This window comes from Sturnira hondurensis, unplaced genomic scaffold, assembly GCF_014824575.4.
Source record: "Sturnira hondurensis isolate 20B ecotype Veracruz unplaced genomic scaffold, ASM1482457v3 Scaffold0020237, whole genome shotgun sequence".
In the NCBI taxonomy this organism is placed as follows: Eukaryota; Metazoa; Chordata; class Mammalia; order Chiroptera; family Phyllostomidae; genus Sturnira; species Sturnira hondurensis.
The window spans coordinates 3,702,841-3,847,019 of NW_028092868.1; positions in this window are offsets into that span (position 1 = coordinate 3,702,841).

A 144,179-nucleotide genomic window follows, 5' to 3' on the forward strand; every position below is an offset into this window, starting at 1 on the left:
TTGAAGATCTGCATAACTCAGTGAACCAATATCCTCCGAGTGACCAATGCATCAAAGCTTGCAGATGGATGGAAGATACATTCAAGTGTAGGACAGACCGGTGGATGGTAATGTAGCAGAGTATGACTTCCTTGCTATGGTTTCCACTTCCACATTACAGCCAACCTTTAAAAAGTTGCTACTTGCTGAGTTTGAGTGCAGTCCAGAGGGTTGTATGAAAAGGCCGTACAGACGGTTGTGCAGTTTCCAACTGCTTATCCTACTGTGTGAAGCTTATTTTTTGTTTTAACTAAAACAATCTATCACAATGGACTGAATGCATAAACAGATATGAGAATCCAGATAATTCTATGAAGTCAGACATTTAAAGAAATTAAAACAAATGTAAAACAATGCCATTCTTTGCATATCCGTTTTTTTGTTTTGGAAAAAATAATAATTTTTCACAAAATTCTATTACAGAGGTTAGCCTGAAATGCCTTCATACTGTAACACCTTTTTAGTTTTAACTTTTAATATAGTAAATATTTACAGATATAACACAGAGAAACAGAAACTCTTTGCTAAGAAGCATAAAAGTATAAGAGTCTGAAGACCAAATGTTCAAGGGCCTCTACTGTACTATGAGAAGTGCAAGAGCCCTGGGCAACCTGGTGCACTTGGTTGGAGCATCATCCCATAACTGAAGGGTTGAGGATTTGATTCCTGGTCAGGGCACATACCTACGTTGCTGGTTTGATGCCCAGTCCGGGTGCGAACAATCTGCAGTCCAGGAGTGAATGGGAGGCTCTCTCTCTCTTCGTCTCTCTCGAAAAGCAATGAAAAAATGTTTTCGGGTGAAGATGATTAAAAAAAGTTCAAGAGGGGCGGCTCCCCTCAACCTCTGCTAATTGTTGCTGTGGACGGGAAGGCAGGCCCACTGTTTCTATATGTTCTAGTTTCTAAAGAAAAGCCAGAATTCCAGACTTTAACGTGCAATCTCCCAATTTCACATTCAGGATATTTTTAACACCAAAGGGAGCCTACCTGGGGACAGGTGCTGTCTTTGGGACACTCAGTGCCGCTTCTGGTCCAGGCTCACACGTCGACAAAGCTCGGGAGTGATATGTGACTATGATAATAAAGATTTTATAATAGCAAGGATTAAAAAATTACTAAGGGTTTTAGAATTCTGTGCATATGATAAAAATTCTTTTAAAAATCACCCAAAGCACAGAGTGCTGGAAACTAGACAATTGTGTGCTTCACGGCAGACATTCGTTCAGCCCACTGGGGACCCTGGAAGAAGTGAGAGTTTTCTTTCTTCCTCTTAATTCCTTTTCTGCAAGTGAGTGCTTTTTGTCTCTCCCCCTTACTGTAAAGAAACCAACTCCAGACAACATAATAGCTCTTTGTTTTTTTTTTTTTAATAGAGTGGTTAAGTTCTTCTATTCTCAATGGTTCGCCTTCTTATAAATTGGCAAAAAAAAAGCAACGATGAATTTCTTAAAGTTCAGCAGCTTGTAGCTCCATTTGTAACAAAAGTGAAAACAACTCAAAAATAGCACAATTGGAATAAAAATGCTTTTAACTTGATATAACAGACTAATTCTAAGAGTACAATTTACATAAAATGTGCTTTTATGCACCTAAATCAAATGATTCTAGGTTTGTAAAGGGTATGAATAAGAAGTATTTTATATATATATATATATATATATATATATATACATTTTCCTCAACATTTTTGATTTTCTGTTTATTTAAACAAACAAACCAAAAACAAACCCTTTCATAGCCCAGCCACCAATTATTGTTTTGCTTATGGCAACTTTTGACAGCCTTTAAAAATTTTTAGACATTTTCCTTTAGCCCTGACATAATTTGTCTTTTTCAATTGTGTGTATTAAAAACAGAATCAGTTTGCGAGTTTCATGGTGAAAGGGAAAGAAACAGGGTAGAGTCAGACTCACCGCTTTGAGTTTTCCCTGTGTCATTCATAGTCGCTAGGTGATGAGATTCTGAGCAAATTTTGAAGCTCTGTGAAGCTTAGTTTGCCCTTTTGCAGCGTGAGAATGATAAGGCTGGTTATGAGAACTAAATGAGTTACTAGCGCTCCAAACACGACCTGGCAGATGGGCATAACAATTATATAAGAAGAGCTAAACTTTACTGAGAGTTTACCATCGTGTAGTGGGCACTGACCAAAACACTCTCTATTAACTGATTTAATACAATGGCTGCACAAGAGAGTTGCTATAATTATTCCCAGAGGTTAAGTAACGTACCCAGGATTGCACAGCTAGAAGGAGTCAGGATTTGAAGCTCGGCAGTAGCAGCTTAATAAATTCTCCCCTCTCCTTTTCTTCTGCCTCTGAGCCTTAAGCACGCCCACTGAAAGGATGCTGCGGGCGATGCAAGTGGGAGCAAAGGGAAGGAAGCTGGTGGGTGGAGTACCAAGGGTGGGTTGGTGCGGAGAGCCGCGTTCGCTTACGTTAGGATGATGGCTTTGAGTTACATAAACCTTTTAAAAATCGATTTTCAGGGATTCACTTTACGAAAAAAATATACCAGATTTGCTCAAAGCTAAGTAGTTATTTAGAATGAGAAAGGAAATCATCTCTTCCCCCCCACCCCAACAGCTGATAAATGGAACGAGCACTACGAAATCCAGAAAAAAGTGTTTTCATCTGCAAATGATTTTATAGTATCATTTTCCATAACGAGAACAGAAAGATAATTCAGTTGGTTGGCATTTAAATAAATTATAAATAGCTTAGGCAAGTTCTTTTGAACTTCCTAATTTGTTCTTGGTCATGTCATTTGCATTCAGATTGACTGTCAGAGTGGAGAAAAGCGAAGTTTCACTTATAATTGAGCCGGTACAGATGATACACGCAGTTTGTGGTAGCTCTGTGGGTTTCCCCCAGCAGGTCCGAGAATTCTGATATATTTATATCACATGTTTCTCATCAAAAGGAAAGAAACCCCTCAATGGTGTATTTATAATTGTATATGCTGCATTATTGAGTGCATTTCCTCAATAGGAAAGAACTCCTGTTCTTATTAAGCATTAATGAGAACCAAATCTTTTACTTATAGTTTTAAATCTCCGATGATTGGAAGAATGTTCCAACAGACTGGCTTCTGGTCCCACACAGTTCAGGTTGTGTTTCCCCTCCAGCACCCACACACTTCCACGCTGGGTGCCATGAGACCTGCAAACGTCTCCACAGGGGCCCTGGCCCCAGTCCTGGTGTCCGAGGAGTCGTCACAGTGGGTGGGAGGGGTGTTCGTAAAGCTGTTCCTACATGCGGACAGCTAACACCTTCACTATGCGCAGAAGTGACTGTGAACCACTGAAATACACCCCACTGAGCTCATACTAAATGAGCCCCAACTCAGCTTCTTAGCTAGATCTCTAAAATGCTTGTGGCCACTCCAAAAACACCTGTAGCAGAGAAAAGCCTCCTGGAGAATATGTTAGAACAATGAAAATATTTTACCTTTGCAAATTTTGCAAAAACGGTTGATTGTACAAACTATTCCGTTGGTGGGAACCCTCAACGGAGCCTTGTGGTATGCTCGCCAGGTAACTGGAGCAAGCTCCTATCACTGACTGGGGGAGAACAGCTTGGGAAAGACACCTTATCTTAAAATGACTTTGATTAGTGCTGGCTAATTACCTAATTGAATAGGTTAAAGAAAAGGAGGCAAACAACGTAACACAATCTAGGAATTAATCCCGAGGTTATGGTCTCATAATTACAAGTATTGGATTCACTATAAGCCGGCCTTAATTTTAAAGACCACTTGAAAAAGCAATAGAAGTTGCATTCAAAGAATTGCAATGAATAAAGAAAACAAACAAAACCAAACCTGTTCTGTTCTGAGCCTGGGTATTTGTGTACATTGTCAGTGCAGAATGGAACAGTTCCGTTTCTTACACAGTTTAGGACAGAAATGAAGAGGCTGTGCTCCGAGAACTGTGCAGGGCAATGGCATTGCTGTGTAAGTTCCTTGTGAACATTTGACACAGCTGTTTCAAGAAGTCTGAGAATAGGAGAAACACCATGTTCATGCAGTGTATGTAATATATCTTAAAGACAAGGCCAACTACGCAAGCCTATCGTAAGCCTCTGTTGCATCATATCCACTGATGGGCCCTTGGCCAAAGCAAGGCACGTGGCTGAGCCGAAAGTCAAGGGGCAGAAATACAATTTGTGTTCACCTTGAGGTGCCAGCAAGCCTTATGGCCAAGCCTCGCCTCGGTGGGCAGTGACACATTCTCTTCTCTTCTGAAGTGAAAGAGAGGAGGCGAGTAGGTATTGCATTGGTTTCCCGTGGCTGCTGTAACAAATGACCACAAACTCGGTGGTTTTATATTCTCACAGCGAGGAAGGCCAGAAGTTCAGAGTCGGTACCACTGCTAGGAGCCGTCCCTCCAGAGGCCCTAGAGAGAATCCTTGCCTTGTCTCACCCAGCTTTGGTGGCTGCAGACATTCCTCGGCTGACGGCTGCATCCCTTGAGTCTTCAGGACCAGCGTCGTTCCATCTCTGTGCTCCTTCTCAGGGCTCCTTCTCCTCTGCATGTGCGTCAGAGCTCCCTTGGACGCTGTTTTATAAGGATACTTTTGAGGGCACGTGCGACCCACCCAGCTGATCCAGATGATCTCCCTCCCCATTTCTGGGTCTTTAATCACAGCTGAGAAAACTTCACCAGATAAAGGAGGATTCACAGTTTTTAGGGATTTGGACCTGACATCATCCGTGGCCCCGATTCTGCCTACTGCTAGCACCATTCCTAAAAATGCATATATTCGTGTTAACCTAGAATTTTAAAGCATCTTTTACTGGGAAATAGTGAATTACTCTGTGTTTGGGATGACTTTGTATTTGGTAATTCAGTTGGTTATGTGGGACTAGAAAGACTGGGAATTAGGGCTAACACTTCCATTTAGGTTCTCCCAAGTTTAAAATTTGCTGTTTTAGTCAGCTCAGGCTTCTGTAATAAAATATCATAGCCTGGTGTCATAAACCATAGAGATTAATTTCCCATGAGTTTGGAGGTTGGTAAGTCCAAGGTCAAGGTGCTGGCCAATTCGGTTTCCAGTGAGAGAGGGTGCTCTGGTCTCTTCATCTGATAAAGGCACTAATCCCAAAATGGGGATTGCTCACTCATGATCTCATCTAAACCTCCCTAAGGCCTCACCGCTGAAGACTATCACACTGGGGATAAGAGCTTCTACAAGAATTTGCGGGAGGGGGGGGCGCACAAACGTTCAGTCCCTAGCACCTGGACAGCCTCACTAACAGACACACCCATTTGCCTTTAAGTCCCTACTGTCTTTACCCCTGATAATACAGAAAATGGGGCAACGAGAGACTGATTTTAAGATACGGGGGGACCCCCCATAGTCCCCAGAATTATCTTCTGGAGGGTGGGCCCCTTATAGTACAGGCTTCCTCCGCTAGGTGTTCTAGGAACCCATATGTAGCCTTGTGCCAGCTGGCGTTGTTGAGAGAGGCTGTGTTCAGCTTCAGTGAATTTTTTTTGAAAACTCTTTCAAGGCATTTACCCATTTTGTGATGAGTGACTTACGAGCTCACCTGCCTACACCACACTGAGTGTTCAGCAGTTTTTGACCAGAAACAGCATGACCCCTATTCACCCCATCCTCCCTATTCACCCAATCTCACCTTGAGTGACATTTTTTTTATGTTTCTCTGGATGAAAAAAGTCCTCAAAGGGAAACGTTTTGCTGATGTGGAAGACGTGAAACAAAAAAACAGCAGAAGCACTAAAAGGTATCAAAACTGACAAGTTCAAAAGCTGTTTCGAGCTGTGGAAAAACATCTTGATAGCTGTATCGCACCACATGGAGAGTACTTTGAAGATACCTGAAGTTTAAACATGTAAGAATAAATAATTTTTTAGAAATAAATTCTGGTTTTTTTGTTTGTTTGTTTCCCCTCGTAGTTACTGAGGACTACCGGGTGCAGGGCGTAGACAGAGATGCAGTAAAAACCTTTACGTATCTCAGTGTGCTCAGGCTGGAGCCCTCAGGGGACGCCCCTGTTTAGGGGTGGGGGAGGCGGACGGACACTCTGGGCGTAATAAACACACAGGCAGTTTTCTCAGAGGAGACTCTTCAGCTGGAGTCCAGGTACCTCTCCCCGCCTCAGTGATGTCTGGGTGGAGAAGGCACGGGGACGTCTCCAAAGGAAATAGCCTTTTATGACTGATACAGTAAAACTTTGGAGGAGAGGAAATCGTGTAGCTTAGGGATTTCAGCACCTCTTTGGAGGTACTGTCTAAGAGGATGAATCCGTACTTCTTTAAATATAAAGGAATCTTAGGAGTAGAAAGAATAGGGAAATGTACTTCGGTTGCTTAATTTTAGAGATGACGTCACTGAGGCCCCAATTGATTAAGCTTTGCCAATATTACGTAATTTACACCAGGGCCGGGACTAGAACCCAGGCTTCTGAGGCCAGGCTTGGTGGTGTTCCCGTGACAGTAACCAGTAGATGCTCTTTGGTTGGGCATCTGGGCTTCCTGAGATTCCTCTTTCTCTCCAACCAGCTTGGGATACGCGGGTACTTCCCCCCTCTTTGTTGTGGTTGTAGCGCATGGCCCCGCCTCCCTGACCCCGAGTGGTGGGAAGAGTGTCTTCCATGAAGGAACAATCTGAAACAGTGATGCCTGGAGGGCGGCAGTTTGCAGAACCGAGTCCCCTTGAAACTGTGCTCTAGGACACAGGCAGCACGTCAGAGTACTGCGCAGTCTTCGCCCTGCCACTTATTAGTTCTGTGACTTCAGGCAGGTCACTTAGCTTCTCTTTTCCCAGTTTTCTCCTCTTTAAAATGGAGATAGTAGAACCTACCTCATGACATTGTTTTGAGGGCTAAATAAGAAAACACCTTTAAAATATGTAGAGCGGTACCGGGCAAGTAAATATTTAACATGTATCAGTTATTTGTCTTCTACTGAGGGCCAGGACATATCCTGGCTCCTTTGCCCTCTGAGTCCTCCTGGTCATTCAAATCTCCTGTTGATTCTAGACCACAGGTGGCAAACACCAGGCCCGTGCACTGAATCCAGCCTCCACCGTGTCTTATCTGGCTGGGCACCTTGTTTCTACCCAGCAGCAGCACTGAGCTCTCCCTTAACTGTTAAGGAGTAGTTGCATTTATAGAGTCCTAAAATTACATTTGGCCCTTTGAAGGCAATGTGAGGCCGATGTGGTCAAAATGAGTTTGACACCCCTGACAATCTGGGATCCTTCCAATGAGAATCCTATCCTCCTTTACTTAAGCAAGTCAAAGTCAGCTTCTGTTTCTTGGAACAAAAATAACTTTAAAAATATTCATGTTCCTGCATAACGGTTCATACTTATTAGAGATATTACATACAATGTGATGGCTCTCAGATGTGTGTGTGTGTGTGTGTGTGTGTATCCAGGTAGTATAAAATGGAGTACGTGTTTTCTTGGACAAAAAAATTAAAAATCAATATTTGAGGGAAGCAGCCCTGAAAAGTAATGTGTGCTGACAGCACTTTGTGTCTGTGAACGGAAGTGGAGCCAGTGAGACCCATAGAAAGAGAGGATACACAAATCGATCCAATGATGTGCAGTGAAATGGATCATCATTAATATATTCCAGAGCCGATTATCAATGCTTAAATTGCCAAAAGATTGAATTAAGCAACTTTATATGCCAATAGTAGTAGAAATGATTGTTGCATTCCACCACATTTATTGGCTTAGACAGATTTTAATATATAAAATATGCAACTATAAATAAAATCCAGCAATTACATTTAGCAAAGAAAAATCATTTTGATAGCCTATATTCCATAATATTAAGGGGAGTAATTCCTACTATTTTGCACTAAATACACTTTGTTTAACAGCTTGCTGTCTTTGTGCTTTGCATAAGTTAGATGTATAGTGGCAGGTTCAATTAATTTTACAGAATAAAAATAGCCACTTCTAAAAGCAACTTCAGGACATTTCTGTGTGATTCTATAAGCTGCCTTCATGCCGTTCAGTGAATGCAATAAAGATGCTGGTAAAAATAGCCTTTGCATTGAGTTTGGAGTAGAAAACATTGTAGAATAAGTGGGGATATTAATAAATACTAAATCTCCAAATGAAGTGCTAAGTCCATTAAGAGTTTTAATGCAGCATTTGAAGCTCATAACTCTAGGCGATTCCCTAACTGGCAAATGTTTATTTTGAGAAATGCTCAGTCATCTGTTTTACAAGCTCATTCTCTTTACACCTGAAACTTTCCATAAGCAAGGCATTGGCATAAAAATAGACTCCATTCTTTAGGATGGGTTGAGCTTATCTGGGAACGTGCACGCAAAGAATTTTGACTCGTTACACTGGAAGGAACCTGAGAGGAGATGATATCTGGTCCTTCACTCACAGATTGTAAACTGAGGCCCAGAGTGGTGAAGTACCTGTGTCAGATCACACAGGAGTTTGGCAGAGCCGGGGACATGCCCGGTCCCAGTCTAAGACTCCTTCTTCCACATCCTTGTCAACTCTCACTTTACATATGAAGAGGCTGAAGGGGTTAAGTGACTTATTAAGAAGGTCCAATGGCTACTTAATGGCTGATGGTGACCAGCAGGCCTCTTGATGCTTGTCTGCTGGTTTTGATCCATCTTTAAGGACAATCGTTAAATCCTGTGATTTAAAGATTACTTCTGTGTCCATCCAAGTATTTGAAGCTTTAAAAAAATCATAATAAGGAAGAAACTCCTCTTGTTTATCAATGAACATTAGGCTAAAAATGAAACTACCCCGGGGAAAGGGTACTGGTGCCAAAAGCACCCTGGGTCTGTCCAGGCCCCGTCAGGCAGTGGGTATAACAAGGTTCCAGTGACACTGGGACCCCTGTTCTTCTGACTCACAGCTCCCACGGGCATAGACAGAAGCAGGCTGGGACTCTCAGCTTAGGCTCTGCTAAAATGCCAGGCCGCACAGGGGTGTAAGTGATGATCCATGGGAAGCAGAGGCACTGGGATCCAACTAGCTTTGCCCGTCATACCATTTTCCCTTTAGACAGCCCTACTATGCACCGAGGGGAGTGTCAGCAGCATGGCAACTGCTTTGTGTACCCGGTTGACCATTACTCTTGATGACTAATTTTTCTTTGTCTATTCAACTTATCATTCCTTTCCTCCAGTTTATTCACTCAACAAATTTTCCTTGAGCTCCTATCTACTATGTTCCAGGACCTGGGGAAACTGCCATGAATACGGTTCCTGGCTCCATGGAGCTTATAGTCTGGAGGGAAGACACAGACAATATGTAAACTGGAAAATATGCCAAAGATTTACAGATTATAATAGGCATTAGTAGAAAATATGCAGGAACTATAAAAATGGGGTTGTGAGAGCAAGCTTATTTGTATAGGGTGGTCAGGGAGGCAGATGAGGAGAGAGCAGTATGACCGGCTGATGTGGAATTGCAAAAGTCTGGGGTCCTTGACTCAACTTGAGACAACTCTCAAGGACTTCCAGCCCCTGTAGGATTAGCTGAGGTCTCTGTCCAACCCTACATTCCTTATTCTTTTTACAGGCTTATCTCCAGTGGGCACAATCCAATTAACCTTCAGCGTACTACTCTCCATTTTAGAGATTATTTCTAGGAAACTCAGTCTGATATAGTTGTCCTGGGCGTGGTCCTAGAAAGATGACTCTAAAATGGGGTTTTGACAGCTGGAACTGTCCATCACGGTGGGATTTCCTCCAGCAGCCTGAGGCTGCCCTGCGTGAACCTTTCATTAGAGGTGAACTGGGATGAGTTGCTATTGGAAGAGAGACTGGTGCAGTATCCTTGACCTCGGAGTGGTGTGAGGAAAACGATCACTTTAGGAACAGTGGAATTGGGTGGCTGTTGCTGAGTGCCGTTAATTTAAGTAACAGGCTCCGGTGGTTAATGACCATTTCAAGGTAAAAACATGAAAACCGGAGGGCCTCCTTGGTGGTATTTAAGGAAACAAACCTATTACCACTGGGGGCAGAGAGAGTGGGGAACTTACTTGTAAGAGTAGCAGAGCTTCAGAGAGGGTGGAATTCTCAGCCTTAGGAGGTCTCCTGGGCCAATGTCGAGGACTTAACAGGGAAGCAGAGGGACCTGCCACTTCTAATGGGGATATCTAGGTAGATGCCTTCGTGAACTTTGAAATTCCAGGTTCTTCCAAACCCGCTCACTGTGGGGAAGCGGCCTGCTTCCCTTGTTAGAAAGTAAGTTATGTAACAACTTGTTAGCTACCTTCCCTTGTTTGAAGATCACGCGGGGGGCTCAGATGAGGCACGTGATGAACACGACAATGTTTGCTCTTTCAGGATCTGCTCTTCCCTCCCCTTTTTACCACTCTATCAATAACAAGGGCTGAGTTCATTACTACCAGGATGGGAAGAGCTAGACTGGCTAAGGGAAGACAGGAACTGTACACCCGAGGAACTGCAGGAATTGGTCCACATGTGCCAGCAGCAGCTGGGAAAGGGTGCATGGGACTGGATCCCGAGGGGTGGATGGAACGTAAGTTCACCAATGCAGAATTCTGTGATGCATAATTTAACGTACTGGCGAGGATTCCAGGTGATGGCACTAATATGTAGCTCAGCTCTCAGAAGCTTGGCAAAAGTCAAGTCCTATTTACTATGTGAAGCAGGTGATGTGACGATGGGAGAAGAAATAAGAAGGGTCAGAGAAATGGACATGTTATAGCACATATACTATATAAGACTGGAAGACTCACCAGCTAAGTGCTATCGGAGACCCCAGAGGGGCAGCAGCATTGATAAGAATCCCAGTGGGTAATGGCTCCAGCAGGCCAGGACTGATGGTAGAAAATGCTTTTAAAGAACAAGGGCTTGGTCAGAGGCTTGGAAGGGAAAATATAGTAAGATCAGGGACCAGGGAGGTCTAGATGGATCTATAGTAATGAGCATTTTGATTGCATGTAAGCGATCATAAGAGTATCTACCACACAAGAGGCACAAAACAACAGAGTAAAGCGATGCAGCCAGGTAACATCAGCCTAACTCTGTTGTGGATCATCTCAGTGCTGCCAAAATGGGTGAATAAAAGAGCAACCACAGTGTCAGGATCAAGGTCGTTCACAGACCCAACAGCATGGGCTCCCACACACCAAGGCTGATCTAACTACTTCCACTGCCAAATGTCCAAGTGGCTAGCAACAGACCACTGCTGAGCCCTCAATATAGCTCTGTCTGTTGAGGAGACCAATCAGCCCCTTTGTGACAAGTTGGCTACACTGGACACCTTCTACCCTGAATGAGGCAACAAATCAACTTGTCTGAAATTGATACATACTCCAGTTATGAGTTTGTCTTTCCTTCTTGCAGACCTTTAGCAAGCATTACTACTTAATCACTTACAGAAAATTTAATCTACTGACATGAGATCCTACATAGCATTGCCTTGGACAAAGGGACTCACTTCACAGCAAAAGGACATGTGGCAGTGGGCACATGGTCATTGGTTTTATGGTTTACTATGTGACCCAGAAGCCACAAAAATAATATAGTGGTAGAATGGTCTATTGTAGAAGTCACATAGATGCAAGCTTGAAGATGATGTACTGCAAAGATGGGATACCATCCTCCACTTAAGGTATGTGTCTTAAATCAATGACCATTCTATGTTATTCTTCAGTAGATAGAATACATGGATTTGTAGAGCAAGAAGTAGGAGTGGCTCCTTACCATTTCTCTCAGGAACTCATCTGGGGAATTGCTACTTCTCTTTCCCACAATTCCGGGTTCTGTGGAACCAGCCTAGAGATCCTTGTTTCCATGGGAAGAATGCTTCTGCAAGGAGGCACAGTAAGTGTCCCATTGAACTAGGGCAGCCACCTGGTCACTTTAGATTTCTTGTGCCAAGTCCAGCAACCAAGAAAAGGAGTTACACAATGAGGGCAGGAAAGAAAATGCTTGACTCTCAGGTGATTGCTGGCACAACATACCCAGTTTTAATAGAAAATAGGAAAGAGCAACAGCCCCTGCCTGAGACTGACACAGGCCCCAGGAGCTCAGAGGCCCTCAGAGGTGAAGGTCTGGGTCATGTCATCAGCTGTGCCATGTAGACCAGTAGAGGTTCTATCCAAGGGTGACAGGAATCTAGAATAAATATAGTAGAAGAGAAGGGTGATTATCAGCTTCAGCCTTGAGATCAGCTGTAGCAGCAAAAATGATTCCTTCTACAAGTCTTTTTTCTTGTAACTTTCTTCTGGAAACAAGGTTAACCGGAATCATGGAAAAGCTGTTCCTTTAATGGGGTGGACTTACTATAAAAACAAGTGCATTAGGGGTGGGTCGTAATGCATATTGTTATTCTCCACCCAGATACTTCATCAGAACTGATGCAACTATCCCCCAGCTCTTGGGAATATTAGTTGCCAGTGGCTCACACATCGGTCCCTCAATGGATATTGTTTTCAGCCACAGACAACTGCCTCACCCAAGGCATGCACTCCCTCCTACAGACAACCTAAGGCCAATAAGTGCCTGATAATTGGATTAAAAGACCTGGCCTCTTGTCTCAATTTGGGGGAATCTTACAGGCCATTCTAGCCCCATCAGATTGTCTGAAGTCTCCACTGCAACCACACTGTGGGTCTGCCTGTTCCCACTTCCCTTCATATTCTGAGAGCACTCCCCGGTAACCCTTCAACAGGTCACTTTCCATCTTAGAGTCTGTTTCCAAGGATCCCAATTTAAGATGCATAGACATGAAAACATAAACTCTAACCCATTCATTGGTGCTTGTACATGTAGCCAAGACCTAGAATGTTAATGAGATAGAATGTATCTGTCCTCCTGGGAAAGGGGTATAGAGAGGTTCTAACCATTCTGAGCCCTTTGCATCTGGAACATGGGCCACTGTTAGGTTTTTCAGTTCATGATCATTCATTATTACATGCCTAAGGGATGGTGGGTTGGCTTTGGGAATATGGGAGGTAGAGTTGGGGAGGTGTGGAGAGAATGTAGACTGCGCCTTCTGATAAAGGGAAGTACAGTTTGTAATGGGAGGGGAGCTGGTGTAAAGAACTTACCCACAAAAGAGGGAGAAAGAAGGAGAGGGGTAACTCTGTCAAAAATATCTTTGAAAAAGATAGCCCTGGCTGGTGTAGCTCAGTGAATTGAGCACCAGATTGCGAACCAAAGCATCGCCTGTTCGATTCTCAGTGAGGGTACATGCCTGGGTTGAGAACAAGGTCCCCAGTAGGGGGCACATGGGAGGCAACCACACAATGATGTTTCTCTCCCTCTCTTTCTTCCTTTTTTTCTCTCTCTCAAAATAAATAAATGAAATCTTTAAAAAAGATAAATAGACCGCCTCTATTTTAGCAGGACTGCCTCTTATCTTTAACAAGAATTTTACCCTGGTAACTGAACAGGTAATTTCACCCTGGTAATTTCAACAGGTAACCGAATTGTTGTTAGAGAAATACAGCTAGGGGGCCTGGAAGCTTTCCGAACCCCACAAGTCACGAATTCCTTTCCTTCTGAGCTGTAAGGTGCGGCTGCTGCACATGCTGCCAGTTCTGATGGGAGGGTAACCTTCTCACCTAATCCACCAGACTCTCCTGACTGCGGTCAAGCAGGATAAACAAAGGCCTCGGGGGATGGGACGAGTCAGGGAGCTCAGGGAAACCTTATTGAGTTCACTTGTGAGCTCTTGGCAAGGGAAGGAGGCTTGCGTGTGTGGTGGGGCCTTCTACTGGCTCCACTCCCTGGTGGGTTATGGGTGGCCAGGTGCCACGGCCTGGGGCCACAGCTGGGTACTCCTACGGGCTGCACTCCAGCCCTTCTGGGTGGTGCTCTGCCCCTAAGGCCACAGGGACCAGTCTGTCTCGGGCAAAAGCGGGTTCCTTGCTTGGGTCTGTACATGGACTGCTGGGCAGGAAAGTGCGGCCTGCGGCAGGCGCTGCCAGCTGCAGCTAGTGGGTTGGGGGTGCAGTGGAAAGGGAGGCTTACTGGATAGGTGGGGGACTGTCAGTTTTAGACCATGACTAATAAATCTGGATTTTCTCAGTTATAAAAACTCTTCCCATTCTTCCCTTTCCCTTTCCGCAAGGTAATTGCAAAAACCTAGAGCTCTGGAGTTATTTTATGTCCTCCTTTGATGGCCTAAAGTGAATTAGAAGCTGGAAAACATTGTACATGGGAAACACTATATGTGTATTGTGTATTTCATCTTAAGCTAAATGTTATATGAGAACAAATGGTTTAAGGGAGTTTGAGCACACAAAAGAGGCTGGCAATCATTTTGAGCCCAACATTTGGCCCAAATTAGCAATTTTCAAATATTCATATTCATGTTTGTATTTGAAAACAAAGATTTCTTATTCCAAACCAATTGCTGCTGATCAGTAGCAGAACTTCAAATTTGTTACAGCCTACAGGAATGGGGTGTAGGGGAGGGCCAGAGCAAAATGGGAACTTTGAACTTGAAGTTAGAAGACCTTAGTTCTCTGCTCTTTCACTTACTATCTGGATGGTCTCCAGTAACTTATTTAACTTCTTTTTTTCCCCTCAGTTTTCTCATCAATAAGATGGGAGCAATATTTTTTAAATTCTCACCCAAGAATATGTTCCTACTGATTTTAGGATGAGAGAGAAACATTGATGTGAGAGAGAAACATGAATCAGTTGCCTCCTTTATGCACCCCAACTAGGGATCAAACCTGCCACCCAGGTATGTGCCCTGACCAAGAATTGAACCCTCAACCTTTCTGGTGTACAGGATGAGGCTATAACTAACTGAACCACCTGGCCAGCACAAGAGCAATGATTTTTATTTCATAGGGATGTGGGGAGGATCCAGAGAGATAATCAAAGTTAAAGTGTTTTGAAAACCATAAAGTCTACACAGATGCTAATACTTATTCGTGGGAATGAGAGGTGGTGTCAGAGCTCACTAGGATTCACGTGGTGTTCACAGAGGGTCAGATAGGAGTCACAAACAAGAATGTAGATAGCGCCAGGACACATTGCTGCCATTGAATCCAATTCCTCATTCCACTGAATATTTTCTCATAAATCTTACATCCCATATTCTGTAATTTTTTTCTGTAGTTTTTCCTAGCTTTGACTACAAGATAATTTGTTTCCATGGTCTTCTTCCCTTGCAAATTATTACTGTAGCTTCTTGGTTTATTTCTTAGCACTTTTCAGCCTCTGGGTCTTCAAGCTATGCCAGTGTTGCAACAACAAGATTTCTTCCCAATTCTACAGCAGGCCCGTTTCATGAAATACCCCACCGACACATCCAACATGGAGTATAGTTGCAATGTGAAGTCTAATGCAAACTAAGCAGCTCCATGTACACATCTGCCCATGATATCACATGCCATGCTGGAGGCAATCAGTCTGTTGTTCAGACAAGTAAAGGAGAGAGTCATGGGACCAAATTAATCTGTGTCCTAAAACCTTATGCAAACTTTCTTGTTTACTATAGGAATCTTGTATCCATTGGGATGTTGTCAGCTGCAAGTAACAGAAAAATCCTCATACAATCTGGACTAGCCATATGAAAATGTATTATCCCCCTTAAGCGGAGTAGGCACCAAATTTGGTTCTTCAGAGCCTAGGTTTCGCTTCTCCCCTCTCTGTGACTCTTTTGGCTCCACCCTCCTCTGCCACGTTGACTTCACCCCCATGTTGTTAATAGGGTGGCAAAAGCACTTCTAGGTATCAAGATAGGACATGGAAGAGAGAGGGGGTTGATGGACTGGGTGAAAGGGGTGAAGGGATTAAGAAGTTCAAATTGGCAGTTACAGAACAGTCACTGAGATATAAAGTGCAACATAAGAAGTATAGTAAAAAATATCATAACTATGTATAGGGGCCAGGGTTACTTAAAATATGGGGGAGACCATTCTGTAAAGTACAAGAGTGTATAACTACTATGCTGTATATCTGAAACTAATACAGACTAATATTAAATTGTGATAGAAAAATTAAAAATTTTTGAAGATGAGGCATGGAAATCTTCCAAGGAAGAAGAGGGCCCACGTCTGCCAGTGTCTCCTTCTTGGAAGCGAGAAGACGTTTCCTTGAAGCCCCAAGTAGACTTTTCTCATGTCTCATTGACCTGAGTGGGGGACATGCCCATTTGCCGACTAATACTTGGCAAGGAAAATAGAATTCCTATGTGTGGATAAGAGCAAATCAGGATCTACCCTTGGGGCTGGAGGTGGAGTCAGCTCTCCCTGAGTTCTGTAGACACTTGAGCAAGTTTGGCTTCTGATAGGATGAAGGGGGAGCAATGGGTTAGTTGGGCAACCCAGTGTGTCTGTTATAGAAGATCTTACTGTGCAACTTAAAATGTCAAAGATGGCTAACCCATTGCTGAGGGAAGGGCTACTGTGTGCAACATGTTTTAAATTCCTGAGCCCAGACAGAGACAAAACCAACATGGGTGAGGATGGAGTAGGGGTGAAAGGGAGATAAGGTGGGGGATAAGTGGCCTTACTTCCTCCTATGTAAGAGTAAAATTGGAAAAGACATCCTTTGGATAGAAATAGCCCCATGAAATCTTGGTGGACACTTAGGACATACTTTTTTAGTTTCCCTTTCACTTAAACTATATAGAAAAGTGGAACTATGAGAAAACACAGCTGAAAGTTGTGAGAAGTTATTTCAAAATTAAGTTGTAAAAGAAGAAACTCACAGTTTTCTAGTCAGAAACAACCACAGCTGGCGGTTGGGAAAGGCAATATAGGTTTTGATTCTAAGTTGGCTTACGGGCCAAGTCTATCCCAAGGAAGCTTTGGCTCAGAAGTAATTATGATTCTGGGTGATTTGGAAAGCATTATAAACAAATCCCCAGAATAAGAAAAAATTCCTTTAAAAAGACTGTGGCTAAGATAGATATTATTTACTCTTTTTATATGCACTTAACTGTGGCTTAGATAAAATCTCCAACTTTATTGGTTTCTATCGGTCAGGTGGACCATTCATGCTGTATATCCTCTTGTAAACTGCCTGGTAGGATTCCAACTGCAACAGTCTCTGAGAGGAAAAGCACCATTCTGTCTGGTGCTGCCACTGGAATTCTAAATGGGGACGTGAGGCCGGCATCAGAGCGGTGGGGCGTCACCACAGGCATCTCAGTTTCTGTCCACGTTCTTGCCCCTTGATTTGGGTCTGCAGTGCTTCTGCAACGCAGGTGTTCTGCTTCTGCTTAGGAAGGGTCACCTTCCCCCCAACATTCCTGCTTCCTGCCTTGTTTTCTGTCTGTTTATTGCTAACTCTGCTTCATCGTGGTTGATATAGACAGACCTTGGAGGCATCTCCTTTTACCTCCAACCACAATCGCTGCATAAACTGTCCATTTACGAATTTACTGGGAAAGGTCCTGAGACCCCTCTACCTTGCCTGTGTCTTCCAAGGGAGGTGGTTTGCCCACTTGGCTCCTACTTGAAAGACAGATCTCTTTCCAGGACGCATTGTTGGTGAGACAATCTTGTCACACACATCCCATCATCAGGTCCTGGTCATGAACATTCTCAAGAAGTCAGCTGGGACAGTCAGATCCAGTCATGGGCTGGCAGAGGAGGTCGCCACTCACTTGGCAGGTGCTAAAGGTTCCCAAAGGATTTGTGCCCCAAGAACTGTCAGGTAATTTGAAGAAATACCTGCAGACAAGCTCTAGCAGTCCACTAGCAGGGTCCCAGGGAAATTTTTTGATAAGTGTGCTCATCATTTCTCAGCTCTTTCTGATAGTCTGGAGTCTGATTCAGTGCTGACTGGTAGATTGGCTGCCTCAATCTTAGGATTCATCTCTTACTCTCAAGCAGATGTTCAGGGTCTGCACCTTCTCTCTGGTGTGGAAGCCCCCATCTCTTGTGTCTTCTAGTCTAGAGTGCGCAGGCTCTAGGAACGGAGCTTGGCACTCCATTTTGCAGAATTTCTTCTAGTCCTTTCCCACTATTTTCCTCCAATGGGAACCCTGTCTGTGCAGTAGGCCAATTGCTCCAAGGGCGGGTACTGGCCCAAGCAAGGTCATTGAGTCCTCAAACCAAAACCCTTTTTCTTTCTGAATCTGAGAGGCCGGGCTCTTTTTGAGCTGCTGAAACGTATCCTATAGCTTCTGGTCTTTCAGAGGCCACATTTTCCACTATAGTGCTTAAATATGGACTTCTATCAAAGCAGATATCATCACTGTCTGCTTTAACTCTCATGTACCTATCAAACCAAAACATTTACAAGTAAGTGACAAACAAGACTCAAAAACCAAAATGGTTCAATTTAATGACATTGATTTAATATAACAGAAGCACTGTCATCGGCTGAAACAAAATCTCAGCTGGGAGAGTGCCTGTGTAGGGCTCATAATGCAGGTTCTCACAGATTTGGGTGCCCCTCCCCTCCATCTGAATGACAGAGAACCCCTGTTTGCCAGCATGTCCCTGTAGACCCCTCACAGTCCCCACTTCACAAGGTACCATTTAACCTGTAGGACTGCCTCTGTTCCTCTGATACAAATGCTGTATCAGCTTTGTGTGAGGTTTCCTACCATAACCCAGCTCTTTCATGAGTTCTAAATGTCATAGTGTCATTTATTGTTTTTTCCTATTTTGTGCTAAGCATACTTCATGAATCAATATCTACTTATATCTTTTCTACCTTTTCAAAAACCTTATGTTATGAGATATTATGACTCCCATTTTATGAGTGAGGAAATCGAGGCTCAGGAACTTGACTAAGATCAGACAGTGAATGGTGGAGGAGAGAAATGGACCCAGATCTGTGACTCACCAAAGCCTCCATCTACCCAGTGCCCCGTGCTACTCCTCCTGAGCCATGAGGTCAAATGAGCCTGGGATCGTTTGCCACCTCCTTCCAAGGTGACTTAAAGAATAGTGCATGACAGTGACACAAACTGGTCTTTCAAAATTTAAGGATTCCCACAAAACCCCACAGAGAGCTCGTACTTGGATATATTTTCATGGAAGACCATAATGTTTCTACCACTTTAAGACATAAGCATTTCTGCATGAGAAATTGTTTTCCTCCAAGCCTTGTGGCCGAAGGGAAGTCAATCAACATATCCTAAATTCTGTTTTAGAGTAGTGATTAGATTCGACCCCATACAGAACAAAAGGAAGTGCATTTAGAATTAGGATTGATGGGTACCATATGGCCTGAAAAAAAAAAAGAAGAAAATAGTAACTTTCAGCAGGAGAATGAACATTAAGCTTGAGTATCATCCAAACTTGTGCAAACTGAAATCGTCCTGACCACTGTTCTCGTGCAGATTTCTCTCTTCCTCCTGCCCTGCAATTAATTAGGGTCTGGGCTAAGAGAACAAAGGTGGAAACATCAGCAAAACAAAAATGGATGAGAAGTTGAGTGGAGGCCTTGTTGAGGTTTGGGTGAAAATTTGGCTCCAAGTTTCTCTACATAATTTGTGTTTTGTTTCAGACTTCATGATCCTGGAGTTAAAAACATGTATGTGTGTGGTGTTAATGTGTTTAACAGCATGATGGATTTAACAGATACTCAGACCGCCCAGAGGACCACTCTCTCAATAGCACAGCGTCACACTTGGGGAGCTCGTTCCATTTCTAGCAGTGCGAGTAAGACGACGACTTCCATGGCTCTGGCCCCACCCCGGCCCGGGGTCTGCTGGCGTGGCGAGCTGTGCCTGGTGCCATTACTGGGGAGGGCGGTGAGGGAAAGAGCAGCGCCATCACGCGTATCGCTCTACAAAGAAACAGTGGAAATGCAAATAAAAGATTGTCACGGCTTTCTTGGTTTGGGAAGAACAAAGCTTTTCAACAGCAATGTTATTCAAGTCAGCTCCTGCCTTCTGTGCCAGCAGCTCCTCCAGGAGCCTGGGACTTGAGAAGGGGTGGGGTGTAAGTGGGCAGGCAGTGAAGTCTCATTAGTCAGCAGCCAGAATCATCCGGGGTCAATAGGTGGTGTCCCAGTGCCACGTCTCCACTGTAACGGAAATACTGGAGTCCCCCAAAGATGTATCAAACCCTTAGATAAATTCACAGGAAGAGCCAATGCTTGAAGCACAGTCAAAAAGCCTTTTCTCTCCCTTTGTTAATAGGAAGGTAATGATTATCCTTTTGGTTCAGGAGGAGTCACGGCTGTAGCTTCCCACTTCAGAAGTGGGATAGTCAGAATCATTCAGCTCAGTCTCCTGAGATCTAGGACACATTCCTTCAGGCAGAGGATGGGAGGACCAACCCTCATTCCTGTAGTGCACTCAGCCAACACTTAGCTTCTGCTCCTCACGTGCCTGGACTTCCCTGGGCTGTTTGGTAGGGAGCTGGGCTTGGAGAGGGTTTAGCCTCGGACTGAGTGTTGCAGGAAGAGCTCATGGTCCCAATGGCACGAGCCAGACTCTGCATTCCCGGCTGGCAGGGAACCTGAAGTTATCATCCATGCTCTTAGCAGAGCTATGCTGACCAGTAAAGCATGGGATGCGAAAGCTAGAGAGGATTTTTGGCGACCATTTTAGATCATTCTTTCCACTTTAGAGTCATGGAAGCAGGCCCAGGGAGGAGAGTGACCGGTCTGAGACCACAGAGCCCTTGGTGCCTAACCAGGGACTGGTGCCTGCTCTCGGGGCCTTGGTGTCTGGGCCTGGTCCACCGCATCACTCCTTCCGGGTCCCCTGTGGGGCTTCTCCCGGAGGGCTTCCGGGACGGGTCCCCAGGATTTGGGAGTGCTGGTTGTACCACAGCAGGGACTGGCTGCATGAAGCCGGTCTTCGGGAAGCCTTAGAAGGGCCCCTCCTCCGAGTAGTGGACAAACTTGTTGAGCAAGGAGGTAAAAGAGAATGGAACCAATTACAGGTCCAGGATACTGGAACCTTCTTTTTCACACTCGATTCTCTGGTCTCCCATGGTGTATGAGTCGCTTGTTAAATTAATGTTTGCCTGTCTGGAGTGCCAGAGGAATAGACATTATAGGCCAATTAGAGATAAAAATCAAACCAACCAGAGTTGTCCTTTTAAAAATTAAAAGTCCTTTTTATGTGCTGTGGAGGTGTCGGCATTATCATAAAGACTAATTAGGGCATTTTACAACATCCTGGTAACGGAGGAAACAATATTGTTGGTAACTTTAAAGATTATTAAGCATCTTTAGCACTTCAGGTCAGACATTTAAGACACTTTCTGTGCTCACCTGCTGTTGCTGCAGGAAGTGTTTTATTGTCTCATAAGAAGAAACAAGCATTTGGAAGGCACACATGCCCGGCTGTAAAGGACGGTCCTTCACATTGCAAAGCCCTAAAACAGGGTCTCCAGGAAGAGCTGGCTGTGACTCAAGATGAGATTTGTCATGCTGTGTTCATCAGTCTGCGTGGAAGGCAGTTTCCATCTTGGCCACCTGGAAAAAAGAGATCTCGAAGGCAGACATTCCTAGCAGGGTTTGTTCTCACATTAGCAGCAGGAACAAGGAAACCAGACAGTTCATATTCCTATTAAAAATGCTGCTTTCACCTAAGGGCAGATGTTTCTTTTACACGCTAGCATGCAGGTTAGAAAGCGCGGAAGGAAATAGGATGGGGGTCCATGGAGCATTTTGGGGTGGGGAGAGCTTGCTTTTGGTTTGCCAGTTCCTCATAGAAATCATAGAATTGGAACACATTCTTTGTAACTTGAGAGAGGACAAAGGCTTGTGGCAGTTGCAAGGTGGATCCTGAAATTGCGTGCCATTGTCTTCTAAAGAATTGCATATGGTCTTGAAATGCAAATGTCCTTTAACAAAATGGGGAAAGTGTATCAAGGTCAGACAAAGCAGAAGGGTAAATTTAAGCGTCACAAAACTATCTAAAGTACTTAAGGTCTATGTGCAGAGATTACCAGAAAGCTAAGGAAATCTTAAAGAGTTCAAAGGCTGTGCATTTAAAGTGTTACTTATCTGTGAGAGTTTTAGAAAGGCTTTCATGTTTTCAGTGATTTTAATGGAGACGAAAACCACACAATTAGGCTTCACTTAGCTATCAGTGAGGACAGTGGCTATTCCCTTTATAGTCTGAATGATACAACAAGTGTAAAGAAAACACGGGGCAGAATTAAAACTTAATTCTCAGCTTTGTGCTCTAGAATTTTGCCACATGAGCAATTTATGTTAATCAAGGGGTTTATAGTAGAATTTCAGAGTATGATTCTGAAACTTTACCATGTCCTGCTGCCTGCTGTGCCACACACTGATTTTTAAACATTTTCTCTTTTTAAAAGGTTATGTCTCGCTGTAGGTATAATGCAATCTTAGAGAACAAAATGTGAAAAAAATAACCACCAAGGTACGTTACCCACACAAACATTGTTAATGTCTTTGCATATTTCTTTTTACCTCCCCCCCCTTATGAATCGGCTTATTTAAGATTTATGGAATTGTAACCACCGTATTTACACAATTTTATATCCTGCCCTTTTCACCTAATGTATCGTAACCTTTATCCATGTTCTTTTATGGTATTTGTAAACATAATGTTTAATGGTCTCATAATCTGTTATTAAGTGAATATATTATAGTTTGCTTAACCAGTCCCCTCTTTTAGATCTATAGGTTGTTTGCAGTTTTTTAAAGCGGTTACACAGCTAGCAAGAGGAGAAATTTGGTTTGAAATCTAATTTTTTTAATTTTAATTTTTTTATGATTGTTTAATTGCAGCTGTCCCAATTTTCCCTCATTGCCTTCCTGGGCTCCCCCAGTCAGTCCCCACCCCACTGCCCATTATCCTGGGTCCTTTATACATGTTTCTTGACCAGACCCCTCCCCTGCTTGTCTGAATTTATTTCTCTGCCATTCCAGACTGTGAACATGCAGAATAGGAAAGTGTGCTTCCTAAGCTCCTGCCAGCCCGGGTCTGGCTTCCCATTTGAGAGCCCTTGGCTAAGGGCTCCCATTTGAGAGACCGCAATAGAATTTTTGCATTAACTTGTATGTCTTTTGATTACTACTCAGACTCTTTTTTCCCATATTTTGCCAACTAGTTGCACTTCTTTAATTATGCAAATTTATTGCTTAGTTTACCTCCTTTAGTTCAGTTGTTTTATCTTATTATAGTCAGAGGCTTGTAATTTTTAGGCAGTTAAATCTGTGTTGCTTCCCTTTATGGTTTTTTCTAAGCTCTTAAGCTTAGAAATTCCTCTTTACTCTAGAGGCTTGACGAATATTCAATTCAGTTGCCTTTCAGTTTCTTTCTAGGGCTTAATCCTTTTATATTTTACTCTTCAGTGCATTTGGTATTTATTTTGGTGCATGGTGTGAGATATAGATATAAATTTTTCTTGTTTCCGAATTGTAAACCTATTTGGTCGACTGAATTCCTCTTCATTTTATTTTTTTTGGATTTGCCATGTATTCTTAATCATGTGTCAGATTTTTTAACTGCAGGCTTTTGGTAATTTTCACAGGAAATATATGAAGAGCTCCGTCAAGATTAGTTATTGTCCTTTATGTATTTATTTTTGCATTGTGGCAGCTTATTTCGACTGGACAATTATGTGACTTGCTTTGGAGTCAAAGAAATGGGGTAACGTACACAGGAGACTGTGTCATGTGGGTGGCGTGGCACGTGAAGGTGCAGAAAGAGCTGGATCTAGAGTGCCCTGTCCAAATTAGGGGTGCTTATCAGAAATCACCGTGGAACTTAAAAAGTTGTATACAGTCTTGGGCTTCGTCGCCAGAGGTTTTCACTCTGCAGGTCTGAGGTGGGACTTGAGTGTCTCCGTTTTTATAAAAATAGCACAGGTGATGCTGATGTGCACCCTTGGTTGAGAACCATGGTCCAGAGCATGGTGTCAGCAAATTATAGGGCACATGCCGAATCTAATGTGCCACCTGTTTTTGTATGGACAGTGAGCTAAGAATGGTTTTTACACTTTAAATGGTTAAAGTTTTTTTTAAATAATGTTTTTTTCCCCAAATTTTTTATTTAATTATTTTTCAAGTACAGTTTTCTGTCTATTACTCCCATCCCATCCCACCCCCGTGCTCCTCCCCTCCCTCCCATTTCCACCCTTCTCAGTTGTTGTCCATGTATCCTTTATATATGTTCCTCTAAATCCCTCCCCTATTTCCCCTGAAATTCCCTCCCCTCTCCCCTCTGGTCACTGTCAGCCTGTTCTCTATTTCAGTGTCTTTGGTTATATTTTGCTTGCTTCATTGTTTTGTTGTTTAGCTTCCTGTTAAAGGTGAGATCATATGGTATTTGTCCTTCAACACCTGGCTTATTTCACTCAGCATAATGCTTTCCAGTTCCATCCATGATGTTGCAAAAGGTAGGAGCTCCTTCTTTCTTTCTGCAGCATAAAATTCCATTGTGTATATGTACCATAGTTTTTTGATCCATTCATTTACTGACGGGCACCTAGGTTGCTTCCAACTCTTGGCTATTGTAAATTGTGCTGCTATGAACATTGGGGTGCATAGGTTCTTTGGGATTGGTGTTTTAGGGTTCTTAGGATACAATCCCAGCAGTGGAATTGCTGGGTCAAAAGGCAAGTCCAATTTTAGTTTTCTGAGAAAATTCCATACTGTTTTCCATAATGGTTGTACCAGTCTGCAATCCCACCAACAGTGGACCAGAGTCCCCTTTTCCCCACACCCTCTCCAACATTTGTTGTTTATTGCTTTGTTATAGCCATTCTCACCGGTGTAAAGTGGTATCTCATTGTGGTTTTAATTTGCATCTCTCTGATAGCAAGTGATGTTGAGCATCTCTTCATGTGTCACTGGATCCTCTGTATGTCCTCCTTGCAGAAGTGTCTGTTCAAGTCCTTTGCCCTAAATAATGTTTTGTGACCTGTGAGAGTACCATGAGATTCAAATTCCAGTGTTCAAGAATAAAGTTTTATTGGAATATACCTGTGCTCATCATGCATTATGCATTATCTGTGGCTGTTTTCCTGCTACAGGGACAGATTGAGTAGTTGCGACAGAGACTGTGTGGCCTGCGAAGCCAAAAGTATTTATCGTCTGGCAGGTTATGAGGAAAACAAAAAGCAAAAAAAGCAAGAGGGAGTCCACGATGGATGGGCTAAGATAGTGGTGAAGTTCTGTAGGCAGATAGAGATCGTGGCAGACTGAATAGGGAGGTAGGGTAATAAAGGGTAGAGATGAAGGTGTGAGGGAAAGCGGTTGAGAGTGAGAATGTAGAAAGGTAAGTGATTGCTGATTGAACCTCCAGACACATGATATCAACACCAGGGAGTTACCAGTAAACCACATCCCAGCACAAAAGTGGCTGGGAGAGAGGACATTTTTTTTCTAATTCATTCTCTCCCTCCTGAAAATCAAAGCCTTGATTCTACAATCATTCCTAAATTCCTTTGTTAGTATTATTTCTCTAGCAGCTTATTGTTTAAGCTGCTAGAGAAATTTTTCCCCTTTTTCCCTTAATTGCTCTAATTATTGTTGTTACTGTTTTGACACTGCAGCTCCCGACTCCAACACCCTGCCCCCACCTCTGAGGCCTAATCTTTTTGAAGGTTTGCCCAGCCCTCTCCAAAGAGATGCTCTAATTCTGGTTACATCATATGTTTCGTGCCTGATCTTCATAGGTTAATTTCATTGTGAGGCATGCAATTAATGCGACTTATGTTAATGAACACACAAATTATTATTTAATAATTATCTTAGTGATGAAAACAGTTATGGGTTAATTGTTCGAATTCCTATTAAAATAACAAGTTGAAGGTTCAATTTATATAGTTCAATTAAAAACAGACTTAAACATAGAATTGTGAGCAAATGGCTGGTATGTAGGAGACAAAGAATGTGTTTATACATGAAAAAGTTAACAGCTATCAACCTCATGAATAAATGTGGTAAAGACTGTACCATAAAGAGAGTGCACAGAATCTGAGGTGTCTTTTAAGGAAAGCAGGCCTGCCAGAAAAACACCCCTGTTCGAAAGGACATCAATGGGTAAAATATTGAGACATTATGATGGATTTTGATGTCAAGGTCAAGAAAGTATCAACATAAAACAAAAGCCAGAGCCAATCAGGTAACTTGCTTCCTTGGTCATTAAATAGCCATTGACTTTTGGCAATTCATTTCACCCTTTTAATATGTCAATTTTCTTGTCTATCAAAAGAGGCTTTAAAATTCTATGGAAACGAACATTTTTAGGGGCACTGACTCCCACACATTAAAGCAGCCAAGGCCACATTTACTAGGGTCGGCATCTGTAAGTGTCAGTGAGTTGCGTGGGCATGTGCGTGTGCTTGCACATGGGCCCACAAAGACCGGCAACTGTCAAAGCCAAAGCAAGCTATGCGGGCAAGCGTGAGATGGGGGGAGAGTCAAGGTCAGTAAACCATGTCTGTCTTGGCCAGCCCTTTATGGTCACCACCAACTTTTTTGTTTTCTTCATCACTGTGAAATTTAGTCTCTTTTTTTTACATATTCATTTTACTTTGATTATTTATCTGGTTTGGCTTGGATCCATAGACTATTGAACTAGAAGAGGGTCTAGAGCTCATCTAGTCCCACCCTCTGGCTTTGGTTCAGAAGCCACTTTGGTTCAGACGAGAGAACCAAAGACCAGAGAGGGGAAGTTTTTTGTCCAAATGTACAGAATTGACTTGAGCTGATTTGGAATGAGAATTCCAACCTTTGACTCCTTGTTGGAGGCTTTTTTCTGTTCTACGTTTTCTAGAACTTGTCATAAGATATGTTATAAATAATATATCATTTTATATTAGTAAACCAATCTGCAATATTCACAACACTTTTATACTAGGTTGGTCAAAAAGTTTGTTCAGTTTTAAAGTAAAAATATACATTTTTCCTTTTCATCAATAATTTTATTGAATAACATATTCACTGTTTTGTCCCACAACCTTCTGCCATCTCTCAGGTAACTCCATAATTTCATCTTCCCAAAACTTTTTATCTTTTTGAACAAAGAACTGTTCTGGGTGCCTTTTGCAGTCTTCCAAGGAATTGAAATTTTCTCCATTAAGAGAATTTTGTGAGGACCCCCAAAAATGGAAATCCAAAGGTGCCATGTCTGGTAAATATGGTGGATGAATCAGAACTTCCCAGCCAGTCTGTCAGAGTTTTTGCCTGGTCGTCGAAGAAGCATGTGGTTTTGTGTTATCCTGATAGAAGATTATGTGTTTTCTGTTGATTGATCCCAGATGCTTTTCATCAAGTGCTGCTTTCAGTTGGTCTAATTGGGAGCAGTATTTGTTGGAATGAATCGTTTGGTTTTCTGGAAGGAGCTCAGAGTAGAGGACTGTCTTCCAGTCCCACCACATACACAGCATCACCTTCTGTGGATGAAGACCTGCCTTTGGTGTGGGTGGTGGTGGTTCATTTCACTCGCCCCATGATTTCTTCTGTTCCACATTATTGTAAATCCACTTTTTGTTGCCCATCACAATTTGTTTTAAAAATGGAACATTTTCATTATGTTTAAGTAGAGGATTGCATGTGGAAATAATGGTCAAGAAGGTTTTCTTTCTTTTTTTTGCTTATGTGGAACCCAAACATCAAAGCGATGGACATAACCAAACTGGTACAAATGATTTTCAACACTTGACATAGATATTTTGAGTATGTCAGCTGTCTCCCTCATGGTATGACACCAATTGTTCTCAGTGTCTCCATTTGATCACGGTCAACTTCAACTGGTCTACCCGACTGTGGAAGGTCATCCAGCAAGAAATCTCCAGCACCAAACTCTGCAAACCACTTTCGACAGACTTGATAAATCTCAGCATCTTCTCCACACACTGCACAAATCTTTGTTTGCATTGTAGTTTCATTTTTATCTTTCTTAAAATAATAGAACAGAATATGCTGAAAATGTTGCTTATTTTCTTCTATCTCCAGTATTGAAATGGCTACACAAAAATTCACCAATTTTGATAAGTTTTTTTTAAATGCATGCTAATATTACAGCTGTCATGATACAATCTAACAAAGTTGTTTCGAATGAAGTTAAAGACAATTGAGCAATACTAGAGCCGTCTTGCAGAAAAAAACCACACGAACTCTTTGGCCAACTATATATTGCCTCACTGGATCCTGTAGCTCCCAATAAAATAGACTTGGGCATTGTTGTCTGAACTCTAGCTAGATGTCAATACTGAAATTCACTTGTCCAAGGTGATATGATTAATAAGTGATAGGAATTTACTAGAAGCTAGTCTTCCCTGTTCTGGCTCAGTGTTCTTGCTTTGCTCTCTGACGTAGGAAAATATGGGATGAGATAACAATTTATTTCAAAAACTCAAAAGCACCTTTAATTTACCATGCAAATGTTTTTTCTTTCTTTTTGAAAAATATTTTATTTACTTATTTTAGAGAGAGGGGAAGGGAGAAGGAAAGAGAGGGAGCTGGCAGCTGGGAGAAGCAGAGGAACACCTGCGTTGTAAACAGCATGTCTCTTTAAGATCATTTCATGCACTGTTTAGGGATCAGAAATCTTAGCCTTGTGAGGCTAAGCAGTGCCACTAATGAAGCCCTAAGCCTCATGGCCTATAAAGATATTAAAAAAAAAAAAGAGTGCAACAATGAGCTATCACCTCACACCTGCCAGAATGGCTACCATCAATTAACCAGCAAACAACAAGTGCTGAGGAGGGTGTGGAGAAAGGGAGCCCCAGTGCACCATCGGTGGGAATGTAGACTGGTGCAGCCACTGTGAAAAACTGTATGGAATTTTCTCAGAAAATTAATCATGGATCTGCCTTTTGACCCAGAGATCCCACTTCTGGGAATATATTCTAAGAATCCTGAGACACTAATTCAAAAGAATATATGTACTCTTATGTTCATAGCAGCACTGTTTACAATAGCCACGATCTAGAAACAGCCCAAGTGCCCATCAGTAGATGAATGGATAGAAAAAGCTGTGGTACATTCACACAATAGAATACTGCACATCTGTTGAAAAATAAAGGCACTCTTGTTTTTTGCAACAGCATGGATGGACCTGGAGAGTGTGATGCTAAGTGAAATAAGCCAGTCAGAGAAAGACAAGTACCATACGATCTTACTCATCTGGGTGTTCTAGTGAACAAACAAAAAAACCCCCAAACTGAGGATTAAAATAGACACAGAGGAGAGGACACATGGAATACACTGATAGCTGTTGGAGCCCGGTGGGGACTGAATGAAAGAAGGTGAAGGGATTAGTCAAAGAACATACATGCATAATAACCCGTAGCTATCGATGACAGTGTGGTGACGGCCAAAGGGAAGAAGGGTAGGGGATAGAAGGAGGTGGGGAAAGGGGAGAAATGGGGACATTTGTATTAGGGCTCATGGTGGGTGGGAGGGGCCCCGTGTCAGAGGCTCAAAGTTGACATTTAGAATTACCCCTTATACCAGGTCTTTATTGACGCTGTTCTTGCTCCATTGAGGATGACCCAGGATAGCAGCCAAACATGGGTGGGCCTTCATTCAGGTTCCTCCAGGTCCTGGTGGACATGGCCAAAATTAGTATGAACAGATAATAGATATTAAGATTAGCTTATCATGGCAAAGCTAATATTTACTGAGAGCTTATTCTGTGGCAGGTACTGTTCTGAATACTGTAGGTATTATTGAATTCTCACAACTCTATGAAGTAGTTTGTGTTTACAGATGAGAAAATTAATGTGCAAAAAAGTAAAGTATCTTCTCAAGGTCCCACAGCTAGTTCAGTGGCAGAGTTGGGATTCAAACCAGAGGCCTTGGGATTAATCTCTAGGCTACACCAGTAAGTGTCGAGTAAGTATTAAGTGATACTGACAGGACTGATTTACTTGGCCCTGTAATGATGTCAGAACTTGCTAGGCATGCTCATGGCACAAGCTGTGGGCCCAAGTGCAAAGTCAGCCACAGAGGGCTGACTTTGAGCAGACTGGCCATTCCACACTCATTATATCAGTGTCCAGAGCAGCTGTAAAAACCACTTGGCTGAAGGCTGTGCAAGCCACAGCCTCACCAGCGGGTGGTTCTCCACGTGACTTAGAATATGCCAATTTCAATAGACGCGTTCTGGAGAGTATGGGCGTGGCATTTCCAAGTGCTCCCTCACCTCCGAGGCCTCGGGATGTGCAGTATTATGCCCTGACAAAGGTAGGGAGAGAGTCAGTCCCGATCCGTGTTAGAATGAGGCCAAGGTTATTGGCAGTTCTGTGAGGGAGGAGAAAGGGATTAGGAACAAGAGTAATTCTCTGTCCTCACTGATTTCAGAGGCTGTTTACTTGCAAGTGTTTCTGCAACTTTCTTTTTCCTTTTCAACAAATTTATAGTGAAATAAAGAGATTTGCTCAGTGGAGGCTCCAAGTGAGTCCTGCAAAACTCGGAGCTGCCAAGGTCAGGAAATGGAACACATGCCTTTTGCCAAAGCAATTTTTTTCTCATCAGATCAGTGGTCATGCAGGGAAAAGGGCCATCGACAGGTCCAGATGCATGTTTAGTGGTGAGGAAATAGCCACAGCCTCCAATGTGTTGTAGCTTATAATCAGAGCAGCTTGAAATAGTCTGTTTCATTAAAACAGGGGCCCGCCTTGAAGTGTTGGCTTCTGAGTGCCTGGCTGGAGGAAGGTCAAGTAGAATCTATGTCATTGCTTCTGTTGCAGCTGTTACAAGCTGTTATAGGGATCACGAATTCAATTAAAGCAGAGCAATAGGATTGAGACCAAGCAGAAATCCCCCACATTCAGGGCTAGAACATGCAGCATTTTCTTTGTTGTCCAAGCTGGTTTCCCACTGGGTGGATTACAAGCGTGTGATGCTGCTGCGTAATGTTTGAATCTGTTTGGCTGCCCTGCTCCTCCAGGGGATGGCTGAAGAGGAAATACTCTTACTCGTCCCCGTGAAGCACTTCCGATTAAAACCCAACCAACCAACCAGCCAGACAACCCAATAAACCAACATTTAAAGGTACTGAGCCTCTCTATCAGGAAATGCCCAAATCATGGGAGCATGTGTTTGAAAAATAAGGGTTTTTCAAATCCAAAGGGAGGAGAAGGTGTGAATGTTACCTGGCAAATTTAGGGCGTTATTGGCTGCAAATATTAAAAACATTTAATAAGTTTACTTTTCCCTTTGAGTGCAGCTAGGCATAAAGGAGGAGAGGCCCCCTTCCCCAGGGTCCTGTTTATGAGTGATTCCAGCAAAGGAGGCGCTCCTTGCTGCCCATGCCTAATGGGCTGCTGGAGAGGAGGGCTGCTTGCTGCTTTCAAGTCGGCCCGACATAACACAGCTGGATGGTGGCTCACATATGGGGCAGGGTCTCCACTTAGTCCTGGCTCGTCCTTTGATGTGCCTCCTCTGGGAAGTGCTAATAGGAGCTGTTACAACCAGTGTGGGGTGCGGTGGGGGGCGTCAAGGGGGGTGTGACATTTTAGGAACTATGTGGCACCCCTGTACTTAAAATGAAATGGAAACATAACTCATCCTGGACAAGGACCCCTGGTTGTTGCTGACAGCTGGGACTGCAGAACTGGGTAGGTTTCTGTCTGAATGAAGTTCTCTGGCCCATGTTAAAGGTGGAGGTCACCACTGGGGGAGGGGAAGGGTCAGCACGTTGGACTGCTTGTGACACAATAGCTCTGATGCAAGGAACATTTCTCCAGGAGCACAGTGGAACACGAGGCCTTCAATTACGGTTTGGAGAGTGTCTGTGTAGAGAGATAGGCTTCCTGCAACCGGATGCTGGGGCATTGTTCCGGGACACCTGGGCACCGAAATGGCTTTGTCTGCTCTGACAAGGATAAGGCATGGGGCCTTGGCTGATGCTGAATTTGGTTTAAGACCTGGAAGGGCCTGCAGCTCCTAGGCATTCTCAAAATGAAAGCTCACAGATTGCTAGTGTCTTGGTGGTGTAAGCCTGAGTGAACAGGGCCTCTCCCAACTCCTGCAGAGAGAGGAGCTGAGACAGAGTCTCTGCAGCTGCCTTCTCTGGGTCCCTGCCTGCGTTGTATAGAAACCTACATCTGTGCATGAATGTGGCCTCTCCTCACCCTTTTCTTTTCATGAGCAATATTAGTGCCTCGGATAAACCCCAGTGGCTGTGATGCTGCCGCTGCGCAAGGTTGTTCTCACCATATGTAATGCTGCAAATAACAACTTCTCCATTTTTGCTCTGCTGATGTTAATATGTGGGGGGAAAAGTCTGAAAGCAAATAGAGAGACTAAGTCTACTAAATTTTCTGAAATTTCACTATAACCAAGGCATTATGTAAAGGCTAAACTGTAAATGAACCATGTTTTAAAAAATCTTGTGAATTAATGTGAGTCAGAAATAAGGTAGCACTGTTTTTAACTTCTTATTTTGACATTGACTTAAGACATTGCAAAGTTATAAGAACAATAGAAAGTCTCTCCAGATACTTTTTATCTGGATTTTCCAAATACGAATATTTTACCACTTTTGTTTTCTCTCTTCTTCTCTCCTCTCTCTCGCTCTCTGTGTATATATATATATATATATATATATATATATATAAATTTGACTGTTGAAGAAAAAACTGCAGAAATTATACCTCTTTTTGTACATTCTTCAATGTGTGTTTCCTAGTTATATGGATATTCCCTTATATAACCATAGTGCAGTTATCAAAATCAGAACATTAATGTTAGCATAATACCATTATTTGACCTATAAACCTTACTCAGATTTTGCCAATTATCTTATAATGTTCTTTACAGCAAAATGAAATCCGAAATCATGCATTGCATTCAGTTGTCATGTCTCCTTAGCCTCTTACTTTGAAACAGTTTTCTAGTTTTTTTCCTCTGAAGCAATCCATATTTAAGTGCATCTAGAGTAAAGAAGAGAATCTAAATATTGTGGAGCCTTCCAATTTCTTTAATCTTTGCAACATAATTATGTAGTAATAAAAATTTCAGTTGAAAGTATGGTCACTCACTTAACCATTGCACTTCCCAGATGACTTCTAAGTGTAACCATGTGACTGCAGTCCTGGACGATGGGAAGGGCCTGGAAGTAATGCGTACAGTCTCCAGATCAAGGCCTTATAGGGAATGAATGGGTGTTACTACCCTCCCCCCACCAATATTTTTGCAATGTGAAATAAAGATATGATGTTCATGGCAGGAGTGCTGTCTTGGGCCTTGAGACTGATCAACCAAATATCTCTGATAATGTGAAGCAACTATATCAGCCTTTGGCTACCTACCCGATCATCCCCATGCCCCCTATCCTCTCAAAAATGTGAGGACTTAAAAAAACTGCGCCATACCGTCATGCCTAAAAAAACTTAACAATAACTACTTAATGGTATCAAATATCTGTACCCCGGTTTTCACTTGAGAGAAGAAATTTCTGTCTTACATGAGTCATGACTATTTTGGATCTCTCCCTTACCACCGCTGTACTGGAGTACCTGGCCTGTGCAAGCATCTCAACCGCTGTGTAAGGAATAGTGCACATTTCTGAAAATGTTTCTGCTAAAGGAGGGGGAAAAAAGCACAAAATTTTACACCGCAACACTATAGCAATGAGGTGAACTTGTGTAGAAGTCTTTTCCTGGTAATTTTATCAAGGCTGGGAAACTGTCTCCTTAATGCTTTTCTGGAGTTTTTTTAGTCATTACATTTTCTCTTTTGCAGTGGTGTCAGTCAAAGCTGCGTTCTTTGTGAAAGTACAAAGCTGTCTTTGTTATGCAAATTTAAAGTCTTCAAGTTCAAGGAGTCTTGGGTTGAAAGATCTGCGCCTGCAATTTGCAGACGTTGGCATCAGGTGGCAGTAGAGCCACTTCTGTAAGCTCTGGGTGGTCCAGAGTGACAGGGGTTGCACTGATGACAGTGTGAGCGAGTACCTGAGCTAAAACACTGGACAAAAACAGGACCTGGTTACTTCCGAAAAAAGCAATGCAAACTGAAGAAAACTGGCTTCACAGAAAATACGAGCAGAAATCTCATATACCTTTTTCACGTGTACTTCAGCATAACCAAGCTAAAAACATGGTCTTGATATTAAACCCGCAAAAGACTTTATTCCCATTTTCTATTTCTTGCAGGACCCCTCTTATTGACATCCCTTTCTCTGGGTCACTTTCTTTTTCTTTTTTTAAAGATTTTGTTTATTTATCTTTAGAGGGGAAGGGAAGGAGAGAGGGAGAGAAACATCAATGTATGGTTGCGTCTTGTGAGTCCCCTGCTGGGAACTGGCCTGCAACCCAGGCATGTACCCTGACTGGGAATCGAACCNCCAAGCTAAAAACATGGTCTTGATATTAAACCCGCAAAAGACTTTATTCCCATTTTCTATTTCTTGCAGGACCCCTCTTATTGACACCCCTTTCTCTGGATCATTTTCTTTTTCTTTTTTAAAAGATTTTATTTATTTATCTTTAGAGGGGAAGGGAAAGAGAGAGGGAGAGAAACATCAATGTATGGTTGCGTCCCGTGAGTCCCCTGCTGGGAATTGGCCTGCAACCCAGGCATGTGCCCTGACTGGAAATCGAACCATGATCTTGTGGTTCGCAGGCCCGCGCTCAATCCACTGAGCTACGCCAGCCAGGGCGGATCACTTTCTTCAAGTAATGGAGTTCTCTCCCTCTCATAATTTAAAATGACCTAAAGTTAAACATTTCTTTTAAAAATTCTTGCTAAAATTCCTCTTATAACTAAATATTGAGGAAGAAGAAAGAAATTGTAATTGGTGCCTCTCTATGCCTTTTAAAAAGTCTTGTGTTCATCATGGATTTAAGTACCTATACTATTTTTCCCCTTAGGGCTTTTTTCCCCCCAAATTTTTCCCTTCCAAGTTAACATAGTATGGGAACATGTTTGACCTAATCTGCATGCAATAGTTTTTAAACCTAATCAACAACAGCCTTGTTTAGTACCTGGGCTATCAAAGGTAACACCCAGCAGGAAGACAGAAAACTGAACAAGATTTAAATTAGTTTTTCTTACTTATATAAAGAGAAATGATCTCATAATGTTTCCCCTTTCAACCAACAAGGGCTCCAGGAGAGAATGAGAAGGGAATTTTCTCGTCTCCAGGTGCATATATGAAGACGCCAGACGGTCTTGGGTGTCAGTCAAGGATGCCCGGGGCAATGAAGTTTCTCCGTTTCTCTCTCGTAGCCCTTAGGTCACTGTGGATTGGATTAGGGGAGTTTGCTCCCTGGTGCATTTTTGGAATTATTGGTGTGATTTGGACTAGAAATAGTTGTAATGTTAGTCACATAGCTCGTAAGTTTGGGTTCTGGTATCATTGCGGGAACTTAGAAAATAAAATGGGCAGCTCTTTGTCTTTCCCAGGGACAACAGTGTCCCCAGAAAACTGCTCTTGGCTGTAGGTGGATCTGGGCCTGCTGCTCTGTCCACAGCCTCCAGCATGGTCCCTTTGGAGACCCTTTTTCCTCTTTTTTTCTATAGTGATTTCAATAAAAGGGGGAGGAATTACACACACACGCATGCACTCATGTGTGTGTACACACATTAATGGTATTCATGTCAAGAAAATATATAAAAGATGTGATCAGAAATAAGATGAGCTATTCATTCATGAAACAGTACTGAGGACCTACTATGTGTCTGATGCAGTATTAGGCAATGTGCCATCAAAGATAAAGATGTGTTTTCTATTTCCTCAGGGCTCACAGTCTCGTCCTGCGACATGTATTGGAAAAAATAAGGAATAGCCTAGTGAGAGACTCCGAGTATTATTGAGGCTGTCAGTTTTCCTTTAACTTTCATTGTTTTAAAGGTATGGATCGCAGAGCTGTGTAAACCTGCCTAGTCTTTGGTAGACTTTCTCTTTAATACAGAAAGTTAGGGGAACTACTTGGAAGCATGGGACTGATAGGCAGCTGCAGTGGGGTTCAGACCCCCAATGGGCAACTTTCCGGAAATGGCAAATCCACTTATAATAGGAAGCAATTTTCCTGGTACATTTTTTTGCCCCCCCGAGAAGGACAAGTTTGGCAGAACTTCCTCATTCTCAGTATTTTTTCTCCTGAATTTTTCCATATATTAATATACTTAGCGCTCACGACAATGCTAAGAAGTGTTATTTCTATCCTCATTTTATAGATGAGAAAACCGGCGCGCAGCGTGGATTGGCAACTTGCCCCCAGGCAGTAAGTGCTGGCCAGGATCCAAACACACGCCATGGGGCTCCGGGGTCTGCCATTTCAAACCCCTTCTCCCTACATTTGTGGTCTTGAGTGAGAGGAGGGTGGGAGGTGGCGGGCCCAGGACGAGAAACACGTTCTCCAGTTCGGAATTTCACTTCAGTTCAGCCAGTGTTAATTGAGCAATCAGCACAGTCAGGCGGCAGTGCAGGCACCAGGGACTCGGAGTTCCCATGAACTCACTGTGTGATCAGGGTGCGCAGACATCTGTGGGAAGCTGTGTTGAGCGACAGAGAGTCGCCCGTGCTGTGCTGTAAGAGGCGGGGAGAGAACGATCTGTGAGAACAAAGGAGGAAGCAGGAGACATTTTGGCCTCATCTTAGTGACCGAAAAAGCTCACCTGACGATAATTGTCAGTGCTGGCTGTGTAAAACGGGACTTTTCTTGTCCCCGTTATTCGGGATGGGCAATTCTTTGTTCTCTCCTTGTTGGATAGACTTGGATTTTTTTTCTTGGTCCCTATTATTTGGGGCTAATGTCTACCAGTAACCAGAAGTCACAGATTTGTGCTTGGGTTGACATTTCAGTCCTCAGCCCGATGGCTACTACTTTATTCCACTATTTCCGTTTGACTCAGAGTTTCTGGGCGCACGTCTTGTGGGGTACCTTGTGTGATATGGCTTACATGACACACCCACTGAACTTGAACTCTTTTTGGGTAGAGAGGGAGCCTTCTGGTTGGAGGCCCTCACATAGTAGGTACTCAAAAACACATGTTTATGAAATGAATGAAATAGAAAAAATTGACTCTGGGCATGAGGATAAAAACCCCATCACTTATTTATGATATTGCCCAGTCCAGTTCACTCTTTGACATCTTACCTTCTTAATGAGGACTGAAGCTGTTCATTAAATAAATTAACCATTATGCTGAGAAACCCAAATGTCAATACAGACACAGGCTGTTAATTTGCCAGTCACCGATGTATCCAGTGTCAGAAGGGCCTCAGCCACTAAACAGCAGGTGATCGAAACATGGCTGGAAGGGACTAGGCCCCCCATCGGATAGAACTGTCCAAAGTGAGCTACTCCTCCCCTTGGAAAACAATGGATGCTCCTTGGCATCACAATTTGAAAGTAAGTGATTAGGCTCATCTGGTCCCTTTTGACTGTTTTATTTCCAGTTTAAAATAGATTGTACTATTGCTTACTTGTAATTTAGCCGAATGTTGCCTTGAAATAAGAGGGTGATAAAGAAAGGGACTAGAAATCTTTGATCACTTGTCATAGTGTGGAAAATCTGATGGTGGCTTTAATTAACAGATGGAACCCCAGAGAATCTCTCTGCTTGATCTTCCCCCAGTGCTCTGTCCAATCGAGTAGAGGAAAACAGCCTTAACAGGCCCTGGGCAGCTGCCGAATGAAGCCATTTCAGTGAAGCTAAAATGTCTGCCATGCTCTGGGCCTTTTTTTTTTTGCATGCTGTTCTTGCAGGCTATTGAAGTACAGCAGTTGGAGGATGATGGTGTTAGTGCAATGCAGGGGAGAAACTACTGGCAGGGAACCCGGAGACCCGAGGTCCAGCTGGTTTTGCTGCAACCAGTCTTGAGAACAGGGAGGGTCTCCTTCGCCTCTCTGGGCGTCAGTTTGCATGCTTGTAGCATTTATGGATCACAGAGGATCATCCCCTGGGTCTTCCTCAATCCTGAGTTTTAGTTAGTTAGTCCTTTTTGCCACACAGAGAGAAAAGGAGCTTAGAGGGTAGATAGGTTTAGAAAATGCTTGCTTGGCACACGCACAACCGTCATCCTAGAAATGGAATTCTCAGAGGTGTGTTCAGCAAATACGAAGGCAGGTTGAGGCCAATGTGGAGGGGGGTAGAATATAAGGATGTTTCTGGAAATACTTTGGGGAAACTCTTCACCTTCCTGCTCCACTCTCATGCTTGTCCATTCCCCACAAAATCGCTAAAGGAATGTACCTAAAACAGTAATTCATTAATGCATTTTCCCCTGCTCTGAACCATACGTGGAACAATGGCAGAGACCACATTTTTCTTGTCCAGTGATGGGTCCCTAGCTCTGTCCCAGCACAGCACCTTGCCCAGGATGGATGCTCCCTTAATATCATCGAATGAATGAACCTATGTGTGCTTAGGTTTTTCCAATGGTTAACCGCAGCTTTCAGTTTCTAAGTTAAAAGTTGATGCTTCCATCCACACATTTCTTTATGATTTTGTCCCGCTTGCCTCTTTATTATTATCATCTATGAGCCTCCTGGATATATCCTTCCTTCCAAGTATATGTTATTATCTGCATTTCCCTCAGGACACCATAGTCTTTAACATTTCTGTGCCTTTTTACGTGTTACATTTGCCACAGATGCTTTTCTTGTAGGATTCTTCTCGTTAACTAGTTCATCAAAACTCACATCAAATCCCAGTTATTCAGGAAAGCCTTTCCTGATCTCCTACCTCCACTACAATGAACATGTCTTTCCACTAGGTTCCCATGGCATGAGATGCACACCTCTCTGTGACTATTTATCATGCTATTGTGCAGTTACCACCATCCCTAGCACATGGTCTAGAATATAGTAGATGCCCATTTAACGTGTGTTTAATGAGCAATTCAGTGAGTTCAGCTCCCAGCCCCCATTTCAGGCTCCTCTTGCATCCGAGTTTTCTCCTTTTCCTCCACGCACAGGTCCCAGAGCCCCAGCCCGCTTCCTTGTCTTGGGTTTCTTCTGCTGCTCGAAACTTAGCTGTGGAGTAGAGCTCTCACTTCCTCAGTTCAGCCTTTTTGTTGTCTCAGTGAAGGGTCCACAGGCCTTTTTTCTTTCATGTTTTGATCACTTCATAGAAGATAAAAATAACAAGCTGGTTCTAGAAGCTCACAGAGAGGCCTCTCAGTGGCTTTCTCCCATTGCCGCCTTTTCCATCCCTTTCTGTGATAATCACTGGGATCTCACCACCAGACTAGACTTTGGTCCTCTGCTTTGTCCTCGGGGTTGGAGCCCCCCATTTCATTCCTTTGACCTTCAGATGTCTAATGAATCCCATTCTTTATAATTGGTTCCTCTCAGATCCGAGGATATGGTTAAGGCAGTTTATTGCTGTGTAGCAAATTAACCCAAATGGTAGCAGCTTAAAATACCAAACACTTATTATCTAATGCAGTTTCTAAGGGCTGTGAATTCAGAAGTGCCTTTGCTGGATGCTCTCGGCTCAGGGTGTCTCATGAGCTGTCAAGCTGTTGGGTAGGGACGTGGTGTCCGCTGAAGGGTCCTCCGCCAGCTTCCTCACGCAGGTGTTGGCAGGCCTTAGTTCTCTGCAAACTCCCAAATGGAGGTCCTCATTTTGTCACTGGTTGTTGGCTGGAGGCTTCCCTCCGCCCCTTGTCGAGGGGAACTCTCCAGAAGACCGCTCACAACATGGCAGCTAGCTCCCTCCGAAGCGACAGATGACCACTTCTGCTGTACGCTGTTGGTGATACAGACCCAGCCCTGGTTCGTTGGGGGAGGAGGCTATACCAGGGCGGGAATACCAGGAGGTGGGTGGCATTGGGAGAACCAGAGCTTTTTGTCTCCAGGGGAAAACGGCATTTTTGAGAACTTCCCAGGTAGGCGGTGCTCAGTTCTTATGGCCTCTTGTGGATTTGAGAATTATTTTCTTTATTGATGTTTCGGAATTTAAATCCAAACACACTTTACAATTTTCGATACATCATTTCAGGGGATACAGCTTTGGACTCTTGGGAAGAAAGATGAGCATCTCATACAATTAGGAGTGTGGAATGCAGTCTTGGCCTTACACCATCGTATTTCCTAGACTCCAACTGACAAATTAGCATAAAACTTCCCCACTCTTGCTTTGTAGGCATGCCATTATTTTCCACACAGTAGAGGTGGGTGTCAGGTGGGCAGAGAGAAGGGCCTAAGGCATGCCCCGATGATAGATTTTTAAAAGTAAAATCACCTGCTCTGTGGCTGCTTCCCCTGCTTGGAGACTTAGGTGTTGTGCACATAACCGATGCTCTAATCAGTCAGAATTCATCAAGGGAGGACGGCCAATGTGGCTGCTCCTCGGAACCTAGGAGATTGATTGACATGACAGAAACGCTTCCAAAAGCACGTATTTGGGGTCAGAATGCATCGCGGTGGAGCGGGCGGGCGCATGAGCAGGAGTGGGCCCCTGGCCCGTGGAGCTCTCGTTCACAGCCCCACTACTGGACAGTGGGTTTCAGGGTGACACTGGCGAAGTCCGAGGGGGTCCTGGGCCAGGCTGGCCCTGCACCGGGAAGGCTCTAGTCCTCTCTTCTACCCTTTCTGAAAGCAGAGAACGGCTACGATTTTTTAAAATACTGGATTCCAATAGAAGTGCAATTTCATTTTGAGGAAAGACTTAGCAGCTTCAAAAAGACAGGAAGATGAAAAACCTCCACCCCGGGGGACAGTGTAATTGAAGCGTCTCGGGAGGACAGCTCTGAGCACAGGAGACTTTTCTGGGAACCAAGACAGTGAAGAGCAATGAGATGGGTGGTTCCTCTTTAAAACTCTCCTTTGGGGAAACCAAATCTTTTTCTGATGATGTTGCATTTGCTCACATTTCTGTTAACTGTTACAATTACTATCAAAAGGCTTTGGTTAGTCTTCCTAATAACTCCTCAATTTTCCAAGGGAGGATTTGGCCTCCTGAAGTCACTTGGAACTTGATGAGGTGCAGGTTTTCTCAATCACGGCGCTCTCGACATTTTTGGCTGCGTGGTTCTTTGTTGTGGGGATCTGCCATGTGCACAGCAGGGTTCTTTTTAGCAGCACTGTCCTCTACCCGCAGGATGCCAGCGGAACGCCACCCCCATCCCCTCTGTGACAATCCATGAGTCTTTAGACATCGGCCAGGTTTCCCCAGGGACAGAACTGCACCTGACTGGGGACCGCTGGCCTGTTGAGCACTGTGAATGGCCAAGGTGCTGGTGCTATTTTTGCGCCTCCCCCACCCCCAAGTTGCGGTCGAGCAGGAAATGCTGTTTGTTTCTTTTTACCTAGCTGGTTCAGAAGCTGACCCTGAAGGCGTTATCCTTCTCCATAAAGAAGTGCGGAGATCTTTTGAAGAACGTTCTGGCACGGCTGGGCTGAGCGTTTCCTCTCCCAACAGGAACTAGGGTAGCAGACTAGTTGTCTCAGTTCTAGTACCTTCGTTGTAAACCAGGCTCTCGGTTCAGCGCAGGTGTGTCTTGTTCCACACCAAGGTGTCTCCTCCCCTCAATGGGAAACTGAAGTGGAATAAAAAATGTGGTGCTATTTTCCTGCTAAAATTGAGTAAAATTTTGGAGGGGAAAGGGAGGGAGAAGCTCAGTGTGGAGTCTGGCACTAAATAAAGATCACCTTAGTGATCAGCGTAGATTTCTACCGCAGCTTCCCCCTGGAAGCTCCCGATGTCTTACTCTTCCCAGATATAAATGCAACCTATTGTCATTTCGTCGTCAAACACGCTTTGTCTGCTTACCTGACACTTTTAATAAGCTTGCATTTCCCCCTCTGCGTGTCCCCAGGCATAATAAGAGCAACAACAGCAACAGCGAAAGAAAAGCTTTCTTTGAAAAGAATTTGTCCCTAATCATTTGCAGCTGCGACAGACGACACCACCAATTAAAAAGCCTGGGCTCTGGCTCTGTCCAAATGAAGAGGCCACGTGCTGACCTTATGGTCAGTCACCTTAAGGGCACTGAGGGTCGAGGGGCATCTGTTTGAAATTTCCTGTCACAACAGTGCCATTTGCAGGAATGGCCAGGGAGCAAACTAGGATGGTGTGGGTTTTCTTCATCAGACGTCTCCCCTGGTAGAGTTTTTGGAGAGGGGTCCTAGGACAGAAGGTGATTGGCTGGTGCTGCGTGCAAGGATTCTGTTAGGAATAAAGACCCTAAGTAGCATGTGATCCTGGGCTGGACTGTCCTTGGAGGAAAGGCCTGTGTTCCTAAGGCAAGGAGGGGAACTCCATTGGAAAAGTGCTGGTCAAGAGACCTACTGGAGTTCGCAGTTGTCAATGGACAGAAAAGGAGAATTTGTATGGTTAGATGCTTCCGGTGGGCAGGGTTCTATAAATGTCTAGAGAAATAAACTGAATTTATTCTCAGGTTACCTTTGTTATGGACTAAGGTCCTCAAAAGAGGAAAGGGTTGGTAATGATACCTGACTCAAAAAGGTCCTCAAAAGAGAATGACATAACCTATGGAAGTAACCAGAACTTGGCACCTAATAAATGGTGGATGTAATTATAAAAATAAGGATCATCATTAGCATTAATTGCAGAGGGACTATTTCATATCCCTATACATCTCCCAAGTAAAGCTAAATAAGGAGATAGGTCTTCAAGATAATTATGGTCTCAGTTACATATTTTAGATAAGCTTCTAACTATCTGAATAATCCCCTCTGTCCTTATATCAGGTAGGGTTTGTGTGTGTGTGTGTGTGTGTGTGTGTGTGTGTGTGTAGGTGTAGTAGCAAGGTATCATAAGCTGGCTGGCTTAAAACAACAGAAGTTTGTTCCCTGATAGTTCTGGAAGCTAGAAGTCCAAAATCAAGGTATTGGCAGAGACCTGCTCCACCCATTCACCCCCAGAGAATATCCTGCTGAAATGACCTATGTTCTCAAGGGCAGAACAGAAGTGTGCTGGGCGGGGTAGGGAAGGCAATCCTGGGCAAGTTATTCTAACTACAGCATCACCTTGTCCTTGTTGAGACTTAAAAACCTTCGCCCCATGGAAGAGTGAGGTGAGCTCCGAGTGGAGGCTCTGAGTAGAGATGACAGGCCGTGGTCACAGGTTGCCCACAGGGGCTGAGGGCCAGAGGGGGGCTGATGATGACTGATGTCTTGTAGAGACACCAGGGGTGTTACTGACAGATGTGAGGAGATTGGGACGGTGACACATGCTGGGAAGGCAGCTGGCGAATTTGCTTTTCGAGGCGGGATTCTGGCCTCATTAAAGTGTGGAAAGCCCTTCCTGCATATATAGAGTCACCGCGACTGACGAGCATCAGGCCAGTTTTACCTTTTGGCTTTACTCTTACCTGTGTGTGTGTTTGAAGGGTGGGCGGGCGGGCGGGAGTGTGTCAGGGTTTCTCATCTCAAGCGTGTCAGCAGCTGGAAAATAAGAGCTCCTTGCAGCCCTGTTTTTGGTAGGTCTGCAGGGCAATTTCTACCAGCTCTTGAGAGTGACATGGGGAGCTTCGAATGATTTATTATTTTCAAAGCTAGAAATATATACAACTTCTTATGCGTAGTCAATAATTAGTGAATAACAAACTCTACCAAAGAGCTTCTGTCATTTTTCAAGCCCCAAATGTTCTACTTCTCAGATGTCTGTTTTTCTCAGTCATTGACTGCTAGTCAACCATTTAACTGGTTAATACGAGCACCCAAGATAAATAAATGGAGACCTTCTAACCTGGAGGCTGTGAGTGGCAGCTTGGACTAAACCGTCAGCCTCCCCCCAAAGAACGTACAAAGGCGACCCTTAATGAAGTTAGACACAGACATGTTTTGAAGGTCAGGTCATTTATTTTTTTTAGGGAGAGGAAGGGTAAAAAATTAAATTTTATTAATTATATGTATATTTTTAGTCCAATTTACTTTTTCAGTATTGAAGGACAGCGCAGAATGATTGTGGGTTTCCCAAATTGAAGTTGTTTCTCTCTACCTCCTGGGTCTCTGTGTTTTGTCACAGAAATGCTTTTATTTCTCTGTGATGACTTTGTACAACTCGAGAACTCCTGCTCAGATGTAAATACCTGAAAAAAGTATATCATTTTTTTTCATTCAACATAATTTAGCCTTGAAATGGAAACCCTGGCATAAGAAGCGGTGGTTTGCACAGTTCCATAAAATGGAATTTTGAAATATCCTAGCTGAGGGTCAGTTTTGCAAACTGCAATTCACACACACACATATGCATGCATGCAAACATGCATGCACATGCATACACACATGCACCTACATGATAGCGGAGAAAAATACATGCAGCAGGAAGGCTAGAGGGTAGAGGTGGAATAAAAACAACAGATATGCCAAAGAAAGCTCCCCAGAGGCAGGTTGTCTCATCAGTAAAACACTTTCTTGTCATTTTCTTAGTCCAGTCATTGAATGGCTTTAGTGTTCCTATGAGATTGCATATTAATTTAATAGACACTTCTATTGGAAATATTTTTTGCCCCATCATGCAGATTCTTTTTCTTCCTTCCTTGCCATTCCCCCATTGCCAGAGTGAGTCATTAGAAACGGGGCGTGGTTCCAGGTGGGAGAGAGGAGGGGTGGGTTAAAATGAGGGGGTTTGTCAGTTTGCTCTCTGGCATTACCTCAAAAGAGGATGTCACTCAGAAGAGCCCAATTAAGGGGCAAGCCTGCTGGGCGATAGCTCAGGGGTGTTATAATAACATCATTGGAAAGGCTGGAAATAGCATTCCAGTTAATTCAGGTTATTACCGTTAACTAGAGAAGTACTTAGCGGAATTTGAAAATAAAATAAGTCTTTCCAGTACCTCTCCTGGCCCTCCGGGATATCAGTGTGAAGCGGCTCCAGAGCGTCTGGGCTGCCTGGTGTGCCCATGTGTCTAGATGCCACTCTGGCCAGGGCCTTCAGTGCGTTCACTTGCTCCTCCGACCACTTTCTGTCACGGGCCCTGGCAGCCCAGCATGCCGGGAGCGGGGCACACAGCACAGAAGCCCTTCCTGGCTGCGTCCAAAATGCACCCTTGGCCCTAGCCTCCACTTGCCGGAAGTGTCAGTGCAGCCGGTTGAAAACTATTTTCCCGTAGATCGGTTTCATTGTTTCTGCCTGGAATAACCGACCATGATTTCTGGCTTTACCCATCCTGTTCTGTGTTCAGGTTGCTGCCCTTAGCCCTACTTCTCCCCACCCATCCGTGTGAACCTGTCCTTCCGTCCTGAGCCCACACTTCCCACCCTCCCCGCTGCACTCACTCTGGCTGAGCCGCCCATCGCCAGCTTCCACAGAGGCCCTTTTTGTGTGTGGGGTGAGCTTGGCTGTGCAAGGGAGGTGGCCGCAGACTTTAATCAGGGTTATATTAAAAAAAAACAAACAACCAACAACTACATCCAGACTTTGATAAGAAGCTTCTAAATAAAAGTGGTAGTTGTAAAATTGTCTATATGGCTGTTGAACTCTATGGCATTGTATATAAACTGTGAATACATATTTTCAATGTGAGGAAACTTAAGAAAAGAAATAGTTCTGAGCTGGTCCCAGTAAGAAAATAAAAAGTGATGCATTTGAGTGACTACGCAGCCTCTAGGAGACCACAGGTTGTTTGACCTGCTCTGGAAACTGGGAAGGGGTTGCTGCCCCTGAGTGGGGTGGGCATCTCGCCCAGGACCTCTGCCTCTGTCAGCTTCAAGTTGGTTTTCAAAGCAAGCATCGTGTCCCAGATCAGAGTGACTCAACGATGTCAACAGTCAGCTCTCTCCCCAGGGTTTTGCTTGATAAGCTTAAGGAGTTAGCCCCAATCTGTACACTTAATCGTATCTTCCAGGTGTGCAGCAGACCCATGAATGGAAAGGTGTGCAGCTCATTACTTGAGCTGCTATGACTCAGGAGTCTTTAACACAGACACTATTTAATCTCTATCAAAAGCCTGTATAGATGCTCCTTGACTTACGATGGGGTCACATCTCAATAAACTTATCATAAGTTGAGGATATCTTAAGTTGAAAATGCATTTAATACACTTGATCTATAGAATATCATGGCATGGCCTTGCTTACCTTAAACATGCTCAGAACAATGGCATTAGCCTGCAGTTGGGCGAAACAATTGTGTTGCCACTCCTCAGTGTCACAGGGGAGTGTCATATTGCACACTGGTAGCTTGGGAAAAGATCAAAATTCACATACAGTTTTCACTGGATGTGTATACTTTCACATCCTCATAAAGTCAAAAAAGCGGAAGTCAACTATCGTTATGTGGGGGACTGTCGATTATATGAACGAGTATTAGTCAGAATTAGTGTTAAACAACTATAACAAATAAAACCCCAAATTTAAGCAGCTTAACACAGTAGATTGTTTTTCCTTCACAAAAACAGCCCTGTTTGGTTCCAGGACAACGGTATCAAGGCTGAGGGTGAGTGGAAGGGACGGGACCTCGGCTCCACACAGAGATGCAGGGACCCAGGATGCTGGAAGCTCTGCCTTCTCCAACACATGGCTTTCCAGTAGCATTTAATGTCAATATCCAGAGGGAGGGAGGAGGGCATGAAGAAACAAGTGTGAGAGGTTTTATGAGGCTTAGAAGTTATTATTATTGTCTCCCAGTACATTGGCTAGAACTGAGTCTCACAGGCATCCTGGACTTCATGGAGGACCTGCAAATGTAGCCCAGCTGAAGACCCAGAAAGAAGAGGAAACAGAATGTGTGATGAATAGCTAGTGGACTTTGTCGCAGGTATGAGATGGTAGAAATTATTACTCCCATTTTACAGGCGAGGGAACTATAGCTTATCCTAGATAACTCAGCTAGTAGGTGGTAACTGAGGAAGGGTTTGGGATTAGAGACTCTCCTGGCAGCTCAGAAAGATTCCTGATGAAAGCACGACAGTAACTATAACTGGCATTTACTGGGCCTTTCATTTCACAATGTGCCGCAGCCCGCTGCAGCAAGGGTGGTCTCGAGGTGAGGCGAGGGACTTAAAAGAATTAAAAGAATGGAGAGGACCAAATGCTCTGCTGGCAAATGGCAACTTTATTCAAGGAACAGCTGTCTTATATACAAACTGCTAACGCCTGACGCAAGACCGCAGGGAACTAGAAACAATGTTGTTTCTCAGAGTTCGTGCACTCCCTTAAGCTATCAAAAGGGCAAGAAGTTCTCATAACCATCTGGGAACATGACACCTACGCCAGGGTCTTGTTGTGTCCTTCAAGGCTGGGAACTAGAAGGTTAGGAAAGTGTCAAGGTACCCGCCGGCTCCAGGGACCAGAAACCAAGTTCATCCACCATTCTCACAGTGGAGAACTCTGTCCTTGGTCCCCTTGTGGCCTGGCGGGCCCCCACAACAATGATACTAAGACTGTTTATTACGCCACAGGTGCCAGATAAGGGAGTTAAGCTCCAGGTTCTGTAACATGCCCAACTAGCATGAGGTAGGACTTGGGTGCAAACTCCTTTCTTTGAGACTCTATAACCTACCTCTGGCCACCACTTCCTACTCCAACTCCTTAGACAATCAGGTCTGGACTCAGAAAGGCAACTGCATAAAGGTTGGGGGAGGGCTGGGCCAACTAGGTTAGCTATAAACTTTCCTTGAATGGATTTGACTCTTCATGAAGCATAACTTTGGTTTACTCCTGCTGTTTTAAAATTTAATCCTCCCACCTATTCATGCAGTTTTGATTAGACGTCTCAGTGGCCAAATAGGCCTTTACATTGAATAATACTTGTAGTACTGCTTTCTCCTGCATAGTCACAGACACAATTCTGCAAAAAAGAGAGGGGATAGGGATTAGCACCATAAACAAATGTTTATCAAGTACCTTATCACAGAAGAGGCTTAGGACACCAAGAAAGGAGAAAGTATCCTTTAGGCTCTCTGTCCTCCTGGGCTTGCAGATGGGTTAGGGAGATGGAAGGCAGTTATATAAAAAGACAAATGACAACACAGGGTGGAGTTTGCTGGGAGCCAGAGGACCATGCCAATAATAAGTGTTAGAGGATGGCTAGCTGATGGTTTCTGAGCAGTCGCTAATGTGCTGGCCTCAGTCCTAGGTGATTTCATGTATTATCGCATCAATCCTACAGGAATTCAATGGTAGGAGTGATTTCTGGAGACTGGATGGTCAGAACGTCTTGAGAGAGGAGGTGAGACCTGAGCTGGGTTGAATGATACGGTGCTATTTCTCAGCAGCCACGAGAGCTGGCTGAGCTGAAAGCCAGAGCACGATTTCTCACTGGCCGGCGGCTCCAGAGAGTAATACGTTCGATGCCCTTCAGAATGGAATTTTCCTGAACTTGGGAAGATGTGTGAGGTGTGCCCAGCAGGTAAGCGTTCTTCCGTTTGCCTTCCACCTATTGCCTTAATTAAATAAACTTCTCTTCCCTTGGTTGGTTCCTCCAAGACTCCCAAAGCTCTGGAACATCTCTGCAGAAATGAAATCACAGTTCCCAGCATGGAAACTATGTAGAGAGTGGGAAAATATCTTTTAAGTCCTTTCTTACATTGGAGTTGGGGTTGGAGGCAAGGAGAGAGAGGTCTGTCTGAAGTGGGAAGGGAAAAGACCATTCTAGAGAAGATTTTCTCTTATTTCTGCGTCACTTTTCTGTTGTGATCTCTGCCACTTACATAGAATTCAGTTGGGTTCATTCAGGAGGCTCCAAGATTTGCAATTTTCCTCTAGGAATTTGGAAATGATAGTAAACATAGTTCACATATTGAGGACTTACTATAGGTGTAAACCCTATAGTAAGGATTATTTTATTTAATCCTTACAATAATGTATGTCCATTTCACAGATGAGGAAAATGAGATTTAGGGACTTAAGTTGCTCAGGATTATATCTAGTAAGAAGCAGACAGACTGGAACCCTCAATCTCTTTTTTAAAAATTATTTTTTATATAATAGCTTTATTAAGATATAGCTCACATACCTTATAATTCACCCATTTAAAGTGTAAAGTTCAATGATTTTTCATTTATTCAGATGTACAACTATCACGACAATCAATTTTAGATTGTTTTCATCTCTTGGAAAGGAAGCTCTGTATTCATCAGCAGTCTCGCTGTTTCTCCCCACCTCCTCTCTCCCCTTAGCGCCGGGCAACAACTGATCGGCTCTCACTCTGCCAGGATTTGCCTGTGTCGTCTTGGTGACTAGCTTCTTTCACTTAGCATAATGTACTCAAGGTCCGTCTACGTTGTAACATGTATCAGCACTTTGCTCCTTTTTATGGCTGAGTAATGTTCTATTGTATGGTTATACCACATTTTATTTGTTGACTCATTAGTCAATGAGCATTTAGATTGTTTCTGTTTTTTAGCTGTTATGAATAATGCTCCTGTGAATTCTGAAGTAAATGTTCTTGCATGGGCATGTTTCCATTTCTCCTGGATGTATACCCAGGAGGGTGTTACTGGGTCATAGGGTAACTCTCTGGCTAGTGTTTTTGAGGAACTGCTAGACTTTTTTCCCAAGCAACTGTGCCATTTTACATTTCTACCAGTGTTAATCACTAACAAAGTAATTTATACCTTGGTCACTTGTTCGCAGTAAAAATATTCGTACAACTTAGTAAAACTCTAGTACAACCTTTAGAAACTGAGAATTTTAATGAAAAATCTTAAAGCTGAACTCTGAGTTTAAAAGTGTTTTTTTAAAGATTTTATTTATTTTCAGAGAGAGGGTAAGAGAGGGACAAAGAGAGGGAGAGAAACACTGATTGGTTGTCTTTCACATGCCCGCTACTGGCGACCTGGCCCAAAACCCAGGCATGTGCCCTGACTGGGAATTGAACTGGTGTCCCTTCAATTTGCTGGATGGCACTCAATCCACTGAGCCACACCAGCCACAGTGGTGTTTTCTGATTTAAACATATTAATTGAGCCAAGTGCTGAAGAGGCAAGTGCTGAGAACTGCCATGTCTGTATTTCCCTTTATTCCTTGAGGCATTAGGGGGATTTTCTGTTTATTCCTAAGACTAAGTGGTTTCTAGCAGTACCCAGGTAGGTGCTGCTATATCCTAGGATTGTTATTCTGAAAAGCCACTGACATTTGCTGAAAGGTGGCACAGAAAAGAAGACATGCATAATATCTATGCATATATCATGCTGGTTTCTCGAAAAGTTAAGTATTCCGGGCATCAAGTTCACTGCCGCTTGATTGCAAGTGACATAAACCCCAAAGCCATTTAAAAAATGAAGTAGAAAAAAGAGAAACATGGAAAGTCTTTTTTTTCCTCCCTTGCAACAGAATTTTGAAAGGGGCCCCAAAGGTGTTTTTCAACAAGGTGTGCTTGAATGAGCCTGGAGGCCGGCTGTCTGGGCACGGGAGAGCTTTGCTGAGTACTTACTCTGGGCGGGTATGGGAAGAACGTGAGTCATGGTCTCTGCCCTCTGCAAGTTTCTCTCCTGCACGACTACAGAACAACTCAGTGCTAAACCGTGATGGTAAGTGCTACTGAGGTGCAGGGCAGGAGAGGGGGAGCGTGCTGGAGTGGCGGCTAAGACAGCCAATGTAGGAAGCGAGAATGGCCTTAAAGAAAGCCAAGCCTGGACTTAAACTGAAATAAATGGTATGGCTGTTCCAGGTGGGGGAAGCAGTGGCACCAACATGAAAAAAGCCAGAGTATTTTGGGGTCAGTAGGCAGATGAGCCCGGCTGGAGGAGACGGTATGTACAAAAGTTGGAATGAGGTTGGAAAAAGGTTAGCAAGCAGCGGAGCATCGTGGGAAGAGCAGTGGATTGGCCTGGGGACATACGGGTCTGTTTTCTGTTCTGCCATGAACTAGTTTTTGATGCAGGCTCTGCGATCTAGATACTTAGGGCTTCGGACTCTTAATTTATCAATGATTAAAGTTAGACTTGTCCTGGCTTCACATTGTAGTCTCCTGAGTGTTTATTTAAAATACAGATTCCTGGATCCCAACCCTGGAAATCATGTTACCATAGGTACGAGGTGTGGCTCAAGAGGCGTGGTTTTCTTGGCTGTGCATTGGAATTACTGGGGAGCTTTTGAAACTAGTTCCCATCCCTAGAGATTCTGATTTAGTGAGTCTTGGGTATAGACAGGCTTTGGGGGTTTTCAAAGAAAACCCAGGTGATTGTAGTGGGCAGCCCAGAGAGCCATAGTCTCCAGTGGATTCCGATGTCACGAAGGGCTGGCTGGAGACTTCATCGGAATGAGAGAACTCTAAATCCTTTCTGACTCTGACGGACTTCGTTTGATTCTGTGAAAAGTATGTTGGGATCAGGTGGGAGAGGGCCTTATATGCTGGGCCAAGGGATTTGTACTTTGTTTCATAGGCAGCAAGAGACAGATGAGATGTATGAGCAGGGGAATAATTTAGAACCTCTCTCCTGTGTATGTCAAATTGCCTTGGAGTGTGACAGTCCTCATCAGGGAACAAAAGGAAAGGAGGCAGTTGTCTCTTTATTCAGACTTATGGCTGGAAAGGGGTGAACATTGCCAATGCCATTGTGTGATAGGGTCTAGTGTCCTTTTTCATAGCACAACCAGAGATGGCCAGGGGGAGAAGTGAAGACATGGCCTAGAGCAGCAGGGTGTTGGAGCATGGTCTTAACCAAGTGTAGGCACCCTTAACCAAAGTGTAGGCATCCTTAACCAAAATGTAGGCACCCTTAATCAAAGTGTAGGCACCCTTAACCAAAGTGTAGGCACCCTTAATCAAAGTGTAGGCGCCCTTAACCAAAGGGTAGGCATCTTTAACCAAAGGGTAGGCACCCTTAACCAAAGGGTAGGCACCCTTAACCAAAGGGTAGGCATCCTTAACCAAAGTGTAGGAATCCTTAACCAAAGGGTAGGCATCCTTAACCAAAGGCTAGGCACCCTTAACCAGAATGTAGGCACCCTTAACCAGGGTGTAGGAATCTTTAACCAAAGGGTAGGAATCCTGAACCAAAGAATGGGCCCCACTGGTAGGTGGGAGACAGCAGCAGATAGGGGGGATCTTAAATTACATTTTAAATTATGCTCCCTCTTCAATTCTCCTCTAATCTTCAGATGAATCAAGGCACGTCTCGGGTGCCCAGGACTTGGCCCTAACTGCTCTCTGGCACTTGCCAGTCTCCTTTTTCTGACACAGAGAGAACAGGCCCCAGGCTGAGAGCCCAGACAGCTGATGATTTTGCAGTGTCTCCTTCTCTAAAGCCACAGGGTCCCCAAGTTTCAGGGAATTTAGACCGGGAAGTTTGAGATACTATTCTAGCAATCAACATGGTTCTTTCACTGACAGTACTAACTCAGATTTGCTTCTTGAGTAAAACCCTGAGTTGACTTAAAGAGAAATGTTAATAATAGCACAGAAGGGTGAGGCAGAAAGAAAATCAGTTGTGAAGGACTATACACATCAATGGGGTCTCCACTGGATAATCTTTAAAATTTTTCCAGGTCTAAAATTCTGTTTCTGCAATATTTTGAAAATATAGTCCCTCCCCCAGGAGACTGCTTATATATACCTGGTTAATCACCAGGGGTCGTGGCACCACTCTGTCTCCCGATGGGTGCTGAGGGCTTGTGGGCAACTTCCTGGCATACACCTCCAGCCCCAGAAAGCAATTGCAGGGCAAGAACATTTTAAGAAATGTGAGCCCTGCAGACTAAGACATTAAGATCTTGGAAGGGGAAGACCCCAAAACAAAATGAACACACAAAACAAAACACATGGAAAACAAAATAACCCAAGTAGTCTTAAGGGTACCAACTGAATTACCCCCCCCCCCCCCACACTTTCAATGTTTTTGGAGGGTCTTTTTTTCCTTCGCTAAGAATGTTTGGTCAGGGAACAGATGAACCCTATTTCAAATGTGATAGTTGTCACCCTGTGCTTCATTGGACCAACATAGAAAAATTTCTCTCCCATCTCCCCCTGACCTCCCCTCAAAGTTAATGCCGACAGGTGTTGTTGCATAGATCACAGGGGAGGAGTTTTGTGGTTCTCCAATGTTAGTGCTTCTCAAAATATAAATCACCTGGGGAGCTTTACTGAGTGTGCAGGTTCTTGGGCCCCAGCCTCAACATTGGGATTGAGCAGGTGTGGAGTTGGGTCTGGGAGCAAGGAAGGGTCTTTAACAGGCTTTCTTGGCGGTTCTGATGCTGTTGCCCTGCAGTCCCCCCATCTAGAGGCTCTGCTCTCAGGGAAGGTACGTGATGCACGCAGTGACTTCTGTCCTACCGAATGTTCTCGGAGTTTCTGGTCAGGGCTATCTTTGGTGCTGTGCAAACGGCACCCCACCTCTACACTGCCCCCTCTTTATTTTTACTCAGGCTTTAAATAAATATTAAGGGCAACCCTGCTGTGATCAATATCTCAGCAATGGGGAAAGATAATGTAATGGTTTGTGGGTGTAATTTTGGGTAGTTCAAGTTCACCTTCAAATCCTTGCTTTAGCTTTGTGATCTGGGCCAGGCTGCTAGCCCTCTGGTCTCAGTTTCCTTGTCATGACACTGGGGATCACAACAGAGTTAATTGAGTTAACCCGCATAAAGTCCTGGTATGAGGTGAGCATTCAGTGAAGGTTAGCTGTCATTAGTACGGTAGGAGTTGGGAGAAAACGAAAGAAGACTGAGCAGGAGGGGCAGAATATGGGAGGTGTTGCGAAAATGAAGCTTGGACCCCAAGGGCTGTGTATGACCAGGGAGAAAGGTAGAGTTCCTTCTAATAAGGGACACGCCTGCATGTGTGCATCTCATCCTGTCCCACGCAAACTTCCATGATTCCTTGGTGTGCTGAGTGGCAGCAAAAGTCAGGTATAATGTGGGGATGAAGTCCATGTACAAGTCTACCATGACCGTGTCCTCAGCATTGCATCGCTGGGCAGCCTCCAGCACTGGGGTACTGGCTAACGCCTCTCAGAAATTGTGTTACGGAAATGACTCAGCAACCAAGGAGCGGTTGCTTCCAGAAAGCTTGCAGGGCTTTGTCAGTACATTGCTCTGGGTTCTGGACACACACCTTTTCCACTTTATGCACAGATATTCAGGTATGCAGTAAGGGAAAACAATTCCTTTTGCGCTTTGCCTGTATGCGAAGGTGCTGCCCCTGGCCTCTGATGGAGGCCTTAAACCTTTCTCCCAGGGCGTGTCCGAGTCTCAGAGCATGACTAGAGCCTGCTTGTTTTTACAATGTTTTGGCAGAGTGGTAAAGTCTGCCGACTAGGGACTATGCATAAACCAAAGAAGAAAATGAGAGGGATTTCATATACAGAGAACAGAAATTTCAAGGTCGTCAGTCTAGGGACTGATGCCTTTTGGGTGAATGAGAGGAGGAAGAGAGCTGGCTATCCAAATCTGCCTATGCCTCCCTTTCCCCCCCTCCCCCAACCACTCCATTCTAGGGAAGGAGGGGGGGAAGGGAACAAACACAAAAGCACAGCAAAGAGTTGCCTTTTTGCTATAAATCTCTGATCTTTGTCGTATTTGGAATTTCTAAAGTCACCTTCTAGCCTTGGAATCCGACTTCATGACTCTCCCTCATAGTAGGGAAACAATTATTCCCAATTTCCAAAGTGGGATGTTAAACACCAGTAATGACGACTTTTACTAAAGGCGGATGTTGTCAAAATGTACACATAGACCAGAAAGTCATCACCTTCCAAAGCGCTGAGCCACGCCTCCCTTGGCCCTGCTGGTTCCCAGCCACGAGAACACACTCTCTTCCTGCCTGGTGGCGGCTCCAGCTGTTTCCTCTCCCACGGCAGCTGAGTATGAATCCAATCAGGGCCTCCCTCTGTGTAGCCAAACAAACCCGGACTCCTGATGCAGGGGAAAGATGCCGAGCCCTGACCCAGCCAATAATAACAATGTTATAACATGTTCTAGATTTGCCTCTTAGGCACTCGGCTTGCTTTCCCCACCTGCCTTCAATTTTTGCCATTACCACAAGCCAATAGAGATAGGCATCAAAGACTTATCAGATGAGTGGGCTCAATAGAGCCGAAATGCCCAGTCTTTCTAATTTAGCAAACTCTAAAATAGCTACCTTCAACTAAGTTCAAAGAATATCATTGTTCCTATGTTCCTTCTTTAAAAAAAAAAAGCTCCATTGGTTTACTGAATTGAGACAAGCCACTAAGAGGATATATAAGAAAATAGAAAACACAAAAAAATTCAAAGAGAACATTTTCCAGTAGTAATTTAAGTTTTCACAAAGGCTTAGGGTTGGTCTGTATTCTGAAGTCACTGAAATATCCCTGATGTTAACGTAAGTACTTTAATAACTAGTTAGGGAAAGGAAAACTTTGTTTCCCAGGCAGGCAGCAATAGAAACCTTTCTGCTAGATTCCTTTGATTACAATGGTTCTTTGTTAACAGACTGTAACTTTGCCCCAGGACTGGTGATAAGCTCTTAAAATGAGAAGACCTGTCCTTCCCATAAAGAGAAGCGTTCACCTTGAAGGTGGATTGAAAAGAAAGTAGACGTCTAGTATTTAAACTTTATTCTTATTTGTCTTTAAGTGTCTCTTTGCCTGAGATGTCTGGTAAAAATCAACACTAGTGTGGAAATAATGTTCAGCCACAGCACACTGGGTGGAAAAGGTTATTCACACTCACTGCTTGGAAACTCAAATCAGAAAATAGCCTCATCTTGAGGTGTGTCCCTGCACTCAAAGCCGAAGTTGGGCAACTATTGGATTCATTTGACTAGGTGAACTTTTGCGAGAAAAATATCTACATTGGAAAGCCTAGATTATCTAACCTGAATGTACAATGGTCCATAAACAAGTAACCAATCAGAAATTCTCTTGGGGGACGGCAACTCTCTTTGGGTCTTACCTAGGAGTCACTTCATCAGAGAGTAGATTGATTATTTTGCAATATTATTATCATTACTATGATTTTGTTAATACCCTTATTTTGAAATGCTATTTCCAGCTATAGAAGTTTTAGGGTTTAAAAATGAAAATGAGAAAGAACTTGAGAAATGGTTCTGTTTCCTCCCATTTTCTAGTCAAACAAACATTGGCTCCAGGTCATACACTTAGCTGGGTCAGGATTAGAATCCAGAGCTACTGATTCCTAGGCCAATGGATTGTTCCTCCCATTGCCTTGTTGTTTGATGAGTCAAGACTTTTGCGGGGAGGAGCAAAGAAGCTGAGATCCATCTTTCTTCTGGGTACCCTCCCATCAGTGTCCCCTTCCCATTCAGTGGTGACAGTGGTCAGGAGCAAAAGAGCACGGCGGAGAGAAGACAGACGGGAAAGAGATGGATTAAGAACCAGGGGTGTCCACCCTGCAGCTTGTAGGCTGCGTGGGTCCCAGGGTGTCTATGAATGCGGTCCAACACAAAATCATAAATTTACTTTAAACATTATGAGATATTTTTGTGATTAGGTGTCACAATGTATCTAATATATGGCCCAAGACAACACTTGTTCTTCCGGTGTGGCCCAGAGACGCCAAAATGTTGGACACCCTAGTGGAGAAGGAGCTCAGGGAAGTGGCCAAGTCAGGTGAGTGGGTTCCACTCTTCCTAAAACAGGGAAGGAGGAGCCCAGCTTCCCTCTCCTCCCTCCATCTTCTCTCCCCTACACCAGCACTGCTTGCTAAGCATTTCTTCCACACTTCATCTCCGTTTTCACTTACAGTGGATGTGTTTTTATTTCTGTTATGCCTGAGAAAGTTCCACAAGTCCAGAGAGAAAGTCTGGTTATATGGAATTTAGAACTGGCCCCAGAAAAGAAACTGCTCTGAAAAGTGGCTTGTTTTCAGTGTCTGTTTGCCAGGATCCAGCATCATGGTGTTGACTGGTTATTGGAAATAGGCACCTGTATGTTTGTGTTTTGTTCCAGCCAGTCCCAAACATTTGAGTTTTTCTCATTGCCTAGGTCCGTTTTAATGATGCACAGGACTTTTAATTAGGCAGACAGGAGTGGAATCCTGGCTGGACCCCTCCCTACATGGGCGAATCTCTTAGTCACTCTAGGTCCCAGCTTTCTCACCTGCAGTGGGAGTAATAACATACCTTGTAGGCTTAATGAGAAGTGAAGAAGATAATGTTGCTAAAGGGATTACTACAGTGAGTGAAATGGAGTCAAAGCTCAGGAAGTGGTGATTGGTGCCGTCATTATCGTTATCGAGTCGTAACCAGGCACCAGGGCTTGGCATGTATCTGTGCTTAACAAACTATTAACCTGAATCAGAGGCTTTCATAGAATAATCTAGAATATTCTCTCCATTTTTGTTGAGGGTGTAGCTCTAAGTTTTGAGTGAAGTTTAATTTCCCTTAGGTGCATATTTCTAAAGGATTTGGGCAGAAACAGAGTCAGGGGCATGCCAGGGCTGTACCTGCTGAATGTGAACTGGCTGCAGACATAACATGTGATCTGAGAGGCAGGGTGGTAGGCTTGGGGAGAAACACGTCTGTTATTCGGTTCACACTGAAGTTCTGAGATAGGTTCTGGGTCCTTCTAGAACATGGAGGTCCCTGTGGAATCACTGTGATTGGAAAGAACATCCTTAGCACCTGTGACAAGACCACTCCAAGTGCAAACTACTTCTGTCTGGGAAATCTTTAAAGGCTTGTCTCCTGACACTGGTGCATGGCGTTATTAGAATGTTTCTGAGCTTCTTTCCTGATGATAATTCTCAACTCTTATATGACATACAGAGAATATAACTTCCTGAGTGGAATCATGAGGAATTCCTGGGAATGTCTACTTCACCATGTCTAGAAGACCAGGGATGACACCCTGTTTGGGGTTCAAATCCTGGTGCTACCACTAAACTTAGTAGTGGACATTGGCAAAGTACTTACGCTCCTTGAGCTTAATTGGGGATTGATTTATCATGTCACTTGCCTGTATGAAGGCTGGCTGAAGAGGTGGACATAATGAGGTACTTCTGATAGGAATCAATGGTATTGGTGTTGACATTGGGCAGGAAAGGGATCCAAAGGCGGGAGAGAGACACAACCATGAGAATTTGCATAACTAGAGTTCCTAGAATTTCCAATTTTGCAAAAAAAAAAAAAAAGCCAGAGTCAGACAGTGTAGCTTTTCAAAGGAATGGCAGTTGGATCCCAAATATAGGCTGGACTGTGTGTTTGTGTCTGTGAGTCATCACGACATGGGACAAATTCCTTGACTTCTCTGGTCCTCAATTTTCTTTGTGTAAAATGGGGACCATTACCACTTCCTTGCTTACTCTGCAGTGTGTTGTGAGGCTCAATGTCGTTTGCACGAAAGTGCTTTGTAAAGTTGATATGAAATTAGAACATATTCACAATTTTCTTATTGTGAATACAGATGATTGAATAATGTATATCTCACTTCCTTCTACTACTATTTTCAATACTTTTTCTTCCATTCTCCTTATGTCCACTTGTGCTCCTTGGTGCAATATGAGAAAACTAGTTGAAACGATGTAATATTTAGGATTCATCAGCGTGTGAGGGGAAAATGGTTCCTATTTTAATTATAGGAGACAAAAGGTAAATAAGTGATGGAATTGAATTTGATGTTCGCAGTCAGAAGAAGGCTTTGCTTTCCCCTAATAACCTTAAAACAAAAGGCTTGAACAACGAGATGATTTCGTGTATGATTAGACAGATTTTTGGTGAAGGAGGGGGATGCTGATGGAGACTTTGAGTTGAAAAATCAGCCAGAGAGATTGAAGTCTGGCAAATGCTTGCAGAGCCTATTTATTTCTACAAAGGAAATGTCCGTATCTGAATAGCTCACTTGACCATATGCATTATAGCTCTGCCTGCCCCTGGTTTTAACTTTTATTGGGTTATTCCATCTGGCTCCTGGTTACCATTACAAAGTATTTTATGTGAGGAATCTTGGCAGTCTGAGGTTTTAGTTTACAGGGAATTTTGATATTTCCACTTATCTTTATTGGGCTGCTTGTAAAGAGATGGAAGATCTTTAACCAAACACTGTAAGTCCATTTGGAGAAAAGATGATGGGTAGGCAATTAAGCTGTTAAAACGGAGAAAATACAGGATCCATTAACAGTCAGAAGGAAGACATCAGGGGGTGCGTTGAGCTATGTGGCTGCCTGTCTGGGCTACTAGCGAGTGTGGGGTCTGTGTGTGTGCACTCCTGCGTGTGTTTGTGCACATGCGTGCACCACATCCATTTGGGTCAAGTATGACGAAGGCTAAGATATTTCCTGTCATTCTTCCTTTTTCTTACTTTGTGTTTGTTCTTATCGCTTCTCCCTATTGGTCCAATCTTTATTCCTCTCTCCCTTTCCGCTTTAACCTTTCTCTTCAAAGTCCGCTGTAGGCGCTTTGCTTTCCTACATCCCCAGGGTCATTGATCATTAACAGCTTAGAGTGGTATTAGTGGGGATGTGGGAGGCATTTGCTTTTTTAAGTTTTTGCTTCAAAGAAACTCTTGGGCTAAAGAGGGTGATATTGTTGACCAGGATATCAGGGGCCATGTCTAGTGTTTGCAAAAGTCACTTCACCCAAGGACCCGCCGATGTTTCACCCGGAGGAGAGTTAGAGAAAGAGAAGTGAGAGCTGCCCTGGAAAGTGGTAGCAGGACCGCAGCAGTGGGGGGACCTGGTGCTGGTTCACTGTGTGTGCAGGGCTAGGTGCCAGGAGAGGATCTCGTCCCAGCTCCCCAGCTCTCTGGAGACAGGGCGAGTGTGAACTCTAAGGCTCTGGCAGGGCTGAAGGGCATTCTTTCAGTGAGCAGGAGGCAGGGAGGGGACACTCGGAGGCCCTCCGAACTCCACGGACCGTGATTCAGCCACACTCGTCTGATGGGCTCTGGGGTGTAGGTCAGCCCTGTCATCACAGTCACCAGAAAATGCAATTCCCCTTCTGCTGTGTCGTGGTGTGAAAGCAATGTCAGGCGTTTAAGAAGGTTACACATGTGTTCCCTTTCCTGCCAAACATTGGGGTTTGCTTCTTCTTCAGTGTTTTGTTCTATGTTTTTCAAGGGATTCTTGGGCAACTTGAATTTGCTAATTGCAACATGCACAATTTCCTGGAGACTGAATAAATTCCTGCCTTGCCGTTCTCAAGTGCAAGGCCATTCAGATGACATGAGATACAGCAACCCCCACCCCCCATCATTCTCGTTTTCAATAAACATCTCTGATTAGTATTCATGTGAGATGTTAACAGTGCTGAGAGTAAACACCAGGGTTTTATCCCCTCATCTAGATGGGCATTAGCTCCAGGTATGTCCCTTCTGTTTTGTCATGATTCATAAATCACCTGCCTGTACAAATCCAAGGCTGAGCATATCTGGTTACCTGTGGCAATGATGGACTTTCTATCAGTGACATTTGCCTTCCTGCCCTGGGTTCTTCTTAAGTACTGGGGCCTTTTCTCCCTCCACCTTTGACCCGATTTCCTGTTCCAGCATAAACGTCCCCTCTCTTTCATTCTGACAGAGAGGCCTGCGGAAGAGCAATGAAATGTTATGAGACATGCGTTTGTTTGTGTTTGTTTGGTTTCTTTGCAAAGTGGTCTGGCTGGATGCAATCAGAGCAGGTTTATTTGACAGGCTTCAAGCAATGGTGCACAGATGCCAAACATGACGCATTTGGGCACAAGGTGGTTTAATTCTAGCCTCGTTTGCACATGTGACTTGATGTTATTAGGGATCTGTCTCCAACTAGCCGGTCACAGAGAGAACCAGGCCCTGCTAAGCCTGCTGTGAATGTGAACGTACACTCTAAGAAGGCTGGAAGACTCACTGGGCTATCGGATCCAACTAGGAGTATTTAAGACCTGAGCTAAATTGCAGCCCTTTTGCCCTTTACTTGTTGTTTATTTTCTTAAATGACAGTTATGAGTCTGTCCTTCATTCATACCATTGAATGTCCACAGTTTAGAAAGTTGGGTCATTTTAGGAGATCATGTCAAAGGGTCTTGAGGTTGGAGACTTGGACTGAACATACCTATAAATGCCCTGTGAACATTCCCATTACAGAGCCTGGCGGGTGGGGGGTTGGTGGGTTGCTCCCTCGGTGAGGCCCCTGGCATTAAGTACTGTTACTACAAACAAGAGCCTGCCCTTGCCTTCAGATGTCCCATCCGAAAACAAATCCCAGTGGCATTATTTGTATCAATACTTTTAAAAATTGTGGTACAATACACATAACAAAACTCACCACTTTAACCATTTTTTAAAGTATACAGTTCTGTGGCGTTAAGTGCATTCTCATTGTTCTGTGACCATCACTACCTTCTATCTCTAGACCCTTTCCCCAAATGAAAACTCTGTACCCAGTAAATAGTAAGTACGCATTTGCTCCTCCCTGCAGCTCTGGAATCACTATTCTGCTTTTTGTCTCTATGTGCCTCAGTGTTCTGGGGACCTCCCACAGCTAGGAGACCGTGAACGCTTTCCTCTCACCCCGACACAGCCACCATTTCTCTCTACTGCCAGCCGTGGGGGATCTTCCTAGCCCCCTTTCTCTGTATTCACAGGCTTACATACCTTTTGTATACAAGTTTCTTTAAAAACGTCAGTGAGTACACAGCATTTTAATTGTTCTGCAGTTTGCTCTTTTCAGGTACCAAAATGCCTGGGAAGTCATTTAGGGTTTAGTTCTTTTCTTATTGGCTTTATAGTATTCCAGAATATGGACACATCACCATTTATATAAATTGCTCCCCAGCTGGTGATGGGCATTGACATTGTTTCAGGTTTTTCACTCTCATCCATGAGAAGGAGTGAACACATGATATTTAACCCCCTCCTTTTGTGCATACGGGCAAGGATTTTTTAAAGTGTGATTCCTGAAGGTGGAATTGCTCAATCAAAGGGCATGTCCACTTATAATATTGGTAGATGCTGGGAAATTGTTTTCAAAATGGTATCACTAAGTTACACACTTTCCAAATGAATGGTAATGTCACATTTTCTGGCATTCCTTCCAGTATTTGTTATTATTAGTCTTTCAAACTTCTGCCAATCTGGCCAAAAATGTTTTAAAACTTGCTTTTTACACTTATTTATCATGGTAAGAGAAGAACCTAAGACAGAAACAGGAAACAGCAGAGAGCCAGAGGGGAGACAGGGAAGGCAAGGTGAGAGGAATTGTTCTGGAATGTTCAGGGGCTGGTAAGTCCACCAAGAACAGACATTACCAAAGACATTCGGCTGGTTCACTTTTGCTGCATTCAGAAGCCATGTGGCCTCTTGCTGTGAGGCTGGGGAGTGACCCAAGGGTGTCTGCCCACCATGAGTTGGCTACAGTTGCCTCTGCCCACAGTGGAGGTCAGCACCTCCTCTGTTTCAGAAGCAATAATGCTTTTGGCTGTCTGGAGGCTTATCTTGAATTGGCTTCACCCAGTGCTCCCTCTGCCTGGAGCGTTCTTTCTCCAGTTCATCTGTCCAACCTGCTCATCTCTAAGTCAATTCAAATGTCACTTCCTCAGAAAGGCCTTCTGGAGTTTGTGCCAGTCCAGTATTTGTCCTTTGAAGCACTTGTAATAACTGTAGTTAAATGTTTGTGTGATATTGTCACTGAGAGTTGATGATTGTTGACAGTCTGTCTCTCCCTCTAGCTTGAGCTCAATGAGTGTTGGAAATGGGTGTATTATAGTCACCACTGTATCCTCATGGCTGTCACAGAGAAGGCACTCAATAAATACTTGTTGGAAGAATCAAGGAAAACCAGGTACTTTCAACGTTGAGCATAGTTACTCTTAATTTACAAACGAGAAAGTTAAGGTCTGAAGAGGTTCAGACGCACATATTGAATGGTTGCCGTACGCTAGGCAGGGATTCGGGCCTCCACACCTAGTGCTCAGAATAATGTCTAATGCTCGTTTGAGTCATTTTACCTTAAAGCTACCCTGTGAGGTAGTGGTTGTCTTTTTCCCCGTTTTACAGATGAGAACACCAGAACACGGCTCTTCATAGGGTAAAATGAGGACAGTCTACACTTGCACTCTAGCCACGGTTGGTCGCCGGCAACTTTGTAAGGAAGGGGAGGCCAAGTGCACTTTCGCTCCCATCTCGTCAAAGGGGTTCCACACTCTGAACTTGCTCGTCGTCTTAGTCTACTCCCTTTAAAGACTGCTAGGTGATTAGTTAACTGCTCTTCGGCAAACCACATGAGCCAAGGTGTCAGTGATCTAATTATTCTGCTAGGCTCCTATGCGTTTAGAAAGGAGATTCCTGGGGTAACAGCTTAACCGAGATGAAGAGCTCGACTGTGGTGGAGATTCCAGAGTCTGCTGCAGGCGGGGGAAGACCTCACCCTTCCTGACACACGTCAGACGGGGCTCAGCACCTAGCTCTCCCAGGTGAGGCCTGGCCTTGTGCGCAGCTCTGTTGGGGTCACTCCTTGTCTGAGCTTGAAAATGCTCGAGGGGGAAATTGCTTCATGGAGTCAGATGGACAACCTTAAGACTTTTGTTTTTTCTCTCCTGAGCTCCAGAAGGTGTTTAGGAATCACATTTCCAGTTGCAAAATAGAGACAAAACCTACTCTAATTCATTTAACTTGCCTCTTTAGATCCCAGAGTTTCCACAAAGGGAGTCAGCCAGAACCTGTTCTTGACAGCTTTGGACCACATGGCGTGAGGCGGGAATGTGGGCTGTGAGAGCTGACTGGCTGAACTGCGCACCCCAGCCTTGCTCCTTCTGAATTATTTAAGCTTTCTGATTTGGAACGTCCCCTTTTGTAAAACTGGAAAGATGGTACCTACTCTGCATGGTGTTTGGGAGGATTAAAATAAAACCTGTCAGGCACCTCACGGAGAGCCTGGCGGATGTCAGGCAAACATCACACGGTAGCGATCATTTTCAGTTTAAAGGAATTTGCAAAGTCAAGTTTGGGGGCTGGTAAATTTCCTAAACTCTGCCTTTATTAAATATATTAGGTTTTGCAAGTCTTTTAGGAGCCTTGGTGTGCCATCTGCTAAACATAATTTATTTCCGCTTCTTCTTAATGCAGTTTATATTATAATGTTATGAAAAAATGTGTGACTCATTTAATAATCCCATTGGTCCTGAGGAATGATTTTTAACATTAGTATGTATCTTTCAACTATTTATATATCTTAAAATCTTTATCTGTCCTCTCCCTCTTTAGCTACCCTTGAAACCATACAGGATTTATTGAGAGCGTTTTCCTGGGACCGTAAGCAGGATACAGTCCTGAAAGTGTGACAATTGCCTTTCCAACTTTTAAAGATGTAGAATGATTTTTATTTCTAATATTACAATTTTCAAATAAAATGCATGCAACTAATATGAATGGCAATGCTAAGTAACTATGACATGGTTTGTGAGATCTCAGTAGGCTATACCCAGGCCAAAGTAGGTTGAAGATGAAATACAGCGGGAACAGGGACTGTGGTTCACAGAGAGAACTCAGCCTGCAGGAGAAATGGTTTGACACCTATCTGTCTTGTTTATCTCTGTGTCCTCAGGATCTAGCACACACTAGGTGCTGAATCAGTGTTTATTGCATGAATGCACAAACAGAAATCATTTTCATAGCTGGAAGTCATGTGACCAACGTGGTGACCATAAACGTTAAGGCCTTTTTAAATTTAGTGCCTACCTTGTGCTGAGCACTAGGCTCGGGGATGGACGGATGAGTAAAACCAATTCTTTCCTCCTCTCTTGGAGCTCACATTCTTAGGAGGCCAGGGCTTCGCCTAGACCTGCACAAAGTGCAGCTGCTAGGAGACTGTGCAGGTCAACGAAGGGAGAGAGCCGGCGTCGCTGTAGGATGGAGATGAGAGACTAGTAAGTAGTAGTTACTAGTAAGTCGCTAGTAACTAGTAAGGGTCTGGAGAGGTGGGCGGAGGACAGGCCAAGTTAGGGCATTGTTATGGACTGAATTGTGTTCCCCCAAATTCATGTCCAAAGGCCTAACCCCCAATGAGATGATATTTGGAGATCAGAACTTTATGAGATAAGTAAGATGAAATGCATTCCCAAGGATGAGGCCGTCATTCAGTTGTACCAGCATCTTTATAAGAAGAGAGGAGACACCAGGAATGCACATTCACAGGGGAAAGGCCATGTGAGAACACGTCTGGAAGTCAGGGTCTACAAGCCAAGGTGAAATCAATCTTATCGACACCTTCATTTTGGATGTCCAGCCTCCAGAACGTTAGAAAACAGCTTTCTCTGTTGAAGGCAACCAGTTGGTGGTGTTTTATTGTGGCCTCCTGAGCAGAGTAATACAGCCATACAGGCCACACGAAGGAACTAGATGAGGCTCCAAGGGCCAATGAAAAGCAGGGGACGGTTTCTAAACAGGGGTTTGCGTAGTCAGTTTTGTGTTTTCCTCTGGCTGCAGTGAGAAAGCTGACTGGGGAAAAAATAAGTAGTTGTGGGTCCCTCTGGGGGGAAAAAATCCCAGGAGTCCCAATTTAAAGTCTAAAATTCTCTTTCCATTTGCTGTTCAGAGTTGGTTGCAAACACAGCATTCCATTCAGGGTAGATTCTGGAAAGAATGACCATAAAGCCTGACATTTTGATAACCAATAACAGCTATTCCAGTTTACGGAAACCTCTTCTCTGACTCTGAAGCCAGATGACCAGGCCATGTGCAGCAGCAGACACTGGGGGGGAAGTGGCTCATTGGCTGTGTTCTTGTCAGGCGGGGCTTCGTTCTTTCTGTCTCTATAGTTATCTTTGGTTCAATTCACAGTCCTATTATGAGGGGATAAGTAAGTGGACTTCGAGGTGAAATGCTGCAAGATACTTTCCTGTCCAGCCCTCCTTCCCTCTTCTAAATTATCTGTGTTTGAAGCAAGCAAAATATGACCAATGACACTCAAATACGGAACAGGCTGACAGGGTCCAGAGGGGAGAGGGGAGAGAATCATAGGGGAAAAGGGGATAGACTCACATGAACAAGTATAAAGGACACATGGACAATAACTAAAGGTGGGGGGCAGAAATGGGAAGGAGGTGGGGAGCATGGGGCGGGGAGTGGGCAGGGTTGGGAATATAAGACAGAAAGCTGTACTTGAACAAGAATTAAATAAAAAAATTATTTAAAAAAAATAAATGATCTGTGTTTGTTTTAGCCCTGGAACAATGTTTCTGGGACTCTCAGAGCAGCTTTGATGGAAAGACTCCCTAGAAAATTTGGGAAACCGTTGCAATCACTAGTCAGAATGCATAGAAATACACTGATGAAAAGGTTTAATAATAGTTTTAAATAGCAACTTTTAAAAAATTATTATTATTATATTATTATATTATTATATTATTATTATTATATTATTATTATATTATATTATTATTATTATTTTTAGCTTGCCATTCTGTGCATTGGCAATTTGGGCTGGGCTCAGCTAGGTGGTTCTGCCGATCTACATGTAGCAATTGATCAGCTTGGCCCTCAAGTGTGCAGACAGCAGCTGGGGCAGTTGAGCGGCCGGCTGTCTGGCTGTCAGTTGGCTGCCTTGGTTCTACTTTTGTGGTCTCACATTTCAGCTGGGTGGCCCGGACAAGAGGGCAAGCCCAGTGAGCATGTACTTATCAATCCACTGCTCACGGCATACTGGCGAATGGCCCAGTATGGGGGTTTTGCTAAAGCAAACCCTGTGGCCAGCCAGAATCAGGGGGTGGAAATAAACTCTACACCTTGATAGGAGTCACTGTAAGAACACGTTGTAAAGAGATGCGGAAACACGGAGGAGAAGAATCTGTGGCCAGTTTCACAGTCAACTTCTCTGTCCAATTTTAGTCTTTCTCTTTGTGATGCTACAGCTTTCGCCATGGTCACGAGTCAACGTTATGACTTTAAAAAATCAACTTCAACTTAAAAAATACCTAATTTAGCCTCCTCCTAAGTAATCTTATGTTTGCAATGCGACTTCATTAAGACAACAATTAATGTGTTAGTTATTGTTGGGGGTTTGTGTCCCTCCAACATCCACACATTGAAGAGCCAGCCCTCAGCCCCTCACACTGTGACCTTATTTGGAAATAGCGTTGCTGTGGATGGAATTAGTTATGAAGAGGTCACACTGGGGTAGGGTGGGCCTCTAATGCAAGTTGACTGGTGTTCTTGTAAGAAGACGGCCACGTGAAGACAGAGACGGAGGCAGCTGCAAGCCCAAGAAGGCCAAAGGTTGCCTGCAAACCCCACGATCTAGGAAGAGGCCGTCTCCTGCAGGTGTCAGAGGGGGCCTGGCTCTGCTGACAATAGATTTCAAACTCCTAGCATCCGGAACTGTGAGACAATACAGTTCCATTGCTGGATGCCAACCCGTTTGTGGTGTTCTGCTATGGCGGCCCTAGGAACTAACACTGTTATTTTAAAAAAATACAATACTAGCTCAAGCCATACGAAATTGTCACCTTTATATCTTTAAGATACCAAATGGTCAAATTACATCAATTTCAGATTAAAATGAATACCTGGCTATGGCAGGAAGTTTGGAGTACCTAAAATTATCTTGTATAGTTTCGTTGGTACCTTGCTACACTTTTGAAGTGACCAGTGTGAAATGTTCATCTCCGAAATAAGGCATTTAGATTTCCTGGGAAGTTTAGCCTCTAGAATATTTCTAGTCCACAGTGTTTCCTTTCCTGGTTTTACATTCTTGAGGAAGCATTAGAATGAACAGCTGTATAATTGATTTGCAAATGCTCTAAACCTGACTAAAAAGTTTCTTAGAACTGGGCTTGATTTTGTTTTTAAACCATGAATTGGGCACTGACCTTGGGATATTAAAAAAATTAAGAAGTGGATTTTCTAGAGCAAAATGTGTTATTTGGCTTCTAAGTAAGATGCATGAATTGAGTCAAGGATTCTTCACTGAGGTGGTCCACAATAACTTGCAACTAACTGCTTCAGTAGAATTAAATTTCATTGACTTTTGTAGAAAAATAACAACAATAAAAAAGTAATAAAATCTAAAATTGTGGAATCTTGCAACTACTAGCTAATTAAAAGACTATCTGTCACGATTATTTTGAGCTACCGATCATTTCCATCAATCAACCAAGCAACCCCGATAAGCCAATCTTTTTTTTAATCGATGTTGAGCCACTGAAAAGTTGCCATAGATACCAAATTCTACAACCATCACAACAGAAAGTCAGGTTAGAATTGGAAGTGACAGGTGTATTCATCACATAGTTAACAAGCCTTTGAAGGGAAGGAGAGAGTTTGTCAGAGTCCTTAGGCTGGGTATAAAAGATTGCAAAGAACACTCAAATTCCCAAAGAGCACTTCAAAAGCAGGGGGAAGGATCCGTTTTTCATTAGAAATGCAGGGAGATGTTTGCCTGAAATTTAAGCTCTTAGTAACAAGTTCCTTGAAGTTCTGCTTGGCTGTCATTTAGCAGGGGTCACCAGTAAGTTATCTTAAGAGCAGAGAGTTTCCGTTTTTTTTTTTTCCTTTCTGCATCAGCAGTAAAAGGGATGGTTAAGGGCATGGGGCACTGATTACTGCAAAAAGCATTTCTGATTGCACTGTTTAGAAATGTGGAAGTTTGAAGATATATACATTTATTTGTGTGTGTACATTTATTTACCAGTTGTCAATGCTATCAGAATATAAGAGCAGAACCATGAAATATATTTTGAGAGGCATTGTGCCTAAGCCAATATCAGTAAATATATTGGATATTCAGAACTTTCACGAGTAGGTGAGAAAACCAGAGGGTTTCAAGTTTTAAAAAATGAATATATTTCAGCCCTGGCTGGTGTAGCTCAGTGGACTGAGCACGGTCCTCTGAACCAGAGGATCACGGTTCGATTCTTAGTCAGGGCACATGCCTGGGTTGCAGGCCAGTTCCCAGCAAGGGACACACAAGAGGCAACCATACATTGATATTTCTCTCCCTCTCTCCTTCCCTTCCCCTCTAAAGATAAGTAAATTTAAAAAAAAAACAAAAGAAGTCTAGTTTAAAAAAGAATATATTTCAAATGTCTAGCACACAGCTTCCAGTCTCTGGAGTGGTGGAGGAAGCCCAGTTTAATATTTCCATAAGCTGGCCCTCATCGTCCACATTAGCAGTTAGACTGGCTGGAAACAGTGTCCTGTCCTCAGACCCCGGGTGTGAGCACTGGAAAGGGAGTCAGTCAGGAGGAAGGAGAACAATGCTCTGATCTTGGTCCAGCCGTGTGTTCTGTTCGACGCAAGGCTTTGCAGGGACTACACCAGCCAGGAGAGGACGAGGGTCTGCCTCCATCACTAAAAGTTTCATCGCACGCTAACGTTTTTTGGGTCTCGGGGGTTATCTGTGTCTACACCGTGCAGCCAGCTGTGGCTAATGGAGGGGACTTGTGCCTGACTTGTCCACCCTGGCTAGTCATCAGCTGTCATCTGCTTCCCAGTGTGTGTCACGGGAGTCCTGCGGCACCAGTTTAGTTTCATGCTCCCGAAATGCTAGCTTCGGGAATTGTGTGAACAACCAGGTGAAACGGTTCGATGAGGACAGGGAAGGAGGTCTGTGGAAGTTCCTGAGGCCTCAGAGCCAAGGGTGTGTGCAGCCACGGCGCAGAGACGCAGTTCATCCCTAAGGAGGGGGCGTTCCCTGCTCTGGGCGGCAGGATGTGAACTTCAGAGCCCAACTGGCCCAGTGTTTTTATATCTCTCTCCTTTATAGGACCCGACGGGGGGACTTTATCACAACAACCTAAAGGGCAGTGAATAAAATCTGAATCCCCACCGGGAACAAGCGGTTTACTAAACAGTTAATTATATGGATATTTGTTTACATACTAAACATACTCGTACATATCCATATCAGTGAAAAATAATGAGCCCCTGTGGGTCTTGTATTAGGTACCTTTAATTTCTCCTGTTCTTTTTTCTATATCTTAATTAATGGCTATGGTTATAATTAGTGTATAGTAGCTTTTTTCTCATTTGCTTGCTTGAATGTAGTGCCTTCTATCCCAACACCTCAATTCTTTGCCTTTTTCAGCAAAGTCAATGATTTTAATGCCTTGCAAAATGTATTATGCTTTGCCTGCCTGTATTTCTAATCTACATAAAAGGAATTTTGTTATGGATCTTACTTTGTTCCATGCATTTTTTTGGTCACCAAGCACTGTACTTTTCAGATTCATCCTTATTGCTATGTATCTGCAGCTCTTTAATTTGATATTGATTTATTTAAAATATTCATTGAGGACATTCTGTTGTTGGCTGGAAGATAGACAGTGATGAAGTCTGCAAACAGGATCTTTGTTCTCTTGGCAACCTCCGTTCTACTGGGAGGACGCGGACAATAAACAAGTAAACATATAACAAATCAGCAAGATAACTTGGGGGCAGCGATTAGCTCTATAAAAAGAATAAAGCCAGGGTGAGTGGTGGTGCCCGGAAGTCTACTGTACCAATGGGCCAAACTCCTTGGGAGGCCAGACCTGAGTGTGACCTAAGGGAAGGGCATTCCAGGCAGACAGTGTGATGCGAGCAGATGCTTCCATGTTCAGGAGTAGAACTCTGTACCACAACAAGCCACTGGTGAACCCCTTGGGCAGGGGTGGCTTAAGACACTCAGGTGTACTGTCAGCTTCTTTAATCCTTTGCGTCCTTTCTTGTGCCTCAGTCTCTTCCCTGAACCACAGCAAGAGCATAGGTAGACGGAATGTGTGCGCCATGGGACGGAGTCACTGAGTCCCCACATGCTCTCCCTTGATGACAGCGAACCATTTCTTTCTTCCTTCCCTCTCTTTCCCTCCTTCATTCTCCCTTCCTCTCTCTAACTCTCCCTCCTTTTCTCATTCCCTTCTCCCTCCCCTATTTTTCCCTCCCTGCCAACAAACATTTGTTGAATACCTACAATAAGCCAAACATAATGTCCACTGGGACGTACTCCAAGTGTTTTCTTTTCTTTTTTGTTATGTCTTAGGATGTCCTATTTCCTCCCTGTCCTCTCCAAGAGTTTAATGGCAATGGAAGAAATAGCGGACTCTCCTCTTCCCCGTGTTTCCCAACAGAAAAACGTCCCCATCGCTACCTTCTCCTTTTCTAGTTACTGTTCATGGTTTGCAACCCATCAAAAGCTATTCAGAAAGATTTTATTTAAGTTTTTTGGCTAGAGTAGTCAGAAATAATAAAATCACTTGCTAAAACACAAAATAAACCCCCCGGCTCTATTTCCCTGCATTAAGGGATACTAATCGTGTTAATAATTGGAAGTGTATGTTGGAAGAAGTGCGTTTGTGTTTTGTTGGCATGGAGGGCTGTAACCTGATGAACAAGAACAGTGCCTTCTCTCAGGACAGGCTGGGACTCTCGTACACGTTCACTTGCAAGAGAGTTGTTTAGAAGGCTGTGTACTTTCCCATGAACACAGGGTTCTGGTGGAGTTAGGTCTTCACCCCTAATTGCAAAACACCAGTTAACCCATAAGATACTTGATGCATTGTTTATGTTGTCTGGTTATACTATAAAATCTAGCCAACACAACAGTGTCTAAAGGCTTTCTCCCCCTTTCACTCCTTCAGCCATTGTTCTGGTTCAAGATCTCTTTACTTTCACCTGAATCACCCCCAAAACTTCCTCACTGGTCCATTTAATCTGTGCCCATGTTCACCATCTGTATTGCAAAGATGAGATTTCTACAGTGCAAGTGTGACCGCAGCCCTTCTGAAACTCAGCAGTGGTTCCCCTGCTAGCAGAATGAAGACCAGACTCCCAAGCATGAGTCTGAGGCCCACACGACTTCTCTCTCACTTACCTGTGAGCTTACCTTGATCTCACCTCTTGAGGTTTCCCAGAATACACCAAATGCATCAGGCATTTTTCTCTTCACTTGTGTTTCTCTGCTCCAAATGCCCTTCCTCTCCTAGTCTACTTGAAAATTCCTTCCTTGTTTTGGAGGATTTAGGTCAGGATTTCGCTCCTCTCTGATCACTCTCTTCCCACTCATGGGAGGGATCTGTCTCTTTTCTATAATGGGATATCACATTATTTTATAATTATTTGTTTACATGTTTTTCCCACTGGATGCTGAACTCCTTGAGGTAAGGGACTACATCTTGTTTTATTTGTATCTCTAGGACTTGGCACAACAAAGGTGGTCCACAAGTATTTATAGATAATGTGTTTGTAGCCATGAGCCTGGGATAGACAATTAGGGCTGGCAACAGGGCTCCCCTTACTAATCTCAGGAGTAGAGGCCTCAGGTGGACTCTGGGGCAACGAGCTTGGTGATAACTTGGGATGGTCTAGGCTCTGGCTGGTCAGTCATATGTGTGTGTTTGTTAGTTCTCATAGGCTACACCGCAGGGCTTGCTTAGGGAGTTAAGGGAAAAAGACAGAAAAATCAGGTTACAATCTTGAATGCCAGATTAAGCACTTTTATTACTCTCTCTGCAACAGGAAGTGTTAAGTATTTGAACTTGGAAATGACATAATTCAAAAGGCACTTGGGAATGCCACGGTTCAATAGGTGCTTTGGAACACTCATTGACCCGTTGCGGCTGGCTGAAGTGGGAGAGAGTGAAGCCAGAGAGACCAGTTTAAGGATGACTCAGAATGGAAGACAAGACCCAAGATAGCTTGTTCTGACTACCAGGCTACCTTTAATATGGGCTCTGTAAAATGTTTGACGTGCTTTGAAATATTTTATCAGTGGTCCACATCCTTGGGCCCTTGCAGAGCTCCACTCAGGAGGGTCTGTGACTGCCGGCTCTGCTAAGTCAGGAAGAGTCAGGAGTGGGAAGGATTGAGCTGAAGTTTGCACCTGAGAATATCATGACCCACTTGAGGATGGGTGGCCTATCGCCCTGAATTGAGTGTATTTTTTCTATTGCTGCTAATAAGAATTTTATGATCTATACAGTTTCTTCACTCAAATTTTTATCTCCCTGGGCTTGAAAACAATAGTGACAATTAGGCTTTATTGATAGGCTCCATCTAGCCAGACATGAATGGCATAAGCTAGTACCTTCTCCACATGAGATTTTGGTGTTATCCTCCCCTTGACTGGGTGGTTCTTGCAGTGGTGCTTCTCAATCTTGGTGACTCCAGGACCCTGATGACATATTGATGCCAAATTTACACGCAAAGTCAAAGCAGGGGTACCTCGGTATCAGGGACCCTGAGACCTCTCTTTTACATGCTACATACATTCAAGACCTGATTGCAGGTGGATAAATTGACATTGATGATAAACCAAAAAGGCAAAAATATTTGGGAGAAGTTATATATTGGATTACACTTCCATCGAGTTGTAAAGACCGGTATTGGGCAGCTCTCATGCCCTGGTTCCCTACCTCTCTGCTGACCTCATTCTGCTGTATCACCAGCCTCATGCCCATGTGCCCTGATAGGACTGTGTATTCCTCACTTCCTTCTTTGGTGATGGGGTGAACGGGGCTGCAGGAGCCCACCTGGCACTCAGGCAAGCAAGTGATTGTCTGCCATTATCTGCATGCCTATGTCACCCCCAATTCATGTGTTGAAATCCTAACCCCCAAGGTGATGATATTAGGAGGTGATTAGGTCATGAGGTGGAATCCTCATCAATGGATTTGGTGGTCTTATAAAAGTGACCCCAGAGAAATCCCCATCCCTTTGGCCATGTGAGGACACAACAGAAAAATGGCTGTCTGAATAAAAAATTAGGCTCTCACCAGACGCCGAATCTGCCAGTACCTTGATTTTGGACTTTCCAGACTCCTAAACTGTGAGAAATAAATTTCTGGTGTTTCTAAGCCACTCAGTGTATGCTATTCTGTGATAGCACCCCAAATGGACTAAGATATTGTCCAGAGGGGAAATCTTTACCAATGAGAGACAGGAGCTGGTGGGTAAGTATTGTCATTTTCTGCCCCTCAGGTGGACAACTCTAAGGCACGTTCTATACAGAGTGAGCCCTCGTTTCCACAGTGGGCCTGGCTCAAGAATATGCTCTTGCATTGACCTTCCTACCTTCTCCGTTTCACTCTTTAGTCCCTCCCTCCTGTTCCCTGGGATCACTTCAGAAATAAACTACCAGTATGTGAACTTTCATTTCAGGTTCTGTTTTGTAAGGGAGAGGGACCAGGTTACCACCAGGACTCAGGGGGGCAATCCTTTTCTTTGTGTGTATTTGTAGTCGTGGAAAGGTGGAAGGACAACATCAGGACGAGGTGGGTCTACCTATACACCACGTCATAGGCTCTGCCATGTTTGTGAACGCGCCTTCATGATCTGTGCAGAAGGAATTCAGCAAGTAAAAGTGCTTTCCATGCCCCTGTGGATAAAGTAATTTAATCAAGTTGAAATACTGATGCCACCACAACCCTTACTGGACAATAATCACGTTGGCATGCTTAACTTATGGCCGTGGTCGGTGATGAGGGTAGGACGTGGAGAGGCTGTTGGGCTTCAGCTCACAGGGCTATTTAAAAGTCTAATTGATACTTTGATGCTTGTTTCCACTGTGTGGTGGCTATATTATATTATAATAAAGTTCCTCTCAATAATGAAGGCACGCTGCATATCAAAAAACCATTTCGATTTTCGGGTACACGTTTTATTTTTGTTATTTTTATAATTATTTTATTTTACCTCCACTTCCTTCCTTTTTTCTTCCTCCTCCTCTTCCTCCTCCTTCCTCTGTCTAGGAGCTCAGTGCCTTGGGTGTCTGGCCCCCTAAGAGAGTTTGTGCCTGTCCTCCTCTCATTGAGCTGTGGTATCTGGTGCATCCCCCACTCCCCCTTCCAACACACTGCTAGTCCATGTTTAAACTCTGTCACTCCCTTCTTGCTCCTCTGTCCTGAGCACCCTCTGCTTCCCACCACCTCCAATCTCTAGAGGTAAATATAAGACAGATATAGAAATCTTTATGCTCTCTACTACTATCCAAAATAGCTGTTTGCTTCTCACTTTTCCATTCTGGATTCCTGGCTTCCAGCTGCATATCTCTGTTTGAGAAAAATTTCCCAAACAGTTTCAAGCAGAAAGTGAAAAAAAAAAAAAGGATCCACGTATGCTGGAGCTAGGATGCAATGTTTGTGAACTAGTCTCAGAAGAAGTCCAGTTCTTTTTTTTTTTTCCAATTTTTTTATTTAATTATTTTTCAAGTACAGTTTTCTGTCTATTACTCCCATCCCATCCCACCCCCCATCCTCCCCCCTCCCTCCCATTTCCACCCTTCTCAGTTGTTGTCCATATATCCTTTATATAGGTTCCTCTAAATCCCTCCCCTATTTCCCCTGAAATTCCCTCCCCTCTCCCCTCTGGTCACTGTCAGCCTGTTCTCTATTTCAGTGTCTTTGGTTATATTTTGCTTGCTTGTTTGTTTTGTTGTTTAGCTTCCTGTTAGAGGTGAGATCATATGGTATTTGTCAGAAGTCCAGTTCTTGTGTGCACCAGTCTGGCATGTTTTCCACCTTCTTCCTATCCCCGATCAGGAGGACCAGCATCCAGGAGTGGTTACTCTCATTAGCCCAGAGAAGAACTCCAGCTCTGATCTCCCGTCCTCTGTGCCAAACCCCACATCCATCCTGCCAACTTGTGCCTGGAATTCCCTTCCCAGTTCAGCCCTCTGAATGGTGACTCATTCAATGAGTGACACTTTCACTGGCAGAAATCCAGTTTGGAGCCTCACCCACTTAATTAGAAACCCTGGGGGTGAGATCTAGTGATGGTGGTCTCCTCCAGGTGGTTCTGACGCAAGGTCAAGTTTGAGAACCCCATGCATTGGTGGGACTGGAGTGGTGATTCTCATGTTTGGGAATCCCAATAGCCAGAACAATTACATCAAGATCTCCAAGGACAGGACCCAGGCACGAGTATTTTTTTTAAAGCTTTGTGCATGATTCTAGTGTGCAGGTGAGGCTGACACTCCGTGGTCAAGATGCTAGGGAAAAGGAACACGAATGAGGTGAAAGAGTCCGCATGCACCCAAGCATGTCCTTTCCTCTTCCTCCTCCATCTCTCCAAACTCAAGGACTGCTTAAAAGAACTTTAAAAATGTCCCCACTGTTGAATAATGAATGTATTTCCTGTATAGCTGTTTTATCATGGCCTGAGTATGCATATGTTAATCACTTGTCATATTTCTTTTTTTCTGAAAGTGTATATATGTTGCTAGCAGACACAGGCTGGCTGGGGCATGTCTCTGCCAGCTTTGACCTGGCTCTTAGAAGCCGAGTCCCCTGCAGTGGCCCTTGGGTTAGGTACCTTCATCCTTTAAACTACGGGATTCCTAAAATCCTCTCCAAGGCAGCTGGGAAGTTTTCTGAAAACGTTTCTGAACTTAATCTGAGATGGTCCTGGGAATTACTTTATAAAATGGGGTTGTGCTCGAGGGAATATTAGGTGGCTCGCTTTCCGATCCCTCTCCGTTCTGTAACGGAGTGTATAGACAAAGAAACAAAGAATTTAAAATTGTTTTTGTTTCTAAATTTGAAAATCACTAGATCATAAGCACGTATTCTAAAGAGTCTTCCCCTGAGGAAGCTTTTAAAAATCATAGCCTGGCAGCGCTCGAAGGCGCCCCGAAGGCCCCCCTCCAACTCCATTCCAGGGTAGCCAAGGCCCACGGAGGGTTGGTATTAGCCCCAAATCACACAGCCAATTAGTGGCAGAATTAATACCAGAAACCAGATTTGTTAACTCCCATTGGGTACCCCCGCCCTGCTACATCTTTCCATCTCTTGTATTTAATTTTTTTTTTTTTTTTTTGGACAGCACGGGCTTTCCTCCATGCCCTCTTCACCCCAAGGATTTTCATTAAGGAAATATCTGCTTTATTTTTAAGTGGCTGGTAGAACTCATCAATTAGGTCGTCGAGATGGTTCTGAGGATGCATTAAGTCATTTTTATTCATTCTGGAAAATGAATCTGTAAGAGTATGATGCAGGGTAATGAGATGTCAAAAGTCACCGAAATTGTAGAGACTCTGAAATAGGCTTTGGAATTTTCCAGGCTTCCCTTTCATTGTTTATGTTTTATTGGGTATGTAGTAATTGATGTAAAAAGCCCAAATTGCCACATTTTTCCATTTGGACCCATGACTCAGAACATCGGAGATCTTTTTTAGAGCATTTTAACCATTTACCACCCCTTTAATGGGGAAGGAAAGGTTCAAAAATTCCTTTATTTACTTTTTCACATGTTTTATATTTTCTGGATTTCTTAGTGGCAGCTGTAAAAGGGGCTTTTCATGTGATCATTTCATTCAGTAATTTGTCTAAACCGAGGCCTTTTCCCTTTTTTCTAATGCCTGCCCAGCTGTCACTGTTGCCTGCTAAAGTGATTTTTCTCTATTATGCTGTCACTTTACACTCCCGCAGGGTCCGATCCCTCAGGCCTTACATGCATGGAACTCGCATTAAAGTCATTGGAGGCTTTAGCATGTAAGAATGGGGGCGTGGGGCCCAGAGACGGGGCCTGTTCTGAAGCCTCAGGCTCTGGGGTGCCGATCCGCACGGCAATAAAAACACCCAGATTCTGCCGAATCTCCTATCTCACTGGATAGTTAACGCAGCCGGTCCTCGAATAACGTCATTTTGTTCTGTGTCATTTCATTATAACATTGACGAGATGCCTTAGGAACTTTACTCTTGTTTGTATCAATTGGCACTCGGTGAAATTGGTTTTGGGATGCGTCCTTTTGCTTAAAGTCGCAGAAACTGTGCTCCATTGGCTGACCCGGCCGATTGTTGCGGGCCTTTGGGGTGCAATCTGCATCCCCCTTGACTAGAGTGGGCTTTCTAGAGTTTCATATTTGAAGGCATCTTCTCTCCACCCCCATTCGACCATTCAAAGGCAGGGACAACAAGGGGTATGAGAACCTCTTATATCAGGGTTAGTATTTTCTGAGAGGGGAGGTCTTGCAGAGTCATAAATGGATTCAACAACTATGAGGGGAAGCTGAATTGTACTTAGTGAAGAGAACTGTCCTGGATGAAGGGAAGAAGCTGGTCTGTCTGGGGAGGGTCTGGTTCTTCTGAATTAGGGGGCGCGGTCCTGCATGCTCACATATGAGAAGGCTTTAGGGTGTGGGTTTAGTTGATCTCCTGTGAGCAAATCAGGATCAAGAGATTCTTGTGCCTGAAATGCTTATTCTATTTTATCATTTTCTGGAGTCTTACTTTTGTTAAAGAATCACAAGTACTACCTCTGCCAGGAAGCCCTCCGGGAATGCTCTGGGCTTCTCTGTCCTGGCTTTCTCACACCCCAGAGAACGAGGGACAAGGAGTAGCTTCCCCTGACCCACTCTGGCTCTGGATCTAGTGGGTCAGTGACCCTTGCGAGTGTCTGTTGATGTGAGTGATGGTGGGGACAGGCAGACACGAGGCTGAAAGGGCAGGGGGGGATTTTCTCACAGACAGGGAGTTCTCTGACAGATAAGATGGCTATCTCTCCACCTAGGCTGAGTTTAGGGCTGAAGGAGCTGGTTTCCTGAAGACTTTGTAAGACTCAGACAGACAGACACAGGGTCAGTTTGGGGCCCAGATGACAGAGGAGTTGGGGGCAGGGGCTCCTTCTCCAGACTCCTCACAGGTCTCCACGAGGCTCTCATGCTGAGGGTCCCCATGTGGGTCTCTGGGGAGGTTGAGGAGCCAAGCAGAACATTGCTGAGAGGACCGGTCCACAGGCTGAGGTCTGGATCCTGCCTCAGGGGCTGGAGAAGAAGAGACCCCAGAGATTTGCTCTGGAGCATGTGCTCGGAGGGCTGCCCTACCGTGACTGAGGGAGGTTTCGAGGGGGGGCTGCAGGGCTGAGAGAGCAGATGTGGGCTCAGAGCCACCTCTTTGCACGTTAACGTTAACATAGACACTGGCTGTATCCACAATCCCTTTAGAAGAAGGGCCACGAGACGTGACTTCCTTAGAATAAAAAATACAGCTGGGTGTAGCCAGTGGGAAGACTGAGCCTGGGTGAAGAGCCCCAAAGACACCCCCTCATACACATATACCTCCTCTCATATACCCTTACACACCTCCGACCACTCTCGATGCTAAGGACCTTCCCACAGGGAAAATTCCTCTGTTGTTTTAAATATTTATTCATGTTTGCAGAGCTATTGACCCCGAACTTCCTGCTCCTGAGGGACCTATACCAATTCAGGGTTCATTTCCATGCTGTTCTGTTGTAGACATTTGTTCATCCACACCACGGGGCAAGTGCCACCAATGAGCTGAGCCACGCATGCCTTATTTAGACGAGTCACGGGGTAATATTTTGAGACTGCATAATATATCCTGGGCTGGCACGTGGAAACATGAAGAGTCACGGGCAAAGAGCATTGGTCCCGAAGTCACAAAACTTCAGGAGCTGTGTGTATGTGTCCTGGAGCAAGTCACTGGAACTGAATCTCAGTTTCATTTGTCTGCCTTCCAGAGTGTGTGTACAGGTCAAGCATTTTACATGCATATTTTAAACGCAAACCTGTAACTTTCATATTATATACTACTTTGTATCTATGTGAAGTTATGTATTATATACATGTATATTATATTTATGTATACATGGCAAAATCTTATACATAAGATTTGATATCTAAAATCTTAAAATCTTACATATAATTTGGAAAACTCTAAGGCATTGAACCAAATGTGTATTTGGACTATTATTTTTGCAGTAATGGGGTTGTCCCAATGCCCGCCATGTTTAGTGCTGCAGGGACATCGTTCAGTGACATCTGCGTTTTAAACAAGAAGCCCTGTGATAGCACAGCTCTGCTGTTTTCAGTGGACAGTCCCTTCTCCTCTTGGGGAAAATGGAAGTAACAACAACACATTGTCTGGCGTGCTCCTCTGTGTCCAACTTCGGTTTACCGTGTAGGCCCAGGAACAAAGAGCAAGGTGAGTCAATCAGCTATAAAGGGAACGGTGACCTTCATTCATTTTTACTCTCTTGCTCTTTTTTTTTTAGTGACTGAGGAACAATAATAATAAATTCTCTTCCCTTGCCTATTTCAAGACAGAGATTTTAAGGGTGTTTTACGACTTCAGCTTGTCTCAGGCCAATCTGCTCCAGTAGCGATGATGAAATAACCCTTGACGCGCTATTAGCATAAGTGAATGTTAACTCCGATGGGGTCCTAATCAGCGCCGATTCTCCCTTTGGCATTGCCTTTTGGAGGATGCAGCCAGGTGCTCTCCCAGATGTGAAAGGGAGAGAGTCCTGCCCCCCTCTCTCCCTGCCACCAGCCCAGCAACTCCGCTGCACGCGTTCATGCCTGACTGGAAACCACTCAAGTGTTCCTGAGCCGTGCACCCTGCTGCATCTCATAAAACCTCTCCCCGCCCCCAGCCTGCTCCAGGAAAGCAGGTACAACTGCGATCCAGGAGAGCCTGGCCGTGGCCAGGCTGTGCAGAGGATCCTGGGGACTGAGGCCTGTGGTATCTCTGCCGAGAGAGCAGGTCCTGCGGCCCAGGGTCTGCCACCATGGGCAGGGCTCTAGCGTGCGTGTTCAGTCCTTCGGTCCTCTTCTCCTTTCCCTACCGAGGGGGGCCGTGCACTGTGCAGCTTAGCCCTTTTCCCGGCAGGGTGTGGGCTGGCAGCAAGCATGCCAGCCTGCCTGTGTGTGCTGAGTGGGGAGAGGAAGGAGAAACAAAGGTGCGAGATGCTAAATGGCAGAGATAAAACCCACCCTGGTGTGGCACTTAGCTCTCTGCAGGAGACGCCGTGGGGGCGGAAAAGCAGGATCCAGGAGTTGGAAGACCTGGGATTTAACTGTGACCGGGGTGTCCCCTAGGAATTATTAACCTTCCTATCTCTCAGGGTCTTGACCTGAAGAATCTAAAATGATGCTCGTCCTGCATCCTTGGCCGAGTTGTTGGAAGCTTCCAGCGGCAGCTCACCTTCGTACAGAATTTCTTCACAGTTTACAAAATGCATTCACAAGGGACGGGGGGAGCTGTACCGTCTTTCAAAGTGGTGCCACTATTCGCTGAATCAGAATTAACCATGAGGCTCCTCTGATGGACCCTCAAGCTTGGGCACATGACCCAAGGTACACAAGAAGATGCTCTGTCTTGGGAATTCACATGGGCTCATGAGTCACGTGTGGGCATATTGCGGGAGAGCTCAGTTATCCGTGGAACTGCCCCAAAGAGACTGTTTCCGATCTGTTCTTCCTGAGGTCCTGGCTCCAATTTTCCTCCAGTTCTGTAAGTCTCTTGGAATTCTTTGAATTTCTTTTCTTTTCTTTCTTTTTTTTTTTTGTGTGTATGTTAGCCCCATATGTTGACTGAGAGAACTTCCAAGCTTCTCAGCTAAAAAGATTTTGTGCTGAGGACCTGGTGACCTAGCCTGCAAGGGGGAAGTTTTTCCTGTGACCCTGGGTTTGGTCTTAGTTTGGGCTTTACGACATCTCCCACTTGGAGCAAAAGAACTTCTAGAAAACTAGGAGGCCTCTGGGGAAGTCCTTTGTGTCAGGGCGTAACGTTTCTGGGAGCTTCAGCAGATGACCACGTATGGATGCGACAGCCGTGCTGGGGCTTCCTGACCAGCAGGACAGAGGCGAAGGCGAGCTCGCAGGTTCTGGAACCACTGAGCTGGCTTCACATGCTCTGCTGCTTATAGCCTGTGTGACCTCTGTCTCGGGCCACTGTGTCTTAGTTTCTCCGCCTGTAAAATGGGGACAGTTGCAGTCACGTGTCGTAGGCTGTTATAAAGATTAGATGAGTTAAGACACGTGACATGCGCAGAATGCTGCTTGGCACAAAGCAAGGGCTCAGTGAACGTGGCTGTTATTTCCGTCATCCTGATGCTGATCGCTGTTCTGTTCTTCCCAAGGAAGCAAACCCAGAGGAGAAAACCTGATGCTGGGTTTACAGGAAAACAAAAAAGATTTTTCAAAAACCAAAGAATGAAAAGAAGAGCCTGCAGCTTGCAGGTATCTAGAGAGGTGTGCTAACGGCAGGGTCCTCTCTGCTGGGGGAAAGATTTTGTCACAATGTGGCGTCCAAGCTGGACCGCTCCATCCCACCGGAGAGTAGGTTTCCGGGCGAGCCTCCCCTCACCTGTTAGGGAAGCAGCCGCACTGAAGCTCACCTGGGCTCTGCAGAGCCGGCACCCAGCGCTCGCCTGTCCGCGAGAGACGCATGCGCAACCGCTGAGGGCCTCGGGACACCTTGGAGGGCTTGGGGACTGGTGACGAACGGCGTGTGTACACCGCGACATCTATGTAAAACATGTCTGCTTGCCCGGCCGTGATAAACTACTCACCTTGGCAAAACAAGCATGATATTCATTTGGAGCCTTGCTTCTAAGAAAGATAAATCCTTCTGTCACTGCACAGAGAGATAAGAGAGACCGCATGACAGGTTTTCATTGATAAAAGATTCTGCCTGTATTTTAAAAGAATTTACTTTCTTCCCCTCCACTGATACCCGCATGAGTTAAGACAGAGATACACTATCTTTCAAGTTTTTGTCAGAATGTGTTATTACTACGCGTACCAGTGACTCAATTGCTTCGTTTAATGATTTGGCTCAAGTAGAGTGTCGCCTGCCTGGGAGAAGCAGGACCCAGAGGAAGTCCGACCTCCAGAATGAAGAATCAAGCCAGGGAGCGTTCCTGGGGGGGTGGGGGGGGGTGGGGGGGGAGGGAAACTGTCAACAGTTAAACTCCAAAGGGAGAGATTACTTGTTATGTGGAAATCTTCCTATAAATTCGTCTTGCCGAGGAGAGGTTGTAAAATCTGTTGCCGACTACGGCTTTTCTGAAAATCTTACTGAGAAGACTTTACTGTATCCCAATAATTAATATAAGAGACACAGTAATCCAGTTAATTGTCACGTGAGGTGACGTTGCAACAACAGAGTTGAAAGAAGAGGAGGAAAAAAAAAAAGAGGGGATGAGAGAGTGGCCACTGGCCAATGTCCCGTCTGCAGAGAGTGTGGCAAAGATAACAGCTCTGTCCCTCTCGGTAGGTCGAACTCCGGGGGGGCAGGCACAGTCCTCACAGATCACCCTAAGCAAAGAAACCTCTGGTCTTCATTTGGTTTCCCAGGTAGATTGTTGAATTGGGAAGAACATGTATTGACCAGCTGACATGAATGTTTCCATCTGCTTATCACTTTGACTTATTAACCCAAAGATAGAGGAACTTTTGTTAACTCCATGTTAAAGCTTAGGAAACTAAAGCCCCAATATGTTAACTTATCTTTATAGCCTTCTGGAGTAGAAGATTTTATTGTCTCGGTTTGGTAGATGAAAACACACTGCAAGTCAGCACCCAGCTGATAAGAACCGGCCTGGCTCTGGCATTGGAGTCTTGAATCCCAACTCCTTCATTGACTGCGGAGGCAGCTGTGCTAAGGTCCTGTGGCAGGTTGTACTGTTCACTAGCAGCCACAGCAATATTTCTGGTCCCAGGGCTCTCGCAGACGCCTGCCACACCTATCAAGGGGTGGAGTCTGTTTACCCTCCTCCTGAACCTGGGAAGGACATCAGGCTTGCCCCTGTGTGAGCTCTGAGGGCAGGCCGTGAAGATGACACACCTCCCACTGGGTCCCCCCTTGCTTGGATCTTCCCCCTGGGAACCCAGCCACCACGCTGGGAAGAAGCACTCGTGGGGCTGACAGAGAGGCCGCTGTGGAGGGGAACTGAGGCCCCCTGCTCATGGCCAACATCGAACGCCAGGCGTGTGTGTGAACAAGATTTCAGAGGACTCCAGCCCACAGCCTTTGCATCTGCGTGGAGACCACAGCCGTGTGGAGCGGAGATGAACCGCCCCTGCCCTGCTCTGTCTGCACTCCTGACCACTAGAACCCACAGGCTCCTTTCCATCACACATTGTGGGGAATTTCCCGTAGAGCCATAGTAATGGGAACGGCAGCTCAACCCTCCAAATGTTCTTTTTCTTATCTACAAAATGGGAATAATAACAGAACCCATCTCATGGGTGGCTGGGAGGATTTACTGTGTGAACTGCTCAGCATCTCAGCATTCTTCCTGGGATGTAATAATAATAAAAGCTTTCATGGCACTTACTGTGTGCCAGTCAGGTCCTAGGAACTTTACATACATTAACTTGAAACCTTTGCCACAAGCTTATGATGTGGGTAGTAATTAAATTTTTATATTCAGGTGGAATGGATGTTGCATAAAATTAACCATTAAAAGATTCTCATCTGGTGATATGTTTGTTAACTTTAGAGAGGGAGGGAGGGGAGGGAGAGAGAGAAATATTGATTGGTTGCCTCCCACTCGTGCCCTGACTGGGGATCGAACCCACAACCTTTTGGTGTACAGGCCAATGCTCCAACCAACGGAACCACCCAGCCAGGGCAAAATTAACCTTCATAAAGTGAACAAGCCAGTGGCATCTAGAATCTTCACAATATTGTACATCCACCACCTCCATCTAGTTCCAGGACATTTTCATCACCCCGAAAGGAAACATGGGGACTACTTTCAAATCCATTGTGCATATGAGGAAACTCAGACAGAGAGGAGGGGCAGATCCAGGAACAGGACACACCTGGACTCCTGGAACCGGTGGTCTCTGCCACCACTTCACCTTGCCTGGAGCTCGTGGCTGTTAGCTGCTCAGACGGAGTGAGTCCCACAAAGCAGCCCAGCTGTCCAGAGGTGCATCCCAGACCGCTCTGTTCTGCGAGCTTGTGTTTCTGCTGACATAAAACTCGACGCGAAGCTTATTGATCGAGTTTCACGAACAGCTGCCCCACGGACACACAGAGTGTGTGCTCAGAGCTGGGTCACCCTCGGAACTCATCCTGCTGAGGGTCAGGTCCTGCGCCTTCCCGAGCAGCACCCACCCTGCCGCACAAGGCGTGGCCATCCACCGAGGTGCCTCGTGACATGGCGCGCTCTGCTCAGCACCCTAACAGCAACGTTGATCTGTCCGGAGTGGGGAGTACGGCTGCCACCGTGCGGTAACCCGGCTACCTGGCGGAGGAAAGCATCTCCGGTCGCAAGCTCCTGATTCTTCTACTCTGTGGCCTACCAAACATTTGGGTAATCACTCCAGCTAGGGCCATCCAGTCGGAGGCGTCCAGACCCCCGTCGCTTTTCTGCAGCTGCCTATGCTCTGCGTGTGTGCAGGGAGACTTACAGGCCCTGGACCTGGAAACTGAGATGGGCGCTGCCCTCGTAAGCACAGTCCTTGGGCCCCGTGTGGACTCGGCTCACCTCACCTTTCCTTCGACGTGTGGGCACTCTGCAGCTGCACGGAACTCCCTGAGTCCCTGTGCTGCCACCACTCGAGTTGAGGCCCAGGGAGTCGGCAGATTCAAGGAGCTCTGGGATGGGATGGGTAGAGTGGGCAGGTCTGGCTGGGAGTCAGAAAGCATACCAGCTGCGGAACGGAGATGAAAGCCAGTTCTGACTGGTGTGGCGGGTGGTGGGGTGGAAGCTATTTACACCAGGAACTGAAGGGAGCCTGCAGGTGGGACCAGCCTATGACATGTCAAGGCTCAAGGAAGACAATGGGGGCTCTTGACATCTGGGCCGACAGGGCAGTGGAGTGGAATCTTTGCCTCTTTGTAACCCTGGACCTTGTACAAGGGACCATGAATACCACATGTGACAGGGAGGAGGACGTCTGGGGTCCTAAGGGCTGGCACTCAGTGAGCTGAGAATAAACATGATGTATGTTCTGTGGGGAGAGGACGCTGTCAATCCGTCACCAGTGAAGCCTGTGCTCTCGATGGCTTCACTTCTCCCAGCAGCCGTGGGTCTGCACTGTGCCATCCAACACCCGCTCGACCCGGAGGGCGAAAGGGGGGCTCGGGATTAAGTCAGATCCTGGTTTGAGTCCTGGCCGTGTAATTTATTAGTTGTGTCACTAGGTCACAGTCTTCCTGAGTCTGGTCTCAATTTCCTCATACGTATCATGGGGCTCGTAACGCCGACGAGGACTTTTTTGGAAAAGTGGCGCATGGAATGCCTGTGAAGAGCGCTGTGTGCAGTGAGTGCTCTGTCCGTGTCAGCCTGGCCTGCACATGCAGGTCGGTGGAGACCCTTGACCGTGAATGAGCCAGTTAATTGGGCCACACGTGGAATCTTAGCACAGCCTGCTCCAGCCCCCGGGTCCAGGCAGAGATGTACAGACGATGCTGAGGTGACACCACCTTTCGGTTCAAAATGGGGAATCAATTTTGGTGGCAATTAGCAAATCCTCAGTCACTCTGTAAATCCATGTCGCATTTGCCATTTTGAGACAGGGCTGGCATCATCAGGCTTAGCTCTGGCAGGAAACTGTCACAGGCGCCCATCGGAGCTGCAATTTAGTAATGGAAAGTGTTTCATTTTAACTATGAAATTTAACACAAAGAATACAGCTGCTCAACCAGGCAGTGACAGTGTATGTTAATTTGATTTATATGTACACAGTGCACCGTGCCTAATGCCGAATGCTGGGAGACCCCAGCGAGGCCGACGGGTAAAGCGCTGTACATGAGAACAGCGTTATGGGCGGGTCTCAGGTGGGCGAGTCTGTGCGAGAGAAAGCAGAGGGATTGCCGTACAAGGCACGGGTGAGGCCTGAGCTTTTCCAGGCAAAGAATGCGGCTTTTTGGGAGGTCTCCACCAGGCTTCTCATTAGGTCTGATCCATTGGCACGTCCAGGGCATCGCTCTCTAGATTCTGCAGAGTGGGGGCTGGGTTCGGGCTCCTGTTTGGCTCATGGTGTGGCTACTTGGAGAGCAAACTTTGGTTTCCCCTCAGGGCAAAAGGGAGAGGTAACCCTGCTCCCTAGATAAACAGAAGCTGTGGCAGAAAACTCTCACCTCCACTGGTGTCCGTGTGAGAGGCACATGGAAATGAAGGTGCATGCGTGTGCCTCTGTGGTGTGTGTGTGTCGCATCATATGTATTGTGTGGGTGGTACATATTTGTGGGGTTGTGTGTGTTCTATACATGCACGATATTTGCCATGTGCGTAAGATGGGTTACATGTGTGGTCTATGCCATGGGCTGTGCACATGTCATGTGTGTGTGATGTGTGTTTTGTATGTGTGGAGAGTTTGTGGTGTACGTGGGGTGTGTGTGTTATGTGTTGTGCTGTGGGGAGGGGTGGGTCACTCACTTTGAACCAACACTGTGTGGTGACCTAGGTTCATCACCGACGCCTCACTTTCCTTTGTCACCTTTTCACTTTGTTGTAGAATGACTGTAGCAACAGACAGAGACAGTAGGAAGGGGAGGGGAAACATCACCCAGAATTCCACCTGCCATGACGATTGCTATTTTGTAATCGTCAGTGGCTGTTGCACATTACAGTGACTTTCCCAACTGTTACTTAGCCTTCATAACTATCATGCTTACTGGCTGAATAATATTCCGCCCAATGCTGTACTGTTACTTAAATGCATATTGTTCTATTTAGGCGGCCTTGAAGCTTTCAGCATAAAAGACAGCACTGCAGGTTCTGAGGGGACGAGGAGGCCCTCGGTGCACACGAGCATCTTCATCGGGCCTCTGGTGGGCTCAGCAACGGGATGGGCCTCCAGTTAAGCCAGCGCCAGCCACCTTCCCCTGCCCCAGAAGCGTGCTGCAGTGCCCACCTCGGCCCACGGCCCCCTGCACACTCTGGCAGGGTCGTTCCAGCACCGTGTGCTGCTTGTGTTTGACCTTTGGTTCCCTTCTTTTCTCTCCACCACTGCTTCCCGGAGGCATCTTTGTTTTAATCTTGAGATGAGCAGGGCTTCCCCAAGTGGGTAGAGCATGCTGAAACGGTTTGCTCTGCAGGCCTCCTAGCAAGCGTAGCCTTCTGAAAGGGCTGTCGCAGGCAGGGTCTGTGTCTGGGGCTGGGCCCCCTTGTGGTCTGTGGTTCTCAGGATTTTGTTCAGACTCCCACCCTCAGGGAACGTGCCGTCTCCCGGCCCTCCTCACGCTGCCCTTTGTTGGGTCTGCAAGCATGTGCTGTTTTTCCCTGTGACTTTTCTACTGCCTCCTCTGACCTTCCCCATGAAGCCTCTCTGCGGTGTCACTTTTCTAGCACCGGTCCCTCTGACCTTCCCACAGTCTGCCCTGACCTGACCCCAAGCGGCTGCCTCCTTACCCATTCACTGTTTCTGTGCTCCTCCCCTGTGTCCTTATTTCTATGTCGCTGGTCCCGAAACCAGCTAACTGTGTCGGCAACTGAATTATCTTACAGTTGGGAAATCACCTGCCACAGGGCAGGTGCATGTCCGCTGGAGCAACAGGGAACTTTAGAGAAGAGGCACCGTAGAAATGATGTCTTCCCACCACTTCCAGTGTCTTGCCAGGCTCCTAATGCTGGGATCCTGGAGGGGAGTTCACCTTCCCCATTCCTGTTCAAGCTAATCTGGCTGTAATTCCTTCTCATTGGCCCGGGAAGTTGAGGGGACTCTTGGTTTGTATCCAGAGCATCTTCTTTCTCCCTCTTCTCTCTTCTCTCACTCTGGTCTTTTCCAGCACCCAGCACCCTTTCCTTTGGGAAACGCTGCTCTCAGGCCAGCGCATCACTGGAGTGTGTACCTTACGGTGAATGAAGGGGCGTCAGCAGGTCTCTGGGCAGCCAGGGTTGTGGCAAATGGTTGTCCGGTCACGTGGGGCTGAGTTCACATTCTCACTGTGCAGCGCACCGGTTGTTTGGCTTCACTTTTCTGAACCTTAGTTTTCTCATCTGTAAAATGGAAGTAATACTGGCCTCAGATGATGTCAGGCATGTGAAACATTTAGCAAAATTCCTCTCACCATATTTATTGATAAAGACCATTTTTATTTGAACCTCAGTTCCATTTGGGGAAAGAAACTCTTTGAAGGGATTTTAAGTGTCAGCAGCAGACTTTGAAGTGTGTGTGTGTGTGTACATGTGTACCTGGGAATGGATTTGTGAGTGATAGTTTGACAAAGTTGGGGAATCTCTGAAACCATACACAAGAAAGAGCTGCCTTCTCCTCCTGCTATTGCTCTCATTCTACCTATTTTGCACGGATGCTGGTACTGTGTTTATCTTCTTTAGTCTCTAAACGGCTGGTTGTGTATTTCTTCTAAGCACGAGGCTCTCCAGGACCTTACCTCTTGCTTTCCAAAGGTCCTTGCCCCCACCTCAAGATGCTCACTGCCCTCTGCCCTCCAGGCAGAGCGCTGTTAGGTCGCTGATCTCCATGGAAACCAGAGTGTGAGGCCCTTTTTAGTGAACAAGGGCAGAGTTGTCTGTAGGGCAAGACCATCTGGGAAAAAGGAGGCTTTTGGAAGACCATTTGGTAATGTCATTACAAATTAAAAATATATTCATCTGCTTATTCCTGTTCTAGGTGTCATTCAAAAGATTTGCGTAATACCTATAAAGAATTAAGTCTAAAAATGCCACTGCAGCATTTCTTTTTGTCAGGGTAGAAGACTTGGATACAACTTATACTAACAGGGGAATGTTCATCTAAATCATACCTACAAGGGAATTACATTTGGGGAAGAGGAGGGAAAGGTGCAGAGATACGTGTGGGTCTGTGCCTTTGTGTTAGAGCTGACGCACACCACGCCGCTAACAGTGGTGTCCATCAACCAGGGAAGTGGAAGCCCAGAGGGTCATGAAATAAGGAACTCACTGCAGGACTTAACCCTAACACCACGGTGGGCAGAGCTGGGTAGGAAAGGGTCTGTGAGGGGGCAGCCGATGGAGCCCGAAGCCGGCACACCCAGCTGCGGGGGCCGGGTTGCGGAAGGCGACTGTGGCCAGTGGTTGATCGTTGGTTTGTGTCGCAGCCTCGGTGAGTTAGCAGTGAAGTGTCTGGAGGTTACCTGGAGTCACTGGTGCTCAGCAGGCTACCTGCTGGGAAGGTGAGCTGCAAATGGAGAGAGGAAGAATGATGACAAACTGACCTGGCCGGCACCTCAGCGCTGTCTCTTATCGCCTCTGACCACGGTGACTCTCAGAACACAGTGGCTCCTGCCTCCCTTGCCTCCCTACACTCACGCAGCCACACCTAATGGTCAGTTCCAGCCCGGGACCACACAGGGAAGGCGAGTCTGGGGTTTAGGGTTTTCAGAGTAACTGCATTGACAGCAGATTCATCTGGCACAATCTTTGAGGCTGAGAGCGGGAGCCAGAAGGTCAAGGGCTACTTGCACGCCGTACTCTGTACTTGAGTACCCTGCCCTGACCCTTTCAGAGCAGAAATATGCACTCAGAGGGCTTGGGTATTCGAACAACACAAAACAAAAAAATTACACCCAGGAAACCAGAGACCCTTAACATTTTTCGTAAGCACTTAACAGGCTCCCTCAGGTCCTTCCATCTAATTCCTTCCTGCTGCTCTCATGGTGTAATCTGCCCCAACTCACCCCCGAGGAGAGGGCCAGTGATTTCTTTTGTCAAAGATAGAAAGTCAAAAAGTGTGTGCCTATGCAAAATGTTTGTGCATGCTTGTGTATGAGTGTGCATGTGTTTACAATGCATGTGCATGTATGTGTACACATGTACATAAGCATGTGTGTGTTGGGTGTGTGCGAACCCCCTGGCCTGATTTCCCCCTGACCCCTTTCCCTTTAATGATGGCCTTTGACCTATAGCAAGACTCACAGGAGACAGGAGAGCCCAGAAGGGGGCTTGGTAAGAGAAGATGGAGAGTAAGTTCCCTGGAAGATGAAACTCATGCAAACACAGAGGGGGCTCTTGTTCCATTAATTTTTATTGGGAGAGGCGCAGCCCCCGCTGCTTCAGACTGCCTCTCCCTCAGGCACAGCGCCAGCTGTGTGTGCTCTCGCAAGTGCCGCTTTCGCAAGGTGGGGAGGAGGCCAGGTAGAGATAGCCGTCTCCAGAGTGCAAGCGGCAGTTTAAGAGCCTGGCTTGCTCCGGGGGTGGGGACTGAAGGGAGGGAGGAGAAGTGAGGGACCGGGTCAAAGTGCTGGCCCTGCATTCATGAGGGGCAGGGCCTCCATAGAGATCCTGCCTGGGGGGTAGTTAGGAGCGAGTGGACTGACATCTTGAAGGTGAACTTGATCTACGGCCACTCGTTCTCCTCAAACCAGACCCTTTGGCATTCGTCTTTTACCAGGATGAACATCTGCAAAGCACAGGGGGAAATGACCTGAGGTGGATATTCCCCTTTCATAGTGGGTCCCCAGGCGTCCCACGGACAGGAGGGCTCACCCCTTTCTGGGGGTGGCGGCAAGGTGTTGGCACAGAGAGCGTCTGAGATGCCCAAGCCGTCTGTGTGTGACAGAAGAGGACTGCTGACCCTCTCACTCCTAAACTAGTCCTTGAAAAGGCCATGGATTTAGCCACCCTGTCTCAGAGCCCCTTTGTCCCTCTCCTTGGTAGCACAGCTTTGTCGGTTGTTGTCACCTCCTGGCAGTAGGGACCACATTGCTGGTTGTGGGTCCCCAGTGCCTAGCAGTGTGGCTGGCGTGGAGCAGAGGTCCCTCCACACCCATCATATGCCTTGGCTCCATTGCCCAACCCACGGGACCCCGTTTCCTACTCCTGTTCCTCTTGCTGCTCCTGCTGTTGTTGCGATGGCCTCTGCTTGTTAGTGTTTGCAGGCGCCAAGGTTACTGCAGCCTGTGGGTCTTTGCACTGGCCGCTCCCTGAGTCTGGAATGACCTGCCCCTGACAGCCGCGGGGCTGACCCCTCACCTACACCCGTGTCTCACGGCACAGCCCGGTTGCCCTGTTTCAACAGGAAGCTGCCCACCCCGACACCCGCATCGATCCCATGCTTTTACCTTACCTGCCTCTTTCTCCCCAGTGTTCGTCAGCTTCTAACATACTGTGAGTTCCCTTTTTAACTAGGTCTTTTAGTCTGTTTATTGTTTTCACTGCCTCCCCCTTAAAAAATGGAGCCTCGGGGGGGCAGGAATCCTGGTCCATTTAGTTCACTGATGGGTCCTAAAGGTACAACCTTGGAAATTGCCTGGAGATATGTCATATTTGGGTGAAATGAAGCAGAGAGAACTTCTGGCCAAGTTAGCCCTGAAATGAGAAGAAATTGGTCTTACGGTGTTGCCTCAAATTCCTGCAGTGGAGTGTGTTAGCACAGAGGTGGGCTGCTGGAATACCAACAGTAATACCCACAGGTAACAATGAGCATTTGACACCTAACCATTGTGTAGCACTGGACAGCTGTCACACGCCTTGTGTTGGAGCTTCACAATGATGCATTGAGAACACAAGGTAGAGAGCTTGCTTTCATCCTGTGGATGAATAAACAGCCACAGGGAGCTTAAGTGGTGGGCTCCAGGTCACACAGCCAGTGAATGATACAGGTGGAGCTCCGCGCCCATTCTTCTGGTTGCTAGACCCTCCTTCCCCCCCTCATTCACGGGGACTGCCTTCCACATACAGCCAGTTCTTGGGGGCCCCTTGGGCTTTTCAGCCTGAGTGGCTGGGGTGAGGAGCAGAGGCTGGGAACGCCTAAGGGCAGGCTGTCTGCTGGAGCTTTTAATATGTAGTTGCAGGATTCAGAATGGAGCAGGGTGGAATTGTCCACAGAGGTTTTGTTAGTTTTTTAATTGCATAAACCACATAATTCAGGCAGGGAGTGTTGACTGAAGCTTTATGACTGAAGGTGGGTGATGTTGCCTTTGGCCAGCCCGGTTTGTCACAGACCCTTTATGTGTGGGGGGGTAGCATTCTTTGGGTAGCAGTTCTCAATGGGGGCAATCTGGGGGGCATTTGGGAATGTCTGGGAATAGTTTTGGTTGTCCCAACTGTGGAGGGGGTGTTACTGGCATCTTCTGGGTGGGGACCAGGCATGCTGCTAAACATCTGACATTGCACCAGGCAGCCCAACAACAGAGAATTATCCAGCCCTCAGTGTTAATGGTGCCCACGTAGAGAAATCTTGCTTTAGAGTAAGGTGGGAAAAGACAGTCTCTGGTTCCCATCCAGCTCTTGTTTTTCTGAATCTCTAATTACATTCCCCCAGAAGGAATAGGGTTAGAGCCGGAAATCTCTCTTTAAAATGATTCTTTCTTGGGAGTTAGTTGGCAGAGGAAACAAGGAGTTACAACCTCGCCTGGCCTTCAGCTCCCCACCTGCCTCAGCATCACTCACGCTCCTGCCTTTGCCAGACACGGAGGTGGAGGTCTGTGTTGGACTGTCGGTGCGGGTCCGCAGTTTTCAGACACCCTCTCTGCACCAGGATGAGTCGGTGAGCGAGCGGGTGGGAGTGTAAACACTCTGGGCTGTCATTTGCTCAGAAGCCTAGGGCATGGCATAACCCAGATGAACTCCTGGGCCTAATCTGGGTTCTGATAGTACTCTGGTGTTGCTGGAATGTCTGGAGGTATTTGTTCTAACTCATCCAGTTGGTATTGAAATACTTTCCAAACGAAGAACACCATTGTCAACTACTACTCTGGAAATTAGCCAGTGTCTACTTCCCTAACCCGTAAAGGCAAGTCAGAATCTTTCCCCTATACTTAATGCCCTCCATTTCTTGGGGAGCCATATTGGATAATGGATTATTATGCATATACACATATTCACATATATAATTTTAGCAGAACATTAGGACTGAAAAAGAACAACTTTAAAGATTACTTATTCCTCCACTGTTGCTTACTAGATGAGGAAACAGAGACCCGTAAACCATTTAAATGATTTTCTGAGACTTTAGAGTTAGTAGCAGACCAGGAGTGGAACTATGGCCTAGAAACTAGGTAGTCAGAGATTAAACAGGCTATTAGAATTACTAAGCAGAGGTATTCCTTAAGATATCCAGAGGATAGAAGATTTTTTGCATGCTCTGGCCAGGTGGGTCAGTTGGCAAAAGGTTGCAGGTTTGATCCCCGGTCAGGGCACATACATAAATTATGGATTTGATCCCAGTTGGGATGTGTATAGGAGGTAACTGATCGATGTTTCTCTTATATTGATGTCTCTCTCTGTATCTCCAAAATCAATAATAAAAAAAGACGTTGCAGAGTGTTAAGTTTACAGAGCTGAACAGGTTGGTCACGGTTCCTGTCACAGAGATGTAAGACCCAGCCATGCCTCTTGCTTGAGAATGCTGTATCTTCTAATTAAGGTCTTGATACTACCTGGCTTTTCTCTCAGCTCTAGGGAACCTATGCTTTAGTCTCCTTTGCAGGCTCTTCTCTGTCTGGTAGTCCTTAAGTTCTTGGATTCCTAGGGGTAAGTTAGCTCTTCTCCTTTGCATTTTGCATGTTCAATATGAATCATCTCACCTCCTCTCTTACAGTCAGTTGCATACCCAATCTATCTCCCCACCTGAGGTGTATGTACATGGGGGGTGAGTCCAAGCTCTGTGTTGAAAGACAGGGATGGGGCTAGGATGTTAATGATGGGCTTTCTTTGTTGGACATCTCAACTAGGTGAGTATCTAGTCTTTCTTACCAGACCCTGAGTTTCACCAGGCTTTCTAATTTTCTAGAGTCTAACAGTGTCCAACAACTTGATGCATAAAGAATGAATGAATGTATAAGGAAAATTTGGAGTTGCTGAGTTCATATAAAAAGCTTCCAGTACTAGTAGACTGTGGATTTGCCTGCCTTTATTAGTTATTTACCAATGAAGTGGTTCTCCATCTTGAATGTACACTAGAATAATCTAGACTTTTTCTTTCAGCTAAGACACTGTTATCTCTGGGATGCTATAATAAAAACACTATGGACTGGGTGGTTTATAAACAACAGAAATTTATTTTTCAGAGTTCTAGGGGCTGGGAAGTTTAAGATCAAGGTGCTGGCAGATTCATTTTCCAGGAGGGACCTGCCTCCCTATTTATAGATGGCTATATTCTTGCTGTGCTGTCACATGGTGGAAAGGACAAGGAAGCTCTCTGGTGTCTCTTTTATAAGGGCACTAATCCCATTCAGAGGACTCTGCCCTCACGACCAAATGACTTCCCAAAGGCCCTTCCTTCAAATACCATCATGGTGCTGATTATGTTTCAGTATATGAATTTTGGAGGGGGACAAATATTCAGTCTATAGCAGATGTCAAGACCTCACTGCAGACCTCCTGAATCAGAATCTTAGGATGTGGATTCTGGGTGCTCGTGGTTGCAGGAAGCTCTGCTGAGGATTTTGTCTGGTCAGAAGAACAAACAACTCACAGATTATCTACTGGTTGCTTTGGTTTTCTGTGAGAACACAGCTTTAGCATTCAGCAGGAAAATAGGGGGCTCTTTGTAGTCACTACTTCTGCAACACGTCTGATAACACGTTGTGACCCAGTGTTACCAGCCTTTACCCAAGTGATGCAAACTCTTGCAGCCACCACAAGGATGTGTCTGAATCTTGCATTTTTGCTGATCCATTAGTGTTTGAGAGTCTTGGATACCCACTTATTTATTATTAAAAGTAAAACATGGATTTATTTAACTGTTTTAGATGCAGGGATTATAATAATGAACAAAATAGACAATTGTCTCTGCCCTCACAGAACTTACATTCCTCGGAGGAGGCAGCCAATAAGTATAATAAAATATGATACATAATAAGGTTAGATGTTGATAAAGTCTGTATCAGTTACCTATTGCTGTGTAACAAATTACCCCAAAATATAGAGGCTTAAAACAACAACATCTGATTTTTATAGTCACTCCTAGGAATATAGGAGTGGTTTAGCTGGATGTTTCTGGATCAAGGTCTCTCATGAGATTGTCGGCAAGATATTGGCCAGGGATGTAGTGAGCTGAAAGCTTGACTAAGGCTGGTGGACCCACTTCCATGATTGTTTGGTCCTATGCTTGTTAGCAGGAGGCCATGCAGGCCTCTTTGTAGAGTTGCTTGAGTATCCCCATGACATAGCTGCTGACTTTCAAACCCAGAGCCAGTGATCCAAGAGTGAGACAGTATGCAAGGAGAAAGCCACGATGCCTTTTTAAGACCTAGTCTTCAAAGCAATGCCCCATTATTTTTACCATATTCTATGCATCAAAAAATGGGCCGCTAAGTAAAGCCTGTACTCAGGAAGAGAGGAGTGAGACTCCCCTTTTGAAGGAAAGAATATGAAAGAATTTTTCTGCGTATGTAAAAACCACTACAAAGACTAAGAGAAAAAGGTCAAGTAAAGAAGGGAGAATGAAGTGCTGGTGGAGGGTAGGCTGTCTTACATGGCTGCCTGGGGAATCCCTCCCCGAGAAGGTGAAATGTGAATAAGCATCTGGAGGAGGCCAGTGTGGTTGAAGCAGAGTGGCAGGAGGGAGAGTAGCAGGAGATAAAACCAGGGGGGTGATGGGGTGCGTGGAGCAGCTGGGAAAGGGGCTTTTTAGAGTGTTGTTAAGATGTTGGCTTTTACTTTGAGTGAAATGGGGAGTTAATGGGAGCTTTTGAGGGTGATGATTTTCCTGTTCTGTAGAGACTAGGGTGTAGGAAGAAGGCAAGAACAGAAACAAGGAGACCAGTTAGGAGCTCTCAAAATAATCTAGGTGAGAGAGGATCATGGCTGGGCCGTCGAGGGGATTGGGAGCATGTGTGAGGATGAATAGCAGATGTGGTGAGGAGCGGCTGTGTTCTGGATGTATTCACAGGTAGTGCTACAAGATTTGCTGAGTCGATATGAGGTGTGAGCAAAATAAAAAAAAATTAGAGTCACTGCAAGGGTTTTAGCTGGTAGAACTAAAAGAATTGACTTGGCTTACGTTAAGACGTTGAAGAATTATGATATGTATCAATGAACTTGATGTACAAAACTAATGAAGACTTCTCAATGATGATGAACATTTTTCTGTCATCATTTAAAAACCAGTACAAAGACTCAACAGCAAAAAATGACTATTGGGTCCTCTGGCTTCTATTTTTATACTTAATATCCAAATAGTTCAGAAAAGAATGTGGACTTGATAAAGTTTATTAACTGTCATTGTTGGTAATCTAAAAGAGTAGGAAGATGGTTATTTACTGTCTACAGATGCTCAACACTCCTGATAATAGTGAGTATAACTTCAATGGTAAACTTCAAGGAGATACCTTTGATAGAAAAGTCATCAATGTAAATGAGAAAAAGAAATTTAACAAAAAACTGCTTCGTATGCAACACAAGGTAAGTGTTGCTCATTCAGATAAACATTCTCATTTTAAATATTTGAAAATTCACTTATTCACTCACTCATCCTAGAAATATTTACGAATTGCCCATATGTACCAGGTGCTGTTCAAGGTTCTGATTTAAGGCAGAAATATTAGGTCAAACCATATGAAGCTGGTCAACCAAAATGGCCATTCTCTATTGTTCAAGATAATAGTTTATGAAAAAATTTTGGTGTGCAGGTTGATGGCTTTAATTAACATGCCATTTTATCATGTGTATGCATGTGGACATTCGGTATTATAATGTCCATTTCTTTGGCACTCTCTTTGGGCCACCTAATAATGGTCCCCTTCTCCACTAACATAACCATCCTCATTTCTGTCTTTTTATACCTGTCACACCTGCCTGCTGTAATTTAAACTTCATTCCCTCTTTTCCTGTCCTCTGTGTAAACAGAGCACAGCTGTTTCCTGTCACCTGCATGTCCAGTGTCCTTTCATGTACTTGAACCCATCTGTAAGCCTGTATTTTGAGCTATTACCAGGCCTAAGGACATACTTTGTAACTAAGCACATTGCTTCCCAGGCATTTTTTCCTATCGGATCAGTGTATTAAGGATCAGTCTCAGTTGGTTAGAGCCAGACTTGGAGCCCCAGCTTGGTGGATCTTGCATAGTTATGCTGTCTTGCATGTAACATTTGTGACAAGCTTGAGCTGGGTTCAGCCAAGGCTAGTTTATGGTGATAATCACAATTTGATAATGCTCTTCAATTTCTTGTTTCAGAGCTGAATGTATGTGTTCCAAACCAGACCTATCGTTAGATATACAGGCAGTTTTATCTAAGGTTGCAGTGAGAAGGGGTTGTGTTTCTCACTCCTCTTGGATTCACCTGCAGTTTTTGTTCCAATGTAACATATGCTCAGCTCTGCACATCTCAGACACACGGCATCTTATTGCTTGGTTGAGAAGTTTCTCTCTTCCTGTTATTTGACATCTCTGATGCTCTGCAGCTTCATTTTGTGTCATCTCTTTCTAGAAAACAATATTCTCAGAGGCTTTCCTGAGTGGAGTGATACAATTACATTGGAATGGCTGCAGGCCGTGCCCATACTGGAGCGGGATGATTACACTAGGTGGAATGGGGTACCATTATTTTTGTCTGTCTGCCTTAATTAGTATTACACACAGCATGACTCGGGTCCATCCCAGTTTATTGGGGAGTAACACCATGAGGTGGAAAGAACGTCTGCAGATACTAAGAAAAGGCACTTCCTTTGTGGTACATAAACTGCTAGATGGGTGGAGAGAGCACTAGCCAGCACCTGCATCCTTGGAGACTCATCAGATCACCCTGAAACCCATTACACTGTTTTTCTCCCTTTTTCTTGATCGCATTTGGCTACAGGCAGAGCAGCAGCCATTTACAACATCTACTGTTTGATCACATCTGTCGCCTTTAAAAACCCAGGTCTGTGCGCACAGGTCCAACGTCAGACGGAACAGGTGCAAAGGGACGGAGAATGGAGACTGCAGCTCCTTGCCGGGCATAGGACAACGACTCCATTCCGATCACACTTCCCCCCATGAGGGTCCTGACAAGGCTCGCACTCCTGCACCAAGTGCCACGCTGCTGCATCCGGTGTAGTGGCTGCACTTGATGGATAATTTATGCAAACAGAGCACAAACAAGGAGTCATTAAGCCACCCAATGAGGGTCCTTGACTTTTGCAAAACCAAACAGTTATCCTGATCCTGATGAGTTTAATTTTACTTTTGGTTGAGTACTGATGAATACATTATATTTAAAATAAATATTATATTATTAATATTCATAATCAAACTGAATGTCATTTGGTGTTTAATATTCTTTTTTAAAAGGAGTGATGTACAGAGCTCGATTTTCCTAAAGCCATAAAGTATTCATATTTAGACCTTTAATTTTATCTTAAGTCCATTTCTAATGGACTCCAACACAGCAGGACATAAGAAGGAGGAGGGGAACCTATGATTTGGGTATTCATAAACCCCTTTACTTTTCATTTGAATAGTTCTTCTTTCATATTTGCAGCTCTAGAATGCATGTAAATGTGAATCTGGGAATTGGATATGATGGAACTGGACAACATAAAGGACATTGATATTGAATATGTCTTGGCTACCTACGGCTTAAAATCCACTTACAAAGATATTAAAATGGAAAAAAACATAAGACTTTAGCACGCATCAAGGTTTTGTTGCAACTCAAGGACCACATAGGTGTACAATATTTAGACGTCAATTTATATAATATGTGGTGTTCTCGGTGCTTTCCAGATGCCTGGCAGTTTATTTTAGTAATTTTAATTTTATTAGAACAGTGTCCTATGACTTGGTTGCTGTACGGCATCGCTGGGAGTGCTCATGTGAAAATCATTAAAGCCTAAATGCTCCTGGCAGGTAATCTCACCGCCTTTTCATCTTTCATCTCTGGGAAGGTGTCCTCTGTAGATTGTTTAAAGAAACACTGTTCTACTGGGCACAAATAACGATGCTGCACCCGGATCGCCCCCACCACCCCAGTTAATGGGAAAAAAGGGAGGCTGTGAATCTGTGGAGTGCAATCCTGCAGGCTTTACCTGTGGGGAGAATATTCGCCTCCCAGGATCAGGTGCAACATGGCACAGCCCTCAGGGCCTTTCAGCCCCAGCCAGTCCCAGGGGGAACAGAGCCCCCAGCACCTGTGACAGGCAAGCCTCCCAGACCCACAGCTGGGGCAGCTGTATCTGTGACAGCCGCTTCCTCTGCCACTTTCAAGTGACATGGGAAACAAGAGGAGCTGGAAGCTTGGGGACTCCCAGCCTCAGGAGAGGAGTTCAGTGTGAGGCCAAAACAAGAGAGAATGAGGGAGGACCACAGCGGAGAGGGGAAGCAAGCTTTCTGAATGGTCAAACCTCTGACTTTTTCTCCAGGAAAGTGAAGGGGGAAAAGAGAATTATAAATGCACAGTCAAGGGGTGGAACAGATCCCAAGAAATAGGTCAGAGCAGTAGGCAGCCCTTTTGTGGATTATCAGACAGGACATACATACTCTTGGTAGCTATCAATGGCATGCATCATTAAAGGTTATCACTGGCTCACCTGGGAAGGAACACTGGCGGTCACATCCTGAATTTCTTGTTGATGCCCAAAATTTCCTTGTCCAGAAACCCGTATTCCCTAAATGTCTTAGAAACTCTTCCAAATCTACGATACTCAATTTCTGTCTCTAGATTTACCAATTGCATGGGTCACCTGTAGGGTCTTGAGTTTAGGTCTTTAACAAGAGTCTCAGAGTGGTTTTGCTAGAGAGAGCCAGAACCATAGTTTGTGAATCACTGTGTTAGGTCCTGGAGGCTGGGAATCCGTAGCAACCAAACTATCTCCAGTGTGTAGCTGAAAGATATCTTTATTTAAACTTATGGGTCTCGGAGGAGAGCTAATTTTCCTGGGCTTCCCTCTCTGGTAATTTCCTTTTTCTCTCAAGGCCTTAACATTTCACACGAGAGTTGGAGTGATCTGAATAGGAGATTGTTTTTATTTGGCTTCAGTGCCAAATTCCATAAAGGCTGCTCTACATTCATCTCTCCCCCCCGACCACGAGTTTAGAGTCGAAGACTCTAGTGTGAAGAAAAGATCTCTTCCACTTCCATATGTAAGAGGGGAAATGTTATGTATGTTCATAGAAATAAATTAGTAGATTAGGGAGGAAAAATTGGGCATAGCCTTAGGATATGGATACAGCCTCCTACTTTCACCCCAAGGTCTGAAATCAGATCTCTATTTATCTCCTTATCTCTCTCTATGCAGTCTGATTTCGTCTGTGCCTGTCATTTCTTACGACTATGTTTCTTAGGCTCGCCTGGGTTTCGGAGTAGGTTCGTAAGATGGAGTCACTTGCAGAAGGCTGGCGGGGGCCGGGGGTGGGGGTAGGGAAGACAGGGCGTTTCTCTCTGTCTCTCTGCCTCCTCTTGTGTCACCGCTGGCCGAGCTCTTCTGCAGTTCTGGCCCTCACAGTTTCTTTGTCTGTAGTGCTAGCTCCTGCCACGCGGCCTCTGAAATGGTTCTGGGAATATTACTGTCTCCTCCCTGTGTCCTTTCATCCAAGTATGGTAACAACTTTCTGTTACTATTCCCTGCATTGCTTCACCTGCTTTTCTTCTTAGCTCGTTAGTTATCTGTGTAATTTATCCCCAGCTAAGTTTACTCTGTGGCAAATACCTAGAGAGGAGAGATTCCTACTTCCTGCTGAACTCTGAAAGATGCATTGAGTGCAGGTAGACACTCCCTGCACTCCAGCTCCGCATGGAGCTGGATAGAATTTAAGGAAGGTCATGTGATAGAGAATAAAGGATCTGGACTCAGAATTCTGGAGTTCGAGTTTTGACCACGGGCGAATAATTTCATCTCTTTGGACCTCTGTTTCTTGGCTGTGAAATCTCAATGGGTAGACTCGAAACTTCTCTTTTATCTTCACACCAACTCTCCCATAAAGGGAATAGGATTTAGACTTTAATAGGCTTATTGAGAGCTATAGAAATATCATGTGTGATCTGCCTTGTGTTATAACTTATTATAATTACTCATTATAAATGCTCACTATATATAAATAGTCATTATAAATATAAGTGCTCTTTTATGCTGAGCCCAGGCATAGCTTCACCAGTGCTTTTCAGCATAATGATTCTGGCAATGGGTAAGATTTGGCATGCCAGTTGAAACCCATTTTCCACCCATGATTCCAGATCTTTCAATTTTTTTTTCAGATTCAGAGACTGAGGCCGAGAGAGGCGAAATGCATGTCAGATGAAAGGAAAAATGCACTTTTCTTTTAAAATTATCTTGACATGTCAACATGTAATATATATAATATTACATACATATTATATATGTGTGTTTGTGTATTTAAAAATCACAATATTTGTTCAAATTGGGAAGGCAGGTGGGAAATTATCCACTCCACATTTTCATCTCATGGACAAGGGAAATTAAGCTCAGTCTCTGCAAATAGGGATGTGGGTTTGCATTCTGTGGGTAAATGAATGGAAAACAGTGAAGCGGGGGGTGTTGGTTTCCATTTGAAGCAGTTGGCAGATTCTTTTTTGGTGCATAAGTGGCCCTCTGCCCCTGGAAGGGCTACACGTTCTGTGTTTTTGTTTTGATGATTAACACATGTCACCTTTGTGTTTTTCACTTTCGGAATCTGGGGAATGGAAAAGTTCATTTGCCAGTTGTCACGGAAAATAGAGGGAATGAGAAACCCGCAGATGGCTATTCGTTTCTCATAAAACCGCCGCGTCTTCAGCGTGGTGGAGCCAGCTTGCCATGAGTCCCACTGAAGTTCTGTCCTCATGGCTCTACGCAGGGGTAAGAAAACAAAAGGTGGCAGACAAAACTATAAAACTTCTGGGGTTTATTTTAGCAGCTCATTCCTGATGGAGACGATAAGTTTGCAGAATACGTGAAACTCTGTTTTATTTTCTATAATCTGTCTACCTGCTGATTTTTCAATCGTAAATGATCTAACAGCAATCGCCATAGATTTCCCATTCATTGTAAAAACCGAAAGTGTTTGCAATAAGGAGCAGAGCAGTTGATTTGTTTGGTTACACTGCGCAGGAGCAGTCCACGCCTGGGGTATGCACTCCAGATGTGGGCGAGCAGGGAGGCAGAGCTTTCCAGAAACCCGAGGTCGAGATTTTTGCTTGCCGTTTTGTCCGGTTCGTTATTTATATGCCATATGTTGTCTCGAGTTCACCCCTCTGCTGTATCAATTAAAGCCTTTTCCTCATTGGTTTGTTGTTATTATTGGAGTGTGACGATCTTTATCTGGAAGCATTTTCATTTCAGTGTTAGGTGTTCACAGGGCACAGCTCCTGAGCTGTACCCACCGGAGGGAGGCGGGAGGAACAGCCCATCAATCTTACCAGCCGGGTTTACAAGCTTCATTGTCTGGTCTGATTTTATGAGAAGAAAGCACGTGGTGGTGGAAGAGAAACACTGCTAGCGGGCAAACGTGTCCTTTGAAATGCCATTCTTGGCTTTCTGACAGGGTATAAAGAGAAAGCCCATGGTGGATTTGTTCAAGTACAGCAGTGGAAAAGGAGCTTGGGTGGACTTTCTGGCAGGGAGCTGAATTTTCCCTCCTCACGTAGATGTTAACTTTCTGGGAGAGCACGCTCTTCCACGGGAGCCCTAAGGAACATCCTTACGTACCCTCTCAGCTCACAAGAGGGTCTGACTGTTAGTGGTGCCGTCTCAGGGGTGGGTGGTCAGGCCACAGGGAAAGCCAGAGGGACCTCACTGAGCAAGGGGACTGATTCGTTACTAACTCTGCATCCTGAACAACAGCCCTGAATCCGAGTGCTCAGTTGGCCTCCTGTTTGATAGTGGTCTCAGCCATCGAGCAGCTCAATACGCACCTGCCGCAGGGAGGGATGAGGGGAAGTATCCTGTGCTTGAAGAAGGTGGTTAAAGAAGAGACACTCTGAGTTTAGGTCACCTGGGTTCGAATATTAACCTCTGCCATCTACCGGCTCTGCAAGTGGAGCAATGTTCTCTGTTTCTTCAAACCTCAGTTTCCCCATATGTAAAATGGGGACAAAAATAGTGCTTCAGGAAGATCATTTATGTACAGGGAATTGCACAATGTTAAGCCCATGTTGAGTACTCAATAAATGCTGGCTTTTATTTATTTTAAGAGATCCTGACATACATTAAGAACATCATACACGCACCAAAGACATGTAGGTAACCTAGACCATCCCCTGATCTCTAGGCCTGAGGGAGGTCACACTGGGAAGACAGAGAGGGGATCTCTGGTGGCATGCTGGGAGCTTGCTTTTCCCTGCTGTCTGTCTCCTTCCTGACACAGGAAGTGTGCATTTCCGGTTTACAGTGGTGAGCTGTGACCTGGGGCCTTCAGCTCGAGAGGCACCTCCGGTTCAGGGAGGCTGAACAAGCCCTGAATCCTGGGGCAGTATAAGGAAGACCATTCTGTCTGCTTAGAGCTGGCTCTGACCAATCTTGAAGGGTGAGAGGCATGAAGAGAACCCCATTTCCACCCCACCCAATTCATCTCAGCAGGGGTGGACCTGAAGCCCTGGCAGGATATTATGAAATCACTGGAAGTAGCACTTTTGTTTTATGTCTCAGAGATCGTGTTGTAGTGGTAGAATTATAGACAGGCATCAAACTCATTTCTAACCACATGATGTGAAAATTTGTTTATTTTCTGATAAATACCAAAACCAGAGAATTGAAGCCAGTTTCTCCACCCAAATTTCCCTAGTGTTCCCTAAAATTACCTCCCTCTGAAAGCACTCACCTTCTTTTCTGAGGGATACTCTTGAGTTGGAGTCTTATTGGACACATTTTCTTAACTAATCTGATAAATATTGTGTGTTTTATGTTTAAGCAAATGTAACAGGCACTGGGGTGTGCATCAGAGAACCGGACAGATGGGGCCTAGCCCTTGGAGACTCCCAGACGAATCATCTCCTCACAGGCAGGCTCAGTGTGGCAGCTTGTCTACAGGATAACTGTCCTTCCCACCCTTACTCAGATGTCACTGCTTTGACTAATAAAATATGGTGGAAGCGATGCTCTGCCAGTTTAGGGCCTGGTCTTCAAGAGGGCTAACAGGCTCTGCTTTCTCTAGTTCTCTGTCTCCCTGCATTGATGGCTGGCCGTGTAAGAAGTCTAACTGCCCTGGACCACAGACACACAGCCCCAGTAGGGTCATCAGGGTCTTCTCCAGCTGTTTGAGCCACTCCCCGGTGCTCCCACTGGATTCCAGACCCATAGATTCAGGAGCATAACGGAATGGTGGTGGTTGTGAGCCACATGTGGTGGGGTGGCTTGTTGGGCAGCCATCGGTGCTTGGAACACCAGTGTCGGGTCCGTCTTTGATTCCTAGAGCCAAGCCGTGACTAGCACATAGCGAGTGCTCCCTAGGTATGCACTGGACTTTCATAAACCGTGTCTGCCTCACTTTTACCCTGCATTCACACCTCTGCACCGGTGGACACTCCCATTTGTCATGAGATAAAGTGGTACAGAGGTAGAAGTTAGGACATAGCTATGTAAGGTTTGGACTGACCTCACAGGATTCGATTTCTCAGGACACCCAAACAATCTCCCTGTCCCTTCACTCCCTCCCTGTCCATAGCACATACCTTTCAGAGAAAAAACAGTTTGCTCTTCACAAATGGATTCTCAAAGGCTTAGAGCATGAGCTTCAGGGTGCCTTGCCTCTGAACTTGGAAGCTCTGTGTCCTCTGTTAGAGCATTAGTTCTAGTGGAGACATGTCTGACCCTTCAAACCATCCTCACAGACCCACTTTTGGCTTGACCCTTGGCATTGAACTTAGGTGACTCTCTGATTTTCTGACTCTGACTCTTAGCTAATCTGTTGCAAAGACCTGCATAAAAACCACGCTGGGCCAGCTGACAACCCTGCTTCTCTCAGTTCTTGAGTTATGAGTTCTTAGTCTTCCCTGTGTTCTGATGCTGCATGGACACCACTGTAGTTCCTCCCCCCCCCAATTTTTCTTATTCCAAAGGACTTGATTCAGTAGAATCCTGCCTTACTCTCTCATCCCACTTTTCCTCCCCATAAATGGAATGTTCTTCATCCCTTGCCCTGTGGAGTCAGGCAGACCTCTGACTGTGAGACTGCCCACTGGGACATTTTATGGACCCCTCACACCCAACATGGAAAACAAATTATGTCCTCTCTCCTGGTCGCCTAATTTTTACACCTTGAGCTAACTTTTGTGTTTTTTTCCGTCCTCACTTGGTTTCAATCAGTCCTCTGGCCTTCTCCACTCTTCTTAGATATTGCTCCTACCTGCCTCCTCAGTTCCATCACTGCTCCGTTATCTGTTCTGTTATAGCACCGCTCTCTCCTCCGTGCTGTCCCACCCCCAGCGTCGGATTTACCTTCCAAATGTACAGCTGCCCATGCTCCTGCTCCCCCAGGGAAGATGCTCGACTGACTCTCCATTCTTGACTCAGCTAAGACAAACACATCCCCTGGCATTCTCAGCTGTCTTCGATGTGTTCACTTTTATGTCCCATTCTTGTCTTTACTGCAGCAAAACCGGGCGACTCTGTGTTCAGGCAAGCGGGAGTCCTTTTTTGCAATTGGGACTAGGTATGTGAGGTTCTTTTCCTCTGGATCTCTCCTCCCTGCTCAGAGAGCCCACTTGCTTCCAAAGACCACCCAGAGTCAGCCTCCTGCGTCTCATCTCAACTGATGTAAGTCCCCTTTCCCGGCCTATCCAGGGGAAGCCTTTTCTTTGGCTGAGCTCGTAAAGCCCTTGGTTGCTGTCTGTGGCAATGACCATGGGACTCTGCATTGTAGAAACCTGAGTGCAGCTCGGCATCCTGCCAGCAGACTCTGACCTCACTGAGCATCGGGCTTAGGCACACAGGAGAAGCTGTCTCAACAGCTGAGAGATTGGACTGACTCCAGTTCAGCTGAAGCTCAGACTATCCGTCGGTCCCAAGTGGTCAAATCTCTTACCAGATCTTTTTCTCCTCTGCTGTCTTCCTTTCTTTTCTTTCCTCTCTATCTCCCTAGATGCCCAGCACTCCCACGTGTGCCTTGGATTGCATGCCGTTCTCCACCTGCATGCTGAGGCAGTCTCCTGGCTCCTCAGCTTTCTTTTCTTTGCTTCCTCCAAATGTGCTTGCCCTTGGCTTTCCCCTCTCAGGTCTCACTTGCTACAGGAACTAATATTATAAACTAGTGCGAGTGCAGGTGAAAATCAACAGAAGCAGAATGAGAAAGGACTTGCCATTGTTTGAGGGTTCATTGGCTACTCCCACTGACCCATCCCTGTTCAGGCTTTCACCATGATCTGCCATTCCTGTCACTACAACAGGTCCCAGTGGCTCGTTTTCTTGCACTCTACGCCCTGGAGTGCTACGCATTTCTTCCCCACCAGTGACCACACGAGACTCTGGTCATCGTTGCTGCATTTTAAACTTCCCAGTCTATCTCAAGTATTCCGGCTCCCAGCTACCCTTGCTTCCCTCTCCCTTAGGGTGTGGCACAGCCCTTGCTGATCCCCTTGGCTTTGGTCAGACCCTCTCCCACATTCACGGTCTCCTGGCCACGTCGCTCCCAAATATGCTAAGGAGTTTCTTGTTTTCGTCTCTTGTATCATGTTGCGCCCCCCTCCTGCTGTGCCCCTCTGCTCTGCCCTGCTCATCAGAAGCCTTCCCCTCTTGGTGCAGATTCTGTTTCTTCCCGAAGCAGCCCTAGGTATCCGCCCTCACCTCCCCCACAGCCACACTGGCCTGTAAAGCTTCTCTGCATCGCTGTTTGGCAATTAATTATACGCTGTCTTGTGACACTTCTTGTACAACATTGGGGCTGTTATTTATCTCTCATGTATTTGTTCACTTTCCTTGCATTTATGTCTTATGTCTTCAGGTTCCCCGAGAGCACAGGGCATATCTTCGGCATTCTTTTTTATCCCCCTCAGTGCCTTGCTTGCTTGTCACAGCTGCCCTGTAAATATGTCTGAATACCAAGGTTTAGCCTTCGCTAGGTGAACCCTACATTTATTTTATAACAGTGATCTCTGAGGCTTTAAGCCAGACAGTAACTGTTGTGAGACTCTCTGACTAGCAGGGAGGCAATGGGAGGAGGGGCATGTTCGGGCACCTGGGGACCTGTGGATGTCCTTTGTGTCATCCTATAAAAAGAATGACCGACTTGTCCTCATGGGCATCACGTGCCAAGGTCTGCGCTAAACTCTCTAATAAATTGTACTGTTTAATCCTTGCACTCATCCCCTGGTGGGTAATTATTATTGTGGTCCCAGTTTACATTTTAGGAAACTGAGGCACAGGGAAACGAAATAATTTTCCCAAGGCTCATAGCTCATGTGTGGGGTGTGCCAGGATTTCAAACCCTGTGGCGTGGCATTTTAGCCACTGTTCATAGCACACCCTGACCACACATGCAAAAAAAAATCAGCCATTGTAGTTGTACACTGTTACCTCTACATTCTATATCCTTCATACATAGAATCTTATTTAATTGACTTGAAGATATTGGGCCACTTCTATTTCATCTCTGTTCTTATTATTTACATTTTGAATTTCATCCTCCTCCATAATTTCAGGTGCTTTATGCTACGGATAATTCCTCTCTCTTATAAAATCAACGTTTCTAGCTTAATTTTGCTCAGTACATCACAGACACTTGTGTTGATTAGGAATGCATTTAGCTGTTAATAACAAAAAACAACTTACAGTGGCTTAAACTAATAGGGGTTTATATTTCTTAGTGAAACAAAAATATTGAAGGTAGGCAGCTGCTGCTGTGGGTTGAGCGGCTAAATGAAATCTGGCCTATCTGTGATTCTCTCAGCCTTTTCCTCACCTTTGACACCTCGTGTTGACGAGAAGCTGCTGCAGTTCCCGACAATGTGCCCCTTCAGGGGAGGGGGGAGGGGCGTCACTTCCTACATTCCTTTGGTACTTCCATTCACGTCTCATTGTCTAGAATTCATCCCCTGGCTACTTGGAGCTGGGAGAAAGTTGAGGAAAACAAATGCTCATCTTGGACTATTGTATCCCTAAAAATCAGGGTCACGTTATCAAGGAAGAAGGGAGGAATGGGTAGGGGAGAGGCAATTGTCTGCCATAGCACTTGTTCAATCTTGGGTGTATAAATAAATAAACAAATGTATCAACTTAAGCTTATTTATTTTAAGCTTGTGAAAGTAATATATGAATGTATTCTAACTATTAAAAAAATCCAATATGCCAAAGAACACAGAATAAGGAGAAAATTCCTGTCTTTAATCAACCCAAACATACCTCCTTGGAGATAACTACTGTTACCAATATGATAAATATCCTTTTAGATATATCCCTAAGCACGGGCAGATATAGATGTCTGTCTATATCTGTACCCACGTGTTTATATATTCACATACCTTTACACACAAATATGGGATGAGTTTATAGTTTAGTTTTCTTCATGGAATAAGATGCTTTTTCTATTAAAATGAGAATATCTTTCTTAAAAAAGATTTTGGTTATTTATTTTTAGAGAACTGGGAAGGGAGGGAGCAAGAGAGGGAGAGAAACGTCAATATGTGGTTGCCTCTAGTGCGCCCCCCAAGCAGGGGCCTGGCCTGCAACCCCAGAAATTGCCCTGACTGGGAATTGAACTGGAGACCTTTTGGTTCGAAGGCCTGCACTCAATCCTCTGAGCTGCCATCAGGGCAAAATGAGAATATTTTGTAGGTTTTGTTTCTGTGCTTTGCTCTTTATCTTTTTATAGTATGTTAATGTATCTTGCAACTCAGTCCACACCAACACCAAGACAGCTCCTTATTCTTCATCCAGACTCCAGAGCAGTCCATACATTGGATTTACCTGGTTTGGTTTACTTAATCCTTCCCCGGGCTTTGAATGTTGGGGTTGTCTGACCTGGACTGATAACCTGTTTCTGAATGAGGGAAGTGCAGTTTGATAGAGGACCAGCGACCGTTGTTCGTCACACACCTGGTCAGGTGGAGCGCTTCAGAACCCGGAATCAGGATTCTCCCACTCTGTGCATTTCCCAAAGCTGCCTGAGTGTGCCTGAGGTAGGCCGTGGTTGAAGCTGCTTGCGGGACTCCATCAGGAGCCCAGAACAGATGAAATGATTCCTGTGGCAATACTGGTTGCTGTCAAGATCCCACATCAACAGACTTCTAACTAAATAGCTGCTGGAGACACAGACATAGATTTTTCAAGAAAAACCAAAAAAAACCTACCTCAAAAATTTTGTTTCCTGAAATGATGTATTATGAGCATCTCTGATTTCTCAGAAGGGAACAATTTTGATCTGTCCAAGAGCTTCTTCCCTAGGTGAAAGGATGACGATAGAGATGATTTGGGGGCCTTGATGTTCTTCTGAAGCTCGGCGAGAGCGACCACGCCACATTAAGGAATGCTGGATAATCATGAAAGTCTTTCTTCTCCCTTTGTCTTGGAGGGCAGGGGTAGATTTGCCAACGTGTTCATATCTGACAGTGTAAAACATATGTTAACACGTGCAAGGGGCAATGAAATCACATAATGGTGCATTAAAGCCTCCAGAAGATCAAATAAAAGCTCAGCATATCTGTATTTTCTGGGGTCGGCAGGGAAAGAGCCATCTGCCAGAGCACACTTCGTGGCAGTTTTCGTTGTGCATTTACCTAAAGCGATTGCAAAGACACATGCATTGTGCAGAAATACTCTCTGATTTCCCTTAGGTATGGAGTCAGACTTGGACGGCCAAACATGGCTTGTTACCTGTTCCAGGTATTAGTCAAGGTCAAGGGAAGGTGAGTGTTGGAAGGCAGGAGAGGGTTGTTCCTTGGCCTCAGCTGGCGTGTGCAAACCAAAAGGAGGATGTTCTGTTGCAGGAAAGGGAAAAACAGCCTTTTCCCTTCTGTTTCTCTCAAAGGCAGGGCTTATTTACATACACTAAAATGTTAATTTTCTCAGATATCAAAGCCACTGGCAGACTATTAAGTACAATTCATGTGTGTGTGATTAACATTGGGTGCCCTCTTGCGCTGGTAGAATCTTATTTTTTTCAAAAGACATATGGAACTCATTCATGCTTGTATTACCCGTATCTATGTGTTCATATAGATGTTTGACTCTGTGTTCAGTGAAATGTCATGATTTCTTTTACAACAGATTCGGAAGAGAAAACGTTCGAGCAGAATGTTATAAATGGGAAAGGAAATGAAACTGTGTGTGTGAGTGAAGCGAGGATCACGAAAGTGACCTGTGTATCAAGGAAGCAATTTTCCTATGGGATAGCAAACATCCAATAAAAACGGGAAGGCCAGGAGCACATTTTAGAAATGGAACTTGGCCATTGATTACATGATGTTCTTTGGGTTTTGGGGGCTGCTATTTGAAGTCCCATTGATGAATGTTTGCTTTTGCATCCACATTTCATAGGAGAGTTTCACTTGTGCTTAGGAGCGCCGGCCTTGGTAATTCACTGGCTTGCATGTAATCAAAGAGGGTGAGATTGATTTGGGGAGTTGTGAACACCATTTCCTCTGGAGTTTCCAGCAGAAAAACATTAGTTTTTTTTCTTAATGAATGATTTTAGATGGGTTATTTTAGATGTGATGTGAAAAGTACTAGAATTTCCATTATTGTCACAATAACTGCCCTGAAATAAAAAAATACATGAAATTGTTCCTACTTGTAGGGAATTTTCTGATTACAGAGAATGTGCAGTTACGTAATGCAGGCAGTGGTGCTTTCTTATTAACGCAGTAAAAGCATTCTGATGTTGGAATAATTCCGTGACCACCAGTGACGCACTGCCCTGGTAGTTCAGACAGTCACATGTGTGCTGAGGCCTGTGGGACCAGCCGCACTGGGCATATGAGAAACGGGGACAGTGGGAACCAGGAGGGGGTCTGGGAAGTTGGAGCAAGTTCTCATCTCCCTTCTGATCTCTATGTTCGAATCAGTGCCTGCCTCTGGCTCTCATGTCTCTGATCACTCCTCTCAGTATCTTGCTGATTCCCGCTCACTTTTCTGATCTCTAAACATTGGAGGGCCCTGTGGGTTGCTCCTGGACCATCTCTCTTTTCTATCTACACTCCCTCCCTAGGCGATCTTCTCCAGTCACGTGGTTCTCACGCCACCTGTCTGCTGATGGCTCCCAGCATATCCTCCAACTTGGACCTTCCCCGCCAAATAGGCCCACATGTTCAGCTGCCTACCTGATAACTCTTGTTGGTCCACTGAGCACCTCAGTCCTGACATTTCCACACCTGACCTTCTGGTAATCTCCTGCAACCAACTCTACCAGCAACTTCCTCATCTTGGTTAATGTAATCTCATTTTTCCAAAATCCTGGCACCATCCTTGTTTTCTCTTTTCCTCTCACACTTCCCATCCAGATGATCAACACATCCTGATGGCTCCTCCCCCTCACCTGCCACCACCTTGGTCCAAACCATCATCATCATTTGCCTGCCAACTGACCTTCTTGCTTTTGCCTTTGTGCCTCTGTAGTCCATTCTCAACCAGCGGCCAGTGTGATCTTGTTAAAATATGTCACGTGGTTTTCCATCTCGTTCAGAGTAAAAGCCAAAGTTCTCACTGGACTGCAAAGCCCCACGCAACCTCGCTCCAGGTTACCTCTAAGACTCGATATCCTGTACTTTCCTCCTTGCCCTTCTCTTCACTGTGGCCACATTGGCCTCCTTGGGTTTCTAGAATATACCAGGAATATTCTCACTTCAGGGAATTTGCAATTTCTGGACCTCCTCTCAGAATGCTGTGTGTGTAACCACATGGTTCGCTGTCACTCCCTTGAGATCCTTTGGTCCCTTACCCAAAATTTTAGCCCTTGTCTGATACCACTCACCAGACCGACTTTGAATCTTCTCCCCTCTACTTGGTAGCCCTGTGACCCTTACATGATGCCTTAATTTCTCCATTTTTAAAGGGTTATAATAACAATAGTATCACATTGAAATGAGAGATTTCCTCATCATAGGTCAACTGGTGCTGTACTGATAAGGTTCTTATGGTTCAGCCCAATACCTACCTCCCAAGGATCTGATAAGGACTAGATGAGGTCATGCATGTGAAGTGGACCATGCAGGGCTTGGTTCATCGCTAACTTTAAATATTTTAGGCTATTAATATGGCCAATTAAAGTTCCTAGTGGGTCACTCAATGCCTTCCAAAATCTGGCCTCTGAAGTTTGCCTATTTTCACCTTCTTTTGTGCTTCGTAACACACTTACCACACTTTTACAGCGAAGAACTTACTGGATTTCCTACACCTAGCTGGCTCTTTGATGTCTTTTTGGTTTTGATTGTACCAGTCCCTCCTACTGGAATTCTCCCCCCACTGCCTCTCTGGATTTTAAGATCTAGCACATTTATTGCCTCTCCCCAACCTTTATGTCGATGTCTGTGTTCCTCCCAATTTCACCTGCCTCTATGCTATTTCTGAGATGTGAACAAACTCATTGCATGCTTTAACAATGATTGATTTACCTATTTGTCTCCATCACTTGACCCTGACTTCCTTAAATGCAAGGGTGGTATCTGATTCATTTGTATCTTCAAAATCTTGCACAGTCTGACATTTAATAGCTCCCAATACATGTTTAGTGAATGAATGAATGGACAAATTCAGAACGTGGAAACCTTGTTTTAAGAAAGCTCTTATGTACACTGGTCAAGGATGAGCTAGCAGTATGAAGCCATGCAAACCATGGAGGTGTGGTGAAGTGAACACAATTCAGAAATCCAAGTAAATAGGCTTAGGAATGTAACAGGACACACACACACACACACAGAGAGAGAGAGAGAGAGAGAGGGCAGCATTGGGAAGCAGAATACTGAAAGGAATTAGATCTGAGAGGATGGCTGCTTGCCTTTTGGCCTCTTCATGGTTCCTGATGGTGTGGCTGGCTTTTGTCCCATAGCCACTATAGGAAGCCACTTCCTGCCAGAGGGTGAGCTGGAGCCCTATGGCGTTGTACCTTCATTCTGAGGGATGTGCCGCAGAAGCCCCAGGATGGTGAGTAGGTTGTTGTAGCTGTCCTTTTCAAGGCCCTAGGATCAGCCTGAGCACAGACAGGACTGACAGATTGATAGAGGCCCCAGGATGCACTAGCTTATGAACAGAATCTCAAACAATTTTTAGTTCAAAGGAAACATTCTGGCCTGGCATCCATGCCTTTAGATCTTGACATGCACCTGGGTTATCAGATAAATAGAGGCTGCTGGCTTGGGGATGCTGATGAGCAGAGGCCCTGCTATGGCTGTTGAGATGATACAACCTGGGCCCTTTCTCTGTGGACCATCGCCCTTCTACCTGGACATCAAAAGTGCTGGTGCAGAGAAAAACAGCTTGCATGATAGCTGCATTTTTCTCCAGTCTCTGGGAATGAAGTGAAGTGATAATTATGGGAAAGATAAAGGTAAGTTAAATGATGCTAGTTTCCTGCTCAGTTGGATTCTTTATTCTGCTAGGATATTTCATGACCATGCCACACGGATCTAGATCATAACCAGACTATCTTATGCGTCTATATATTTTTTGGTGCCTACTAATAGCATTTTGCAAGTGGACAGTGTTCAGTTTCTTATGCTGTGAAGGCTGGATATTTCCAACTCCAGAAGACTGGAGGGGCCACAACCCTGGTGGTACTCATGGATTAGGTTATTTCATGACCATGAAATTGATTGGCTTATGTTGGGCAGAAGGCGTGGTAGGGCTTTTCCTCCTCTGGAGACTCCGCCAGGCTTCATGAGGCTGTGCTTGACCTTTGCCGAGTGCCCATTAACAGGGACTTCCTTCCCAAAGTGACTTTGGCTCCCATTCCTCAGGGAGGAAAAGGGCCTTCCTTCCAATAGAAAACAGAAGATGGTGCATGCTCAAGGAGCCTGGGGGACAATGAGGGGGTGCCCTTGGGGTTTAAGCCTGAGCTCCAGCTGTGCTGTGGAAGCTCTAATCCCTGAGTACCACCAGGGTTGTCCCCCCTGCCCTTGCAATGGGACTGCTGCTAAGGTCATTATTTCCCAGGGGAAAATTTGGAGGAAAAAGTCTACAGGGAGAAAAACATTGAGGTCTCTCATATCATTGGCGATGTTCAACGCTCGGCTTGTGATATAGAGTGTTCCTGGGACCTTAGTTTGATGTTTCTGAATCCAGTCGTCCTTTGGATGCTCACTTAACCAGTTTTTTTGTTGTTGTGGGTGTGGCCCCCATGGGCAAGGAAGACTGGAAATTAGAAATGGGAAGAGAGGAGCTCAGCCAGGCCCACCCTATTACCGTCTGAAAGGGGTGAAAGTCAGGAGAAGGATGATGCAATTGCAGGGGACTAACTTGCCTATATTGAAGGAGCTGCCGGTAGCAGACACTCACCAATAGTTCAGGTGTTAACAGTTCCTGGGAAAGGTCTCACCACGAACTCTCAATCCCCATGAAAAAGAATCAAGGCTATCAATAGGCTCTCGGGTATTATTATTTTTTGGAGTGACCTTTGTTGCTAAGTAACAGCATGATTTTCAGACTGTATTAAAAAATTATAATTGGCATGAGCTGAAAATAATGTGCATCGGCATTGGAGACATTAAGCTGCATGGCAGGGATGTAAATTAGCCAGAAAGGTTCACGGTGGGGGGGTCAGTGCAATTGTCAGACAATGCCGAACCAAGTCAAATTAATTTCTGATAATTTGTAGAAGGTAGGCAGCAGAGAGCCACCATCCCCTGGAAGCGATAGGAACCACAAAGCTTGGGTGTCAGGCTAGAAATACGGGGTCCCCCCTCATGCCAAAAAGCATTAAAACCAGTAGCTGGATTTCAAGGAATGATGTTTTCTAAGCTCAGGCTTAATCTCATGACAACTCCATTTTCTTGACTTTGCTAGGCAGAAAATTTAGTAATGACAGAGGGCCAGACAGCATCTCTTACCACGGGTGCCAGCCTAAATGCTGTACCTGAATTTTAACCAGGGTTAGAACACACTCAAGTATCAGCAACAGGTTAAGCACCGAACTGGTCATTAAGCGAGGTGCAATTTCTTCTCAGCGGGCTGAAAATCTAAATAAGCTGGGTAGGCAGAACACCAGGTAAATGAAGCTACATCTTGTCCTTTCACCCCACTGTGAAATGGAATCTTAATGAACAGAGACCCTTGTGGAGATGGAGGGAAAAGTAAAGCCCGGCTATGGAGCTGGAATGGAGGGGTGAGCATGGGAAGCAGGAAGGGGAACTGAGCTGAGTGGGCATCACTGCCATTCCCCAGGATGCACACACTGTGAGGGACGAAAACAGACCTACGGGTTAATTCTGTGAGCGCCTGAAATGATGAGAGACAAAATTGAGGGAATTCTGGGCTCTTTGAAAAGTTTTAATGTCTTGTTTTGTAACATGCTGACCATTTTGGGGACCAGCTGACCAGCTCAAATGGAGACCAGTGTTGTGTAGGGCAGTTTTGTAACAGTCAAATAAAATAAGAGAGTGAAATGGAGGCTAAAACTGGCCCATCAGTGGCCCATTCTATGGACTGCTGCTCCTTCTGCCACTCAGAATGAGCTCTGGGACTGATGACTCAGAGGAAGGGCCACTTCGCTGTCCGTGGCTGAAACTGCTAATGCTCACCCATACCTGTGTCCTCCTCTTCCTGGCCACAGAGGCAGACCACATATTCCAACATCGAGAAGTGACATCTGACAGGGAGGATGGAGCTACACAAGAGAATGATGTCCTTGGGGTAGGATTTTGAGCAACATAAAGGCTCAGAAGGAGACATTATTATTGAGTACTAATAAGTACTGCTGATTCATTGTTCTGTGATTTTTCAAATAAGCCTGACATCTCCCCACATCTCCCCATCTGATTAATAAGCTCTGAGAGACTGGGTTTTGTGGTCAAACAAATCTGTGTTCACATCCTAGTCTGTCACTTACTTAGCTCTTTGATCTTGGGCAAGGTAACAGAAATTCTCTGGGACCCAGCATCTTCCTCTATAACACAGGGATAGTGATTGACTTGCCCCAGAAGGTTGTTATGCAGATACAGTGTGATAAGTACAATACTGAAGCACATGGCTCCGCGGTTGGCATATAGCCAGTGATCAAGCAATCTTTTTTGGTATACAGTAGTTCCTTAATATCCAGGGGGAGATTTGTTCCAGGAACACTTGGGATACCAAAATCGGAAGATGCTCAAGTCCCTTATATAAAATGGCGTAGTATGGAGTTGCCTAAAAGGTCCACATAGTTTTTTTCCTGTGAAATAAAAGACACATTTCTCATTTTCACTAATAACTTTATTGATTTGGATATTTTGAGCATGTTGGCCACCTCTTGCATGGTACAACATGGATTGTTCTCAATTAATGTCTCAACTTGATTGCTGCCAACTTCAACTGGTCTACTAGACCATGGAGCATCATCCAGTGAGAAATCTCCAGGGTGAAACTTCGCAAACCACTTTTGACACATTTGGTCAGTCACAGCACCCTCTTCATACTCTGCACAAATCTTTTTTTGTGTTTCAGTTACCTTTCTTGCAATAATAAGGCATAAAATACCGAGAATGTTGCTTATTTTCTTCCATCTTCAATATGGAAATGGCTACACAATGATTCACCAATTTTGATAAGTTTTTAAAAATTTAATGCATGCTGATATGACAGCTGTCACAATACAGCCTAACAAAATGGTCTTGAATGAGGTTGAAGACAACTGAGCACTACTAGAGCTGTCTTATGGAAAAAACAGAAGGAGCCTTTTGGCCAACCTATTTGCATATAACTTATGCAATCCTCCCACATACTTTAAATCATCTCCATACTGCTTATAATACCTAATACAGTGTCAATGTTATGTAAACAGTTTTATACTGCAGGAATAACGACAAGAAAAAGTCTGTATATATTCAGTACAGATGCAACCGACACCATGGCAACCATCACAGGCCTCACTACATAGTACATGTCAGCAACAATGTAACGTTATTTTCAAATATTGTTGATTCGTGGTTGGTTGAATCCACAGATGGGAAACCTGTAGATTTGAAGGGCTTATTATAATCATCATTATTTGTAATGAGGGAGCCTTTAAGAGGACCTTGAGTTCAGTAAACTCCTCATTGTCTAGGTGAGGATTTGATGAATAGATTACCAGACCAGGACTTGTTCTTTTGCGTGCTCTGGACTTTCTCATTTTTTACTCTTAGCTCAAGAGACCCAAGACGTGCTTGAAAAATGTTGCCGGAATACAGTTCCTTGGAGTCATGATGGTCAAGGTGTCGGACAGGGCTCCTGGGAGGACAGCAGCTCCTGTTGGGGTCATGACCCCACTCCTTTGGGCAGCATCCTGCTCAGAGTCAGAGTTTGGTTCATACCCTAGCTCTGTTACATACCAGCAGCGTGACCTTGTATAGGGGATATAATTTCTCGGATCCCAGGTCACCGCCATCTGTTGAAGGTGATGATGACTCCTTACTCGAAGGATTGTTATAGAGGTACATTATGAGACCCCAAAACACCTGCCTTTGAGCCATCCTGGGAATACCTAATATCTAACCTGAGATCAACAGAGGAATAGATGATATTTTCCTTCCTGTTTTTTCCTTCTGTTTAATGTTAGCTAGAGCCACAGAAATTTAAGATTTTACTTTCTAGAATGTCTAAGGATGTATGTCAAAATATACATTATTTAGGTTGTAGTGATAACATATATTATTGCAGAACATTTGAGAAAATAGAGAAACATACAATGAAAGAAATAGAATCAACAATGACAAAAATCTAATTCTACAACCTAGAAATATTGACATTTTGTGTCTGTCCTTCCAGCTGTTCTTTATTTCAAGCATATTTAGAACCGTATTATATGTGTAGTTCTCCTTGTTAAAAAAATCTGGCTTCTTTTAGTTTTTATTGTATCATGAGCATACTCTCTGCCATCATTCTTCTTTAAGAATAAAAAAATGACTTTTTCTGGCTCTATAAATATTCTATTGTTTCTATGAATTGTACTATATGCAACTCTTCTCCAAATGCTGAGGGTGTGGATTGGTATTTGATGATAAGTCACCCTGACGACATCTTGAATTGGACTCACTCCTTACCTTCCCGACCTGCTTTCTCCTCTTAGAGGCCCAGGTGGGTGGTTAACTCCATTGCCTTTTTGTCCTCTGACTCGCAGTCAGTTTTAATTTGGGACCCAGACAATTGGATTATCTATTCTACTAACTTTTTGCTTTGACTGAGGGTCACAGCCCCTTTCAAGGTGTGTTCCCTCCAGGTTCCCCCTCTTTTCCACACCCCTTCAGGTTAGGAATGTAACGGCCTCACTGTTACCAGTCCTGGAGTACTAACTGGCCTTCTGTGTACTTTCCATATCCATCTTTCACTTCCGTGAAATTATCCCATTGTTAAACTTTTTAAAATTACTCTGTTTTGAGTTTTCTCTCTGATTCCTGCTGGAACTCTGTCTGGCACAACATTTTTATCTGTTGAAAACACAGTTGTATCTTCTAGCAGTCTTCAGACACGCCTGATCCTATGTTCTAGCAAATTCTACAAGCCAGTGTAAAACTTCTGATCCTTATTTTTCCTCACCTGTAAAGTGAGATTAATAATACTACCCAGCTCTCAAGGTTGTTAGGAGGACAAATGTGATAATGTATGAAAATGCTGTATAACCTATAAATTGCTTTACACATATAAGACATGGGTTATTATCACCACTGACTTAACCCTGAGGGAGCCCTAAAGAGTTTTGGTTTGGTTCCAAGCCGAGGCTTTGCAATATTAATCTTTGAAATGCTTTGGAAATCCTAAAGTAGCTGTGCCTAACAGGTCCCTTTGACTTGCCCCCATAAATTTCACATTTTTGGTTTTTCTACTCCAAGGAGAAGTGACCTTAGGAACTGCTTTGTTTTGTCCACACACTTGGCAGGCCGTTATTTCTTCGTGAACTTTAACAAGGGTGTGGGGGGCTGTGGACTCCCCTGGGTGGCATATTCGTTGTGCGGTTCGAAGCACGGCTGACCCAGGAGAGTCTCTCGCCTCCTGAAAGTGAGCAGCCTCTTTCGAGCTCCTGGGCCGACCTAGCCCATTGCATTCAACGTGGATCTGTTTTAGAAAATCCATTCAAGCACGTAAGGTAAAAATTGCCTTATTGGCTTTTTGTCTGAAATTTTGGCAGAGCATAGACAGATTTCAGCATTTATTGCCCTTTGAGTGATTTCCAGCTTTGTTCCAGGAAAAATGCAATTAATCTTGTGGCAGCCGCTGTATCAATCTGTATGAGGGGCAAGTTGTTTCAGGTATCACGTGGGTCTCTGGCTTCTTTGGCTGTGCTCATCTCTTTGGCGGAGGATGAGGATGATACACATGGGGGAAGCCTCTTGCCTCCATTTGTGTAATGGTCTGCAAAGCCCCAGGCCTTGCACGGGGTGCGGGCTTTGCGAGTCCAACTGGGGTTCATCAGCCTAGGGAACAATTCTGGGAAAGTAGGTGTGAAGGGCCCCGTGAGTGGACAGGAAGAGGCAGGGGTACAGTATGTGTCTTGAAGGAGTGTGACCAAGACCCAGGTGACTGGCATTTGTCCTGGACATGATGCTGTTTGATTCTGTGGCTGGGAGAACGGAGGAGGGCTGCAGCCCCAACATCTTGAGTCGGTACCATTAGCTCCCTTCTTTACATGGTCTTGGCTCTCATAGTGGTGTGCTGTTGCCCCCTTTGGGCTAGGCCAGCCTAGAGCCCCAGGGCAACTACATTCTTTCTTTCTTTCCAACAACTTTACAGAGCCTGCCTGCTATTGGCTTGACTCTGAAGCTGGCCCTCACTGGTTTAATTTCTCCACCTTAATTATCACCCGATGCTGAAGCAGAGAATATTCTAGCCCTCTCTCTGTCATCGCGCTAATGCGTATGTCATCTTAAATAAGTTCTTAGCGTCTCTGGGTCAGGACTTCTTCCACTGGATGGGAGGTTAGATTAGATCACAGTTTTCCAAACTGTTTGGTAGGGTTCCTCTGTTTTCCTTCCACCATGGCCCTGCACTCCTGCCAAACTGGGTGAATAATGATTGTATTTTTGTTCCCCAATAAAAAACCTAATTCAACCCTTGTTAATTTTATCCGCTGACATGCCAGTTTCTCCTGACCTTCACAGCCACCACCACGGCCAAGCTACATGGGTCCCTTCCCTGGCCTCCTGACAGTCTTCTCATCTCCACACCTGCTCTCACCCTGCAGTTGCAGCGCTGTGATCAAGTCCCCTCCCTGTATGGCTCACAGCCCCCCAGGGCCTCCCCAGTGCTCGTGTGATGAAGTCCAGAGTGTTAAGTGGGTGATCCACAGCTAGTGATCACCAGTGTCACCCACTGTTCCCTCATTCTCTGGGAGGGCCACCTTGGCCTTAGTCCAGTAGGACCTCTGTATAAGCTGTTTCCTCTGCCTCTTCTTTAGATTTCATGGGCTAGTTTTCCAGATGGGGTCCTATCTCTCTGTAGTATCATCTCAGGGGGGCATCGCCTTTGACCTTCCCACAGACCATGAACTGCACCAGGCTTGGCCTGGCACCCCTAGCACAGGGGTGGCACCCCATTAGCACAGGGCCTGGCTTGTAGTAAGTATGTCATAAACAGTAAAGGAAGAAAGGGGAGAAAGGAGGGAGGAAGGGGAGAATCAGTAAGCTCAGTTATCAGGGTAGATGTCCAGTTTCCATTTGAATCTTTGAAATAGTGGATGTAACACCAAACGCCCCATTTCCAGGGCCTTCATAGCCAGGTTGGAGCCAGCATGAGCCACTCATTGGGTCCAGACAGAGGGAGGGGTGTTTTTCTATGCTTCCACTGATACCTTCCCTTTTATCCCTGTTGTGGGTGAAGGGAGGTGATGCTCTTGCCAGTGGCAACCTGTAATCTGTCCCTCTGACTGACAGGCATGGGGAGAGGTCAGGCAGAGCAATATACAGAGTGGAACCTGACACTGGAATCATTACTTCTGGTGGCAGACGTTAATGAAGAAGATAACAGGGTTTTTTTCCACCTGCTGCACGGAAGCGTCGACATCACCCAGCACAGCGTCTCCCCAGCCTCCCCATTTGACAGCATGTCCTGGGATGCACGCTAACCACAAATTCCCAGGCCCACTGCACAAATCCTAATTCTGTAGTTCACTGGAAATTCTGATTCAGTAGGCCTATGGTGGGATTTACATCTCCGTCTTAATAACTTGGGATCCTCCAGGATTCAGGTGCTCCATCAGACTTGGGGACCACTGACCTAGAGCTCAACTGCCTTATTTTATTGCATCGTCATCACAACCAACAGCTTTGAATATCACATCAACAAGAAACTGCTCCTGCAGCTTTTTGTTTTGTTTTCTCTCGTTAAGAAAGGTGACATCTTTTATTTGCATACATTGTTGACTATTTCAAAGTGTTTTCACTGCTCTTGTCTCATCTGACTCTCGTGAAAGACCTTTAAGGTCAGCAAGACTGCCACTGTCACCCTCTGTAGCTGATGCGGACACCTAGGGGCCAGGGGGTCAGGGGAGGACTTGTCAAAGGTCCTGCCACCTGTTAGTGGCACCGCTGCTTGTATGATCCAGACACTGGCATCTGTCTCTGGGAGGTGTCCATGTTCAACTGTCGGGTGCCACACACCTTATTTTGGGATATTTAATTTCTGTATGAAACATTCACAATTAGCCTTAAAAGGAATGATTGATGGCGCTTCCTCGTTTTACGAAAGGGTGCTTTACAGATACATAAAGGTAAGAAGCTATTAGGGGAGGTTTTATGGCAGATGGTTCTTGGCAGCAGTTGCTTTACTTTATGGCAGTCTGGACATTTTCCTGGGTAATAACTTTCTTTTCTTTTAACAGGCATAAAATAAAGAGGTTCTAGATTGTTGGATCATTATCGAATGAATTTCCAAAGACAACCATAAATTGTCAACACCATTCAGGCAAAAACAAGAGTTGTTCACATCTGGAAATCTAATCCATCAGTTTTGGAGTTTTCCCCTTTTGTTGGGAATGTTTTTTGGTTACCCAAGCCATTATTACTGAGATGGCAATTAGACTGGGGAGCTGGGAGAAGGAAATTTGGGGAAAGGTACTTGTGAAATTTCCCCAAATGGCAATATTTCTATTGTGAACAGAAATATGTACATTTGATCTTGCTCTCCCTGAAGACTGAGAACAAAGCAAGCTTCAGTTTAAGCTGAAGTGGCAGAAATTAGTTTTTTTTTTTTTTTTAAGATTTTGTCTATTTATTTTCAGAGAGAGGGGAAGGGAGAAAAAGAGGAAGAGAAACATTGATTGGTTGCCTCTGGCACACCCCCACATGGGGAACCAGGCTGCAGCCCTGGCATGTGCCCTGACCAGGGACTGAACTAACGATCCTTTGGTCGGCAGGATGACACCTGACCCACTACGCTACACCAGCCAGGGCTGAGGTGGCAGAAAGTTTAACTGTAGAAATTAGCCCTGAGAGAAACTGATGGGACTGAAAACATAGAAAGCTACTTGTGTTTCATGAATTCACTCAGCCAGTGTTTTGAACCTCAATTATGTGATCACATGCCCGGCTTTGTGTGGAGTGCTGGAGACTCAGGAGGTAAAGAAGCAAATGTGAGTTACAGCCTAATGGGAGGATGCCGTTGGATAGACGCTGTGTCCTGCTCGATGTCCTCCTCGTGAAAACCATCGTTGCTCATTTACTGAGTGCTCACTTTATGCCACGCACAGTGCTTTATAAGTTCCTGAACTCACTTAATCCTTCCAACACCCCTGAGATGGGCACATGAGTTTTATTTTCGTTTGCTGAGGGATTCGAGGTGCAGGCAGGCTGTGTGGCTCACTCAGGGTCACGCAGACAAGAGGCAGTGGAGCTGGGACCTAGACCCCTCTGTCCAGCTCCTAAACCCGTGCTCTCAACAGGGTGGACCCTCCCTCAACAAATGCCTTCTGCACGAATATGAGTGGAGGGATGAGTGAAATCGTTGCAAGTAGGTTGAGGATTTTCAGAGAGAAACACAATATTGCAAAGGGCTTTAAACTTGTCTACAACTGATCGGGCCTTCTGAGAGTGGCATTTCCACGGAGTCCTAGGATGGATCAGGTGAATGAAGAGTGGACGGGAGAGGTGGAACGTGAATGTCAGGAAGTCAGCAGAGACCTTGAACCAGCAGAAACCTTGAAGCCGTCTAGCACAGTCCTCTCATTTTATAGATGAGAAAGGGGCGGGGCCAGCTGGGAGTGCAGCTGGGACGACAAACCAGATTTCCTGGCTTCAGGAAACATCCAGAACTGGTTAACTGTAGTAAAAACAGATATTTTTTTATTTTTAAAATTTAAAAAGATTTTTAAAATTTATTTTTAGAGAGAGGGGAAGGGAGGGAGAAAGAGAAGGTGAGAAACATGTGTGTGAGGGAGAAACAGTGACTGGTTACCTCTCATACATGCCCCAACTGGGACTGAATCAGCACCCCAGGCATGTGCTCTGACTGGGAATCGAACCAGCAACCTTTCACTTTGCAGGATGATGCCCAGCCAAGCGAGCCACACTGGTCAGGGCAAAATAGAGATTTTTTTTTTAAAAAGACCACTCACTCTGTTATACTGTGAGGCTGCAGCAGGAGCTTCTGGTCTTTTGTACATCATGGCACATACAGAAAAGAATATCTGCATGAGAAAAGAAGTGCAATGGAGACAGCCGCAAGGGCTCTGGGCCCCCTGGGACAGCGGAGCGCACCTGTGGCCATTGCAGCACTTAGTGTGTGGGAGGAAGCCCGGGCTCCGAGACCCACCTTGGAGGCGTTGTGAAGGCCCCCCGCCCACCATAACTGACCCATGCTTTCCTCTCAGACGTTGCCCCCCCCCACCCACTCAGGCTCACCCTGCACCTCCAGCGTTCAGGTCCTCACACAGGACCAATTTCACAGGTGTCTCTGAAAGTCCCTACTCGACAAGCCCCTCCTACCCTCTGCATTGGCTCAGACTCCAAACTGACTTTTTCTCCCACCCAACCAAATGGCCATTCTTGTAGCAACAACCCTTTTTCTGTTGGATAGATGTGTCTAATCAGGCTTATATGAAATTGAGAAAGACTACTCTGTTATCCACTCTCCAGAGGTGAGGAGAGGATTTACCGTGTAAGAGGAGAGTTAGTTAACTAAAGGGGTGAGTCTTATAGACCCCGGTGCAAGAGTGGTGTGGACTGGACGGAGCCAGGCTCCCTCCGTGCATGATGTGAGAGTAGCTAAGGGACAGTGGCACTTTCTCCAACGATGGCAGCCCCACCCTGCCTCTTATTTCTCAGCTCTGATGTGTGGTACATTTTCATCAACCCAGACCCGGTAAACTTCTCAGCATGATGGCTTGGATCTTTCCCTCTGGGAATCTGGGTGCTCTTAGCGGCAATGAGGTTCTTTTAGGTGCTGGACTATTGCGTGGGGAACGCTTAAAAGGACAAGGGGAAAGGTGCTGAGTGTGTGAAATTGGCCTGGGCCCTTTAGCTCCATCTGCAATTGGATGTCTGATTGAAGGTGTAGCCTATGTATTTTTAATCAGTGCCAGGCTGGGCAGAATATTAGTGGTGACCCTCTGTGTGGGAGGGAGAGAGGACCTAGAAGTGTCTGAGAGTCAAGGAAGCTAAATAGAAAAGCTCAGAAGTAGGTAGTGAATGCAGTGTGGACAGGTGGAGATTTCTTCCCACTTACAGGTCTTTTTTTGTGCATGTCTGGTCACACGTGTGGCATCCTGGGCCAGGCGCACCTCACCGCCGGTACCCTTCGCTTTATCACCTCTCCCAGTCACCACCTTGATACGATGGCACTAATTTTTGACTGATAAAGACACATCTGCCTTGTTTCTGTCTGTGCTTGGACTTGTCCATTGGAGCACACACAACTCTTCCCAATGGAGCTTTTCTTAGGCAATTAAACATTCCGGTGACAGCCATTCAGCAGAAGTACCATTTCTCTTAGTAGCATGGACCTGGCCAATAGTTATGTCATCGGCAATTTGGGTGGTAAAGCCTTGGGTGGAGGGCAGGGCGCATTAGTCATCAGTCAGCTATTCAGCTCCACTGCACTTGCGTAAGGAGAAGGGTGAGGGCCCTGCTGTTCCTGTCCCGCCCTGAGCAAGGAGGCGCTGCAGCCTCCATCGCTCACTGTTGTCTGGGCTTGTATCCCACGTGCTGGGGGCAGAATCTGATGGGGGTTTCTCAGCTGTTGTCTCTGTAGGCAAATTCTAGGAATGTCTGAAAGAAAAGAAGAAATTTGGGCTTCTTTTCTAGTTTCCAAGGTACCACTTCATGGCGACATTCAGATATATCTTTCATCTCTATCTTCTCATGGGAGGGGATTATCTGGGTTATTTAATGTGAGATGTCATCTTCATCAATTTTAATACACGTTTCAGTTATCTGTTTGTATTTAGTTGCTGCTTTAACTTGTGAGCTTTCAAGTCGGACAACGATGTCTGGAGAGGAGGGCTGTCCCTCCTTCCCTCTCTCCCTTCCGTCTTTCAGTTTATTGTAGCACAATCCTTTGTGTTCAGCCGTGTGAGTTTTATAGGGTAAGAAGTTCGTGGGCATTTGATTCTAGTAGCTCCTTGGAAGAAGGTAAGAGCTAGCACCAGCTTTTGTTTATAAAGGGGGAAAGTGAAGCCCTGGCAGGGAAATGTTTCCCCTTTCATTCCAGATATGTTAGGAGGAAACCCCTTATTGAATTTCTGAGCAAATCTGGTATGTCTTTTGTCTCTTGCTGTGTAAGAAGCCATTTTAAATCTATTCTCATTTTTATTATAGCTATAATAGGTAATATAGTAGTTACTATTACTACAGAATTATTATTGCTCAGGACCCTGAGGTTCACCTGTGGGTCAGCCGGTCTTGGTTGGGCAGCTTTGCTGACATTGGCTGGCTCGCTTGGTTGCCCCAAGATGGGCTTGGGCAGATCCGTTCTGCTCTGTGTATCCCTTATCCTCCTTTTGGAGCGGCAGGCTGGCCTAGGCAGGTTCTTCCATGGTGGAAAGAGGGCAAGCAGAAACTCGCAAGGCACCTTAAGACTCAGTCTGGGAACTGGCACACTGTTATATCTTCTTGACTTTATTGGCCAGCCAGTTACATGGTTGAATATAAATCAAGGGTACGAGGAGGAGTGAAGAACTGAACTAATAATGCAACCTGCTATGCTTCGTAAGTAACAGATCCACACGCTGGGGTACACTGGTTCCTTGGTAGAAGGGTTAAGGAATGAATAGAAAGGTGCAGAGACACGGGCAAAAAAGAGGTGATTTCACGGCTTACGTGACACGGTTTCTCGTGTGTGCAACACACACACACACAATGTTAAGTGAAAAGGAGACCCAAACAGATAGAAAAGCACATAAATCTTCCTACTCTTTTGCAGAATGCCTCTAGCCTCCATTCTCCCACATATTTTCTTTATTCTTATGCTTTAATTTTATGCTTTAATTCTCACCTTCACTTAGTCAGTCAATTAACAAAGAGATTCAACCATGGAAAACTCTATCACTCATCATTTAGTAAGATTTGTTCCGGGGAGGGGTGCATATAATTTGGCAGGCTCATTAACCATTCATTTTCTTTTAAATTGCGTACTCTTGATGTTGTTGTTTTATGCAAATGTTTCCTTGGTGTTAAAAGTGACCTTGTTTATCACCCCCTAGTCTAAAAGAAAATACTGCTGATTTAAAAATGAGAAGATAGGTCACCTGTGCCTGAAGAGGTCCTCTGAAAGGTTTGTCACTGAGTGAAATAGAAATACATGCTTCAATACCAACCGTTCTTTTTAGGTTGTGGAAGGCGTGCTGATTTACATAAGTGTTCACAGGGGCAGGCTGTTATTCTAAACACAGTGATGTAAGTCTTAACCTACAGGCACATTTGGAAAAAACACCCATCTATTGAAGGGCAGGATTAAGTGAAATTCCTTAAACAGATTTTTAAGACTGCTGTGAATTCCTTTTGTCTGTCTTGAGTAAGTGTGTTACTCTTTAATGAGATTATTTTGATGTTTTCACCAGGTTTGAGTGCAATGTATAACAAAGCTTTCTTTCTATTCCCCTTTCCTCCCAAGGAAATGTCTTTCTCTTGGGCTAACAGTTGATAGCCGAATTATTATACCCAATTGTTCTGATTTATACATTCCAGGTCTGCCTGCAGGATTTTATGTTCTGCCTGCCTCTGGGCTATGTCGACACCAGGTAACCGGATCAAGTGCCTTTCTCCCTTGGCCATCTCCAGCCAGTTATTTGCATTGACACTACCGTGGTTGTGCATCTTTACCTCACTGCTCACTCACTCCCGTCGCTGAGATGTGGTTAAATGCCCTGTGTGCTCCAAAGAGAGTGTTCCTAATTTTGGCTCCCCAAGAAACAGCCCACAATCTTGGAAGAAGAACTCAATTCCTACAGTCTCAGTTTTCTTATTACAAATCAAGAGAATTAAATGAAATAATCTCTTTTCCAGTTCTAAAACGCTTGGGTTTTAACTGCTCTCCAGTCTCTGCCCTAAGCCTCTGATGCCTTTCAGAGATGGTGGGAGACTTGCCGAGTGCCCAGAGCTGGTGAGTGGCAGCGAAGAGATGGCATCTGCACCTCTGCGGTCCACACCCCGCCTGTCTCCCCCTCACCCCGCCCCAGTGCAGGGCCTCCCTCCCCACCAAGCCTCTCCCTTTGCTGGACCCTGGTACACAAAATGTCTCTCCATGCACTTTGGCACATGTCTCATTTCTTAACATTAGTTAGTTCCTGAAGTGCTTGTGAGCTCCTTACAGCCATGCCTGTGGCTTTCCCTTCTTATTTTCATGGGACAGTAGTTTATTCAACATGGAGCAACTACTAGGCCCAGACACTGTGCTAAGTGCTGGGAACACAATGGAGATGGGGACGGATACAGACCTGTGTTACGGCAGAGCCTGCAGGCAGATTTGGCTTCGAGAATATGCAAAAACTTTGCCTTAGTTCTGGTGTAAGATTACCTTTGCTTCGGTTTCCTTTTGAATCAACCCATTAGAATGGAAGATACATGGGAGACAAAGATACAAGCTGGCATTGAGACTCCCCAGATCTCCCGTTCCCACAAGGACCTGTGTCTGAGATTTGGTGGTCTTGACAATCTGTGTGAAGGGGTGTGGTCCTTATGTTTCATGATTCCAGCTACTTTACATCTATAGATACATATGTGTATATATGTATATATGTGCGTTATGTGCTGTTGGGTCAGCTCTGACTCCTCGCGACCCTCTAACTGGGTGATGTCCTAATGTCCTGTCTCCACAGCCCTGCTGAGCACCTATAGACTCACGCCTATGGCTTCTTTGGTGGAGTCGATCGATCTCATATTTGGTCTTCCTCTTGTATGTGTATACATGTACACATGTGTTTATATGTATATATCTAAATACTTTTGGCACTCAGTGAAGCATGTTATCCAGGCCTAATGAATAATGCCCAAATTCCAGGCCTGGAAAAATTTAGCTAAGCTAGCTGTAAGACAGTCTTCCCTATCTCAGACTGATCTCAAGGCCAAAGGCTTTTAGACTTACACCCTCGAAGGATCTTTTCATGGTCCCTGCACTCAGGGTGCTCCTGCTCTCAGGAGATCAGGAGATCAGCTCTCCCGATCCTTTGATGATTCACAAGAAAAAAACAAAAATTCCCAACTAATCATTTGTTATCCTTTCCTTTGAAATGGCCATTTTATAGCCTGTAGACAATTTACTGATATTACTTAGTTTTATCCTATGAATTTTTCTGCAGTTTGGCCCAATTCCAGTGATAGTAGTTGTGTTTTGTCATACAGTCAGCCTCTACTTCCCTCCGGTGGCTTTTCTCGCTGTCGGGCGGTGCTTGACTTTGCTGCTATTTGTGACAGTTTCCTCTGTGGAGTTTCTACATCCTGTGTTGATTCCTGGAAGGTTGTAGGGCTTGCTTTCTTTTGTGGGTAGTTGAGGTTTTTATCACTAACTGGGTAACATAACTTTTTTAGCATCTCTAAAATAAAGATAATAGTCCCAATGGTACAACATTGTGACAAACATTTAGTGAAATGATCTCTGTGAAGGAATTCAACTCTGTGCAAGAGACATAATACTCTGCAAAGATTTGTCATGTCTGACTTGGTGTACAAATCAAACAAAAGACACGTGCTAGGATGTTTATAGCAACACAGTTCATCATACCGCAAACTGGAAGCCACAGAGATGTCCATCTAGGGAGAATGGATCAACGGTGTAAAATGTTTATCGAAAGCAGCACTATTCAGACATGGAAAGGAACAAGCAGAAGCTGCACGGAATGGCATGGGTGAGGCTCACCACGGTAATGATGAGAGAAAGAAGCCACTCAAGAGTGCATGCTGTGTGGATCCATTGAAAGTCAGGCCAGGGGTTCCCAGGGATGCGGAGTGGTGGAGAGGGTGCTGGATGTGACATTCACTGAGCTCTGCACTTACAATTGGTGCACTTCTCTGTCGCCAAAAAGTACTGCCAAACCTAACCTAAGTGATGTCTTTATTACCCACTATTTAGAACTTTTGCTAGGGTGCCTGTGTCATCTTTGCCTGCTGGCCGAAATGGAAGGGGATGAGGGGCAGTGACATCTGGGTGACCATTCTGCCTTGGCAGTGTCCCTCAGTAGAAGCAGCCTGGTGTCTTATGCATCTGTCTACCTCAGTGCTTGGCATGTAGAAACTGACCAATATGTTTAGATAAACTGTTTTCTGGAGAGGGGCAAAAAGCCTTCTCTGAAGTAACTAGAATTTATACGAATAATTATAGCAAAAAAAAAATCCAGACATTGCTTAGCAAGCTGATGAGTATTGAGCAGCCTGAGGAGACTGGTTCTCTCAAAGCAGACTAACTGTTTCCACAATAGTTGTAAGGAGGATAAATAAATCAGAAGGACCAAGTCCTTTGGTCATGCTTGTCAGACTGTGAGGAAGGCAGAGGCTGAGGGAGGTTTGAATCTGAGCCCGTGAAGCTGTGGTGAAGGGAATGTGGTTATCCTCAGGGGTTGAGGGGGGCACAGCGATGTAGGCCACAGCTAGTGGTGAAGGGCCTGGGTATCAGTTGCTGGGGCCAGTCCATAACGTGGGGAGTGAGAAGTTGAAGCACAGGAGCAGTTAAGACTTGGAGAGTGATATTAGCAGGCATTTGAAATCCAGAGACTCAAATATCAAGAATATGACATTAATAAGTAAAATTTAGAGACATGTTTGATTGGAGTATCAAGGTTGGTTTATTAAACATTTACTATCTGCCAGGCACTGTGCTATGCCATTTTTGAATGCCTAATTTCTCATTTAATCTCCATAATAACTTAATGAGGTAAATATTATTGTACCCATTTCACAGATAAAAAGCTGAGACTTAGCAAGGTATAATTTATTCAAGACTGCATAGTAAGTGAAAGAATATGGGCTTAACTCAGTCTTTTTTGAGTCCAAAGTGTTGCTTCTTGACCACCCAGTTTTACTGCCTAGATTCAAATGCAGAATTTTGGGTTTTAGGTGGAAATGAGGAGGGAATTCAGGCCTGGGAGGAGGGCCCTGGTTTGGAGAGGGTTTAGAATACTTGGACGGGTTATCAGAGCAGTGGTGGCAATATAGGGAAAGAAGACAGGACCCCGTGCTGGAAATGAGTCCACCACAAGGCTGTTCTTGAGGACCCTTGAAGCAGGTCCCGCACTGGGCCCTGAGGATGTCAAGATGATGGTGTGTGGCACCTGTGGCTCAGGTCCTCAGAAACAAGGCAGAGCCTAGGTTTTAGGGTCAGAAACAAGGGCCGAGTGGGACTTGACAAGAGGCTGACTAGTACTGATTTTCTGAGTTGTTCAGCTGGGCTTCTTCCCAAATGAAGGGTGGAGTTAGCCTTCAGGCAAGGGATTAAGTGGTCTTGGTCCTGGGGAATGTGTACCTTGGTGCACAACAGAAATAGAGGCTAGGGCAGAACTATCCTTCTGCCTGCCCAGAATCCATTCCCTGTTCTAGAAAGAGCACCTGGGTTTGCTGTGGGAAACTGCTTCTTAACTCTACGAGGGGCAATCTTGGTGCACCTGTCAGTTGGCACATCTCATCCCTACCTGGTGGAGGGGAAGACACGTGATACAACAGAAGCTAAAAATCACCAGAGAACATTCACCTAGAGTGCAGACACTTGAAAGCCTGCTGTATTTTTATCGCCACCTAGAAACCTGTGAAAGATCTGTTTCCTGTCCTCTCCGATGTTTACCTTGTCCTTAGATTCAGCGAGCTGCTCCTCAGCCTTCCCAAGATTTCCATACTTGTAAGCAAGCTGGAGAAGGTTTTTGTTGCCTATGAAAAAACTCCTGACTGATACAAAGGCCATACATATGAGGATGGTGAAGTATCTTCATTACATTACCAGTCCCTTGCAAGAAGGAACACTTTCTTCTGTATCTTTGAATTCAGAGGTCCTAGTTCAGTGCTTTGCATATGGCAAGCGTTCAATACATGTTGGTCGAATCAAGGATGAAATGAGTAAATGAACACAAAGATCATCTGAGGTCATTGAGCTGTCCATGGTCATGTAGGCATGGCTTCGAACTGGTGACGAATTGGTAGGGCAACATCTTCAAGCTTTCATGCCAATCATATTAATCCAGCCAAGAATACTTCCTGTTATGCAAGCAATGCACAGCACATCTTCATTTCACAGCCGCCACCACGCCTCCTGGGAGAAATGGGGTTGTTGTAATTCCAGCTTAGTTGAAATATGTAAGGCTTACTCATCCTGTGCATAAAATTGATAACTTGTGCATCTGGGACTGCCTATTTCTTTCCTATTAATCCATTTTAAACTTTATAAGTCAACTGAGCATTCAGCTTTTGAAAAGTGATTCTGGAAAATTATTTTGCATAAGTACTAGTAAATACTGGCATGTGTTCCTGGCAAGGGATGAAAATATTCTATTTAGTCTCTGTTGGCCCCATAAGTAGAAATAGTGGCTGGAGAATTGGCTGGGTTTGGATGGCAGCAAAAATGGTGCTGGTCAGTTGTACTCTCAGAGTTTCTACCGAGGACGATGATTTATTTCAACACTTCACAAGGGAGGGCTGGGCAGATTAGAGAAATACAAACACAATAACCGAAATGATGAGTAGTGGGGAAACTGTTGGTTTTCTTCTTTGGGTTCAGGTATATGGCCATTTGGAAGATTCTAATGTTGTCTTTAATTTTATGTTTATAGACCAAAAGCGTAGCCAAGCTGTTAATCGTTTTATAAATTGTAAGCAGGAGGGTTTTTACAGTTCTAAGATGACATGGCTGTTGGCAACTTTAGTCTGCTTAATTTTAGCATTGGCCATCTCTCCGTGTTGAAGGAATGGAAATTTGTGGCTCTTTAGAAAGTGCCTGACTCTTTATTGACTTGTTGGCTATTCAAACCTCTCTGAGTTAGTCATGCACTGTTGCTGGAAAAGAGGGTGGTGGGCGAATGGGTTAGCTGTGTTTGCTCGTCTCTGTGGATCTGACTTTAGACCAGGTCTGTATTAACACGGTAAATGAAAGATTAATACGATTAATCCAATAATTAAGTTAAAAATATTTGTCTTTACGTATTTTGTGGCTAAGGCTTATTTTAAGATGTAAAACTTAAAAAAAATTGTTCCAGCTTAGCATTGATATATTTGTTAGTATAAATCTGATCTAGTTTGCTTATTTGATCTTTGAAGGAATTGATTTATTTCTTGTCATTCAAGAGGGTGCACCCTAATCCAATATGATTGTCCCTTTAAGAAGAGGAAAATGCCACTTAAAGACAGAGACACATGAAGGATATGGTGTGACCAGAGAGTCAGAGGTTGGACTGATGTAGCTACAAGCCCAAAACTGACAAGTATCAGTGGCCACCACCAGAAGCTAAGAAGAGGCAAGAAAGGATTCTACCCAGAGTCTCAGAGGGAGCATGGTCCCTCTGACACCTTGATCCTGGACTTCTGGCCTCCAGAACTGTGAGAGAATATATTGCTGTGGTTTTAAGCCACCCAGTTTATGACAGCCATATGAGACTAATGCAATCTTCTTACACATTTCCTACCCCACTAATATTTAACCATGGGTAGGCCCAGTTCCCCAGATGGTGGCATGTTGGGACTCCTGACAGAAGTGGGCAGTGGGATGAGGGGTGAGGAACAAGGCCGTTCTTGTCCACATTAACTGGTAAAAAACCTTGGGGATTAACTTTCCTCTACTGATGTAGTGGTTATATTGGGCGAGCAGAGAACTCCTTCTCTCGGAGAGTCAATAGGAGCAACATGGACTCATAACTGACTGTACAAACCAACTCTGTTTTTCCCTCATTACATTTTCCACATGGCAAAGGAGAGAGAAGAAAACTCAATATTTGAGTGCAGAAACACAACAGGACATATCTAGAAATGAACACAAGACTTCAGGGAGTCCACATGGCACAAGAAAAAGCCACAGAATCTATCCTTGACTGTCTAGTTGAGAAAGGAAACACAAAACCAACTGGGACCCAAGTGGTTGGAAGTATTAGAAACGATGAAATATTAGAATCCATTCAAATAGGATATTTTTCTTTAAACATGACCTTTTTCCCCTCCTTTTCCTTTCTCCCCTCCCCACCCTGCAAACATCCATGGGTGGGATTCTGTGACCCCACCCATGTCCTGAGGCAGACATTTAGGAAGGACTCTGGACTGGGCCCACCTCCCAGTTCCTACACTGGCCTCCATTGTGGGGGGTACAGCGGGAAGCCCTAGTGTTCTGATGAGAGTACCAGAGCTATCCCCAACTGGACTGGGACTGATGTAGGTGCCTGTCAGGCCACTCCAAGGAGCCATGTCCTCTTGGAAACTCTCTTCTTTCTCAGAGCCCCAGAAGCTGCCTGTTTGTCTCTCCTCTCCTCCGTTACCAACACGTACTTGCTCTTTGGGGGTTCTCATTTCCCCAGACCAGCTGGAAAGCAGAATGTCGCCCAGGTCCCTCCTTCCTTGCTGCTTCCTGAGCCCTTCCTTCAAATCCTACCTCCAGCCCATACACAGGAAGTCTCTTTTCCTGTCTATTTCTCCCTTACTCACCATCACTAGGGAAAGGCAGGCTACAAGGATAAAAATCGTGAACAAAGTTACAAAAACTCACAAAAAGCCATAGGACTAAAATTGTTATTCTTATTGGTCCCTTCCCATCCAGGTGCTGTGACTGCAGTTTCTGACGTTGTAGGCTATTCTGTAATACGATTGTGCCAATTAATATATTTCCTTGAGAGTGGGGCTTATTAATTCTCTCCATGGTTTTTTAAAAATAAATGAAAGACCAAGTAATCTTGATAATTTGTTTGACAAAATGTCACAGACATATTAGCACTATTACTACTGAGTGTATAAACCCAATGTTTAAAAAAAAAACATTTTCAAAGTGTCTCCTGTGAGTCATGTGACAAGCTGTATAACCACGTGACTGTAGACACCAGAGAATGTTCTGCATTTTGAAGGAAAAAAAGGTGAAGTGTACCGAGAATCTGAAAGGACAAAAGCACAAATGCTGTACAGTTCTACTTTTATCAGGTACCTAGTAGGCAGATGCATAGAAACAGAAGGTGTAACAGGCACCGAATGGTAGCTGTAAAGGGGAGTTCTTGTTTGATGGGTGCAGAGTTCTAGTTAGATGAAAAAGTTCTGGAAATGAACGGTGGTGCTCTTCGTATAACAAATGTGAATGGACCTAATATGGCTGAACTGCACACTTAAAATGCTTAAAATGGTACATTTTCTGTTGTGTATATTTTACACACACACACTCACACTCACAGAATGTGAAATGCATGTCCTAACGTGAGAGGAAAAGACGGGAGCGTGCATGGGAGCCGTTCCCAGACCTGTACAGGGTAGCCGTCCTCTCTCACTGAAGTCATCTGAAAAACAGACGACTGAGAGAATGTGGCTTGGTGAAAGCGATATTCCACAGACTTCTTAACAAGCGTCCTGTCGCTGCGAATCTGCACCATGTAATCTGTGGGCTTCTCATATTAAAAAGGGGAAAAAAACTGGTAACACAATACCACTCACCAAATAATGCAAAACGAACCTTCTTGTTTTCTCTGGCTTCTCACAGAAAATTCTTTACTTGTAATGCAAATACAAGAAAACAGCCAGTATGCTTGAGACCCTTTTAAAAATTTTCTTTTAAAACCAACATTTTCCTAAGGAGATTTGTTAAATTCTTAGAAACTGCCAAGCAGCTACTTCTCATATAATAGAATTTTGCTTCAATGAAGGTTCTTAAATACTCTGGCTTTCAAGAATTATCTGTGAAAAAATATGAATATACTTTCTTCCATTAACATCGAGGCCCATGTCACATGAGAGTGCTTTCTGAGAATATTAACATTATAATATCATCCTGAAATTTTTCATTAAGAAGTCATTCTTCATATACCTACAGCAATTAATTATTAAATACTACAATAATCTATTCCAATCTTATTCAAATAAGCTCTGAAAATATCAGCCTAATGTTAACTTATATTCTTGAAAGAGTTCCCCAGGATTTCAGAAAATACGCAGATGCTTTATATTCAGGGTTCAGAGAGTCAGACATGATCAGAATCAAACAGACTTGGTTTATGACCTTGTCTTCTGACTCACTAGCTTATAGGGCCTTGGACAAGTCACTTAATTTTCCCAAGCCTCAGTTTTCTAGTTTCTAAAATGGGGCGAATGAGAATTCACATTGAATAGAATTGGTTAGACAATGAAATGATACAAGAGAGCCCAGAGAGGAAGCAGCGGCTGGGCATCTACCACGGTTCCCTTTGGCCTTTTGTTTATGCTTTGATTTCTGGATCATATACTGAGTTTCTTATTAGGCTTTGCCTGCACAAAAAAAAAAAGGATTTTTTGAAAATCACTGTGATAATGTATGAAAGGTACTTAGCACAGTGGATGGATATCAGAGCACCGATAGTAGTAGGTTATTCATTCACATCCAATTCATTCACTCACTCATCCGTCTATTCATTTATTAAAATAAACATTTATTAAAAGCCTTCTGTATGCTAAGGGTCTTTAGTGGCTGTGAATGGAATATGAAAATTTTGCCATCGTGGAACATTCTTTCTAATCAGGGGCGATGAATAATAAAGAGGGAAACAAAAATTCAGTGAGTTATCTGTGTTGGGAAGCAAATAATCACTGTAATGGGATAGGCAGTGATGAGGCTCATTCTCAGTGGTTATTCTGAGTGGTCAGGGGATTCCCTAAGGACTTGACATTTGAGTGGAGTCCAGAGTAATGAGAAGTCAAGCATGCAAAGATGTGGGAGAATGGTGTTCCAGGTACTTAAAAATCTGACTGGAATTAATTTGGAAATTCAGAATTTTAGGGAGAACTTCATGAACTAAAAAAACTGTGGCCAATTCTGCCCTCCTAGTTTTTTAGGCTCTAGGGCCCCAGGCCTGGCTAAAGGCCTCAGATGTCAGACGTGGGCTGTATTTCATGAGCTCACCATCCCTAAAGTTGTCAGCTTCTGGCTCAGCTCTTGCTCCAACAGCAGGCTCTGTGTTGCAGCTGTCTTTTGGGAAGTTAAAATGCATTCTTGTACTTTGGGAGATATGTAGCCATGGCTCTGGAAATAAGAATAGCAAAGAATACTGTGGTTGGTGTCAGCAGACAGAATCCTGCTTTTTCTATATTTCCTTCTAGCCAGATCTGATGCTGTGGCTTTGGTGTGCTATCTGCAATAGTAAAGGAAGGGACCCAAATCAGTGAAGGAGCAGGCAGTGTTGGCAAACCAGGGGCCAAGGCAGGATGGAGGGATTGGTGCAGCAGGTCAGAAACAGGAAAAGCGCGTGACAGCTTGTGTTCAAAGCTGGGGTAAGGGGAGCTTAAGAGGCTGGGCAGATGAATTACTTGAGCCACAGTAACATAGCTCTGCATCCTCTAAGTGGGATGCCTGCTGCCTTGGTCTTGGGTAGGGAAGTTGCTTGTTCAGTCACTGAAGGGAGCTGTCTGTGAGGGAAATCTTGGGTCTCTACCAGATTAGACTCTGAATCACCACGAGGGAGGAGAAGAATGAGGTGAAATTGTTTACTTGTTGGGTGTGTGAAGGCTCTTGGGAAAAATCCAAGTAATTCAGAGACTGTTGACTAAATGCAAATACTATTTGTTCAAGATTATGCCAGATATTGTTGGGGACACATTTTGGGGTACTCTGTAGAAGTAATGAAATCCTATAATTTCAGAGACTGAAAAGGACTTGTGGTCTAACCCATTCTTTGGATTCCCCTCTAGGAAGATTCTAGATGAGGTTTTTCTCAGTTACCAGTAACGTAAACCATCAGGCTGTTACTTAACACCTCATAAATAATGTCTTCCTTTGAAAATCATGAATAATCTCTGCCCTGTCAGACAATGTGTATGTAGGTACCTTATAAATCATGAAATGCTGTACAAATACAAGGTTTTGTTTGTTGTGGTAGAAACAGGGGTAAAGGCACCATGGGAGTAATGGGCAAGGCTGTATTATACAGCTTGAATGTGGTCACTAGGGCAAAGTTTTCATCGGTAACAGGACTTTGAAGGGGTTGGATTCTCACTCCTATTTGTAAATTTGGAGTCCTCAGGTTAGGGGGTGCTCAGATTGAGTTTTGTCATTGAATTCAGAATGGTCCTGGGGTGACTGATGTAACCAGACAACCTGTGGTTTATGCCCTTCCAATATTAACTGCTCAGACCCTTTGATTCTGTGACCATCTTCATGTCGTGACCTAATGCATTTTATCCATAGCCTAGTTTGGGATTAAAACATGTAATTTACCTTTTGTGTTTTTTTAGGTTTGGGAACTTAAGCGCAGCCCCTCCTTTTGAGTATGGAGAAGAGAGACAACATAGTTTAACATAGGTTAAGTACCTCCCTACCGGTTACATAATGTTTCAGGGTTGTGGAGGTAGAGACCGCCCACATGCTGGGCTTTACCACTTGTTGGGGAGGCCCTGTATAAGAAACTAATTTTAGACCTCTTTTATTGGTCATTGTTCTCCCATTAAGTGGCTTCAAAAAATGCTCTTACACAGCCTTAATTCAGACATTTATAAGGTGTTGGTACATTTTTTAAAAGAATACAATTGGAGGAATAAATTTGGCTTGCCTGTTAATACTAATATTAGACTCTTGGTGCATTATGTTGTATAAACTCTCCCATCTACCTTTGTTGCCATTGGGATGCTTACCTGCTCACCCCATTCCCATTTCTCCATCAATCAAGAGGGAAAAATAAAATCTAAAAAATGTAGCAATTACTTCTTTACTACAGAAAATGTGCATAGGAATCCCTGGAGTAAGAGAAATGAAATACTAAAATGTTATAAACGTGCAGCTAGATTTTCCTTCACTTGCCCTAGAAAACACAAGAGGCCCCTTCGTGTGCTAATTTAATAATATGCCACAGGTCTGCATCGAAGTGTGTAGCCGGAGACTCGTTGCATTTTCAGAGGGAGTCTCCAGATAAACTGGTTTTTGATAAGACATTTTAAGGGAATATTGGGTTCAGGAGAATGACCTTCCCAGACCTTATCAAACCAAGAATGTCATTTCTAGTGGGGTTTGAAGGATCGGATTGGCAATATGAGTCCTCCTGCAGTTGCTTTGGTGACCACCCAGCACTCTTCTCTTTCATACCCTGACCGTAATTATTATTTTGTCTATGTCTATGTCTGTGTCTTTATCTATGTCTATAGAACATATGTCTATGTTGTATAGACAGCACTTACAGTCTATAATAGTCTAAAAATTCCCTCACATTCGACTTTATTTTATTATTTTTCACCCTCACCCAAGGACATTTTTTTCATTGCTTTTAGAGAGAGAGGAAGGAAGTGAGAGAGAAACATGGATTGATTGTCTCCCATAATCACCCTGATAGGGGATTCTACACACCCAGACTGGGGATTGAACCCACAACCTAGGTATGTGCCCAGCTGGGAGGAATTGAATACCCATCCCTTTGGTTATGGGTGATGCTCCAACCAAACTGAGCCACATTGGCCAGGGCCACCTTTCTATATTAAAAGAATCTTATTTACTTCTATGAAGACTCTGGAAAGTAAAAATGATCCTTTTCCTCCCTTCGTAAATGATACAGCTGCAGTCCAGAGAGGTTCAGCAGTTTTTCCATGGTCATCTGGTAGGGCACACAAAGAGCTGGACCAAGGAAGACCTAGTTTTTCTGACGATGGGCCTTCCTTTCTTGGTCATAGTTCATCTTTTGGGGGTGGTGAAAACACATTTTTTAACATATATATTACTTAAAGGAAACCTAATCCAAATTCACAGAAAAGGTAAATTAAGGTATTCATCACTTTATAAAAAGATTCACAACCAAGTTCTTTAAACCCAGGATCTCCAGTGTGCTTAAAATCTTATCTGATGTATAAGCCACCATTCATATCACTTGAGGAAAGACAACTCTAGCATGGAGCTGTGTTCAGACCAGGGGCTGGAGGGTGAGGGAGGGAAGCCATTTTTGTGTTCTTTAATGGTGGGGAAAACTGAGCAGGTCTCTAAATAACCTTTGGGTGGCACCATTTGACCAATTCCCTTTTCGGGAGGGTGTGGTCCCCGTTCCAGACAGAAAGTATTTAACTGCCCAGATGCTGAGAACTCCAGTACTCTAGGGAGTTGTTTATCTTGTTTCAGGAATGATGGGACAATTCAGTTAAGGATTTGGTCCCCTTTATTGTTGCTGTTGCTAATGCTACCTTTTGAATGCTGATGAAAGAGAGCATTTCAATTGCTCAAGTTGGACTGGATCAGAGGAGACATTTGAAAAAAATCAGGCAAAATCATTCTATTAACGAGATTAGTCCAGAGGTTGATGACTAAAGAAAACAGAGAAAACCTAAAAGGAAAGACTCAAAGAACTTTCATTAGAGTAAGCCCATCTTATTAAAAGCTCAACCCTGTGGTCTTGCTCACACAGTCACATCAGTGGGACTGACTGCTTGCAGGGTGTGATTAAAGCTATGTCTATACAATAGCAAAATACCAAGTTGAAAAGTAAAAGATTCAATTAATACACTGTTTTTTTTTTAAAGATGCTGAAAACTGGTTCTGTAGCATTTTCCTCATTAAACTGACTGTACCAACCAGTTGTTCTGGTATCACGAGAATAAGGTCCATGAAATCTTTTTAAAGGTTTCTTCCCTTTGCTTTTAAATGTTTGTTTGTAAATTTATGTCCTTCATAGCTTTTACCTGGAGTTCTACAACAGCACCTAGGACTTTGAAGACTACCGTGCAAAAGTTTCTGTGGATTTCAGGGCAGCTTAATTAAGTGCACCTCAAGTGTCCTGACATAAATAACTTTATTCGGTGATTATCACAATTTCTTCATTTCCCAATTTTTGCTTAAACTGATCCCATCTGTGTGTTTGAGGATCAATGTGGGTGGGAAATCCAATTATATCAATATTTTATTTTCAGAAAAATAGCAGGCAGGAAGGTCCACTGAGACCCATTATGTTTTCAGAGTTCAGTACAATTGAGTGCTGTTAAATAAACCATTGGCAGGTAACCAACTGCCATTTATTTTAGTGCAGAATGATCTGTTACAGTAGATAGAAACCATTCAATACCATCGACAAACAGATACTTCATAGCCTTAAATTAGTTAGCCTATTTTTATAATGAATAGAGACTTAATTCCAGTTTCCTCATCCTGGGAACATGAAACAAAATTATATCATACAGTGAGTAACGGTTTGAAAAATCTTAATTTAGTTTGGCACCGCGAGTTCTTTTAATTACTGCTGACTCTTCACACAGTGGAGACAGTGACCCCGAGCCCAGGAGCAAAACAGCTGCTTCTCACCTGCAGACTCATTATCGAACTAATTATTCTTCAAATAATTTTACAATATTCGCATGGAACCTCCTTCCGGACCTGTAAACACGGGTTTGAGTCATTCACAAGGTGCTCTCGCATTTTCCTGTACAACCACTGGCCCCGAACCCCACCAACACACACAATCAATACACACAACCTATACATACCCTATGTTGGAGAACTTGCGTGTCCCAACTGCCTGGGAATAAATTTCTTTTGCTTTCTATCTTGGATATGAATTAGCATTCTGAACCCAAGCTTCCAAAACCAGTGTAGCCAGTTTTGCTTGTGGTCCAAAGACTGTTTATTAAAACTTGTGTCAGTTGTTAACACTTGGAAATTGGGGATTTGACATAAGAATCAGGCCCTGGCTGGTGTAGCTCAGTGGATTGAGCGCGGGCCTGCAAACCACACAATCGCGGTTCGATTCCCAGTCAGGGCACGTGCCTAGGTTGCAGGCCAGTTCCCGACAGGGGACACAGCAGAGGCAACCATACATTGATATTTCTCTCCCTCTCTCCTTCCCTTCCCCTCTAAAGATAAATAAGTAAAATATTTTAAAAAAGAATCAGGATTCCTGACTTTTCTCAGAAATTGGACTGTCAGGCAACATTGAACCCTCTTTTCTGAGAGACAACAATTAGCTAGAGCTACCTAACAAGTTCCCCTTTCAGAAAGGACATGGGCTTGCCACATCCCGTATCTAGTGTGGGGTCTGGGCATCAGGGGCTGATCACCATTCTGTGCCTGTCTCCGTTCATTTGATTTCCTGCCTGGTTCTAAGGGCTTTAAGAATTTCACGGGCTTTAGGCATTCTTACTTTTAGAGTTCCCATTTCACATCCTATCAAAAGTATTGAACCTATATCCCAAATTAAATTAAAAAAGGAGAGCCACAGAGACCATACGTTAGAAGTTTCTGTAATATTCCAGGAGAGAGGAGACAGGGACTTTGACTGGAGGGCAGTTATGCAGATGGAGAGACGTGAATGGACTTGGGGCCTCTATGTTCTCGTGGTAGAGTTGTTAAGATTTGTTGGTAGAGTGGATAGGAATAGTGGGGGAAAGAGCTATCCTAGAGTCAGAGCAGGTCGGTCTCCTTGTGCAGTGCTATCCTGCTCTACGCGTCTGTCATTCTCTAGCTGAGTGGGCTATGAAAATACCCAACTGCGTTATTTGGGCTGTAGTGGCTGGCTCATGGAACAGGGTATGTAGGAAATCAAAGTCCAATTATATGTCTGATGGTTGATATAGTATTTACTTTGCTAGAAGACAAAGGGAAGTGTCTGGGATTCGGTAAGAATAATGTCTCTGAATTTTCTCTTTGGTTCTGAAAAAGTTGGCTATTTGCAGGGCTCTTGAAGAATAATAACCACTTCAGTCCAAAATGTTCCTATATAGGTCAAAATCATCTTTCTTTCTCGTAAGCATTTCCTCTGAGTGTTGAGGGTCCGCTTTCAAGTTTAAAGCGGCTTTTTAGTGGTATCATCTCTTTTAAAACTGGATCAGAAGGTGAATGTTCTGGAGAGACTAAAATCGCCTGGGTAGCCATTATAAAAGACACATGCTCATTTAAAGACCACAGTGCTACTGGGATGTGAAACTGGCAGTGTAAATTCAGCCCAAGCTGAGACCATTTATTTTTTTCCTCCTCATTTTTCTGATGAGAAATAAGAACAGATATTTGAAGTGGGGGAATTTCATATCCAAAGAGATTTTTTCCCCATCAGAATGCAGCTCTAACGTTATTACCAAAAGGCTTGTGAAATGCATGGCCACCCTGGAAGGAGATGCTGGCTTTGCTAAAAGTGACAAATTGCCATCCAGCATCCTCGTTTTGTATCAGAAAACTCATGTGTATAGCTAGAGGTCCTGGAGACAGAGCGAACTGCAGGTTCCTACAAAAGAAAGTAAAGCTGCCTGGGCTACGGAAGTCTTTTACTCCCTGGGCAGGGAACCACTAGCAAAGCAAGAGAGTAAACTTCCTTAGAAGATGGGCTGTACCCTGGTCTGAGTGCAGTATTTGAATCAGTACCCTCAGCCCTTTCAGACTCAGGTGAGGATAGGCTAGAAGGGAAAAGGACAGAAGCATCATCTCTCCTGACAGACGAAGATGCCTGAACACTTAATCAGTGAAAGGCAGTGTAGCCTTGTGGTTATGAGCACTAGCTCTTTGACCAGACTGCTTGGATTTAAATTCCAAATTCACTGCTTATAATCTGCCTATAATCTTCGCTTATAATTATGTCATAAAGCAAATTATATAACTGTTCTGTGCTTTAGAGTTTATATCTTTTTTTTAAAGATTTTTATTTATCTATCTTAGAGGGGAAGGGAAGGAGAGAGAGAGAGAGAGAGAGAGATATCAATGTATGGTTGCCTCTCGTGCGTCTCCTGCCAGGAACCCGGAACTGGCGTGCAACCCAGGCATGTGCCCTGACTGGGAATCGAACTGTGATCATGTGGTTCACAGGCCCGCTAGAGTTTATATCTTACAAGGCAGACCACACTACCTAACATCTAGGGTTGCTTTGGGGTTTCAATGAGCGTAGGTGTGTGTAAAGTGCTCTGAACAGTGCCATGGCTCTATGAATGCAATCCATGCTCAGTGAATGTTAGCTATTATCATTTACTGAGAGCTTATTTTGTGCCAGGGGATGTACAAGATGTTGGGGATGTATAAATAGACAAGAGGGACAAGGTTCCTGTACTTAGAAACATAGTTAATTAGAGTCTTATTTGCACAAATATCCTCCTGGCAGACGTGGTCCAGAGGCAACAGACACTCTTTCAGAGTTGTCCCAACCTCCACTTCCCCTGTGATGATGGGGAGGTTATTTATGACAGGGATGTGAAGTCTGAATGCATGCACATAAAAGTCAGAAAGTGATTCTCAAATGTGGGCAGAATCATAGCTGCCTCAATAAATCACGGTTACTGACGGGAGTCGTTAGGGTTGGAAATAAGTCTATAAATCACCAATTCTGACCTCAGGAGGTGATGAGTGTGCCCAGATCTTTGTTCCTGGCTTGGGAGTGGCTGTTCTAGGACAGGGAAGGAGTGAGTTGGGAGTCAGGCTTTCCAAAGGGAATTACAGTTGTGGCAGTACGGGGTTCTCCGTCTGCTCTCAGTCCCATGTTTCTTCCCCTTTAATCCCTGCTAGAAATGGGGGGCT